Consider the following 144,179-nt stretch of genomic DNA (forward strand, 5'->3'; position numbering starts at 1 on the left):
AAATTAGGGTATAATTTGGGGTGTGGGGGCAGGCCAAGTGGGTGGGGCAAGTGTGGAGTAGAGGTTGTCCCTGCCTCTGGGCACCCACAGGCCACACCCTCCTCATTCCACTCAGGGCCTTACAGAGCATCTTTATTTTCTCTTTATTTTCCTATCCATATAACCAAGAAAAACAAAAACTGGGGTCAGAGTAGGGTCACTGACACTCAAAAGCCTGGAAAAGCAAGGGCAGCCCTGTCCCACTGAGCTCCCCACCCTCTGCCCCCGGAGTGTTTGTCCTTGGGCCCTCAGGGGCCATTGTGACCTCTTCCCCCTAGAAGCTGACACACTGAGTCCTCTTAGCGCTCTCATGTGATGGGGAAACCGGGAGAGAATGGGCCCTGAAAATCAGAACTAGAACATAGAATCCTCTATGTCGTCTTCAACAGAACCCGCAAAGCTATCAAGAAAACGCATCCCACCATATCCCACATCTGAAAATGGTCTTTCTTGGTTTCTGATAGTAGAATCCCAGGTAGTAACTGTGGTCTCATCATAACCCTTGTTGTCAGAAGCTTTGGGTGTGCACCCTCCCCTTGAGGTCTGATCTCTGCCATGTCCAGCCGTTTTGTAACCTGCGTCCAGACGGCAGCAATGCATTGAGCCATCCTTCATTAATTCCCATTGAAACCCCGAAGTTCTGGGCAATTGAATTTTTTTGTGCAGTGTCATTTGTTTTTCTCTTCCAGGCTTTCACCACTTTCCTCTGTCTGTACGGCATGATTTGGTATGCAGAACACTATGGTCACCGAGAAAAGGTATGGAAGGAGAGGCAGGTTAGCTCAGAGCACATGCCTGTAAGGATATGGCGAGGCGAACACTGAGGTCAGGGCCTCCAGTCCTGCCACTGCAGAGACTGCATGTCGTAACTCATTCCCTAGCAGTTGCTGGCCCTGCTTGTGACTGCTCTGTTCAGTAGATCAATATTTTTATCTAACTTTTGTTAGATAAAAAAATGTTATGTTTGTTTGGAGGGAAAAAAAAAGTGAAGGAAAGCCGTGGACTGGCTTTTGGAAGCTGGGTTTTCTCCCCAGCTCTTGAACTGTGTGGAGGCCTCTTCCTGTGTTCTGGCCTATGGCCCTTCTGGGCAAACGCTTGCCCTGACCTTCATTTAGTAGATATGAGGACACAACAGAAAATAGACATGAGTGACTTTAAGACACGATGGCAGTCTGGTAGACAGTAATATTTTTTTTCAGTAAAAATAACAATTTCATCCTTTACTTACACCTTCAGTCTAAAGAACTTAAGGCATGTTGTGGAAGACTGATTCTGCATCACCCGGGAGAGGAAAGAACCTGGTTTTTATAGCCAAGAAACATAAGCACAGGGAGGTTCTGTCACTTGCCAGTGATGATCCCAGCCTGGGAGAGGCAGGGACGCAGCGTGCTCGCCTTTTACTCTGCCACTTCTCCCAGGGAGTTCCTGAAATTCCTGCACTAAGCCTGTCTCTCTCCCTAGACCTACTCAGAGTGTGAGGATGGCACCTACAGTCCAGAGATCTCCTGGCATCACAGGAAAGGGACAAAAGGTATCTTCTTGTTCGTTGTTTAAAATTTTACTGGGTCCTTGAGATGTGGAACTATTACTTATTCTTTAAGTGGAGATGATATAAGCCTTCAAGGGTCTCAGGCCTACCCGTCGAATGTCTCCTGTCACTTATTAAGAAGCATGCAATGGCCGGGCATGGTGGCTCACGCCTGTAATCCTAACACTTTGGGAGGCTGAGGCGGGTGGATCATTTGAGGTCAGGAGTTCGAGATCAGCCTGACCAACATGGTGACACCCTGTCTCTACAAAAAATACAGAAATTAGCTGGGTGTGGTGGCGGGCGCCTGTAGTCCCAGCTACTCAGGAGGCTGAGCCAGGAGAATTGCCTGAACCCAGAAGGCGGAGGTTGCCGTGAGCTGAGATCATGCCACTGCACTCCAGCCTGGGCAGCAGAGTGAGACTCTGTCTCAAAAAAAAGAAAAGAAAAGAAAAAAGAAAAAGAAACGTGCAAAATGCTCACAGGATCTGAGTGAAAAACTTGGTTTGTAAGAAGAGGCTCCATGTAGCTCTGCCCTTCGTGAGGGCCCCACACTGTTTCAAGCACCCTGATGGGAACGTTCTCTTGGCTTTCATCATGAGTGAACAGGAAGAACTGTATATCCGGCCAGGCACAGTGGCTCATGCCTGTAACCCCAGCACTTTGGGAGGCCATGGCAGGATCATTTGAGGCCAGGTATTTGAGACCAGCGTGTGCAACAGAGCAAGACCCTGTCTCTACAAAAAGCTTAAAAAATTAGCCAGATGTGGTGGCACATGCCTGTAGTTACAGCTACTCAGGAGTCGGAGATAGGAGGGTCACTTGAGCCCAGGAATTCGAGGCTGCAGTGAGCTGTGCTTGCACCACTGCACTCCCACCTGGAAGACAGAACAAGACCCTGTCTCTTAAACAAAAACAAAAACAAACAAACAAAAAAAGAATTGTGTATCAGAAGGAAAAGGCTTTCAAAAGGGGGATCATTTTAATGGCATTTATTCAAGAGGCAGAGCAGAGCAGTGTAAGAGATTTCAGTCGTGTAGTTAGGGAGCCTCCACTGGCCTCTAAGGATCGCTTTGGGAAGATTTGGGGCCACCTGGTTATTTCAAAGAATTAGACTTGTAGAATAATGACATTGAGGTGACTTCATTGGACAGTAATTCCTTGTCAATCCTTATAAGCTGATTGGGAAGCTTGGCTGAGGCAAGAAAATTACAAATACTAAAGACTGAATTTTAGTTCACAAAATTGCTCAGAGAAACGGTGGGCCAGTGGAGAAGAAAGCGCTCTGTTGCAGTCATTCTCCAAAGTTCTTTTGGCATCAGGCTCATTAAAGATCTCCCAGGGGAGATACTAGCATACACTCTGCTGAGTTGCTGGCCGCCCTTTTGGGGAATTTCTCCTGAATCACGGAATTGATCAGTGAGCGACCCGTTGTGAAATCTGATAGAGATGGGCAGAGGAGCTCCCCAGGTATCTTATTTAGAACCATGCCCTTACAAACAACCTTGGCACTCACAGGATCTCCACTGAAAAGAATTAAGCAGTAGTAGAGATGTATTTACTAGATGGAATAATAAAAAAAGAAAACAAACAAAAACAGAAGTCTTCTGAGTGGGGAAAGAATCTCTTAGTCTAAGCCAAATGCTACTTACAGTGGAGACAGTAACTCTGGTAACTTTTTCTTTGCTGGCAGCCTCAGGTGGCGATTTCCTATGGGGCTGGATCAGAGCCCTGGGGCAGAGAACCAACCCTTCGACTTGGCCTCTAGGCCAAGCAGGGACTGACCACAGGCTCAGCCGGAGGGCAGAGGCTGCCCAGTGCCCTCCCTCATGGGCAGCAGGGGCCTGAATTGTAAAGATGTTCTCCAGATCAAGTGGTAGAGGGCGTGAAATAGCTCTGATTTTATAGTGTCAAGAATCTTTCCCGACGTCGGTTTTAGAAGGTGGTGTGGAGCAGGTGAAGGGATGGAAACCCTTGGTTACAAGGCAGGATGGGCACCGCATGGTGTGTGTTCTAATTGCCCCTCGTTCGGGCTTCCGTTTCACTTGTGCTCTCACTTCTGGTCCTCACCATCATGACCATGTCCATCACACACAGGGCAGATGTACACACGCTTCAGGAACCACCCAGACTTTGGGGGGCTGTTGCGTTGAACCCTGTGCCGGGCGTGTGCTCCTTCAGTACTAGTTCTTGGAGAGCCTCGCCTTCATTTACGAATGAGGCCACTAGGGGGAGTGCACGTATCAGGGAAGAACCTGTTCCCCGGGAAGCCTAGGACGGTCTGGAAAGGGACAGCCACCAGTCTCCAGAGCCCAGGGTGACGGTGTGCTCTGATTCCTTTGGCCAGGTTCTGAAGACAGCCCACCCAAGCACGCAAGCAACAACGAAAGCCATTCTTCCAGGAGAAGGAATCGGCATTCCAAGTCAAAAGTCACCAATGGCGTTGGAAAGAAATGAAAAACCCTGGTTAATCAAAGATGTTCCAGAGTGCCTAGAACTGAGAGGGAAACGGAACTCATTTGGATCTCCCTGTGAGGAGGTCGAGGCGCACAGGGCAAGCAGGAAGAGGCGAGGGCACTTGGGGGTCATTATTTGAGATCGTAAGTCTTGTTTCCCACAGACCTGGCCGCGTCAGGCAGCTCATCGCCTGGGGGCCTTTGCCAACGTGGGGTCTCTTCTAACTTCAGCACTTGGCATGCGGTCACCGGTAGCAGTGCGGTGTGTTGGAGGGAAACGGTAGCTATTCCTTACCAGTTGCCAACAGCAGCTCCTCGCCTGCTGTATCGTGGATGCAGCATAAACATCTTTCTTCAGACAAGGCATTAACCCCATGGTTAATGGACTGGTCGCCAGTTTTTATTTTATTTTTACGAATCTACCTTTCCATTGATTGATTTAAGTTCAGGCCACTTTTCTGTCTTTTATTTGGTTACTGTTGTTATTTGTTTTTAAGTTAGGATGCTTTTTAACAGCCTTTAGAAGCCGCTGCTGAAATTGACACTGGGGGAAGGGTTCCCCTTCCTTCTAGAGCAGAAAAGGGAGAGAGGTGTTGCATTCCTGTTTGGTAACCTCAGTCTCCTGTAAGACCTTCCACCACATGGCGAGTGTACGCCAATCAGGAGAGGGTAGCTGCCTGCATAGGAGCCTTGCTTCCGATTATTCCCTTCCCAATGTTATTCATCCGGACTTACCCACAGTGCACAAAAGCAAACCTGCTGGAGAGGCAGTGAACACCACAGCTTCTGCCCAGCCAGGTGCCTTTTACATCGGGTTTGTTCTCCTTCCATGGTGTGTTGCTGACATTGTCACTGAGTCCCATGTGAGGTGCTGGTGAGTATTACCTTTCATCTGTACCATGCTCTAGAACCTTGACCCTGATAGTTCACCACCTCTGATGGATCCCTGTTTTAAATAAAACAATTCACGTTAAAGCCTATCAAAGGTCTGTCTGTAAAATGCTCATTTTCTTGCATCCTACTGGTATCTTCCATGGATTGTAAGCAGTCAGTGTGTTTTTCAAGTGACTTTAGGACAGTATATATGTGTTTTATATAGTGAGAAGAAAAAAGAAAAGATGTGTATTTTAAAGGGCTTATGGATATATATGTCCTACTTCTTAGACTTGCCAAGTGACCAACAGGAAATGAACAACATAGTCATTGTTTTTTCCTGTGGTAATGGTTTCCAAGTTGGATTTTTTTTTCCCTCTAACAAGAGGCCAGTACCCAGTTGATTAGCTTACAGATACCAACTCACTGAAAGTAATCTCTTTTGTTCCCTCATTTCACAGAGCACAAAGGTTCGTTTCGATGTCTCTTCTTCTTTAAGGAAATCTTTAACCATAGAAGTGTCATGTTTTTCTTTTTCTGCAAAAGAATTCTGAGATGAAGGGGTTGAATGAATCATGCCAGCCAGGGTCACATCCTGTCCTCGGGGGGCCCAGGGCTCAATAGGAGATTCTGCGGGAGTGGAGAAGCGTCAGTGGCAGCTCCGCTCCCTTGGCAAGTGAGGGGTTTGGCTGTGATGAGCCTCAGCTCCAAGCTCTTAAATGTCCTCCAGCCAGCATCCGCCTGCTTCCCACAAAAGGATAGAAGAGAGGCAAAGTGTGTGTTTTATAAAACCTGCCTGCACTTTTATAACCAATCAAAGAGGCCATTTTTAAACATAGGTACAATTTAAACATGATCGTACTTTGCAAATAAATGTCTTTTGTTTCATCCTGTGTTGTGTATCTCTAAGCATGACATACTTGTGCCCATTGGACACCTGTCTCTTCTTTCTCGTGCCTGTGGTGCCTCACTGAGTGTTTCCGGGTTCACTTTCCAGGAGCGCTGGGCCTGACACTTTCATACTCGTCTGACTGTAGCCTTGGCCCAACTGATGGAGCATGTGTGCTTCCTCCGTGGCCAGCCTACAGGAGGCAGCTGTTTCGCAGGTGGTGAATTCGACTTTACTGTGGCGTTGTGAAGAGCAGGGTGCACAGGAGACAATTTTTTCTCCATGGCTTTGTAAGAAACAGCCAGGAAAGTCCTCAGATGCTTTCCATGCCCTTTCTTTGAGTTGAAACTTTCTATTTCCCTTCAGTAAGAGCTCTTTACTATAGTACTTACAAAACCAGTGCTTTCCATGGCTGGCCAGAACCACAGCTGCCATTCCTTTTAGAAGCCATACTGCTGGGTTTGGTCTACTTTTTTCACCATTTTTATGGAAATGGACCTCACATTGATGGAAATAGAATGTATATTTCAGAATCATCATTCAATATCTGAAATGATTTGATTGTAAATGATCTCATGTCCTCTGTTTGCAAACCTCCCTCTTAAGAGACAACATTGTTTTGGACCGAAAGCATGAAGGACGGTTTACGTGTTTTTCCTTAAGTAGCATTGCATTGAGTGTTAGGTTATTTTCCCTTTTTTTCATCTTTGGTCTTCCCAAAGCTTCTTCCCACATTTCTTGTGTCTGTTTTCACCATTCATAGAAACCTTGGCCAAACCACTCTCACCGCAATGCTAGGATGTTTCATGGACCTGTTAAGCATTTCGATGATTAAGACATCCTATCAATGCCAGTCTTATTTTCACTAGGACTCTGCTTTTACAGTAAACTCCTAAGGTGCGCACCCAGGAGAAAATAAAATTCTTTCCCAAATACACAGGTTCAGCCTTCTTGGTCTTCTCTCAGAAGCTACCGTGTAGCACCCTGGAGTGATGCCTCTTTATGCCAAGGCCCACCCTTTGGAATTGGGAAGGTTTTGGGTAGAATCCTGCACTTACAGAGGCCCTTGGGGTCATTGAGAAGTGGAGGAGGTTGAACACAGAAGGGGAGGCTGAACACAAGGTGGGGAAGAAAAAATGTAACCATGGGCAGCCAGACTGAAGCTAGCCCTTTAAATACGGGGTTGGGGGGTTAACATGCACACTCTCTGGAATGTGCTCAGTGACTGCCACAGAGTTCCTGGGCCCTAATGTTTACCAGGTGGGCGTTGTTTATGTGGTTCTTATTGTTATGACAACTAGAATTCCCACAGTAGACTAGATAGTGCTCCATACCATTTCCCATTTATAGGATTGAAATCAAGATGTAAGGAGAGCTGGCCGGGCGCGGGACTCACATCTGTAATCCCAACACTTTGGGAGGCTGAGGTGGGTGGATCGCCTGAGGTCAGGAGTTTGAGCCTGACCAATATGGTGAAACCCCATCTCTACTGAAAATACAGAAATTAGCTAGCGTGGTGGCGGGCGCCTGTAGTCCCAGCTACTCGGAAGACGGAGACAGAAGAATTGCTTGAACCCGGGAGGCGGAGGTTCCAGTGAGCCGAGATCGTGCCACTGCACTCTCCAACCTGAGCGATGGGCGAGACTATAAAAAAAAAAAAAAAAAAAAAAAAACTGTAAGGAGAACTAAGACGTCTGTCTGTCAGTGTTCCATTACATAGTACTCCTCTTTCCTTCACATGCGTGTGCACATTCCCAGGATTATATCAGAGATTTGGTTCTTTGCAAGGGTCAGTATCAGTAATGGCTGAGACTGGTGGGCTGCAGTCATGTTACTATGCCATAGAGGTTTTTATAGCATTTCCCTTATCACACTTTATTCTAACCTGATGATGGGCCTATCTCAGGTGAAGATTGCAATAGTTTCCTTAATTGAACTTTGGTATTTGATGCATTAAATAAATATGGTTTTTCAATTTTGCTATCTTCTGTGAATTTAAAGGAATTATTTCATTGATGTCTACCAAAGAGGGGAAAAAACAGTTGGATGTGAACTTTTTTTAGTTTGTAGGAATGCTGAATTGTAAAAATCTTCCTTTTCTTCCATGTTCACTAAAAAATGCCTTTAGTCCATTTCAGAAAGTTCATCTGTGACTTGGTCTACTCTGATATCCCCTTTCCTGCAGCTTGTTAGGTGGAATTTTGAAGCTGCTTTTCCTGCAAAGAGATATTCACTGTCACAGTCTAACAGTGTTCGAGGGTTTGCAACAGGGCCAAGTACCTCCAAGGCCTCACAGGGCTAAGCTGAATTTATCCCTTGTAATAATACTCTGATACTCATAATACTCTGGTTGAAGCCTGGTCTCTACCTCCATATTCAGTACACCCGGCTGGGGAGGCAGGTGACAGCAAGCTTCCTGCCTGCTTTCCTGGTAAAAGGGACTCCTAAGCCGCAGCATTGTTGTCCTCTTGGACAGAGAGGAGAAGGGTGTTGGCAGATCCCTTCCCCTCTCGTAACCCCAGTGAGGACAGTAACATCATTCAGAACATAGAATTTACCCAAGGGTTTTGCTTTCACAGCTGATGCGACCAACCACCCAGCCTCTTTAAGTGATCTGGGCTCACGCTTGTACTTCTTGTGCCCAGGAGTTAATTGCTGGTTTTTCTTTGGTACTGGAATGCTCAAGACATCACCCTGGCCAGGGTCTGCAAACTGTGGGCACCGACAGTGCCCTGCGGTGGCAGGAAGATTTGCTCAGAGCTGTGACCTCCTGCCCCTCGGTGCAGTCATCCCGGGGCGTCAGAGCCTGGTGTTCCAGCGTAGGGTGTGGCCCCTTTCTGGATGCTGAGTAAAGGAGACTCTTGTGGCTTTACAAACCACAGGAAATGAAGTTTGTCTGTCTTTAAAAGAAAATTGGTTTTCTAACATTTGAGACTAAAAAAACCAAAATACTTCATTTTCGTATCTGAAGTATACACACAATAGCTTTCATTAGAGAGTCAAATTACAGGCAAGGTTTATGTAACAATCCATACTGGAAATCTGGGCTGTAAGCCTGACTGTTCCCACTCGCCCGACAAAGGGCTGTTTGGGCTCATTCTCATCTCTCCAACTGCATATGTCATGGACTGATTAGGTATTTTATGAGTGCAGCGTGGGAAAGGCTTAAGAAAGATCTTCAGCTTTCAAAATGTTAGGGATCCTCCACCTCTCTTAGAGTGGATGAAATCCAGACCAGGAGCAGGGGAATAAGAGTTCACTAGGGCCACTACTAACATGACTTCCAGACAGAGGCATTCAGAGGATTGGAGCCTTCAAAACACCCCTGTGTGGGGCTCTCCGCACCCCTTCCCTCTCATCCCTGAATCCTCCCAGCAGCCCAGCCGTAGTAACACAAGCTTGCACACAGAGCACATGGCCAGGAGGGGCCGGAGGGGGAGCCACCAGAGCAACACAGCCGGAGGCTCTGTGCCAGGCTCTTCCCCTGGATTCTTGTGCACATGTCTTACTCCCATCAGCAGACCACAGCCCCATAGATCCTCACTGGCCCCAGAGCTGGCAAATGGATGGCAAGGAGCTAGTTTCCTGGTGACCGCCACACCTTTGCTCCTCCTCCTTGGAAGGAGACTCAGATGTCAGGTGCTTGCGTGATTAGAGATGGCCACACCTCCAAGCCACTCTTCAGATGACTCTGGGGGTGGTTGGCTGGTTGCGTGCTCTATGGACGGAATAACTGGTGTTGGCCTTCATTGTCTTTTGTGTCCTGTGAGTAGACAGACTCCGGCCTCGACATCCCTGTGTTTCTGTGGCCTGAAGTCAGTCGAGATGCCACCCTTGAACAGGGTCCCCATATTCCACGTGGGTTCTTTCCCAGTGTTTTGACGCATTCTGCAAACTGTTGGAAGGCAATTTCTCTCCCCTGTAGCAGCTCCCTCTGCCCTCAGGAATGTGATTTACAATCTGATGAGGCCATAAACCTCTACTTTTCACGTCTGAAAAACAGCAAAGTATGGGAAAGAATGTAAATTATAAATACTGAATTCCTATGGTCAGCACTAATGGAATGGCCTGGGTGGGTTATTTTTTTAATATGGTATGCATATGGCTTTAATTTCTAAGGGGTTGGGTCCTCCCCCACCACTGTATTTCTTGGGAGAACAGATAACAGCAAAATGTCCTGCTGTGATACAGTGTTTTTCCAAAATGAAAAAATAGCATTTTTCTGATGACTCACTGGTCAAATACTTTGAAATGCCACTCTTCATGGAGGGGGATGGGATGGTAGGTGACAGTGACATTTCCATACTTACTACCTTGGTGATCTGGTGTCTCTCCACCCCAAAATAACCCCCAATGTTCTCACTTAGCAACCTCCTCCCACCCCACCTTAACTTTCTAGGAGGGGGTTTTCGTATAAGATTTTTGAAATTCTCTTCCCATCTCTCTCATCAGTCAAGGCTCTGCTCCCTAACTGGGATCAGACTTCTGATTGCCGCCACGAGCAAGAAAGACAGCCACAAAGCAAAGAGGCTGTGCAGGTTTGAGTTTCCATTCCAGCGGTGGGTCAGCGCCTGGCTTAGATTTCACACCCTGGGCAGCAGCAGCCCCGCGCTTTGCTGAGGTGGGAAAGAGCCGCCAATCACCGCGTGAATTCCTGCTGCTGTTCTCAGACCACAGAAGCCAATGTGTGGTATTGCTGTGCTGGTGTTCAGCATTTTCCCCCTTAAACCCTCCCTCGTCCCAGTTCAAAATGATGGGTGAAAGCTGAAAAAACACCCAGAGCCCAAAGTTCCCAAACTCCTATTATAACAGCCCACGCCTGCCGCAGCATCTATGAAAGTGAATAGGGCCGTGTCTTTCTTGGTGTGGTCAGTTAAGTATGCTGACGGTGGAGGAGTGTGCGTGAGAATAGGATGCCTGAAATGGCAAACATATCCACCCACAGAAACACATAATCTCACAAACACCTATTCACTCAACACTCATCCTTTGTGTTTTCTGCCGCTTTCTGTGGACCACATTTGAGTCACAAAATCCCAGGCTCAGCTTGAGTGCAATCACAAATGTATCCACCTACAGAAACACATAATCTCACAAATACCTATTCACTCACACACTCACCCTTTGTGTCTTCCTGTCGCTTTCTCTGGACCGCATTTGAGTCACAAAATGCCAGGCTCAGCTTGAGTGCAAGGCTAGCCAGACCACACGTAGGGCATGAAGGAGAGGCCGTTGTGGTTCTCAGTAACATCCACGTATGTTTATGCTTTGGCCACCCAGATCACCTCAGCTGCAGGTCCATTCATCAATACTGTGTGTCTGCCAAAGAGTTTCTGTTTATGTACATCTAAGAAATTTCAACAGAAAGGAGATAAGCCCAACACCATTACCCATTAAAAAAAAAAAGTATGCATCTTGTTCTCACTTATAAGTACCCTTGGCCAGGCGCGGTGGCTCATGACTGTAATCCTTGCACTTTGGGAAGCTGAGGCGAGTGGACCACTTGAGGTCAGGAGTTCAAGACCAGCCTGGCCAACATGGTGAAACCCCGTCTCTACTAAAAATGCAAAACATTAGCCAGCCATGGTAGCAGGTGCCTGTAACCCCAGCTACTCAGGAGGCTGAGGCAGGAGAATCGCTTGAACCTGGGAGGCGGAAGTTGCAGTGAGCCAATATCGCACCACTGCACTCCAGCCTGGGTGACAGAGTGACTCCGTCTCAATAAATAAATAAATACCCATTAAGCAATGGGTGTACATGGACATACAAAGTGAAATAATAGACACTAAAGACGACAAAAGGTTGTGAGGGAGGGTTGAGAAATTGCCTTTTGGGCACAGTGTCACTTTGGGTGATGGGTGCACTGAAAGCCCCAGGCTTCACCACTCCTTCATACATGCATGTATGAAATCTGCACTCGTACCTCCTAAATACACACATTTTAAAAAAATTAATAATAAAAAGTTGGCTTAAAAGCAACAGTGGCAGCCAGGCATGGTGGCTTACGCCTATAATCCCAGCACTTTGGGAGGTCAAGGCAGGTGGATCACCTGAGGTGAGGAGTTTGAGACCAGCCTGACCAATATGGTAAAACCCCGTCTCCACTAAAAATACAAAAAAAAAAAAAATAGCTGGGTGTGGTGGCGTGCGCCCATAGTCCCAGCTACTCAAGTGGCTGAGACAGGAGAATTGCTTGAACCCAGGAGGCAGAGGTTGCAGTGAGCCGAAATCACGCCACTGCACTTTAACCTGGGTGACAGAGCGAGACTCCATCTCAAAAATAATAATAAATAAATAAATACATGAAAGCAGCAGCGGCTTCCCCTGGTCCAGATGGTGCCCTCTTGTGTAGACAGTGTTGTTAAATGCATGCCCATCAGCTGGAGGACACTCGATGACACACTGGAATGCGGAAAGAGCAGGGCAGATGAAAGAATCACCAAACACCCTCTGAATGAGCACTCACATCAGTCAACAGGAAGTCTCTGCTATATTGTGATCAGTTTTCACTTTCACGTGGTTGACTGTTATGTTAATAGATTATGAAATGGAAGTGATAAAAAAAGTGGATGCATCAGCCTTGTATTTGAAGTCAGTTTTGTAGGGAAAACTTACAAAGGGAAATGACAGAATCAGAGTTGTAGAGTAATGGATGCTCCAAAATGTGATTGTTGGCCTGTAAATTATCTTGTATTGTCACGGGTTTTTCAGGCGACATTGCTGCGAGCAGCAGAATTGCCTTTTAGGTTTGGAACAATGGTGTAAACACAACTTCTGGCGCTCTGCTTCAGAGCCGGCCAGCTTCATGAAATCTCACCCAAAATGGGCATGAGAGAGTTGGCCCAAGGACAGAAACAAGGGTCTGCATCTTGTGTGAGATCCACTGCCTCAACCTTTTTCATTTGTACTGTTTTAGCCCTTGATTTTTAAATATTGCAAATGGTTTTATCTTGTTTTAAAAAATTCTTTAATGTCCAGCTGCTCCAATTGGGAGAGGGAAAAGGAATATTGAGGTTTTCCAAATAAATTGTTTAATATTTAATAAGATATTTAATATCTTATTTTCACTAGGACTCTAGGATAGTGACATCACCTTTGTGCTGTTGAGTTGCTAATGTGACTGGCATGTGATGTTTTTACCCTCCTTGGCAAAATAATTTCTATCAAAGCTAACGCTTCCTTAGGCTGTGTGCCATGCCCCTTCCTTCGTGCCTTTCATGGATTTTCTGATTTATTCCTCACGAGATCTTCACTGCTGTTGCCCCATTTTACAGATGGAGAAACGAGAGGTTTGAAGAAGTTAAGTAACTCAGGTAATCTTCTAGAATGCAGATCTTGATCCTCTACCTGAGATGTGAGAGTGTAAGAACTCTAGCTCACACACCAGATTTTTCTGGTTCAAATCCTGCCCCTACCACTAACAAGCTGTTTAACTTTGGGCAAGTTATTTCATCGCTGTGCCTCCGTTGCCTCCTCTGGGAACTGGGAATGATAATACATACCTCACAGGGTTGTTAAGAAGAAATCCCAAAGGCATCTTTTACAAGCACATACAACAGTATCCAGCCCGTCATGAGTGTTCAGTAAATATGTGCTGTTATCACTGCTACGCTGACTGCCTCTTTAGAGGCAGGGAAACATTAAGAGGCCATTGTGATAAACTAGGCAGGAGCTGGTGAGGACCTGAACTAGGGCAGCCTTTGGATGGAGAGGAAGAAACAAACCAGAGAGACCTTACAGAGAGAAGCAGTGGGGCTTGGTGCCAAATGAGAGGGATTCAGGATAAAGCCCATACTCCTTGGCATCTCAAGGGAGCACCAGGATCCCACCCAGCTATGTGTCCAGCATCAGCTCCTGCTGATCCCTACATCTCCATGCTTCTCCCTTATGCTTAGCACTGTGGAACCACTGGGCCTCCGCACAGCCCTCCAAGTGCACCACGCTCCCAGGCTCCTGCCTGGAATGCCTGCCCCTGGCATTCTGCCTGGCAAGCTCCACTCATGCTTCAAGTCTCAGTGCAAACACTCTACACTCTATTTCTGTGAAACTCCCCTTATCCCCGATGCACTTGGAAGTGCTCTCCTGTGCTGTTATTCACCTCTTTGATACCGGTGCTGTTGCGGATCTCAACTAGACTCCAGGCTCCTTGGGTGTTCATCCCTAGCACCTGGCACGCAGCAAATGTTCAGTAAATGCTCTCAGAGTGAGATTGCAGGACAGAGGGCACAGACTAACCCTCCCTGGAGGTGACACTTCCGGTGTGGGTTGTTCCGGTTCCCTCTGATTCTGTAGAAATGCTGTAAGGGTTCTCTGGCCCATGTGCCCCTCAGCCTCCATGTGGCGGTTAGGGCCCTGCCACCTCCACTTCTTTAGCGGGCACACTCAGCTGTGTCTGAGGGCCCGCACCTGGCATTGCTTACTTTTTTCTTGTAAGAGCTCCACCAATTGTAGAAATTGATAGCCCCTGTGTTGGCATGCTAATCAGAAAATACCTTATTTCCAGGTTTCTTAGAACCTTCCTTTGGAGGTAATGACTGAGGACCAATTTCTGATCATTAGTACTTGAGCTGGGACAGGTGCCAAGGCATCCACTCTCCTCCCCCAGTACCTGCTTTGATCTTGCCAGATCCCAAAGAAGGCTATGATTTTCTCCATTGGATGCCAATTTGTGGGTATAACTCAAACTTCAGCTTTTGTGGGATTCTCCATTTGGGGTTCACAATTCTAGAGGTTCTTTAATAAAAATAATATCAAAAGCTCTTACTCTTGAAATTTCACAAAAATGAATGCCATGTGGCCCCACTGCTAGGCTAATTCCCAGGATATTGGAAGACACCCATGCAAAGGAAGGGAGGGGACTTAAGAGCATAACTTCATTAACTTCACAGTGAATCCACCTCTAATATAACCAGGATAACTCGCTTCACCTGCTTGGAGTTCAAGTAAGCCACATCTCATATTTTTCCAATTAACTGCTCAAATCTCGAGATGCCATTACCAGCAGGAAGTGCAGCATGTCCCTGCTGAGGCCTTCTTCCACCCCACCCAAATTCTCTTTTCTTTTTTTTTTTTCCGAGATGGAGTCTCACTCTGTCGCCCAGGCTAGAGTGCAATGGTGCGATCTCAGTTCACTGCAACCTCTGCCTTTCGGGTTCAAGCGAGTCTCCTGCTTCAGCCTCCTGAGTAGCTGGTATTACAGGCGTGCACCACCACGCCTGGCTAATTCGTGTATTTTTAGTAGAGATGGGGTTTCACCATGTTGATCAGGCTGGTCTCGGACTCTGACCTCGTGATCCGCCCGCCTCGGCCTCCCAAAGTGCTGGGATTACAGGCGTGAGCCACCGCACCTGGCACAAATTCTCTTAACAGTAGGTATTTATTCCACCCACTGGGGTTGAAGAACTGGGCGGTCCCACCAACTTGGGGGCACTATGAGGTAGGCACTCTGCTCCACAAGCTCAGCCCAGGGCAGTGAACTGTTGCCCACTCTGGCGTGATACTGTTTTCCATTTCCACCCCACAGTGATAGTGTTTCCGCTTGGGCGGCTGGGTGTCACCATGCCTGGAAGTCACTCCCAAAGCACAAGACAGTGCCAGGGAGGTTGGAAGTTCAAGCCTCCAACACAGTCTACTCCAGACCCAGCCCTTGCCCCATTAGGAGCCCAGTTGTCCAGCCAGGCAGCCCCTTTACTCATGAGGAATCCCTTTGTGGGCTTGGTATCCACCCAGAATCAACCTAATCCATCCAGGAGATTCCCATAAGGGCTACCTCAAAAGGAAAGAGGTGGAACCGTTGGCCTCTGGAGATTTGTCACCTCCCCAGAACAACTTGCTAATGGAGAGTATTGCAAGTGGGTGCTTCGCTGGGCCACAAAAGCAAAACAAAAAGTTCTGCCGCAGCAGGTCCCCAAGTTCCAGTTTTATGGCTCTTTCCCCATAAGGAGCTGGCTGGATCCACTTCAATGCATCTCACAGTTCCATATGAGAGCTGCTTCCTTCCTGATGGAATCCACCACCCCTCTGGTTTTCAGATGGGACTGCAATGTTTGTGGGGGATTTTCCGGAGCTTTGCTGAGCCCCAGGGTCTAGGCTGCCAGGGGCTGCATCTGCTCTGCATCTAGGGAAGACGTTCTTCCTTCTGTGTCTTCTGAGGCTTAGTTACTGCTCTGATAAAAAAAAAGTCCTAAAGAAAAGGCACTTCCATTGGTGGTTCTCCCCAAACTGAACTAATTATCTTTCATCCTCCTAACTCTATCCTGTCGTGGTGAGTTTAGGTTGGGGAACTATTAAATGATCTCCCCTCCTGCATCCGCTTACTGCAAGCTTTCCAGACAGGCAATGATGGACCCCTGAGAACATTTTATCCCTGAACAAAACATATTTGTGTTTTTTTGAAAATGTGTGCTCTCAAGAAAGCCAGCCCCATGTGCAACAACCTCCATTTCCAAGCAAGTGACTGTGTTAATCTGACTTCTCCCTAGCATTAACTGAGCCAAACGTGAATCATTCACTTGGCCACAGGGAGAGGTGGACTCGTCGTTCTGTAAGATTACAATCCCATAATCCACCTACTGATCTCTTCTGCTGATGGAAGCCAGAGTCTGGGCTACATTAAAAGATGACTGGGGAAATAAAACAGAATAGCACATTTTCACCTTCTTTCCTATCCAAGGAGAGTTGCTCCCAGATGCTGTATCTGCAGTCCAACTTCTTACTGGCAGACAGTTCAAGAAGGAGGCTGTGGCCTGGATGGCAGAACACCCTGCTCGAGATAACTATCACATGCTAACACATACGCATGCAGACAGGGGAGACAAGGAGCAACGAAGAAGTTTGAAGGAGGGGCTCAGGGCCAAGCCTTGGTTGAACCCCTTACATTGCATAGGTCAAGACACTGAGGCCCAGAGTAGTGCAATGACTTGGCCAGGGCCACACAGCTGGTAATAGCAGAGCCAGGGTTCAGGCCACCTTCAGATTCCTACTCCCAGCTTCTTGCCCTTGTACACCACGTCCACCCATGAGCCACTAAAGATGAACCACACGTTGCTTGTGCAGCCTTGGGGCTTCATACACTTAGGGAATATGTCCTTTCCACCAAACTTCTTTTCCTCTTCCCTAACACCACATTTCTCATCTTCAGAATCCAGCTCCACTCTCTGAAGACTTCTATCACTGACCAACAGTTCAGAACTTTAAAGGGCATGTATATACAAAAATAGGATGCAGCCAGCCAAGGATGCTTATCAAGAGTGGCAAAAAAACCCCCGCAAAAGTAGCGTATCAGGAGTGGCCAACCCTGGGGTGATTTGAGGTGTTTAGAAAAAGCAAAGGACTATTATTTAAAAGGAAATGGGCACAGCTTACAAACTCCACGTATAGAACAAGAGTAGGAGACAAAAGAATGGGTGTTCACTCCTTGGGAATAGAGTTCAATCTGATTGTGTCTCTCTCGCTGCTGCAGTTCTTCTGTGATTTCTATTTTCCCTTTATCAGGGCTCATAAGCCATGCTCTAGCCCTCCCTCATGCCCCTAGTCACTTTCTCCCCTCATCTCTGTCCCCAGCCATTCTGGACTGTTTCCATTGCTTGAATATTCATCAGGTCTTTTTCATCACTGAAAAAGATGAAAAAGGTCCTTTTCATCACCTACTCTGCCACTAGGAAGCTCATCTTCACCCTTTAATTCTCAATCAGAACAGTTCTGTAGCAAGACACACAGGCTAGCTCATTACTCCCATGGTATTTACCTCCTTTTGTGAGTAACATGAAAATCTGAGGGAGCATCAGTCAGGAATCTGCCTTGACCATGAACCTGAGTTGTTTAGATTTCGTTTATATGTTCTCCATCAAGAGAATCCCATTCAAACTAGAAAAGGCAGTACAGACACAGATAGAAGAGAACTGAAGCCCACAATAGCAGCTGACCGTGTCAGGTGCAGTAAATATGCTTCTGTTGCAGTAAATATGGTGCTGAAGTTCATAGTTGTGGTAGGTTAACCCCTGAGAAACAAGAAAGTATTGTATCAGGAGAGAGAAGAGAAAAAATAGATTTTGAAAACTGCAGGTCAACAAGCTTGATCTTAATCCACAGTAAAATTCTAGAGCAGATTATTAAAGGGTGGTCTGTGACCATCTTATAGAAGCAAGCATTGATCACTGGGCATTAGCAGAGGTTCACTAAGAACAAACCATGCAGAGCTAATGTTGTATTGCTTTTACACACAGTTATCAGATTGGGAGATCAAGGGAATACTACAAATGAGCAAATAGCAGAGTACATAACCCACCTAAGCAAAAATAAAATAAAATAAAGGACCCACCTCAACTTTGGGAAACGCAGTGTGCTATTATAGTTTCTGTTGAAGATTCGCAGGACACATTAGCACATTAAAGGTTCTGAGAAGTCCTGCACCAGAAAACCTATTTAATACCATCTCACTGATCAAGCATTCTACAGAAAACACTTGGAAAAAAGGATGTTTTGGATTAATTCCAGCAGGTGTTTTGCAAAGCTTTCTATTACATAAACTGTGAAGAGGTAGAGAAATGAAATTTGGAGTTAAAAATAGCTCACTGTAATCACAGCTGTGTAGACAACTGTACTGAAAGAGCATTAATTAATCGATGAATTGCCACCCTGTTGGAGGTCTCCAATGGATGTCTCAAGGCTCTGCTCTTGGTCCTGGCATGTTCAACATCCTTATCAGTGACTTGTATCACAACATTGAAGACCAGCTTTTAAAATGTTCAGATAGCCTAAAGACAGAGAAGCAGCTAATATGCTGTATAACAAATTGAAATACTCTCTCAAAACCAATAAATGAATCCAACAGGATCCCAATGAAGCTTATTAGAAGCAATGGTTTAAGTAAAGGATGGATGAAATGTGACTTGAAACTAGCTCATATGAGAAAAACCCAGGTTGCAGCTACATCAGGATCAGCCCAACCCAAACGTGTGACAGGTCTACTACGCTTCTTAAGTCAGTGAAGCCATCCTGGGCATGCAAATGGCATGCAGCGCAGGCAAGACAGGCAGGATGGTCTGGCCACACTGGGTATTGAACTCTGATCTTACAGTGCATTTCGAGAGAGACATTGACAAACCGGAGCCTATTCAGAGAAAAACCAACATCAGGAGAGGTCTAAAGAACTTGTCCCCTGAGAAGGAAAGTCTGGAGAAACCAGGTCTAGATGGTCTATAAGAGAAGATGAGAGGCATGGTGATGACAGCTGGTTTTGAAAGGCAGTGTAGTGTAGTAGAAAAGCGGTGAGTTTGTGTTCAAATCTCTGCTCCAGTACTTCCAACGGTGTGACCTTAGACAAGTTTCTTAATATCTCTAATGACTCTTAATGTCTCTAATGACTCTTCGAAGTCCTTAGATGAGAAACTGTCATCCCTATTGAGTGGGACTATTGGAATGTGTTTGGAGCAGAGTAAGTGGTCAACACATGCTTGTCTTCCCTTTATCCATGTGAAGAACGGCAGTCACGGCAATGAGAAGGGCGACTATTTGCTATAGATTCGTGGGGAAAATTGGGACCAATAGGAGAATTCCCCAAAGGGAGACAGATTTGATGATGAAAAGCAGGAACTTTATAATAACCAAAAACCTGGAAAACAAAAGAACTGGCTCACTGCCTTTAGGTTGACACTGGAACTTCCACACATACTTGTAGAAGAGATCTCTGTTTGGGGTGAGAGGTGGGATTAGATGACCCCCCCCAGATCCCTTTCTTTTCTTTTCTTTTTTTATAAAAGCCATGTTTAATAGTAAAAACTTCCAGTTATACTACTTAACTGAAAGAAACATCCTTTAGCTCCTTCCTTCCAATTACAGCACACTCTCATTTTGAGATAATTTATCCTTTTCACCCAATTACTACTAGGCCTAACAACGTGTTTCCCAATTTTACACCTTTCTTTACCACTTATGAAGTATGACGTCACTGTTATGCTTTACGAGTTCTTTAAAAGAAATGTGAAATTTAAAGTTTTACTTTGAAACTATTGGATCAGAAAGTATTAAATATTACTACCACATGAGTTAAAGAATGAAATAAAAAACAAAAGTGGTGTCTATATAATCGGCAAATTACTTGGTAAGACATTTTAACTATTTTATAGTTCTGCTTAGCACAAGAATAAACCAGTTCCAAAGTACTACAGTGTTTAGCATTTTTGCTGCAAGCTTTAGACCATAGTGTTACTCCTCTCAGCAAGCCGTCTCTAAGAAAATGGCAGTGTTTGTGAGTACAAAAATTGTTCTATCCAGTAGGTGGTATTCTACATAATTGAGATAAGAGAATTCTTTATAAAAGTGTTTTAAAAAATGCAAAATGACTTGATAATTACCATTGTCTCAAAGGTTATAAGAAAATGCAGCAAATAGAAGTATTCATTGATTAATATTATTTTGTTTTGAGAAAGTCAGAAATGATTCTAAGAAATAAGCAATAATAATAAAAGACATAATTAATACATTGTATCTCTTTTAAGCCAAAGCACACTTTTTACCTCAAACAATACAGTTCTAACTTTTACATTCTTAATTTCCTTTCTCCAAAATAGGACTCCATTTTAAATAGAGTTCATTTGAATTGAGTTCATAATCTAAAGTCACTTTTCCCACAGGATGTTTTCATTTCAGTACATAAACTGCTAAGCAGCAAATGACTAAGTCAGTTATAAAGAATTTGTACCACAGTGAATGATAATTTATAATAACTGTCAATAGAAACCTATAAGCTTCTACACCCAAGCCTAAAAGTTACTATAGTATTGAGGTCAGAGCAAACATGATTCTTCCATTTGGTCAGATTTCATTTACTAAATAATACTGTCAAGAAATCCAAAGAAGAAACTTTAGTGGGTTCTTCCAAAGCTGCATAAATTTCCAAATTATTTTCCTCTGGTTGCAGAGCCTGTTCAGTCCTTCAATCCTTTTTTAGTCGTTTAGCTTTTGCAGTGTTTTCTTGGCATTTTGTTTCTTCTTTTGCTCCTTCTCGCTGGCCTCAATCATCTTGGCCAATTTCCAAGACAGTACAGCACTTGCTAGGAACAGTGGAGTAAGGGCCAAAATAACCGCTGTAAGGAAGCCATATGGGTCCTTTGCAGCCCATTCCACAACATACTCAGCCCAAGGCTTTATATCAAACATCCTCTCTGCAGTCTTATGAAGACTGGGGCTTATGCTTGAGTAGCGATCTCTAACTTTGTCCTGCTATTATTAGTGACCCAGGACAATCACGACTTCAGATGACCCTTGGTAGTCTGTCTTCTTGAGTTCTACTGTATACATCTGAGAGATGATTTAAATTCTATACAATTGGCTAGCCTATCGGGGCCGCAGACCCACGGGGGCCACGTTCACTCCTGCCCCTCGGCCTTGGCGAGCGCAGGCCCCTTGTCGCGCAGAGCGGAGGGTCCTGGGGGACCCTGGGTTGGCCCAGCCATACTTTGCGCCGCCGCCATTTCTACTGGACACTGGGAGAAAACCGCGAAAACGGCAGCCAGCAGCTTCCCCTACCTCGCCCCAGGGGCTCGGATCGATCCCTTTCAAGGCTAAAATCCTATGATTCAAAGATACAGCTAGACTGTTTATTGTTCTCTTCTGTATGTAGTCAACTTATATATTCACCCTTCCCATTCATATATAGTACAGTGATACTTATACGCACTTACTTAAAGTTATTCCTTTGCCATTCCCCATGTATGGGTTTTTCTCTCTCCTCTATTGGTGTTCCCATTACAGCCTACTTCAGGAGCTTGTCCACAGTGGGCACTTTGTAAATGTTGACAGACTAATAAGAGAGGTCTGTGTACAGTAACGACTATGAGTCATTACTCATAATTACTCATACAGGCATATATTTGAATTCATACAGGACTCCTTTGGACTCACACAGGCATGTATTCAAATCTTGGCTCTACTTCTTGGGCAAGTTTCTCTCTGGGCCTCCATGTCCTCATCTGTGAAATGGAGTAGTAATATTAGCTTTATCAGATGAAATGAAATAGAATTGTTTTAAGTCCTTGGAAAAATAGTAAGTATACAATGGATGGCAGATAGAATTATTTTTGTAGTTGCTATCAGAGTGAAAGTAAATCTATTTAATACTTATATAGGGGTTTTCTGACTACACAGTAAGAGGCTTAGGAACAAATTGGTTCTTCCCGCACCTACTTGTTTCAAAATATTTTCTCCTAAACAATGTTCTTGGTTATACCCCAAAGCCTACTTAAGTCTATTCTCCCCTTCCTAGCAGCATATATGATTGGCACAAAGAGGAATCAACTGGAAATGAGCGAAAATGGAGTGACTGAAGTGGGCATGACTTTAGCCTAGCCAGAAAATCTATGCCAAGGCCCCAGCTGGTCTGAAGCATCCTCATGGGGAGTACCTGGCGTGCAATATGTCCCTGCTGGCTACCAAGTGGGCCTCCAGCTGCGGCCACTGGAGAACTGGCCCTGCCCTCACCCTCTTGTTGTGCTCTGCAGAACAGGGGAAGTGTTCAAATGAGCATCCCCTTGGGGGCCCTGTGAACCCCTCCAGATAGGTCCTGACCTTGGTTAGGCCTAGCCCAGCATGCACCATGGCCTGAACTGCAAAATAGTCTACAAGAAAGGAGGGGAGAATAAAGCACAGATGCTTTGTAAAGTTTGTAATTGTGGCAAAAAACACGTAACGTAAATTTTACTGTCTTAATCATTTTTATGTATACAGTTCAGTAGTGTTAAATATATTCATATTGTTGTGCAGCAGAGCTTCAGAACTTGTGAAACTAGGCTGGGAACGGTGGTTCACACCTGTAATCCCAGCACTTTGGGAGGCCGAGGTGGGTGGATCACCTGAGGTCAGTAGTTCAAGACCAGCTCAGCCAACATGGTGAAACCCCATCTCTACTAAAAATATTTTTTAAAACTCTCCAGGGGTGGTGGTGGGCGCCTGTAATCTCAGCTAGTCGGGAGGCTGAGGCAGGAGAATTGCTTGAACCCAAGAGACGGAGGTTGCAGTGAGCCGACACGATGCCACTGCACTCCAGCCTTGGCGACAGAGTGAGACTCCAGCTCAAAAAACAAACAAACAAACAAAAACAAAACAAAACAAAACAAAAACTTGTGAAACTAAACTCTTCCCCATTAAACAACTCCCCACTTGCCACCCCGCCTCGTTCCCAGCAACTGTCATTCTATTTTCTGTTTCTATGAATTTAACCACTTTAGATACCTCGTATAAGTAGAATCATACTTTATCTTTTTTACGTGACTAACTTATTTTTCTCATCATAACATCCTCAAGGCTCATTATTGTTAACCTCAGTGGCATTATTCACAGCAGCCAAAAGGTGGAGGCAACCCAAGTGTCCATCAATTCATGAATAGGTAAATATACACAAATGGTAGTGTATCCATACAATTGAATACTGTTTGTCCATAAAAAGGAATAAGGTACTGACATGCCACAATGTGGATGAACCTTAAAAACACTATGACATATGAAAGAAGTCAGTTCCAAAGGCCACATGTTATATGTTGGCATTCATATGAAACTCCAGAGGAGGAAAACCTGTAGAGACAGTAAGTGGATTAGTGGTGGGCAGCACGAATGGGAGATGGAGGCAGGAAGATTGCTTGAGCTCAGAAGTTCACCACCAGCCTGGGCAACATAGCAAGAGCCCGTCTCTTAAAAAAAAAATTAACAACAACAAAAAAATTAGCCCAGCATAGTGGCATGCACCTGAGGTCTCAGCCACTGGGGAGACTGAGGCAGGAGGATGGCTGGAGCCTAGGAGATTGAGGTTGCAGTGAGTCATGATTGCCCTCCTACACTCCTGCCTGGGTGACAGAGCAAGACCCTATCTCAAAAAAAAAAAAAAAGTGTAGATTAGTGGTTGACTAGGACTACAGGGATGGGGCAATGGAGGTAGAGTGATAGCTAAAAAGTACAAGAGTTCCTTTCTGAACTGATAAAAATGTTCTAAAATTGACTGTGGTGATGGTTACACATACCTGTGAATATACTAAAAACCATTGAATTGTATACCTTATTTTTTAAACCACTGTATTGAAGTATGACTGATATACAAAAAGTTGTACATATTTAATGGGGATAAGCATACACTCATGAAACCATCACCACAATCAAAGCCACAAACTCATCCATCACCTCCAAAAGTTGCCTTCTACCTCCTTTATATATTTATTTTTTTTAACTAAATTTGTTTCTTTTGTGGCAAGAGTACTTAATATGAGATCTACTTTCTCAGCAAAGTTTTAAGTATACAATACAGTATTGTAACTGTCGGCTCTATGTTGTACAGTAGATCTCCAGATTTATGCATCTTGCATATCAGAAACTTTGTACCCTTTGAACAATACCTCCCCATTCTTCCCCACCCAGCCGCTGATAACCACTATACTACTCTCTGATTCTATGAGTTTGACTATTATAGAGTTGTCATAAAAGCGGGATTGTGCACCCTTTGTCCTTCTGTATCTGGACATTTCATTTAGCACAACTTCCTCCAGGTTCTTCTATGTCATTGCAAATGAGAGAATTTCCCTCTTTTTTAAAGTCTGAATAATATTCTACTGTATGTATGTACCACATTTTTTAATCCATTCATCCATTAATGGACACTTAGGTTGATTCCATATCTTGGCTATTGTGAGTAATGTTGCAGTGATTATGAGAGTACAGATGTCTCTTCAGAATCCTGACTTCAACTCCTTTGGATGTATACTCAGAAGTGAGATTGCTGGATCATAAAGTAACTCTATTTTTAACTTTTTGAGGAACTTCCATACTGTTTTCCGTAGTGTTTGCACCAATTTACATTTCCACCAACAGTGTACAAAGGTTCCCTTTTCTTCACACCCTCACCTTTACACTCACACACTGATATATTTGGGGACTTTTTTGATAATAGCCATTCTAACAGATGTGAGGTGCTAGCTCATGACTTTGATTTGCCTTTCCCTGATGATTAGTGATGTTGAGCACCTTTTCATATACCTGTTGTTCATTTGTATGTCGTCTCTCATGAAATATCTATTCAAGTCCTTTACCCATTTTTAAATAGGGTTTTTTTTTTTTTGCTATTGAGTTATGTGAGTTCTTTATATATTTTGTATATTAACTTCTTATCAGATAAACGATTTGCAAGTACTTCCTTGCATTCTGTAGTTTGCTTTTTCACTTATTGTTGTTTCCTCTGTTATACAGAAGCTTTTTAGTGTGATATAATCCCACTTTTCTCTTTTTGTTTTTGTTACCTGTTTTTTGTGTCATATCGAAGAAATCATTGCCAAGTCCAATGGCTGGAAGTTATTTCCCTGTTTTCCTCTAAGAGTTTTATTGCTTCAGGTTTTACCTTTAAGTCTTTAATCCATTGTGAGTTGATTTTTGCATATGGTGTGGAATTGTGCACTTTATATGGGTAAATTGCATAGTATATGAATTATGTCTTGATAAAGCAGCTTTTGAAAGAAGACCCATACATGGCAGCAGCACCGAGGGGACCTGGTGCGGATTTGGAGGAGGAGGATTCAGCCTCTCATTTCTGTTTTCTCTGCGCTTCTGCTTCATCCTTCTTCCTGTCTGAGCTGGGCTTTCTCTACTGGCTCTCTCTCTGTCCAAGGAGAAAAGTGGCTTGCTCTACATTCTATGGCTTACTCTATATTCCAGCCAGCTGCAGTGCCCATTAAGTAGAATCTCTCACCTGATTTCCAATTTCCTGGACAGAGACATTTTGCCCAGCGTGGTCGGTGCCAGGAAGCAGGGCTGCCTGGTCCTTGCAGTCAGCACCCTCCTTAGTAAAACTGTGCAAGATGAGCAGTTCTGATCCTCAGAGGTAACAAAAGTCCATTTTCAAATTTTTTTAGATAGAACCACCATGCAGTGAGCACCTTCCATGTGCCATGTACTGTGTCAACTGCTTTCACCTCTCTAACCCCATTTAATCTCTGATTGACACTGTGTGAAAGCATGTGCTGACTCAAAGAAAACATTCTCAATTGGATTCAACTTGTGGCACATGCGTAATGTCACATCAAGACCACAGCTGGTAAAATCATCTACTCAAGGGTAGCAAGAGGCCTCCTGCAATGGGATTACCAGCCACAGAATCTGGTTACCAGAGGGTGGTGTATTTATCTCACCAAAACACAGGGCTAGAGCTTACTCATGGTTAGTGAGCCATAGTAGCCAATAGAGAGGTGTTTCTAAAATGTGCTTTAAAACCCAATCTACTGGGAAGAGAGTCTGTTGCAAAAACCTATTTGGTTTTTGAACATTAGTCATCTGTGTGTGCCCTATTTAGAAGTCCTCCTTGGCCTTTGGTTATCCAACATCACTCTTGAGAAAGAATGAGTGCTAGTTCCTGTTCCTGAGGTTGAAGATGGAGAGAAAGACACAAGGAAAATCCATATTTTTTAACTTAATCAGTGTCTGTGGAGTAGGCAGAATCCAAATCCAAACCACATTTTCCAAAAAGATTTTCCCTTAATTCTTAAATCCGTGTGTATTATATGAGAAATCTAATCCGTATGTTTCTTACTCATTTACACTTAACTCATCAAAGCGTTTCCTCTGAAGAACTATTTGATGTCCAAGGAGACCGTAGAGACTTTTTCCTTTTTACAAGCCTTTGTTCTTAGAAATAAAGAAGCTGCTGAAGTTGTATATGCAAAGAATAAATGAACTTGAACCCCAGAAAGGTTAAACTTTGTTTCAAGTAGGTTCTATCTTCGGAAGAAACAACTTTGGGAATGAGCTCTTTTTCTTTTCAAGTCTTTTTTTTTTCTTTTCTTTTTTTCTTTTTGTGGGGTGGGGGGAGTGGCCTCCATTTGGATGCTTGAATTTTTTGTGCCAAAATAATTCCCCCTTCAACGGATGGTAGGCACTATTAGGATATCAAGTCCACCTCCTCAAGGCACTCTGAGACGGTCTTCAACTTTTAGTCGGCAGAGACCACACCTAATATTGATCTCTATCTGGTAATTTGTGGCAAAATCTGCACAGAGGGAGATGCATCCTTCTGAGAGTCCAGCATGTGTGATGGAAAGAACAGAGCCCACTGATGAGAGAAGTGCCATGAAACCATCAGCTGGGCCACCTCACCTGTCCTCTAAGCAAGACCACGCCCAGGCTAACTCAGAGAAAGCGAGCCCATAGTTAACTTCTTTCATCCCCCACACTCTGAAATTTCTTCCTGAATTTGCGAACATTTGTCTCTATCCTTCACTCATGTCACATTTCATTGCCTGTCTCCTAGCATAGCTGTGACCTGGGGTTATAGGGGATGGGAAGAGGTGCAAGATGCTGTTCTTGCCCCTGAGAGGTTCATCATTTGTTTCACTGAGATACAAAAAACCCAACTGAGAAGATCACCAGATGTGCTCTTGGTAAGTGTTCGGGACTTCCAAGAAGGGAAGGATGGCCAGGGAGTGACAGAATGGGAAAAGCTTCCCAGAGCAGGTGGACCCTGGAGTTGTGAATGACAGCCTGAGCATTGATGCACCATATCCAGAAGGCACTAGGCACCCAGGGCTGGCATGCGTCGGACACTCCTTCAAATTGATGTGTTAAAAATCTTTGCTTGAATTTCACCTGCTAGAGAGACTGAGGCTGAGTGCAGAGGGCATGCAGGACTGAAGGGCCAGGGTGGACAGTCTCTATCGCCTCTACAGTTCCCAAACACATCCACCCCACCCAGCAAAACCAGAGCTGTACAGTCAGTTACCTGCCGGCTCAGTGCCCGTCAGTTACTACTTCTCATGGCCCTCGGGAACTTTACAGCCCACCAGAAGTGCTGTCTTTGTTTTCCAGTAAACACATATTTCTTTGTCTCAGTCCATGTCTAGTGAAATGAGGTTTCAACTCCCCTTATGATCTGTTATGGGGTACCTATCTAACTGAGATGATGTGAAATTTGTGCAAATGTTTGGCTCAGTGTGTAGAGAGAAGGAACAATGCTGAAGAAGAGAAAACATGGTCTAGGAATGCAGCAGTGGCTGTTTCTCCTACATGCCAGCCTAGTCCTTGGCGTCTTACAAGCACATTCTTAATTATCTATAACAGCACCACAAAGCACATATGGTGAAGCCTGTTTCACAGAGGAAGAAGGAGGTACATAGAGGCTAACTCATTTACCCAGAGGCAACTAATTAGGAGTGAAGTTTGGATAGGAACTCATGTTTCAGGGTGGGCACAGTGGCTCATGCCTGTAACTGCAGAGCTTTGGGAGGCTGAGGCAGGAGGATCACTTGAGGCCCCAGGAGTTTGAGACCAGCCTGGGCAATATAGCAAGACCTCATTGCTACAGAGAAAATAATTAGCCAGGCATGGTGGCTCACGCCTAATAGTCCCAGCTACCTGGGGAGGCTGTGGTGGGAAGATGGCATGAGACCAGGAGTTCAAGGCTGCAGTGAGCTGTGATCATACCACTCCACTCCAGCCTCGGTGACAGGGCAAGAACCTGTCTCTAAAAAAAGGAAAAGAAAAAAAGAAACCCATATTTCAGTCAATGACAGACCGCATATACAATGGTGGTCCCCTAAGAATAATCTTGGAGCTGCCCTACACAGATGTACCATTAAAACATTTTTATCCCATATTTTTACTGCGTCTTTTCCATGTGTAGATGTGCTTAGATACACAAACACCATTGTGTTCTAGTTGCCTGGAGTATTCAGCATGATAACATGTTGTACAGGTTTTTAGCCTAGGAGCCATAGGCCATTCCACATGGCCTGGGTGTGCAGTAGGCTATACCGCCTAAGTTTGTGTACATTCACTCTGTGATGTTTTGCACAATGGCAAAATCGCCTAAAGACACATTTCTCAGAACATATCCCATCATTCAGCAGCACGTGACTGTGTAGGGCTAGGTCAACACAGGATAGCTCTTGCTGATCCTAGCCTGCGTTTGTCCACTAGGCTATGCTGCGGCTCACTCAGATGAAAGGGAAGAGCCCTTGGTGGAGACTTCTGGAGGACTATAAAGGAAAATTGGGCCTGATTGCAAAGAACTGAATGCTGACCTCATGCTTCCCAGTTTTCATGGGCTGTGATGAACAGGATGGAGTGGCAGTGGCAGACTAGAGTAAGGAAGAGCGATGAGGAGCCACTGAGAAACCTGCAGATCCAAGGGAGAGATAGGGAAACTGGAAGCAGAGACAGAGAAGCTGGAAGCAGGGGAAATGGAACCATGAGCAAAGAGAGAAGAGGCTTTGGTGATTCTGCCTCATGTAAGGGTCAGAGGTGGGGTTGGAGGGAGAGGAGAGTAAGTTTCTTGTCCTGAGAAAACACTGGTGACAGTGAAACTTGGATGTCAAAGAAAGGCATGGGTTTAAGGGGAAAAAGGCTGAGTCTGTCGTGTTTGAAGTTCTGGAGAAACTGCAGCATCCAGGCTTCTGGTCTGTGCTGGAGAATGGTTAGTGCTGGACCAGAGGACTCGCCTCACACTGAGTTACTGAAAGCCATGGTGGGAACTGCGGATGGATGGGACCACCAGGCAGAAAAGCCAAGCAGCTCCTGAACAGTGAACCTTTGGGATCACTACACTGTGTTTCTCACAATTCAGCATCGCTGCTTCTCAGTGGGGCTCTGCTGCCTCCATGGGAGAGCACTGGAAAGTAGAGGGGATGCTTTTGATTGTCCCAGTGGTGGAAGGGTGGTATAGGCCTTCGATAGATACGCAGGGACACGGGGAAACAAGATGTTCTGCAATGCAGAGGGCAACTCTGCAAAGTGAAAAATTTCTCTGGGGTCCTCTGGATTTGTAGTTATCTCATTGGGCATTCATTTAGGTGAAAAATCTATTTTGAAGTCTCTGAGCCCAGAACCTAATTACAGTTTCCATATATACCTATATATTTTGCTTCATTTAAATTTATATGTATTTTTGTAAGAGTGTAACCATATAAATAGAGAGAAAATTGTACTTTGTTTTGTTGGAATTTGAACTGTTTCATTTCAGGAAATCACGTTTCCGCTGGCAACATCACTTCTAAAATTTGAGTGACTACTCTGCATTGACACCTATCTCATTAGTGGTGATTTTACATATTCATTGAAGCGTCTGATTATTTTGTATTAAGTGCTCTTGTCTAACAATAAATTAAAATATATATTTTTCTCTATAGATTTCTTTCCTTTTATTTATTCTTTATACTTACAGTTAGGTCATTATATTTTTTAAAAAAATTATGTGTGCATATCAGTTATTTCATCTATACAGTTTATGTCAGGAGAGTGAAGAGAGTGTTACAAATTCATTGTGATAAGGAGGGGTTGGAACTGATGGGGTTGAGAACCGCTAGTTCTAAACTAGCACTATCCAGGAGAAATAGAATAGGAACCACAAATACATTTTACATTTGCTAATAGCCACCTTAAAAAAATAAAAGGACGAAGTATTATTCAACCTTAAAAAGGAAGTAAATCCTGTCACATGATTTGACATGGCTGAAGCTTGCGGACATTATGCTAAGTGAAAGAAATCAGTCACAAAATGTCAAATACTGTATGATTCCACTTATATGAGGTATCTAAAATATATAAATTCATAGAAACAAGAACTGGTTGGTTGCCAGAGCTGAAGAGAGAGGCATATGGGGAGTTTTTTAATGGGTATAGAGTTTGAGAGTTGCAAGATGAAGAAGTTCTGGAGATCTGTTTCACCACAATGTGAGTACACTTAACACTACCGAACTGTACACTTAAAAGTGGTTGAGAGTGTAAATTTTATGTTATGTGTTTTTTACTATAATAAGAAAATTAATAAGAGTAGGCAATACTAATTTTGATAACATGTATTTATTTAACTCAAAATATTAAAAATACTATCATTTCAATATGCAATCAATATAAAAATTACCAATGGGATATTTTATATTCTCTTTCTTGCACAAAGTCTGAATTCTGTGTGCATTTTACACCTACAGCACATATCAACCAAGCCGGCTGCATTTCCAGTGCTCAGATGCCACACATGGCTAGTAGTTACAGCAAATGCTAACGACACTTGTTGAGCAGACCTTCAGCACCAGGCATTGCTGTGGGTCCTTTACATAGAATCACTCTTCCCATCCTTGGCCCCATGAGGTAGGCACCAGGAAATTGAAGCACAGAGACCTTGAATAGCACACTTAATGTCAAGAGAAACTGTGGCCAAGTGGAGAGCTGAGGCCAGGCATTCTGGCTCCAGAGCCCATGCCTTAATCACTGTGCGTAGGCACCCTCGTGGGGCTTTTCTCTGGGACTCCTGTTCTGGCCAAGTGGGAGTCCTCTTTTCCCAGTGGGATACTAGCAGTGTGCTTCCATGGGCTTGCTCTTCCATGGGCTCGCACATGAAAGCGTACTCCTGGCATCCATCTGGGAAACTGAACCCTGGCTGCACAGGTTTTAGGGCGTCAAAATCTGGCTGGCCCCCAGGGAGCCAGTGAGACTTGTCTCTCCCTGCTTCCTGCTGAGCACAGCAGACGCTGGCCAGCCCATCTGCAAAGAAGAAAGAAGCCTGGGTTTGCTTCACAACCGCCTTCAGTGTTCTCTATTCTCTACATTCCCATTAGGAGAGGTAGTGGGCCTGGTGAATCAAGACAAAACATATACATGTGGCAGAAAGACAATCCCGACACACACATCTAATAAGGACTTGCTACCAGGACCTTGCTGGTAAATTGCTTGCATTCCAATAACTTTTTCTCCTGAGTTTCCCTTAATAAAGACAGATTTCTTCATTTCCTGAGGCTCCCTCAAGATTATACTGACAACTTCCCCATTAATTATCAAATTATGCCCCGTCACAAAATGATTACATTTGCTTCCTACCTAAACACTTCCCCTCATTTGTGAAAAGTCTCATTTAAACTAATATGCTTTTAACTTGCTCAATTTCAACACCTCCATAGAGGCTACTAATGAGCTGATTCCTTGCCCAGCTGGTCCCTCGGCCCTTCCTTGTGTTCTCCGTTCCAAGACCAATTTAGATCTTGCAGTACGGGAAAGGGGAGGACTCACCCTTTGAGTTGAATGCTTGGTGGGAGCCTTCTTGAGTGATGTGTATACTTAAACACAGGACCTTGAGTTTGAGCCCCCCACAAAAGTGATACTCCATTTGCTGCTTCCAGAAATGTGAAAACTGCTTTAGAGTGGGGCCACAGGAGCAAAACAACCTCCCAGTTTCAATGGGGTAGCTTAATGAGTCAGGTAATCAGACCCAGATTCCCTTTACAGGGGCCTCTTAATTATTATTTAATAAAGAGATGATTCCAGGCTATGACCCGCAAGGCTGGCGGCATTATAACCATGAAGCTGAAGAAATACTTCCTCCCAGATGTTGTTCTCCTCTGGCAGGGAGACAAAGGTACTCTGAAAAGACCCCTCAGCCTTTCCTTATGGAGAATGTCATGTGCCAAGCAACTCCTCTTCCTGGCACTGTCTTCTCCAAGGTGTCAGATGGGTCACTTCACTGGAGTGCTGGGAATCAGGTCAGTCTGTTCCTTTGATTAACCCTGATCTCATTCTGCTGGCAGCAGGCAGTAGCCTGAGGCCCTGCTGCCTTCTGAAGGCTGCCCACTCATGCCAAGGCTGCTGGGAGCAGGAAGAGCTGACAAGCGCACACCAAGAGCCAGGCTGTGTTCTAAGTGCTCTCAATGCCCTGCCTCCTTAAATTTTCACACAATGTCATTATACTTCCCTCCCCATTTTACAGATCAGGAAACTGAGGCTCACTGGGGCTATGCACACTGTCCAAGGTCACACAACTAATAGTTGGGAGAGCTGGGATTTGAATGCACACACCTCTAACTCCAGAGCCTAAGGGCTTAACTTCTATGTCATATTGCTAGGGATTAGCTGACCAGGGAGAAAATTATTTGGCTATGTTTTCATGGCCAGAACTTGGGTGGGTTATCCAAGTGCTCCATTGTCATCAATATTAGTGATGTATCATGATCTGGCCCCTGTCCAGGGGCATGTAGAGTCAATCTTGGTGACCCCATCCAAGGCATATTCCTTAGACTAGAGGTCCATTATACCAACCAGACCAACAGGAGGCCCTCCCTGGGATTTTTCATATTGGAACTTAAAAAGATGGGTGCAACTTAGCATGTGTGAGGCCCAAGTTGCTACAGGTTGTGATCCAGGTGCATGGAGAAGACAACATTGACAACACACGGAGGAAGAATTCCAGTGATATTTGAGTCTTTGATTCCAGTCCCTGAGGCACAACCGTTGTGTTTCCTATAATTCAGTTAAGTGAACCAACCAACTTCCCTTTTCACTCAAGCTAGTCCTAATTAGGTTTCTAACTCCATTGCAATCAAAACAGTTCTAATAATCTGTGCTCTAGAATTTGATGTACTGGGAACAATGGTGGAGTCTCTACAGGGTTTTAAATCTGTACTTTTACCATAAGCCAGAAATTCTGTGTTAGCAGTGAAATAATATCATATTAAAGATTTGTGCTGTATTAAATTAAATTAAATATTCTCTGGTCACAAGGGACTAAAAACTAAAACAGCTTAAGCAAAAAACAAGAAACCAAGGGGGTGGAGGCACTACTAGAATACCAGAGCAACCCTGAATCCAGGGAAGAGTGGGAGACCCAGACAGGCAGCTGAGACATGGGATAGAGGTATGAAGACCAGCAAGGAGGCTCTTGTAGTGTGGGCTGTGGCAGTGGCCCACAGGAGAGATGATAGGGCCAGAACCAAGGCAGTTGATTGTGGGCCGGTTATAATGGAGTCAAGAGATATTTTGTTGATAGAAGTTTTTAGACTTGGTGATTGATTAAAATTGGGGAGATGACATTGGAGGTGCCCAGGGTGATTCCCATGTGGAGGGTGATGCCGTTAGCTGAACGGTAAACGTGGGAGGCAGAGCAGATTTCGGGAGGTGCTGGAGGAGCAATAGGTAATAAGCTTGGCCGTGGGTAGCTGGCTGGTGTCCAGCTGGGAGTGGCTCCTTGAAGCTAGCATGCTGTGTTCTGGCATCATGACGAAGGTGTGCTGTGGCAGTCACCTGCTGGTCACAGCCTCAGTCCTGACCCGCTCATCCTAACCAGGGCCTCACACCCCTTTCCATCTTTCTCTCAGCTCTCCCAGTCACCAAGCAGTCTTCTTATTTTTGTCCTTGCATTACCCAGCAGATTTGTCAGGACCGGTATTATCTCCCTGGTAGAACTTGGGCACCTTTCCATGGGATTCTGCTCCTTCCTGCTGCCCAGTTGAATTGACCCACCTTGGATAACTTCCTCCCTGGAGTGGCGGGAAAGGATGGCTAGCACTGTTAAAAACAAACCAAGGAGACCTGCTGTGGAAAACAGACTGCAGCCAAGTTGGCTCTCATAATTCTTAGGTTCTTTTTGAAAGGTATCTATGGCCTGCCTTAGTTAAAACAAGATGAGGATTAGAGATCCCCTCTACTATGGCTACCCATCCAAGGGGTATGTGTAGGTTGCACTGAAAGTAAGACCCAGACCAAATTCCGCTATATATATAAACATTTACTGATAAGCAGGCACTATAATACACATAAGTATTTTTCTAAGCTTGATGAGATGTTTGTTCTCTATATGACACACATCTTGCATGATGAGGAAATATTCTAGTGGCAGAATTCATGTGGGCTACTAGTCAGATTCAGGCCAGACAGCATAGAATCATCTGTTATGTGTGTGTGGCATAAGACCAGATGGCGTCATAGGCTTGGTGGGACATTATGAAAGGTGTAAGCTGTTGAGCTTGAAAAATTCTTACACTCTGTGCACACAAGCATGGAGGGCCCTTACCGTGTTCTTAGTCATCCATATATCTTGTGAACAACTCATTTCATTAATGAAAAACTAGTTCTAAACCCATTATACAAATGAATAAACGCTCTGGTGCTGAAGGAAGACAAAGATTGCTGAAGCTCTTGCAGAAGCTACCTCTATAGTGTGGACTTCCGATTAGAGCCTTTCAAAGCTAATGAAACACTCTGGAGTATGTATCCCTGATCAGAGGACTTCACATGTTAGTGGATCGCTCCTAAGGTGTTGATGAAAAAGAACACACATCTCTCAGTTGATGCTGAAGTATTTAAAAATAAATTACATGCTGTATCATTCAAACCATGCACTTTCCTTGGAACTTTTGCATAAGCTGTTCTCTGCATACACTATCTTCATCCTCTTCTCATCCTCTTTGCCTGAAAAGCTCCTATTCAGTCTTCAGGACTAAGTATAAGCTGTCATCTCCTCCAGGAACCCTTCCCTGATCCTCACTCCAACAAGGCTAAGTTGAGTGTCTCTCCCATGTGTTCTTATAACATCTTGTGCTACTTGCTACTTATTAGTTTTGAGAGTGAGCAGTCTCTTCCTTTGACTTGACTGTAATTCCTAGTCCCTGTATCCCTAGTATCAAGCCAAAGAGGTACTCAATTTGTTTGTAAAATTGAATTAAATTCAAAAGAGACTGATGTTGTTTTCCTTTATCTCTGCTTCCCACCAATGTATCAGAAGTGGGATCGCCAAACTGTGTACTTGGCCAAAGATTATAACTGATGAGAAGGAATTGATGAGAATAATTTGGAAAGGGCCAAATATAGAAATATTTTTACTTGTTTTCACTTTATTTATTTATTTTATTTTTTGAGACAGGGTCTTCCTCTGTCACCCAGGCTGGAGTGCAGTGGCACAGTCTCAGCTCAATGCAGCCCTTGCCTCCTGGACTCAGGCGATCCTCCCGCCTCAACCTCCCAAGTATCTGGGACTACAGGCACACACCACCGTGCCTGACTAATTTTTGTAATTTTTTTTTTTTTGTAGAGACGGGGTCTTGCCACGTCACCCAGGCTGCTCTCATACTCCCAGGCTCGAATGATCCACCTGCCTTGACCTCCCAAAGCTCTGGGCTTACAGGCATGTGTCAACATGCCAGGTCTGTTTTCACTTTAGATGCTCCAAGTGTTCACTGGGTAAGCTCTGGAGCTGGAGTTGTGGTGAGGATCTTCTGCACCAGCTGAACTCTGATATTTATCCCGAAGAGAAGAAAGCAGCCAGAAGGCTTATTCATCCGATGTTTCTCTAAGAGTCAGGCATCGACCTTCTCTATGAGCTGAGTGAAGGTCGGTAAGGTGCTGTCAGCCAGACAGAAAACCTATCGGGAGGCTGCCGACCTCATTTTGCCCACCACAGTCCAAATATCCAGACTCGAACTTGACATTTGCCAAGGTACAGTTAAACAAACGGTGGTAAAATGATGCTCACCTATTTGGCTCCACATCAAAGTAGCTAAATAGAGTTTTCAATGTTAGAATAGACTCAGCAGAAATATTGAGAGACAGGTCAGTTATTCAGAGGTACTGTTCCTTTGCAACTCCGAACTTGTAATTTTAAATATGACCAGGCCTATATCTCATTGAGCATTTTATTTCACTTAAATGCGAAGAAGGAAGAGAAGACGATGTGGCATTTATGAATTCAAAATACTGTGAGCAAAAATATTGCTGTTTTCAGAGGTTTCAGGAGAGGAACTGGAAGAGCATCATTCCTGTCTCTCTTCTGCTCTTTTAGCCACAGGCTCAACGTCCTCTCCTATTCTCACCGCAACCCTCTTAGTCCTACATGCTACTGTATCACAGAGACACATGGCTCAGCATTCTGGGGTATGAGCACAAGGCAGGAATGTTCTACATCACAGTGTCAAGAAAACCACAATTCCAGGAAATGGACTGGGCAGTGGCCACCAAGAATCCCTGAGCCCACCTTCAGTTAGAGCTGGACAGGTATGGATGGCCGGGAGCTTGCTATTCTTCCTTCTCAGTGAACAAGGGAGCTTCTGAAAAACTCTCAGATAAAGGTTATTTAAATGAAGCTCACTCTTAAATAAAATCTGATGGGTTTGTACACTTGGCTCTGGTGCTTAGTAAAAATGGTCAAAAATAATAATAAAAGGCCAGGTGTGGTGGCTGATGCCTGTAATCCCAGCACTTTCGGAGGCAAAGGCAGAAGGATCCCTTGAGGCCAAGAAGTTCCAGACCAGCCTGGGCAACATAGTGAGAACTTGTTTCCACAAAAAAATAAAAGAATTAACTGGACATGGTGTCCTGTAGTTCCAGCTACTTAGGAGGCTGAGGTGGGAGGATCACTTGGGACCAGGAGTTGAGGCTTCAGGGAGCTGTGATCATGTCACTGCATAGCTCATTACTCCAGCCTGGATAACAGAGCGAGACCCTGTCTCAAAAAAAACAAAAAACAAAAAAAAAATAGAAAAAGATCTTCAAGCCCTCATCTGAAATATCTGGAGGGCCAGATGTGTTCTAGAACTCAGAATTTTTCAGAGTTTAGAAAGGTAACATAGTCGCTGACAGCTCAGTGGAGTCCGGGCCAGCCTCTCCGCAAATCATCCCATGAGCATTTCTGCAGCAATGTATGACGATTCATCCAAAGAAAGGCAACAAGACGGTGATGAGCTTGCATTAATTCAGGCCAAGTCAGGTTTTGCCACCAAACGAATTATGAAAAAACTTTTGGTTTCCAGAGCTGTCTGAATTTCAGAACTTCTGGATGGGGGATCATGGAGCTGCAATCACATTTTCCTGAGGGGCTATTGCCCAGCTTATCTTTTTTAAGAAGAAAGACTTTGACTTCCACTACACTACTTAGGAAGCCACAAACCAGCACATGGGTTTGGGCTCAGAAGCCTGACACCCTGCAGGTAAAACACGAGGAATCCCTCTCACGAGCATTTCCTTTTCAGAGAGTTTCTGACTCTGTGTGTATGTTTTCAGTTTTTCTTTCTGCGTTCTGCTTAAGGCATTGTTGTCACCCCTGTGGATCCCCACGATTGTGAAACAAGACAGAATAATGGTTAAGGGCTAACACTTCGTGCTCAGAAGGAACTTGGTTGAAATCTTACCCCTGGCACTCTTTAGTTGTTTGTTAGATTCTGGGAAGTTGCTTACCCTCTCTGAACCTCAGCTTACTCAGCTATAAATCCTCTTGCAGGGCTGTCATAAGCATTAAATGAGACTACAAAATCGCTAGCATTTATGGAATGCTTGCTCTGTACCAAGCACTGTATTAAGAGTTATACATGAAGGGTTATTTTATCAAACAAATACCATCCCTATTTTATAGATGAGGAAGCTGAGGCTCAGAAAGTTTACCCAACTGAAGCCATGTTGCTATTAAATGGAGAAGCTGGTATTCAACACGAGGTAGTCTAACTCCTGGTACCCTTAACTACTCTGCTGTAATGACTCATCAGATGGTAGATAAGATGTTTTGCACACTCTTTGGAACACACTGAGCTTTCAGTGTAAGGTAATTATGATGTCATGGTGATGACAATGGCAGTGATGGTGATGATAAAGAAGGATCAAGTTTTACAGGAAACAGAATCTGGAGGAAGATCATTGAGTGACCTGGTTGCCAGTGATTATCCACGTAGTACTCCTGACTTGATGCCCTAGGGATTACCCCCAACAGCTCTATCAAATTCTTTTTAAGTAAGGTCCCAAGTATAACTTGTGCCCAGATTTTTAAATGTTACTGGTCAGGGCCCAGCGCAGTAGCTCACGCCTGTAATCCCAGAACTTTGGGAGGCCGAGGTGGGTGGATCACCTGAGGTCAGGAGTTTGAGACCAGCCTGGCCAACATGGTGAAACCCAATCTCTACTAAAAATACAAAAAATTATCAGGGCGTGGCAGTGGATGCCTGTAATCCCAGCTACTCGGGAGGCTGAGACAGGAGAATCGCTTGAACCCGGGAGGCAGAGGTTGAAGCAACCGAAATGGTGCCATTGCACTCCAGCCTGGGCAACAAGAACAAAACTCTGTCCCCCAAAAAATAAATAAATAAAATGTTACTGGTCAGTCTTCCATGCCCTCTAGCTCAGTGGTTGGTACAACAATACCACTCCCAGTTCCTCAGGAAACAGACTCACAGGCCAAGATTTAAGTGCAGAAAGTTTATGGGCAATTGCTCTAAGGATCCACAACAGTAGGGAACAAAGAAAATAATGTAACTGCACCAGACCACTCTGGTTCAATTTTTATGTAAGAAAGTTGTGAGCTGTTTTTCAGTTGCCAGGATCCTCCAGATTGAAGATCACCTAACCTGAGCATGCCCGGATGAACCAACGACTCAACCATGGGTGGAACCTAAGGTCTCAAACTGGGGAGCAGGGACTGAATGAAGAAGCAGACCCTGAATGGCAGGATATGGAATCCAATCAGATGGAGCTCTGGTGTCACCTCATGGCAGGATCTAGTCAGATCATGCCTCCCCAGCAGCACTTCATTGAAAGACTCAATCAGATCATGGCTCATCACCATATGTCTATAAAGCCTGACCCAGTCCCCAGCTCAGGAAGACAGATTGGAGTGTTTCCTCCTGTTTCCTTGACAATTGGCTAGAAATAAAGCCTTTCTTTTCTCAAAATCCAGTGCATGGTATTGACTTTTATGTGCATTGGGAAGTGAGCCCATTGATTGTTTGGTAACAACAGGAATGGGCAGAGAGAAGAATTGCACTGTGGTGCAGTCCCATCAAAGACTTCTGCCTATCCCACAGAGAATGCTGGGGCTAAGATGGTCTGTGGGAGGCAGAATTCTAAGGCAGTCCCGAGAATTCTCACCGTCTGGTGTACACACCTCACATAATTCCTGAACCTGTGAATATGATGGAGTATCAGTGCCCATGGTTAGGTTACTAATCTATTGACTTGTTAATCAAAAGGGAGATTATCCCAGTGGGACTTACCTAATCAAGTAACTTCATAAATGGGCCTGGGCCCTCCTAGAAAGTGAGACTCAAAGCATGAGAAGGGATATTGAAGAGCCACGTGGCAAGAAGCTGCTGTTGGTCTCTGGAATGGTCTGTGGTCAACAGTGAGAAAACGGGGAATTCAGTCCTACAGCCACAAGGAACTGAATTCCATCAACAGCCTGATTAAGCACGAAAGAGGACCCCAAACCTCAGATGAGACGGCAGCCCTGGCAGGCACCTTGGTCTCAGACTGCTGGGACCTAAGTAGAGGACCCAGTTATGCTGGGCCTGGGCCTCTGACTATGAGATAATACATGAGTGTGGTTTGTGATTTATTTTTTAAATTCAACTTTTAATTTTGAGATCACTGTAGATGCACATGCAGTAGTAAGAAACAATACAGATAAATCCAGTGTACTCTTTACCCATTTTCAACCAATGGTAACATCTTAAAAAACTATAGTATGATGTCAGACCAGGATATTGACAAGATACAGAACAATATCGTCACCACAAATAGCCCTGCTATTATCCTTTTATAGCCACACCACCTTATCGACTGCATCTCCTCCTTCCAACACCCATCTCAACCCCTGGCAACCTCTCCTCCATTCTCAATGTCTATAATTTTGTCATTTCAAGAATGTTCTATAAATGCTGTAATCAAGTATGTAACATTTTAGAATTGGCTTTTTTCACTCTGCATAATTTCCTGAAGCTTCATCCAATTTGTTGTGCACATCAGAAGTTCATTTCTTTTTATTGCTGATATTTTTTACCAATGGATGTACCACAGTGCATTTAGCTATCACCTGTTGAAGGACATCTGGGTTGTTTACAGTTTTGGGGCGACTACCAGAAAAACAGCTGTGAACACTTGTGTGATAAATACCTAGGAGTATTTATCCAGAGAAATGGAAACATGTTTACACAAAAATATAGGAGAGGTGAAGAAGAGATACAGTCATAGGAGAGATACAGTTTATACACATCCACACCAGCATTTGGTGTTGTCACTATTTCTTATTTTAGCCTTTCTGTTGCATAGTGACATTTCATTGTGATTTTAATTCACATTTCCTAATGACTAATGATGTTGAACATATTTTCAAATGCATATTTGCCATCCATATATCCTCTTCAGTAAGGTGTTTCTTCATGTCTTTTTCACATTTTCTGATTGTATTGCTTTTGTTTTATTTTTTAGTGTTGGGTTTTGAGAGATCTTTATGTATCTAGCTACTAATCCTTTGTCAGATATGTGGCTTGTAAATGTTTTCTTGCTCTCTGAAGCTTGTCTTTTCACTCTCATAATAGGGCATTTTACACAGCAAAAGTTTTAAATTTTGATGAAATCCAATCATTATTATTTTCTTTTATGGGTCAGACTTTTGATGGCAAATCTAAGAACTTTTTGCCTAGCCCCAGATCCCCATGATTTTCTCCTGGGTTTTGTTTTCTAAAAGTTTTATAGTTTTACATTTAAGCTTGTGATCTATTTTTGAGTTAATTCTTTAAACATATGAGATTTAAGTTGAGCTTCATTGAAAAGGCTATCTTTCCTCCACTGAATTGCTTTTGTACCTTTCGGTTGGGCATATTTTCTGGGTCTGTTTCTAGGCTCTCTATTTGTTTCATCAATCTATGTGTCTGTCACTCTGTAAATACCACAGCTCTATAATAAATCTTGAAATCAGGTAGATTGATTCCTCCCACTTTATTATTCTTTTACAAAGTTATTTTAGCTATTCTGGTTCCTTTGCATTTTCATATAAAGTTTAGAATAATCGTGTCTATATCTACAAAAATCTTGCTGGGATTCTGATAGGAATTGCATTAAACTTCCATGTAAATTTGCAAAGAATTGACTTCTTTATTGTATTGAATCTTCTAATCCACAAACACACAATGTCTTTCCATTTATTTAGATCTTCTTTGGTTTATTTCATCAATGTTTTGTAGTTTTCCACTACAAAACGTACAGTTGAAGTCCTGTACATGTTTTGTTAGATTTATACTTGTTTTTTTTTTTTTTTAGCAACTGTAAATGGCATTTATTTTTTATTTTGGTGTCTATCTGTTATGGATACCAGATACTACCTTCCTAGCTGGTAGTGTTCCAGCATAGCTAGACTTCTCAAGACAGACTGATGGGGTGAGGGAGAACTAGAAGATCCCTCTCATGGTGGTCTAAGATCCATTTTCTAAGATTCCAAATTCCTGTGTCAAGTACTATAACTTCCATCTGTTATGGATGCCAAAATGAAATTGGCTTTTGTATGTTTGTATTACATTTTGCAACCTTGAGGAACTCACTTATTAGTTCTAGGAGGTTGTTGTTTTATAGATTTCATGGAATTTTCTACCTAGACAATCATTTCGTCTGCAAATAGGGACAGTTTTATTTCTTCCTTTCTCATCTACATGCTTTTTTTTTTTTTTTTTTTATTCTTTTCGTGCCTTTTGAAATTGGCCAGAACTACTTGTACTATGTTGAATAAGAGTGGTGAGAGCAGACATCATTGTCTTGTTCTGATCTTATGGAGAAAGCATTCAGTCCTTCACCATTAAAAATAATATTACCTCGAGCCTTTTGGTAGACACTCTTTATCAAGTTGAGGAAGTTACCCTCTAATTCATTTTTTTCTAAGAGTTTTTATCATGAATACATGTTAATAATTAATGAATAATTTTTTTAAATGCTTTTTCTATATCAGTTGATAAGACTATGTGATTTTTCTCCTTTAGCCATTAGTATGGAAGATTACATCGAGTAATTTTCATATATTGAATCAGACTTGCATTCCTGGAACAAACCTTCCTTTGGAGAGTGGAGAGGACCATCAGGGAATGCTTTGCTGGGTTTTTAGCCACCTGATACAGGATGGTGAGAAGTTCAACTAGGAAATGTAGGAATACATTTTCAGGGTGAGGTTAACAAGTACAGAAGTACTGACACATGAAACTGGCTTTCTTTTTCAATGCAACTATTTCAGGATGGCAGGAATGTTGAGCCCAAGAAGGAGAATGGCAGGATATGAGGCTAAGATACAGGTAAGGCAGAGCTCCAAGAGCTTGTATGCCATGCTCTGGACCTTGGCCTTTCACCTCAAGGTGGTGGCAACTACTGTGAGGCTGGATGCAGAGAATGATCCAGTAAAGATTACCTTTTAGAAACTCAGTGCAAAGGGTGGACTGGAGAACAAATCCTGGAGAGGGGGACCCAACAGGGATACCACAGGAAGAGTTCAGGAAAGAAAAGATCGAGTCTTGAATTACTGAACTCATTGTCTTCCTTCTTCAAATGCTTCTCTTCTGAGCTACTGACTTTCCTCATTCACCCTTCTACCACTCCTACTGAAGGTCATCTTAGACTCTGCTTTTTCATTTCTTCTACATCCAGTCAGTAGAGACTATGTCTTCATTCTCCCTGTCCCTTGGCTATACTTGCTGCCATCAACCCAGCCTAAAGTATTCATGCTCTCCTCACTAGCCTCTACTTCTTACTTCTGTGTTTTTTCGACCTCCAACCCATTCTCCATCTTTGCTCTTGCTTTCATCTTTGAAATTCCTTGTGTTGTTTGTTTGTTTGTTTGTTTTGGAGAGAGTCTTGCTGTGTTGCCCAGGCTGGAGTGCAGTGACATGATCTCGGCTCACTGCAACTTCCGTCTCCTAGGTACAAGCAATTCCCAAGCCTCAGCCACCCAAGTAGTTGGGATTACAGGCGCATGCTACCAAGCTTGGCTAATTTTTTCGTTATTGTATTTTTAGCAGAGATAGAGTTTCGCCATGTTGCTCAGGCTGGTCTCGAACTCCTGAGCCCAGGCAATCTGCCCGCCTGGGTCTCCCAAAGTGCTAGGATTACAGGTGTCAGCCACTGCGCCCAGCCAAAATTCCCTGTTTTAACCAAATCACTTCCATTTCTCTACAAAAGTTTCAGGAACGGTCTGCTTGATCTGATACCAGTGAAACAGACTCCTGGATGCTTGGGGGCAGGGACTGAGGTCTTAAAATAATTGCTTTGAGAGGTCTTGGGAGAGATCTTGTGTGAATTGTCATGGGGTTCCCAGTGGAGAGGCAGCCATCTGCAGAGCTTTGTGCCTGAAGAACTACCTCCCCTTTAAACCCTGTTCGTTTCTCCTGTGTCCATTCCCTCAAGTAGACTAGCCCAGGATGGGCACACAGGAGCACTCATATGTACTTGCTGAATTGAACTAATTTGAATATTATTGTTTCAGCCAGCCTATCGCTTTATAATTTGTTTGTAATCTTATCTGAATTTCTGGGACTTTTCTTCTTGCTGAAAAGTCTGCTCCTTCTTACTTCAATGTTAGAAGACCCTCCCCTCTCCATACTTTGCTATGCTCAGCCTTGGACTTATAGAAGGCAGGAGTTCTGGGTGTTCCTTGGCCACTCAGATCCCCTGGCTACTGAGTGTGCACCAAGATGATCCCGCCAGGCTCTCAGGGCACTTCTTAGTCTGGATTGTGACAGCCTTGGGGTCATGAATTGAACTGTCTTTGTTAATTTTTTGATACGGGATGGGGAGAGGCAGGCATAACACTCCCGTCTGCCCATCCAGGGATGGAATAATATTTATTTAGTAAATGATTGTTAATATTTGGTTAGATGTAAAATCCTGAGGAAGTAATTTCAAGAACACAAACCAACACCCAACCCTCAGACTCCCTAAATCTAGTCTGTCACCACCCCCAGCCCTCACTACATATCGGAATGCCAAAGACTGAATTCTTTACCTTCCTTCATTCTCTTCCTCTCAGATCTGCTCCCTAAGCCCTCTTTAAGCCCCTTTATGTCACTACACAGCCCAGGCATCCACTCTTAGTACTATTTCTACCTGACTCCTCCCTCTTCTTTCTTCCAGTCCTAGGTTGTTTGTTCACACCTGTCATATCTCCATTTATAACAGCTATTAGGGAATTCCTCTTCAACCCCAGCCCTGTCTGCCTTTGAGGACTATCTGCTCATCTCTCCGCCATGACCTCTGGCCTTGGGTCCTCCTGCTTCATGTGTCAGGAACAATGGTGGTGGTATCAACAGTAAGAATTGCTTTGAAGAGAGTCTTCAAGGTGGCTTTGGAGTGTTGTGAGGATGTGCTGGATGCTTGGTCAAAGGACAAGAGAACTTCAAAATGGAGACTTCTAGGAATCACCTGTGGAAGGGAATAGAAAAACACAATAGCAGATCACAAATTGCTCTTTGCGAAGGTTTTAGCTTCCATGACCCCCTATAAAAAAATCAAACCCTGATCCTCCAAAGTTGGCAGTGAAAGAAAAGAGCCTTTATGTGAATAAGGTGCCTGGATCTCATGGCCCCAACTCTTGGGGGAGTAGCTACCTCTTTAATCTTCCTGCCCAAGCCCTGCCCATAATTCTTCTCTCTGTGTCCAGTCCATCCAGTGAAATCACGTTGGAGAATAGATACCTTTTAACTAGAACACTGGGATCCCCTGCTGTGTCACCCCAGATTTCTGTCCATGTTTTGCCACTCAAAGCCCTTACCACCAAGATCAAAAATAGCTGTAATTGGTTTATCATCCTCAGATTGTATCTGTGTCATTCATCTTCTTATTCTAGATCACAGCTCAGTGACTGCCACAGGATAGATGCCCAATAATTGTTTGTTGAATGAATGAATAGATCGACTTTGCTTAAGGCTCCAGGATATCAGCAGAGAAAGCAGACCCAAAGTGCTACTTGTAAGTAATCTGGCTTCCAAAATGTAAAGTACTCATCTTGAGCTTGCGTTCCTCTCCAGGGCCTCCCTGCCTACCACCCGGCATATCTCCACATCAATCCCTTCCCAGCTGGTAGTATTCCAGCATAGCTAGACTTCTCAAGACAGACTGATGGGGTGAGAGAAAATTAGGAGATCTTTCTCATGGTGGTCTAAGGTCCATTCTCCAAGATTCCGAATTCCTATATCAAATACTATAACTTCCTTGGGCGATAAATTCTGGGAATGTCTACCTCGTTGTGGGCTTACTCTAGGTCAGAAAGAAAAACAGCTTTCATCTCCCTTGCCAACTTTCATCAGTTTCTCCCTGAAATATTCTATTAAGAATTAGCCAGAAAGAGTAGGTGATCAATTAACAGAGTCTGCCATGGATGTGGGAGGGAGAAAAGATAGCATTTATGGAGTGTATTTCCTGTGGTCTCAGCAGAACAATCTGTCTTTATACAACAAAAGCGATCAATATCCACACTTAGAGGGATTATTTTGTACTTATCCTTTAAGGTTTCAGACGTCTTTTGACAGTCTCCACACCTTCTACTTGGCTATGGAGACTTGAAGAGGGGGAAATTTTAATAATTTGTATCAGTTCTGAGGTGATTTCTTTTTTTTTTTTTTCCAAATACAACTGAAGCTGAAGGAAACAACTACAACAGGATGGTATTACTTAAGCCCAATTCAACCATTATTATTTTTTAAATTTTATAATTTTATTAAGTGTCTTCAATGGAATGCCATGCTCTTTGTTAAGCATCATCCCCAAGCTTGGCAATGGTGCATGGATAAACCAGGAAGCGCTCGGAAGCTCCCTCTCTGCCCTGCGCCACCAGGGTCTAAGACACATCTTCCAATAGGCCCCCAATGAGGTCAGGCTCAGCATCTCCACCAGGACTCTTTCTATTAGAGCTCCTGGTGGGAAACCAAGAAGGGCAGCTGACCACTAGGTTACTTCCTTTTCAAGAAATCCCTCAGACCACCACTAGGGTAGTGGCTGATGGCAGCTGGGGAAGGCCTGAGTGGGTTTCAGTTGGTTCTGTGTTTGAACCAACATAGGAGTGCTCAGCACCAGGAGACAGAGGGCAATCTGACCCACTTTTCCTCACCAGTGCTGACCCTGGCTGCAGATTGGGAGGGGAAACACCAAATGCCACAAGGAGTTGAAACAAAAGGTGGGGGGATAGTAGGCAGAGTGGAGGGAGAGAGTCATTGACAGGAATGAGATGGGAGAGGTGGCAGAGACAGCATTTGGGTGTTGAAATTACCCTGTGAATTTTTTCTGGTACTTTCCCGTAACTCTGAGCCTGAACGTGTGCATGTGACATGTCTAAAACTGTGACTTGTTTAAAGCAATTGTTTGAAAACCGTCAGAACCAGAAGCTGATAGAAATAGGCTTCTAACTTAAATATCTAAAGGGAGGATTTCTTCCTAACTTCAAGAATGTGACCAGCTCATCAAAAGCAAGCAAGCAAGCATCAATGCATCACCTTGCTCAGCGTGTCTCAGTTCAGCTTCCTACACTATCTTCAGCTGTTTCTCAGATTTAAGAGTACTTAGTCTTTCTTAGGAGACAGCATAGCTTATTTGCAGGTAAAGGACAACACCCTGTTTGATAGTAAAAGATTGAATATCTAGAAAGTGTTTATTTTCCTACTGTTTAAATTTTTTTTTCCCAGAAGATAAACAGATACAAATCTCCATGGATGATTTGAGAAGTGCACAGGTGATAAATGGGGAAGAGAAAACCCATTCTGCCTCCTCAGTCATCCACTGATGTCTGAGAAAGAATAATATTGCTTTTTTCCCCTCTCTCTTGACCTTCCTGTGCGATAAATAATGATGACAATAGCAGCATATAATATTTACGGTGGCCATGTAATTTACTCTCCAGACTGGGACTCTTTGAGAGTGAAAGGGAGTGCTAATAATCATTACTCCAGGACAGTAGACTTAAATGGAGACATATGGGCATCCTAATAATGGTGGATATTTACCATGGATTCTGGAGTCAGGCCCAGATTTCAATCCCAGCTTCCCACATACTTACCCACCATATAATTACAGACATGCTACTTCACCTCCAAGACCCCCATTTCATTCATTATGAAGATGTGTGGTCTGTCCTTCAAGTTTATAATATCTTGCAAGATCATTATGAGGATTAAATGAGATAGTTATGTAAAATCACCCAGCATAGCACAAGGCTGGCATTCCAAATATGTTCATATTCTTTGCTTTATAGCAAGATGCCAGGATTAGTGAATCAGTTTGTTTATCCATTTCTTCAAGTACCCAAGAGTGAATTGTCAGGCATTTATTGAGTAAGACCAGTGGTTCTCAGTGGAAGCAGTATGACTCCATGGGAATGCTTTGGAAAATTGTGGAGGTATATGTGGTTGTCACAGTGATTTGTGTATGTGGGGAGGGTACTACTGGCATTTAGCAAGAGTGCTGGGGTCGCTAGACATCCTGCAATATCCGGAAAAGTTTTGCACAATGAAGGATTCTCCCTCATCCCTCAGGGCCTACTAATGCCCCATTTGATATTCCTGGAGGCAAAAAAAAAAAAAAAAAAAAAAATCTTTATAAGTATCTGAGCCTAGAGCCCAATTTGATTTTACATATAAATACAAAGCATTTGTTGCAGAGTTCTAATATGCACCAGATTTTCCCATAACATGTCAGCTGTATAAATTAAAGGAAGATTGTGCTTTGTTCAGAATTTTACTAAGTGTTTTTCACTATTTCAGGAACTCTCATTACTAGTAAAAAAAAAAAAAAAAAAAAAAAAAGGAAACACTGCTGTTGGATAGTAATAGTAAAATAGGGAAGGATATGTTAGTCACTAATACAACACGCCACTCTTAAACTGCACTTAAGGCCTTCACATTCACATCATTCTCCTTATGAGTGAAAGCATTTGACTCATGTCTTCTGGTGTGACTATCCTAAGGGTTTACATAATGAAAATCATATTGTTTTATTGTAAATTCTTTTATTTCTCTTTTATAACAAGGCATTATATTTGTGGCAGAAACTGCTAGATGCTCACCAAAGTCCACATTCCACTCTCTCTCCTGGTTTCCCAACTAGACTCTATTTCCCATTCACCCTTGCACACAGGTGTGGTCATGTGCTTGAGTCCCAGCCAATGGCCCCTGAGCAGAAGTGGTACATGCCACTTCCAGGCCTGGCCCACGGAAATCTCCCAGGTGCATGCCTCCATATCTGTTTCAACTCCCTGCCCATTACTTATCTGCCCAGTCCTATCATGAGAGCTGGAAATAAACTTTTATTGTGTTTAAGTTATTAAATATATTAGGGTACGTTTGTTTTAGCAATGAGGGGAACCCAACTAATACAATATGAGCTTTTTAAAAAACGTATTTGTGAATTTAATTTTAAGATCATAAAAAGGACATCATAAAATACTAGTTATAAAAGGGGTGTTAAGTCTGATGGTGTTGAGAACTGCTGGCCTAGACTATGGAAGGTGCTGTAAGGACTAGACAGAAGAAAAATGTGTGGTCTGTCCTTCAAGATTTTAGTATCACATGCACAACTACACAGGCACACACACACACGCAGAGTTCATTAGTTCAAGGCTGGGTATGATAAGAAACAAGTGAGTTGTGTAGACTGGATGGACTCCAAACTTTTCGTTTTGCAACCCCATTAGTTAAAAACATGTTGTGCAAGCACTTTCAATACATATTTCATAGAATTCAAGACACTATCAGTTGTACATTACATCATCACATATAGCATGAAGAAAGAAAAATATCCCTGCCAATCAAATTGTGACATAGGCTTTTGCATGTAGATTGTAAAATGTATTCCAATGTGAGAGATGTTAAAATGTGAAACAATGTGTGTCTCAGAACTGATAAAAAATGATCAATGATCATATGCTTCTAAATGAATATATTATGTCCTCTTAAAAGCATACACAAAAATGGGAGTTTTAAAAGGTTGAAATTTTATAAGCAAAAGTTCAATACCTTCCTGTTGCACCCCAAATGATCACTACAGACACCCCACCGTGGAGGCCACTGGCATAGACAGAGGTCCCGTGTGGGTCCAGAAGAGTGAGGAGCTCTTAGCTGAGTCTGTGTGGCTCTGGGGAAGTGGAGAAGCATTCCAGAAGAATCCAGTATTCCAAAATTATCCAGCTTCTGGAATACCAGAAGAATCCACCTCCAGCTTTCACACTGTATTTCTTTAGTGCCTTCCTCTCAGCAACCTGTCCTCTCACAAGAAAAAGATGTTGGTTACCTCTGTTGGGGGTAATTGCATTTTAATTGGAGTCTTCAGTCCTTTAACTGAAAGAGATTAATCTTCAAAGGAGAAATTGTGACCGTCAGTCGGGGAGCTATCTTGAGCCAGGCACTTGTGACTTCTGTTACAGACACTGCACGTCTGACTTGTAAGATCAGCCTTAAGTGGCACCCACCCAAATCTTGTGTTGCTCTTTGTCTATGCTGACATTAAATACAGTGCCCAGCTGTCATCTGCTTACACTGTTCAAATTAGCTCCATTTACATGCCGTTATTTCCCTAAATTGTTTATCTTTCTCCCAGAGAGTAGCTTCCTCGCCTGGCTACCCTACTTATGCCATTCCCCCTAAACACTGAGGCTGAGAATCACAGTCACTTCTGGTCCCTTGGCTTCACTGTCACCTAATATCACTCAGATGCTTTTCCTGTTTCTGTGTTTGGGCACTTCTGAAATGCTCGTCCACTTCCCCAGAGCCCCACAGACAGCTAAGAGCTCCTCACTCTTCTGGACCCACACGGGACCTCTGTCTATGCCAGTGGCCTCCAGAGTCGGGTGTCTGTAGTGATCCTTCGGGGTACAACAGGAAGGTATTGAACTTTTGCTTATAAAATTTCAACCTTTTAAAACTCCCATTTTTGTGTGTGCTTTTAAAAGGACATAATATATCCGTTTATAAGTATATGATCATTTTTTAACAGTTCTGAGACACACATTGTTTCGCATTTTAACATCTCTCATATTGAAATGCATTTTACAATCAATACCTACAGAAAGCTTATGTCACAATTTGGCAGGGATATTTTTCTTTCTTCATGCTATATAACGTAATGATGTAATGCACAATTGATAGTGTCTTGAATTCTATGAAATATGTATTGAAAGTGCTTGCACAACATGTTTTTAACTAACGGGGTTGCAAAACGAAAAGTTTGGAGTCCATCCAGTCTACACAACTCACTCGTTTCTTACCACACACAGCCTTGAATTAATGAGCTCTGCGTGCATGTGCCTGTGTAGTTGTGCGTGTGATTTTATAAACTAGAAGGACAGACCATGCATTATTCTTCTGTCTAGTCCTTACAGCACCTTCTGTAGTGCTGTAAGGACTGTAAGCACCTTCCATAGCACCTTCCATCTGGGAACCCCAAGAGGAGAAAAGACTGGGCAATCAGGAATGGTAGGCAGGCACTGGGATTGCTAAAGTGGCCTTTAGGTTCATAACCTGCATAAAGAGTCTGGAATTGAATTATCCACTGAATTCTCTCCCTCCTTTCTCTTTCCATCTCTCTCTATTTCCTTCTCTTTCTCTCTCACACACACACACTCTCATGCTCTCTCTCTAAAAATATCTATACACATACATACACATATGTGAGTGTAGGTGTGTGTTTTCTCACAAGGTGATTTTTAGCAAGAGAAAAGTTCTAAAAAACTCAGAAATAACCATTTTTAGTATTTCCTAAGATTAAAAGTAAGGAAAGAAATTTAAAGGCAAAAGACCAAGAGATTTGAATAGATAATTTTAAAAATCTGTAAAAAAGGGAAAACATCACCAAAATTAAGATTAAAAGGCAAACTGAAAAAAGTTTGCAGTGAATGCAAAAAAGAGCTGCTATCTTTTCTTTATAAAGAGCTGAAGTAACTCAATAAGAAAAATGCAAAGAACCCTAAACACAGACATGCAAGGATATTTACAGACAATTCATAAAAGAGGCACCGTAACTAGTCAATGATCACAAAGCCCATGGGGAAAGGGGCCATGTGTATGTGTCCACCATTAGAGACCTAATACCTGGGTCGGTGCCTGGTTCACCTGTTAAGTAAATACAGTCATGTATTTACAATGAAAATGTTTTCTTTGGGCAATTTTGTCATTGTGTGAACATTATAGGGTATGCATATACAAACCTAGATGGTATTGCCTACTCCACACCTAGGCTATATGGTATGATTTTATCACTCTTAGGCCACAGACCTGTACAGCATGTTACTCTACTGAATACTGTAGGCAATTATGACACAATGGTAAGTATTTGTGTATCCAAACATATTCAAACAGAAAACAGTAAAAATACAATATAAAATGTTAAAAAATGGCACACCTTGTCCTGTTTAGGTGACTTACCATAAATGGAGCTTGCAGGACTGGAAGTTACTCAGGGTGAGTCAATGAGTGAGTGGTGAGTGAATGTGAAAGCTTAGGATACAACTGTACACCTTATAAACACTGTACACTTAGACAGCACTACATTTATAGAAAATATTTTTCTTTCTTCAATACTAAATTAACCTTAGCTTACTGTAACATTTTTACTTTATAAACTTCTTAATTTTTTAAATGTTTTGATTATTTTGTAGATATTTGGCTTAAACACACATTGTACAGCTGTGCAAAAATATTTCTTTTTAATATCCTTATTCTATAAGCTTTTTTCTCCTTTCACAGTTTTTTATTTTTCACTTTTTAAACATTTTTGTTAAAAACTAAGACACAAACACACATATTAGCCTAGGCCTACACAATGTCAGGATCATCAGTATCACTGTCTTCTGCTTCTCCAGTTTGTCCCACTGGAAGGACTGAAGGGGTAATAACACGCATGGAGCTGTCATCTATGAAAACAATACCTTCTTTTGAAGCACCTCCTGAAGGGCCTGCCTGGGGCTGTTCTTGAGGAGGTGTCACTCTTTTCAGAAAAGAAAAGAATGCTTGCTTTATTTCTTTGTTTCATCATAGATTTGCTTGTAAGTAGATAATGCATCATGAACACTCCTCTCTACCAATGAAAACCTTTCAGTGTTAGGGTCCATGGTTTCAAACTTTCTGAGTTGGTGAGGTCTACAAAGGCTTCTGCCAAACCCTTGACAGTGAATTTTCTCAGGGTTTTGTCTTTTTCTTCTGCAGTTTCCTTTTCTCTTGACTCTTCTTTAAGCTCTTGAGTTCCTGTTCCAGCTCTCACAACTCTGTCAGTTCCTCAGGACTCACATCTAGAGGCTCCTCAATGTCATCCTCATTCATACTGAGGTTAAAGTTGTTTGTTCCCTTATAATCATATGGGACCACCACCACATATCCAATTCATCATTGCCGCATAACTGTATTTGTTGAATGATTGATTAAATGGATGAATGAATGAATTAATTAAAAAGTCTACCTTGAGGTAATCAAAGGGATAAAAACTAAATATTTTTGCCCATCACTGTAGCAAAGCTTTTTTTTAAAGGAGTAATATGCAATTAGTATAGTAAATGCATGTGGTGAAAAGGACTTTCTCATGCAAATTGATGGGCATGTGAATTGTTGTGAAATGTAATTGGTCAATAACATGAAAGTGCTCACCTACTTCTGGTGCATGGATGGACCACACTTTCCCACCCAATCCCACTGCCTTGAAGGCAGACAGGGCCATGTAACAAGTTCTGCCTATGGGGTATGAGTGAGTATTTAGGAACCTTCCCATAAAGATGTAATAAGAGAGCAGGCTTGGTTGAGAGGGTAGAACCTAAGCACTGAAAAGTCTGGACTGCTAAGTCCCCATACGAGGACAGCAGCTTCAGAGAGTAACCTGAACCCAAAAACGAATTCCCATGACTAAGAAGTAAATTTTTATTTTTGTTAGGTCATTGAGATAATAGAGCTGCTTGTTACCACAGCTCGCCTGGCTCATTCTGATTAACATACTTATTTAATTCTTGTAATGTCTATCAACATAGCTATGCAGCTATGCACAACAGATCCAGAAATTCCATTTATGAGGAATAAGAGAATACTCCTAAATATGGAAAAATATATTTATACATGAAGATGCTCCTTGTAAGGTTATTTTAAAACCAGCATTCCCATAATAGAATAGTTAGCTGCTAAAGAAAAACATACCACATGTGCTTAGTAGATATTTATAAAGAAGATGTAATAACGTGGGAAAATGTTTATGACTGCCATCCTCATAGACTTTCTATTCATATAGAATAAGATTGAAGAAAAATCACCAAAAATGTTAAAAATTGGTTTTGTTGGGTAGTGCGAATATAAGCAATTTCTTCTCCTTCTTTCTACAGCTTAAAGTTTTCCAAATATTTAAAAATAAATGTATATCAATTTTTATAAAGAAAAACAATGCTGTTCTTTCAATTACTCAAGTTTTAAAATTAATAACAAATAGGTTATTTTATTATCTCATTGGTAAGATTTTTCTTAATCCCGGAAACAGATCTTTCCCTAGTTGCTCCGAAATCCAGGTGGTGGACAATCTTTACATTTCATATTTTTTGCTACTTTTGTTTATATACATGCAGAAAAGGCAAATTTTAAGAAAAGATGTTTGTGAGTTCATCTCATTTAAAAGCACAATAGGCGACCTATTGATTTTTAAAATAGAGAGGCTCTGACCTTGACCAAGGCCTTCCCGCTCTTTGGAGCCCATTGTCCTTCTCTGATCCATGAGAGACTGAGTCTGGTGATCCTTAAGGCCCTCTCCCAGATCTTCTACTCTGTAATTCCGTGTTGAAATGGAGTAAGATGTTCACAATTTGGTATGTCAGAAGTGTAATTCAACCAGGCATTGGAAAACATTTATCTCATTAATCTTTGTGAACAGGTATCTATGGAAACAACTTACATTTGTATTCAAGGGAGATAATCATTTATGAATTTATCCTTATACAGTCATCACAAAGGTAAGTTGTGCCCAGGATAGCTTCTTGCAGTATGTTCAACAGGACAGTTTTACACATTTTTAGTAGAATCAAGTAGAAATCACTCTGACAAACTGAGATACCACCAGAGATTCAGAAACTGGAGAGTCTAGCTTGAAAATATATCATAGGGATCATGAGAGTCACAGTGCTCAGTAGACACAATTTTAGAAAAGTTGAGAAAAAGACACTGAAATGATGGAAGACCCAAGTAATCATGGAAAACAGAAGAAAATGGATTAGATACAGAGAGCATCATTTTTCATTCAACCTGGGTCAGTTTTATCCAATAATTCTGGAATGACCACCTTGTTACCTAACTAGCTGCTCCTCCTCTCTGGGCTGAGCTTCTATACATAGACAATTAGGGCCCTTAACCAGATAGCATCTAAAATCCCTGCAAGTTCTGATAATATGATTGGGCTAGTATTTGTTTTTGCTATCATTTGATGTCCTTCAGCACTGATTTATAAGAACAAAATAGAAAACTCAGGTTACGTGCAAGGAGACACTTCCATGTCTTGATAATGTCTGATAAGCAGAACTGGTGTCTTCTAGCTCACAGTTCTTTCTTCTCTCTAGCTTTATTGTTCAGATCTCTCTGGCTGCCTGCAACAGAAGCTCAGCATGACCTGGCTCAAATCAAAAGGAGAAGCCTTGGTTCCTATAACCAAGTTGCTGGAAGGGCATAGGTTTAGGTGGCCAAAAGACAATGGATGCAGGGTCTCAAACACTGTCAGGACTCTCCATGCTCTTTGGGTTTCAGGGTTCAAATCAGGTTCATCATGTTAGTGGAGTCATGGATATGGGCAGCTCTGGGCTCTCATTCCTGGGGAAGTTAGCATTCTGCCTTAAGCTCATCTTTGATAATTCACAGGTAAGGACACTGGTGGCACAGCTTAGGTCACAATCCCAATACCTGAGCCAATCATCATGCTCAGAGGTGAGAGATATGATGATTTGCCAACCTGGTCACATGTCCAGTCTTTTTAATCAAGAGGATTTGGGTCATACTGGAAGCAATAGAGACGTCCATACTGAGAGGGAAACAGAACAGCAGCTGTATTTGTTTTCTATTGCTGTGTCTCAAGTTGCCACAAACTTAGAGGCTTAAAACAATGCTCACCTATTAGTTCACAGTGCCATAGGTCAGAAGGCTGTGGACAGTGTGGCTGGGTTCTCTACTCAGGATCTCACAAGGCTAAAAAGCGTTGGCAAAGATTTTTTTTTTTTTTTTCCATCGGGAGTTCAGGGTCATCTTCCAAGTTCATGTGGTCATGGCAGCATTCACTTCCTTGAGGTTGTAGGACTGAGGCCCTCATTTCTTTGTTGGCTATCAGCTAGGGGCTGCTCTCAGCTCCTAAAGGCCCCTAATATTCCTCTTCAAATCCAGCTATGGCGAATCCTCCCCACCCCCTAGTGTCAAATGTATCTCACACTTCAAATCTCTTTCATCAGCAGGAGCCCAGTCCTTTTTAAGGGCTTGGCTGATTAGATCAGCACCTGCTGCTCCCCAGATAATCTTCCCACCTTAAGGTCAGTTGATTTGGCACCTTAACTACATCTGCAAAATCTCTTCATGGTACCCAGCTTAGAGTTTGATTAAATAACTGGGAGAATGTGTACACCAGGGAAGAAGAGAGTGGGAATGTTGGAGATCATCTTAGAATTCTGCCTAACTTGCCATATGAACTTAGGAAGTTTGAATCTGAGTTTGATCTTTTGAGATACGTCTCGAAAACATCCAAAGACTAAATCTACCTAAATCTTGAGCAACTAATTCACTTATTAAACTGGTTGCTTGACTCATGTAATCAATATAATGTAATAAAATACATTTTTAAAAGTCATATGATTGTCTTAACTTTAGGAAGATAGAATATGAATTTAAAATAGACCTTACTTAGGTAAAAGCACGTTTTAAGCACTTTCTCCATGTTCCTTTTCAGATGAGGAGTTGTTTGATTCCATAAACTCAGTTAGGCCCTTCTGTTACACGTCCTCATGGAACTCTGTTCTGTGACTCTTGAGACACTCCTAATTACTTACTCAGCACTATTACCACTATCCTGTATCCTGACAATGCAGAATCTGCATTTCCTGTTCCATGCAGCATGCCTAGTACATGGCATAGAGGCTGGCACATAAAATAAATATTCACAGAATAAAAGAGGACAAATGCCAGGCCACACTTTTGTCATTTATGTACTCCCTGTGCTTAGGGCAGTACCAGAACATAGTAGATGTTCAATTTGAAGTGGGAGGAAGTCATGGAAGGAGGGAAGAAGAGAGGAAGGCAGAATATAGTGCTAGGCCCCTTTAAAAGAAAGCAGCTAACTCTGCTTCCTGCTGTGTTGACTCGATTGACCTGTACAAACAGTTCTTAGCATTTTACTTCCAAGAACAATCGTATAAGGTGATTTAATTATTTCCCAATGGTTGCTGGGACTCTTGAAGCCCATGCAGGACAATGGGTAAAAGGGTCCCCATACCAAAATTGGCATTGGGTATACCCAGAGGGTGTTTATCTGGCCGGGCTCCATGACACTGGTCACCCGAGGCTGTTCTCTTTGTTTGTTTTATCTTGAACACAGTCACATGCCCACTTCAGGTCTCTCTACAGGCAAAATGTGTCTAGAGTCAACTACTTAGCAGAGCAAATACACTCATCCCCAGGCCTGTATTAGACTTTAACTGCAGGCAGGCCGAACTCACAGAACCTGTACTGCCTATACAAAAGGAGACTCTTACCACGTCTGGGGGGAAGTCAATATCACTTATAATATGTTAACTATCTCACTAACCCTGGAGGTGATCTGGATATGGAGAAGGGCTCAAGTGATCAAATATCTCTGAAAAAAGACATAATCTGGGTCCAAAATGTCAGTAATAATGTACCAACAGACCATCTTCTTGGAAGGAAATTTGGGAAATACCTTCCAGGGAGGTTGTCCATGACATAGTGTTGGTCTTCCCTGCCAGCCCCTCCCCAGCTTCCTCCTTCCCCTACCCTGGCCTCACACACAGCTGCAACTCTCACTTCTCTTTTAACCTACAAGTGAAAGTCTGATGATGATCGCACACACGTCCTCCTTCCTAAGTGCTGCATTATGTCCTGCCTATTTTTTTTTTTTTTTTTTTTTTGCTCTGATGCATCACTAGTTGCAGGATGAAGCTATTCACAGACCCTGGATCAAGTCCATGGGGGGAGACCATTGGGAAGAACATGATTTTTAAAGCTAGTTTTACTTCAACACTGCTCAATCCCAGACCACTCTTCCCCAGTCACTTGCTTATTGCTATGGGCTGAATGTTTATGTCCTCTGAAAAATCGTATGTTGAGGCCCTAACTCCCAGTGTAATAGTATCTAGAGGTAAAGCCTTTGGGAGTATTAGGTTTAGACGAGGTCGTGAGGGTGAGAATTCTCATGAGAGAAATAGTGCCCTTATAAGAAGAGGAAAATAGGCCGGGCACGGTGGTTCACGTCTGTAATCCCAGCACTTTGGGAAGCCGAGGTGGGCAGATCACCTGAGGTCAGGAGTTTGAGACCAGCCTGGCCAACATGGTGAAACCCTGTCTCTACTAAAAATACAAAAATTAGCTGGGCTTGGAGGTGGGTGCCTGTAGTCCCAGCTACTGGGGAGGCTGAGGAAGGAGAATTGCTTGAATCGGGAGGCAGAGGTTGCAGTGAGCCAAGATCATGCCACTGCACTCCAGCCTGGGCAAGAGTGAGACTCCGTCTCAAAAAAATAAGTACATAAAAAATAAAAAGAGGAAAATAGATCCTCTCTCTCTCTCTCTCTCTCTCTCTCTCTCTCTCTCATATCAGTGCACTCACCCTGTAAGTGGCCACTTACAGGTACAAGCCAGGAAGAGGGTCCTCACCAGGAAATGTAATCCACTGGCACTTTGACCCTGGACTTTCGGCCTCCAGAACTGTGAGAAATAAATTGTTATTTAAGCCACCTGGTCTGTGGTATTTTGTTACAGCAGCCTGAGCTGACTAAGACACTTACTGCAATTAATTATTTGTATGATGACAGATTCCCGCATTTCTATTACAGCTCTCTAAGAATTCATCTTATTTGGTTTGACCCCTCACGGTGCCTAACCACTGGTACTTATGTGTATAAATGGTTGCTAAATGTTTCTCAAACTTTCACTTTTGTCCTAAGGAGCTTGGTCTTGATCACTCATGCAGTGGGAGCTGCTGGGAGTTTCCGAATGTAAAGTGGTATCAGCTGTGTTTTCTCAAGCAACTGACTTACCTTTGGAGCCTCAGGTTTCTGGTAAGAGAAATTAGGTTGCACAAGGGTAGAAAGACGAGAAAGTTTTTTGAACAGCGTAACTCATTGCGTAAATGTAAAATATCCTTAAGAGCTCACATTTGCCCCTTGCATTCCTCAAAAGGGCAGAGCATCTGCTAAAAGACCAATCTGTGAAGCACTAACTTGACTTCTGCTTATTTAAGCTGGACTAACCTTGTGACTAATTCTCTCTCTGTGCTGTGGCTGCCTAAGCAGGGAAAATATCCAAATGTGGAGAGGTTGAACTCCCTTATTATGGGGAAAATATCCCAGCATGCCTTTCCACTTTACTTCTAGGGCAAAAGTGAGGAAGATTCCTTTCTAAATAGCAAAAATTCACTTCGCTATACAAGAACTACTGAGGGGATAAAACCTTGACTTCAAACTTGTCAAATACGTTTCGCAGCTCCAAAGGCTAAACACACGCAGAGACACGTACGCAGACACACACACACACGCACACATAGTCATGCCAATTGCCGCCATTTTATCCTTAGAATGACTTAGTTATAAAGACCACAATACACTAAACACTTCCTATAAATTGTCCTAGCCAGGGACTATGTGATAAAGATTTCCATATATGGGCGTGTGACTAAGGGCTGAGAGAAAATATGGCAGAGACTGCTGGCTACAAATCTTGGATAATTCCCTGAGAAGGAAAAGGAAAAAAAAATGAAGGATAACAAACCTGCCGTACGCAGGAAATGCCTGGCTAACATAACGGCCGAGCATATTCGTGTGGGAAAATGCACAGGCTCACGAGCACCGGCTTTCAGGGGAAAGATGTCTTTAAAATGCTCTCTCCCCATTTTTACACTTTCAGATTCCTAAGAGCTTCTGCGGGGACTTCTGAAAACGACGTTGGCACTTTAGGCCAGGACTTTTTGAACAGTTTTTTTCAAGGGCTTAGTTCCATGTTCTTTGCAAACTGCTAAATCCTTCAACCTCTAAATTTTGTTTCAAAGTCATAAATTTCTCTCCAGGCTTCTTGGTTTTCAGAAACCAGCACAGCATGTTTCATTTGTGAACAACTGGAAGAAAGCAATTTTACTGCCAAACTTTAAAAAAAATGGCAAGTTTCATTGGCTTTTAATTTTACATAAAGGTACACCCTGCCTGCCAGATGTGGGTAAGTGCAATAGAATTAAAGTTGTTTAATCCTCAGCATTGCACAGGTTTTCTAGTCTAAAAATATCTCACCAGGCTAAAACACTGGTCTGTATGAACATAATATAAATTAGAAGAGCTGAACGTAACAGTCCTTGGTTAGCTTAGAAATTCAGCGGCAGAAGCGCATTTGGGGTGTTATCTACTTGCAAGTCTACTGGTCCTCACTCCAAGTTCCTTTCTGCTATCTTCAGCCCCTACACACAGTCAGGGACATTGATGTTGTGGGGTCAGGTGGGCCACCTAGATTACAGGACAGTCCTGCCTTTACATAGGTGTGTGTTTTGGGGCAAGTCACTCGTCTTCACTGAGCCTCAGGTCCTCACCTGAAAGGTAAGGATAACAGGAAGCCTCTCTGAAAGATGGGTCAAGTTGAAATAATATGACAAGTGTAAACATTGATCACCATGTCTGGCACTTCTTAAGCTCTCATTAAATAACACCTGTTCTTATTGGGTTCATCCATCTCTGCTTGAGCGCTACTGTAGAGGACAAATTGATCAGTGGGCACCACTGAGCTTTTGGTATTTCTGATACAAACCAGTTCTGTAAGGGTCATTACATTGAAAATGTTAAAGCCAAAATTGATTTCTTCTGAATAACTTAATATGTACATTCTGAATAACTTTGAAATCACCCACAGTCTCAGTAATTGGCTGCATATTATTTTTAATATATCAGTTGGTAGCCTGCAACAATCCTCCTTGACAAGTCCTAGGTTGAGTGTCAGAATCTCCCCCAGGGTAGGATGTCCCTGGAAACAGCTCATGGCTGTGTGTGTGTGTGCATGTGACAGAGAGAGAGACAGAGAGAGAGAGAGAGAGTTTTCAGACTAATGCTGCTCTACTATGGCACTTCCTCTTTATGGTGACTGAATGATATGGTTTGACTGTGTCCCCATCCAAATCTCAGCTTGAAATGTAATAATCCCCACGTGTCAATGATGGGGCCGGGTGGAGATAATTGAATCATGGGTTGATTTCCCTCATACTGTTCTCCTGGTAGTGAATAAGTCTCACGAGATCTGATGGTTTTGTAAATGGGAGTTCCCCTGAACAAGCCGTCTTGTCTGCCACCATGTAAGATGTGACTTTGCTTCTCCTTTGCCTTCCACCATGATTGTGAGGCCTCCCCAGCATGTTGAACTGTGAGTCCATTACCTCTTTTTAGAATAATACCCAGTCTCAGGTATGTCTTTATTAGCAGTGTGAGAACAGACTAATACACTGAGTTCAAATCCTCTGTTCCTTAGGTACTTAGCCTTTCTGTGCCTCAATTTCTCCATCTGTAAAATGACTCTGAGCAACAGAATGCCTACTTCCTGATGGCATTAGGAAGGGAGATCTGTTTATGCTATGCCCAAAAGCAGTATGGCACAGTCAAGAAAACAAGAGTTTTGGACTGGGCAGGGGCCTGGCTTCAAATCTCAGCCCATCCTTTTTCCAGCTGTGACCGCGGCCATGGACTTTATGTCTCTTGGCCTATTTTCTCATTTGTAACAGAGTGGCAGACCCTGATGTTGCTTACACCATATCTGTTGCTCATTCTTCTTTACCAATAAAACTCTGATTTTGTTTGGAGCTTAACTATGCCCAGATAAAATATTCATCTTACCAGTTGCCCATTTGATATAGTTCTGGCCAATGACACATAAGTAGAAATCACTAGGTACAGTGGATGGGAAGCTTGTTTCTTGAAAGAGCAGGCCGGGCTGGCATGAACTTCTCCCTTTGCCTTTTTTCCTTCTTCCCCCTCCCCCGGAACCTGGACATGATTCCTGGAGGGGAGGCAGCCATTCCATCATCATGAGGTGGAAAACATGAAGAGGAAGGCCTACACACTAAGGATAGCAGAGCAGAAAGATGGAAAAGGCCTGATCCCTGATGGCTCCCAGAGCTCCTGGGAAAGCTTGGGCAGCCTGCCTCCAGATTTCATATTTTTAGAGATAAGTCTTTGTTGTCAATCTCTGTGTTACTTGCAGTGAAACTCGTTTAGAACAATCACACATGGGAACTAAAATGATACTTCCTAGGGTTCTCGTGAGAGTCAGAGAAGGTTAGGTATGTGAAGCATGTACCACAATTCCCAGCACACAGTCGACTTCCAATAAATGTGTATTCCCTTCCTCCCTTCCCCATATTCACATTATGGATTCTCCCTGCTACCGGTAAATATCAGGGGTGTTGAGGGCCAGTTCAGATATCTTCCTTTTAATGCATGTTAATCTCTAAGTGTGGATTGCCCAACTAGAAGTGACCTCACCGTCTGATATGACTTCCCAAAGCAAATACATATATAGACTGTCTTCTTAGAGCAGAGTTGCAGGAGAAAAGGAGCTAATGGCTACATGGGGCTCTGCACTAGTACAAAGCATTCAAGTTTTATAAATTCTGAGCCCCACATTTCAGGACAGACCTCCGTACTTAAAGATCTGAAAACCACTGTCATATTAGCTACTTTTGTGTGTTTAGCTTAGAAAAGAGAAGATTTAGGGAAACATGGAAACTTTCTTCAACTCTAACTTGTATCCTGGGGAGATCTGATCAACTATTAGCCATGTGGACTTAGCAGCTTCTGAAAAACCTTCCAGTTATATTTGAGATGAACTATGGGTCACAGGCTTTGAAAGGATGACAAATATATATTCTCAGTAAATATTTAGTGAATTGATTAACAAAGTAAAGGCCTACATATTTAGCCCCAATGTTTCTAGGTTAAAATGCAGCTGGAGTCCTCAATATCGAACTTATTGGTAAATACATGGTCTTGTGTGAAATGGGGTCACCTGCCTTTGAGGTCATCTGAAATCCAGCTTTACTTTTCTCTACCTGATGAGCTCCTGTTTTGGAAATGTACTGAGAAGACCACCTTGAAGAGGCAAGGCCTACAGCCTAACCCAGCCCAAAGCCAAAAGCAGTGGCTATAAAACTGGAATTGCTAAGGCCAGAGGGACTGGGTTTATGCACAAGTCATTTTTATGGACATCTTGTTTATTTCAAGTGAGTTAGCATCACACACATTTGGCATCTCCTCCAAGATGTCTACTTAGTTGGTTAGAAGCACATGAAATGGAGCCTGAGCTCTCAGCAATGGCATGTTGACTGTACTCAAAGTTTTAAATCTTGAACATGTGGAAAAGAAAAAGTCATAACGCTACCAGTGGAGAGGAGAAAGTGCACACGAAATCTGTGAATGTGAAGACAGCAAGTTGGGAAATGAAGCAAAAGGGAATTTTTCATTACTTGTATCAGGTTTTATGTTATAGTGAAAGCTATCTGGCTACTACAGTTGGTTTTATGTAGACCTCATCTGTAACTACCTAAGCACTCCACTGGGCTAAAATTTAATCAAATATCTTGGTTTCTAGTTAGTAGATCTGTGGCAAGCATCAGTGATTTAAAAAAAAAACAAAACACCTGAAGTATTCCCACCTTAGACTTAATAAATGTTTCCTTCTCAAATTCAGGTTGAAACAGAAGAAATTTTCTGATGGAGGCAAGGGAATTAGTTCTCTCACTTTTTATTTTTTCAACTTACTTAGACAACACATTCATTTTATTGAGGACTCCTGGCATTGAATTTGAAGTTTCAAAGCTTTGGAACTCATTTTTGAGGTGATATTGGAAAAAAAAAAGCATCACATCTTTTTAATGAATTTTTTTCCACTATCAATAAAAGTCAGCTGAACCGTTTCCCATCATTCTTCCCTCCTAAGCCTTGCTCCAACTTTACCTTTCTGTTCAAATCTGTCAAATTTCCAGTGAAATCCTCCTCCCCAGAATGAGAAACTTTGACTAATGAAATTAATGTACCTAACTCTGGCAATGAGGGAGAGGACCAGGTTCATCTGGATATTTTCCTTAGGATTTATTTGTATCATCTATAAAGTCCTGTATTTATATGTGTTAATTCTTTTTTTAATTCTATAAGAATGAATGGTGCACAGGCCCTTTTGGGAAGGCAGGAGGAGGTTGTGTAAGAATTAATTAGTTCCTCAAATCCACACCTGAAGCCCTCTGCCAGCCTATCAGGGCCTGTAAACTAAACTCTTGCATACTTCAAGAACTGCAGTGGAGAATCCAGATGAGGGAGGAATCCAGATGAGGGAGGGACAAACATACTGGCTGATGTTTGTCAGCCAGTATCTGGAATCCCGTGTGCTCAGCTCTGAGTGCCACGTCTTAACCCAGACACCGACAGCCCAGAGAACGTTGAGAAATGCTGGGAGGGCTGAAATCTATGCCGGCTGAAGTTTGCTCCAGGTGCTGCTGGTGTGCGGGGTGAGGCGAGGCCCGCACAGGAGGCAGCACAGTAGCCTCTGATGCTGAAGCCCTGTCCTGGGAGAGAAGGGGCCGTGTTCTTAGATTTAGCACCTAAGAGCAGCTTGGATCAGGGTGGAAGAAACACTCAGCGAAGCTGATCTCGGATGAAGATGAAGAAACGCTTTCTGACTCGCAGAATTGCCCCAAATGGAGTGAACTGCTCCACGAGAAGGTAATCCTTGTAATCAATAGCTGGCGTCTTACGTCTCTTTAAGGTTTATAAAACACTTTCATATGTATCATCTCAGTGGAGAGGCATTTCCCTATCTTACTGATGAGAAAACAGGATTCTGTGAGATCCATGGCCTTTCCAAAGTCACATAATCATCCTAGAGTCTTAGTGTTGGAAGGGACAAAAGATGTCATCCAGACAAAGAAGTGAGTGAAGATCTGAGATTGGAATCAGCTCCCCCAGTCTCCTGGTCCAGTGCACCTACCCGACATTTCATGTCCTTTCAGCCTGCTCCTTTAGCTAGGAGTTTTCGAATTCCGTCTGGGAGCACCTAAGGATCATCCTTCACCCCTCTGTTCCCACCTTCACCCACAGAAGTATAGCATAGTAAAGAATTATTCTGGCCGGGTGAGCTGGCTCACACCTGTAATCCCAGCACTTTGGGAGGCCGAGGTGGGCAGATCACCTGAGGTCAGGTGTTTGAGACCAGCCTGACCAACATGGAGAAACCCCACCTCTACTAAAAATACAAAATAAGCTGGGCGTGATGGCGCATGCCTGTAATCCCAGCTACTCGGGAGGTGGAGGCAGGAGAAACCCTTGAACCCAGGAGGCAGAGGTTGCGGTGAGCTGAGATCATGCCATTGCACTCCAGCCTGAGCAACAAGAGTGAAACTCCATCTCAAAAAAAAAAAAAAAAAAAAAAAAAAATTAAGAATGATTCTAGCTGGGCTTAAGTCTTAAGGTCTGCGCTTAGTTGGCAGTGTAAACTTAACCTCTCCAAGCCTCAGTTTCTTCATTCACCCACTGGGGATGACAGTGGCACTATGTCATGGATCTTATGCTGTGGGGATTAAATGAGATGATGCATGGATGATGTCCCTTGGCACAGAATAAACACCCACTGGGTTTTCAGCTCAATTTTACCTGTGCCATTACCTAGTCCAGGTCTCTGTTATCTCTCATTGGGAATTATAATATGCTCTTAATTAGTCTTTCCACATCCATTCATGCCCTGTCCAATGTATTCTCCATATTAGAGATGAATGACCTTCCTAAAATGCAAATCTGATCATGTCACTCACTCCTGGGTTTAAAACTCTTTAGTTACTTCCATTGATTTTAGGATGAAGACCAAATCTTTAGCAAGGCCCACATCATGCAAGGTCTGGCCTTAGCACACCAGCCTCCAGCTTCAGTTAATACACCCTCTTCTCAATCAGCTTTGGCCACAATGGACTTCCTCCTGTTCCTCAAGTCTTGCAGGATTGCCTCCCACAGAAGGTCAGCTTGTCCCACCCCCACCCTGCTACTCTCAGAACCTCATTTATATCCTTCTGGCATTATCCCCATGCATGGTCATCTATTTGTGTGATTATTTCACTACAGTTTGTCACTAAATTATAATTGCCTTAAGGGTTTGCTCACTGTTAATCAAGACAATTCTGGAAAGAATCAGGTAGTGAAAGGATAGAGGAAATAAGGTACCCTTAATTGCCTACAGCAATTAAAACAGTGTGGTTTGGTGCAGGGAGAGAACAACAGACCAAGACAAAAGAATACAGAGTTCAGAAATGGATCCTTGCATAATGAAAATAATGTATAACAAAATTAAAATTAAAGATCAAAGAGAAAAGAATGGTTTAATCAATAAAACTATGCCAGGACAACTGGTCATCTGTGTGGAAAAAATTAAAATAGATCCTCTCTTCACTCAATTTCCTAAAATTATCTCCAGGTAAATTAAGATATAAAAATGAAAAGTGGATCTTTAAAACTTTTGGGAGGCCGGGCATGGTGGCTCATGCCTGTAGTACCAGCACTTTGGGAGGCCGAGGCAGGCAGATCATGAGGTCAAGAGTTAAAGACCAGCCTGGCCAACATGGTGAAACCCCGTCTCTACTAAAAATACAAAACTTAGCTGTGCATGTTGGCCCACGCCTGTAATCTCAGCTACTCACGAGGCTGAGGCAGGAGAATCACCTGAACCTGGGACGGGGAGGTTGCAGAGAGCCAAGATTGCGCCACTGCACTCCAGCCTGGGTGACAGAGTGAGACTCCATCTCAAAAAAAAAAAAAAAAAAAAAAGACTTTTGGGAGGAAATATTAGAGAGTATCTTTCTGGAGGATTTCTAACCCTTAAGAGAAAAGATTGATAAATTTGACTGCATTAAAATCTCAAATGCTATTGAGTACAGAGTTTCAATTGAGAAAGATCCTAAAGCTCTGGATATGGATGCTGGTGATATACAATGATGTGAATGTACTTAATGCTACAGAGCTGTATACACTAAATGATTAAATGGTATATTTCATGCTATGTATATTTTACCACAACTTTAAAAACCCAATACTATTAAAAAGTGAAAAAACAGGCCAGGCGCGGTGGCTCATGCCTGTAATCCCAGCACTTTGGGAGGCTGAGGCAGGTGGATCACAAGGTCAGGAGATCGAGACCATCCTGGCTAACATGGTGAAACCCCGTCTCTACTAAAAATACAAAAAAATTAGCTGGGCATGGTGGTGGGCACCTGTAGTCCCAGCTACTCGGGAGGCTGAGGCAGGAGAATGGCGTGAACCCAGGAAGTGGAGCTTGCAGTGAGCCGAGATCATGCCACTGCACTCCAGTCTGGGTGACAGAGTGAGACTCCGTCTCAAAAAAAAAAAAAAAAAAAAAAAAAAGTGTAAAAAAACCAATTGATAACCTAGAAGAAAAAGTTTTTACACTGAGTATCCATAATATGTAAGAATCTATACAAATAAGTGTCAAAAAAAAAAAAAACACACAAAAGGAAATTAAAGAATGGTATGGTCAAGGTTTATGGGCAGGTAATTCACAGAAGATAAACTCCAAATGGTCAATCAGTATATAAAAAGATGCTCATACTTACTAGTCATCAGGGAATTGTGAATCAATACTTCAATAAGATAGTTTATATCCACCATATTGGCAAAAATTTAAATGTCTGACAATACTAAATGTTTGCCAGAATATGAAAAATGCAAACTCTCATCCTTGTTGGTGAGAGTGCCCACTGATAACTGGTATCAAACACTTTTGGCAGTATTTTATTGCAATGAACTGAATGTTTATGTCACCCTAAAATTCATACACTGAAGCCCTAACCCCCAAGGTGATGGCGTTAGAAAGCGGGCTTTGGGGGAGGCGATTAGGTTGTAGTAAGGGCAGAGCTCTCATGAATGGGATTAGTGCCCTTATAAAACAGATCCCTGAGAGCTTGTTTGCCCTTTCACCGTGTGAAGACACAGCAAGAAGGCACCCTCTACGAACCAGAAAGAACTGACCCCATAATTTGATCACCTCCCACTGGGTTCCTCCCACGACATGTGGGAATTGTGAGAGTCAGAATTCAAGATGAGATTTGGGTGGGGACACAGTGAAACCATATCCTCCTCCTTCTCCTTCTTTTCCTCTTCTTCTTCTTACCTCCTCCTCCTCCTCCTTCTTCCTTTTCCTCTTCTTCTTCTTCCTCTTCCTCCTTCTTTTCTCTCTCTCTCTCTCTCTCTCTCACACACACACACACACACACACACACACACACACTTCTCTCTTACGCAAACACACCTTTTCCTCTGTCTTTCACACACACCCACCCCCTCTTCTGGCCTGGTGGTGAGGAGCATGGGCTCTGGCACTACCTAGATTTGGATCCTGGCTATGCCACTTACCAGCTTGATGACTTTGGGCAAGTTATTAAGCCACTGAGGGTCCTAGTTGCCTCCTTCCCCAGAAAGAATGACAATAGAAATCTGGTACCTGCCTCATCCTCATTGCCAGGAAGATGAAATGAGTGAACGTGGGTTAAGCACTGAGTCCTGGCATAGAACAAGTCCCATGTGATGTGAGTGTCTGGTCAGTCAAGCAGTGAAGTATCCCATTCCTCATCTTCTCCCCACTTGTCTTCCTCAGCTAGTCCCAGTAAGACTCCCAACAGCCTTCTGGCTGCTCTGCCCACCTCTCCCCTAAGCAGGGAGAAAAGTGGGTGGATTGGGCTATCTGTCACCCCACCTCCTCCTCCAAGTTTTGGAACAATTGCAACCATGCCAGAAGGGGAGGTTCAAGGCCTCCCTTGCCCCAGTCACCAGGTTGTTCAGTATCTTACTTAGGATCACTGAATGTGAGGGAACAAATGGCAGCTTGTGACCATGGTCAGTTCATCTGTGCCCTAGCTGTGTTTGGGGAGAGCCAGGTAGAATCTATCCTGCTCTCTTTTACTGACATTAGGTGAGCATTGTGGAAATGGCATGTGTCTGACCTCTTTCTATCACTGCCTTGCAGCCCTGATTGGGCAGGGGGTGGGGGTTGCCCTATTTCCCCAGAAATATTGCTAATGTTTATTAAATAATATGTGCCTGGCCCTATGTGAAACACTTTACATCTATATTATCTGTTTTAATCCTCCCAAGAACCCCTTGAAGTGGGTATTCATACTATGCCCATTTTACAAATGAGGTTAAATACAGATTAGGGAGCTTACGTGACATATCAAGATCTTACCTCTCTTACCCTTTTCACATTTAGCCTTGGACTTGCTTGAATCTGTTCTGCTGGCCTCTCTGTCAGGGATAGGGGGTGTTGACAGAGGGTGTGGGGCTTCTTCCTTTCCTTTCTATTCATCATTGTGGCTTCCTGACAGCACATAAAATGTCTAGTGTGGGGCTGAGAATGTAGTCAACTTTTTTTTTTTTTTTTTTGAGACAGTCTCACTCTGTCACCCAGGCTGGAGTACAGCGGCACATTCTTGGCTCACTGCAATCTCTGCCTCCTAGGTTCAAGTAATCTTCCTCCCTCAGCCTCCCAAGTAACTGGCATTACTTGGTGCCCACCACCACGCCCAGCTAGTTTTTGTATTTTAGTAGAGATGGGGTTTCACCATGGGCTGGTCTCAAACTCTTGACCTCAAGCAATCCACCCGCCTCGGCCTCCCAAAGTGCAGGTGTGAGCCACCACGCCAGGCCATGTAATAAACAACAAATGCTAGCTACTGTTGCTGTATAATATTTGTTGACCCCACTGGATTAGGCCCTGGGAGTGGGCAAAGGATGTAACACCATCCTGACATCCAAGTACTTACATTCTAGTGTGGGGGAGAATGAGAGGGACAAAAGATAGGAACAGATACCTCATCAAAGATCTACAGATGGCAAATAAGCATATGAAAAAATGCTCAACATCATGTGTCAGAGGAAATTACAAATTAAAATAACAGTGAGCTATCCCTGCACGTCTGTAACAGTAGCAAAAATCCAAAACACTGACAACACCAAATGCTGGTGAGGACGTAGAGCAACGAAACTCTCACCCATTGCTTGTGGGAATGCAAAACAATACAGCCACTGTGAAGGAGAATTTGAAAGTTTCTTACAAAACTTAACATACTCTTACCAAACAATCCATCGATTGTGCTCATTGGCATTTACCCAAAGGAGTTGAACTTATGTCCACACAAAAACCTGCTCATAAATGTTTATAGCAACTTTATTTCTAATTGCCAGAGCTTGGAAGCAACCAAGATGTCCTCAGTAGGTAAACAGATAAACTGTGGTACATCCAGACAATGGCATATTATACAGTGCTAAAGAGAAATGAGGTATCAAACCAAGAAAAGACATGGAGGAAATGTAAATGCATATTACTAAGTGAGAGATATAAATGTAATTGGCTTCTTTCACTTAGTAATATACATTTACATTTCACTTACTAATTACTAATTACATTTCACTTATTACTAATTACTATTACATATTACTTATTACTAAGTGAAAAGTAAATGCATATTACTAAGTGAAAGAAGCCAATCTGGAAAGGCTACATACTGTATGATTCCACCATGAAATTTTGGAAAAGTATGGAGACAATGAAAAGATCAGTGTTTGGCAGGGGTTAGAGGGAAGGAGGGATGAATAGGCAGAGCACAGAGGATTTTTAGGGCAGTGAGACTATTCTATATGGTGCTATAATGGTGGATACATGTCAATATTAATTTGTTTAAACCCATAGAATGTACAACACCCAGAGTGAACCCGGAAATAAACTAGGGACTTTGGGTGATAATGATATGTCCATGTCGGTTCATGAATGGTAACAAATGGTGGAGGATGTTGACGATGGGGGAGGCTATACCTGTGTGGGGGCAGGGGATATACAGGAATGCTCTGTATCTTCTGCTCAGTTCTTCTAAAAGATTGTAAGTCCCAGTGAACCTAAAACTGGTAAATAAATAGACCTAAAATATAACATAGACAAAAAATAAAGTCTATTTTTAAAAGATGATGCAGGGTGGACATTGACATTAGGAGACCCTAGTTCTAGCCTTGTCACTCTAAGACCTTGGAATACTTACTTAATCATTTCTGAAAAACAAAGAAAAGGGACTTGATAAAATCATATCCCCCTTTAGCTCTAGATCTTGTATAATAAAAATTATATTCAGGAACTTGAGTCATCCCACAAACATTTTTCTTTGCCAAACGGAATCCTCTTTATATGTAATTTTCCCCTGTGTCTATGTCAAGAAAAGTTAATCAGATTATAATCACATCATCAGACCTTTCTTCAAGTGTTACTAGCACATGGAGTACAGACTCCAGACAAAACTGTGATGGAAGCAAACATCCCTTTGTTGTCCCATGGCTTCCCTTTCTGCCTCTCTTCCCCATTTCTGTCTCCTGGGAGCCTAGAATCCTCATCCTCTTCCCTTCTCCTTTTTAAAGACCCACTGCCAGGAAATGTCTCTTTAGTTCTCTCAGATACACTTCTCCCTGTCCATGGGGAATTCTGACCCAGCTTTGTTAAGGCACCCATGGTATAAGGCATCTGATTCCTTGCCCAGCTCCTTCACCGGATTCTAAGGCCCTCAGCAATAAGAACCGTATCTCACTATGAGCACAGGCTCAGCTTATAGTTTCAAATAAGTCAGTTCACATTAAAGGGCCCACTGCTGGTGAAGCCAGGTTTGTTAACTTTCTATGGAGTACATTTGAACCTCATTATTCGTAGATTGTGTATTTTCTTTTTTCTTTTCTTTTCTTTTTTTGAGACGGAGTTTTGCTCTTGTTGCTCAGGCTGGAGTGCAATGACACGATCTCAGCTCCCCGCAACCTCCACCTCCCAGGTTCAAGCGATTCTCCTGCCTCAGCCTCCCAAATAGCTGGGATTACCAGTGCCCGCCACCATGCTCAGCTAATTTTTTGTGTTTTTTAGTATAGACAGGATTTCACCATGTTGGCCAGGCTGGTCTTGAACTCCTGACCTCAGGTGATCTGCCCACCTCGGCCTCGCAAAGTGCTGGGATTACAGGTGTGAGCCATTTGTATTTTCAAATGTACCTACAGGTGCTCACTAAAATTTATTTGTAACTCCAAAATCAACACTCACAGAGAGCTTCATGGACACTCATAGAGAGGTGAAAAATGCTAGTAGCCTGAGGCACACATTCCCAGCTGAGGTCAAATGAGGCAACACTGCCTTCTTGTGTCAGTTGCCATATTCTACACGTGTCGTTTTGGTGGTCTAGGTCTAGGCTTGATGTGTCTTACAAAGAAAACACGCATGTTAGCTAAGCTCCATTTAGTCATGAGTTCTAGTGCTGGTGGACGTGAGTTCAGTGTTAATGAATCAACAATGTATACTAAACAAGGTATCTTTCAACAGAAACACACAAAAAATAAGGTTATATATTGACTGGTTGATCAAAATGTTATCACCAGAGGCTCCAAAGAGTCTAACCCTGCATTGCCCCTCGGATCAATGACTCAGTATTTATTCATTCCGTGTTCATGGTGACTTGATAGAACAAAACTACCATAAATAATAAGAATCAACTGTATTTGCATTTTTACAAGGAGAAGAGGCCTGAATATCTTTTTGTTTGTTTGTTTGTTTGTTTGTTTTTTGGAGACAGCGTCTCGCTCTGTCGCCCAGGCTGGAGTGCAGTGGCCAGATCTCAGCTCACTGCAAGCTCTGCCTCCCGGGTTCACGCCATTCTCCGGCCTCAGCCTCCCGAGTAGCTGGAATTACAGGCGCCCACCACCTCGCCCAGCTAGTTTTTGTATTTTTTTTTTTAGTAGAGACGGGGTTTCACCGTGTTCGCCAGGATGGTCTCGATCTCCTGACCTCGTGATCCGCCCGTCTCGGCCTCCCAAAGTACTGGGATTACAGGCTTGAGCCACCGCGCCTGGCCGAGGCCTGAATATCTTTACAGGGATTCTCCGACTATGCTGAACAAATGGACTCATTCAGACAACAAACAAGATGGAGAGACGGCCAGTCCAGTTGTCCCCGAAATCATGTTCCTCTCCTGAGTCCATACAGTTTAAAACACTCCACATGATTGTCCCAGAAAAGTAAAAACGGCACCCAGTTGTCTTCTCGTTTTCCAGTCCATGATTTTACTGTGGGAAATCTAAAGTAAAAGCTAATTGTCTTCAGCACTTAAACTCTATTAGAAACATCACTAATAAGTAATTGGTTTTTTAAAACCACTTATGAGAAAAACAATAACTTCTCACCTAACCCTCAGGTCTGCAATACTCTAAATTCAGATTCTTTTATTAAAGATTAAAATACAGATTAAATATTAAAATGTAAATTATACTGAAGCTCCATAGAACCCATTAGAAGACCAATATTGAGCAAAATAACACTTTACCACTCAGGAATGCAAATAAAAAGGCATCAAAATCTGCTACTTATAACTTGAATCTGGGGTCCATTAATTTTACATGCCTTTTTCCTAAAGAACAGAAAAGATGGGGGAAATAACCTTAAAAACAAAGAGCAAAAATAAAAATTAAAAATGCAGCTAAGTGATATATTAGCTTCCTGTGGCTACTATAACAAATTTCCACAACTTGGTTGCTTAAAACATAGAAACTGCCGGTGCAGTGTCTCACACCTGTAATCCCAGTACTTTGGAAGGCCGAAGCAGAAGGATTGTCTGAGGCTAAGAGTTTGAAACCAGCCTGAGCAACATAGCGAGACCCTGTTTCTACCAAAAAAAAAAAAATAATAATAATAATAGCTAAGCATAGTGGTGCTCACCTGTAGTCCCAGCTACTCAGGAGACTGATGGGGGAGGATCACTTGAGACCAGAAGTTTGAGACTGCAGTGAGCTATAATAGTGCCACTGCACCCCAGCCTGGACAACAGAGTGAGACCCAGTCTCTCAAAAAACAACCCCCCAAAAAACAGCAGAAATGTATTATCTCATAGTTATGGAGGCTAAAGTCCAAAATCAGTCCAACTAGGCCAAAATCAAGGTGTCAGCAGAGCCACACTCTCTGCTCTAAGGGAGAAACTATTCCTTGTCTCTTCCAACTGCTGATGGCTGATGGCACTCCTTTGCTTGCGGCCACATCACACCATGGTCACATCACTTCTCCTCTTCTCTGTGTGTGTCAACTCTTCCTCTTCCTCCCTCCTATAAGGATACATCTGATTGCATTTAGAGCCCATCTGTATAATCCAGGATAATGCCCCATCTCAAGATCCTTAATTCAACCATATTTGCAATATCCTCTTTTGCCATATACAGTAACATTTACAGGTTTCAGTGGCTAGGACATGCATGTCTTTTGGAGGGCCATTATTCAGCCTTCCACGGTGGTAAAGCTAATATTAATTATATCTATACACCAATGACCTAGCATAATGAAAAATAAGAGAAATGCCTATAACAACACCCCCTCTGTGTTCCTGAACCCCTATACTTCATGGCTGACTATGATTCTTTTATAATAGCAATGACGATTGGAGTGAACATTTATCGAGCCCCTGCTGTGTGCCTGCTCCTGTGGTGTGAGCTGCCATGCATTAGCCCACAGAATTCTCACAATTATTCTTACGAGGTGAGACCATCATATTTCCATATTCTATGGATGTGGAAACTGAAGAGACTAAATCCACACCAGGAGAATGGCAGAACCAGGATTCAAAAGTGGGGACATCCAGCCCCAGTGACCCTGCCTCTGGTTCACCGGTGGTGCGTCCTGGCTCTATGGAAAAGAGCATCTCACAGGCAGGAGTGGGTGTTATTGCTGCAGGCATGCAGTAGAAGCTGCCAACTGCCAAACTGTGTGTGGATTGCAGCTTCCTGAGTTTCATATTATCCTAAGATAAAATGCTATGCTGGGAGAGTAGGGAGCTCCTTTTAAGTTACTAAGGGTGTCACAGCTATTCAGGAGCTCATTTTAAGTCTATCTGAGAATTTGGGCAAAATTTTGTCTCCCTGAAGGTGAATGGAGCAGATCTGCCACACCAATTCCCTTCGATCGTTGATTCTAGGAGTTTCTGTGAATAGTGATAGATGAATATAGGCACTAACTGAGCCCATGGGGGTTAATGATGTTCACAGCGTATAAGGTTGCAGAAGCTGCAGATTCTTTTACAGTGTGTTTTAGCAGCGCAGAAGCAGGATGGATCCATTAAATGTCTGATGTTGAGATGCCCAGTGATATAAGCCAGACTCACTGCTGACATGGATTAAATGGGCTATAAAATGATTTTTCTGAGCCAAATGGTCCACTCGCTGTCCTGGAATACACTGTCTCATGCCTGTGCTCACACTGTTCTTCTTGTCTCAATTCCCAGCTCCCTACTAGTCAGCCATTGTCACATATTGAGCACCTAATATATGCAAGGCATTGGGCTGGGTGCTGCCCATAGAAAAGCAATTGAACAAGATTTCCCCACGCAAAAGTGGAACCTAGAGTCAGGTTATGGGAAGGGAGAAGCGGGCAGTTTATTCCAACACTCTTAAACTGGTAAGAGCTACCCACTCATTTGTTCATTCAACAAATATTTTTTGGTTATCTACTGCAGTGGATTCCTGGTTTCCACACCAGGAACCAGTTTCATGTAAGACATAGGGGAGTTGGGGGATGGTTTGGGGATGAAACGGTTCCACCTCAGATAATCAGGCATTAGTTAGATTCTCATAAGGAACACGCAACCTAGATCCCTCACATGCGCAGTTCACAATAAAGCTGGCTCCTATGAGAATCTAAAGCCAAGGCTGATCTGACAGGAGGCGGAGCTCAAGCCGGCATGCTCACTCTCTGGGTGCTCACCTCCTGCTGTGCGGCTGGTTCCTAACAGGCCACTGCTGGCTACCAGTACATGCCTAGGGGATGGGACCCCTGATCTACCGTGTGCCAGGCACTCAAGAAGTACAAACAAATGAAAATTAAAAAGCGTGTAACCCAGTCTGAAAGAGAGGGTGGCTAATGCTTCTAGGAGGAGTTACAGACTTCACTTCATCTGAAAGACAGATAGGAATTATCTAGACCCAGTTAAGAGGAGGATTTTCCATGTGGTGGAGTAGCTCTGTAAGGCTGGGCCTGGGGGATCCTGGTAAGATCTGTGATATGTAAGTGTGGGGAGTTAGGGCTGGAACTTGGAGGAGTTTGAAGGCCATGTATTGAATTCCAGATTTTATCCCAAGGGGAAGAGGAGCTCTTAAAAACTTTTTATTTTTTTAATAAAGAAAAAGTGTATTTTCATCACAAGAAGAATCTAGACTCTATATAGCATATACCAACAAAAGTTTATTTAGGAGGCCACGGCGGGTGGATCACCTGAGATCAGGAGTTCGAGACCAGCGTGTCCAACGTAGTGAAACCCCATCTCTACTAAAAAAATACAAAAATTAGCTGGGCGTGGTGGTGTACGCCTGTAATCCCAGCTACTTGGGAGGCTGAGGCAGGAGAATTGCTTGAACCCAGGAGGTGGAGATTGCAGTGAGCAAAGATCACGCCATGGCATTCCAACCTGGGCAACACAGCAAGACTCTGTCTCAAAAAAAAAAGTTAGGAAAACAAAATAATTTTTAAAAATTGATGTGGGTTGTATCCATGTGAATTTTCTGGTTGTGATATTACCATTATGTAAGATATTACCACAGGGGGAAATTAGGTGAAGAGTATTGTTATTATTTCTTACAACTATATGTGAACTACAATTATGTCAAAACAAAAGTATCATTTTAAAAAATGTATACACAAAAAAAATTAAGTCAGAGAGATCTGCATGGGGTAAAAACATTGATATCGTAATGCAACACACCATTGGCTGTGCCTGGGGCTCGGGGCTGGTCTGCAATTTCCATTTCATTGCAAAGGAGCTGGGCCTGCTCAGGGCACCCAGAGGAAGGAAAAGTGGAATGGCTCAGATGACACTGGAATTTAAAGAAGAGTACAGTAGTGTGGTTAGACATAAGGGTGGCTGCCAGACTGTGGCTCAGAGGTGGGTCTAGACTTTCCCAACTCTCAGCTTACTAACAATAAATTTATGTTATTTCCTTGGCTATTATGGGGTGTTGTGCCAGTCAGTGGCTTCCCAGTCTGCAGAACTGCCAGTGTTGTTTCTAGCAATGCTCTTTGAATACTTATGAACACACGATAAAAACTGCATAGTTAATAAACACGAATATGCAGTAAGACATGTCCTAATATTCAATTCATAAGACAAAGTATGACACACAATTTAGAGCTTAAGAGTTTCTTGAAAGGTTTTTAACAATGGGAAAGACATGTTCAAATTTATCAAGTAGAAAATCCCTCTGGCAGTAGTATGGGCAATTTATTGCAGGGGATGAAGAACAGAGAGAGAAACAAGGACTTCTACTCTAGCTATTGTGGTAATGAAGAGACGATGGATTCCAAAATCAGCAAAAATTACTATCTTAATTAACCACAAATTCCCAGTAGAGTTTGGCCCCTGCACTTGGCTGCAAAACAGAAACCTCAAAATAGCAGTGATTTAAACAGGATAACCATTTGTTTATCTCTTACAAAAAGAAGTCCAGAAGTAGCAGTTCCTCTGAAACTGCTCCGAAATGGCAGCTCCAGAGTCGTCAGGGGCTCAGGCTCTGCCTGTCTTTCTGATCTATGGAAATACATAGCTCCCATCCTTAAGTTACCTCATGGTTCAAGATTGCTGCCAGAACTCTGCTCTCATGACCACGTTCCAGGCAGCAGCAAAGGAGAAAGCTGAGTGTGTCACTCTAAAAAAGCCTTCCCAGAACTCCTACACAGCACTGTTATTTATATCTCATTGGCCAAAATAACGTGGCCACGCCAACTCACAAGGAAGGCAGAGAAATAAAATATTCTAGCTGGGTGCCTTGCTACCCTCACTCCCAAATCTGGAATGGATAGGCTGTGGATAGTGAGCAGTCTCTGTCACAGCCATCAGTCAAGTAAGGCACAGAGAAGGTGAGACTATCCTGGTCCTCCAGGGCATGAGTCAAGGAGCACAGTGGACACTGTGACGGGTTGCCATGGTCCTGTCAAGGAGGGGCTTGTGGTGTAGGCTGCAGGGGATGCTGTGGCAGAGACTATTTCCTGCCAGCCCTCCAGGGACTGCCTCAGCTGTAAAGAGCCTCCTTGCCCAGGGAGCCTCAGCAGCCTGCTTCAGTGACTACTGATCTACGAATATAAAGACCTGTTCATCATGGTCCAAACAAGGCAGCTCTAAAGGACTATTCTGGCTCTGGAGTCTCCCATGGAGTTGGTCAAGACTATTGTTGAGCCACACTGTGGCTTGACGTCTCTATCTGCCCACTTCTACTTCCTTGCCCTTCCTTCCACAGTGGTGGTCCCCAGGACTCTCCATAATAAACCTACATGCCAACATGCTCCAGATTCAGCCTCCTGAGCAACCCAGCCTATGCTGAGGAGGAGGATGTCTGCCTGGGACCAGGTATCAGAATTTCTAGGAAGAGATGAAACATTCATATTTATTGAACATGGAATGAGCTGAAAAGACAGAGAAATGCCACTATCTGCACATTATCGTTTTTCTGTCTTCTGCTTGCTTCTCATGGCTGTCAGTGTGCATGCCTGTAACATCCTCTTATGCCCTCCAATGTGTTACTATCCACCTCTAGGAAGTTTGGACACCAGATACTTCAACTTATTTAAACTAGGTATGAAGAAAAGGAAATGGGGCTGGGCGTGGTGGCTCACAACTGTCATCCCAGCACTTTGGGAGGCCCAGGCACGTGGATCACCTGAGGTCAGGAGTTCAAGACCACCCTGGCCAACATGATGAAACCCCATTTCTGCTAAAAATACAAAAACAATTAGCTGGCAATGGTGGTGGACACCTGTAATCCCAGCTACTTGGGAGGCTGAGGCAAGAGAATCGCTTGAACCCAGGGCGTACAGGTTGCATTGAGCGGAGATCGTGCCATTGCACTCCAGTCTGGGTGACAGAGCGAGACTCCATCTCCGAAAAGAAAAGAAAAAAGAAAAAAAAAAAAAAGAAAGAAAAGGAAAGGAAATGGATGTTGGATGACAGCTTGGTACTCCTAGATATAAAATGCCTGAATGTCCACGCGGCAAAACTTCCACCATCTCCAACTCTACTTAGAGCCCTTTTTGGCTTCTTTTCTTGGTTCCTGGCTAGGATCCTGATAGGTGAGGTGACTCTAAATACAGTAAATTAAGAGGGGAGAAAAGTTACTTTAATTTGGTGGTATTTGTTATTCTAGCTCAGAAGTCAGGTTTTTGTTTTTTGTTTACTGTTTATTGTTTATTTTATTTTATTTTATTTTTTGAGACGGAGTCTAGCTTTGTCACCCAGGCTGGAGTGCAGTGGCCAGATCTCAGCTCACTGCAAGCTCTGCCTCTCGGGTTCACACCATTCTCCCGCCTCAGCCTCCCGAGTAGCTGGAACTACAGGCGCCCACCACCTCGCTCGGCTAGTTTTTTTGTATTTTTTAGTAGAGACAGGGTTTCACCGTGTTCGCCAGGATGGTCTCGATCTCCTGACCTCGTGATCCACCCGTCTCGGCCTCCCAAAGTGCTGGGATTACAGGCTTGAGCCACCGCGCCCGGCCTTTTATTTTATTTTTTTTTTTAGCTTCCCAGTGCTTAGGGAATGTAGCCTCAGGACTGCTTCTCTGCATAGACACCCTTCCTCTGGCATTCTAGACGCACATTTTTGAAAATCCTGTGCACACAAATGTTCACTCAGGATAGAAAGAGGTCACCTGGGCTCCCAGTCATGTGTGAAGGGTACACATGACCCATGCAGGTAGTTCTCAGAGGAGTGGTGGGGTTCCAGGACTGCACCTTCCAGCTCGAGAGCCAGCAGGCTTTCCCTCGGTGGCCCTGCCTCCCAACCCGTGTGCAGCAGTGATTCGCAAACAACAGACTGCACCAGAACCTTAGTACTTAGAAATGGTTTTTCATGTTTATGACTCAGAGCAAACTATACCCAGTCAGGGGGCAAAAAGAGAAATCTGTGGCAAGAAAAGGGAATCTTGCTATCAATTTCTTGGGGGAGTTTGGATTCTAGGTTAGTGAGAAGCAGATGTTTGAGACACAAGTCTGCATGCTATGTGACTTTTGAGACTTTCCTGTTCACAGATCTTTCTGGCTTTTCCCATTTGTCTCTGCCAACAGTTGGAACCGCCACCTTTATTTATCTGGATTTTTAAAATTGAAATTGCAATAGCACTTTTCCTCACAAACACTTGTCAGGGCAGAGTGACTGAGCAGTCTATAGCAGCTTTCTCCAGGTCTGTTTTAAGGAGAAGCACAAGGACAAAATTCATGTCCATTTGCAAAATATTAACCCAAACAAGTCTGTAAATATATTTACACAGAGACTCCTATTTATCTTTAAATCTTCAGGGCCTGCTGCCTGGAGGATGGCATGTACTAAATATTTGTTAAATGAATGAAGTGAGGAAGTGGATGACTGAATTACTGAGAGAATAAGGGAATGTGGGCTCAAGACATTTACTAGTAGGAAGATAAAGTAAGCACACAAAAGTTAAGATATAAGAAAGACTGAACGCTGGGAGGAAGGACGGGGGAATGATCACACCAGGTTAGATACTCAACCCCTGCTGCATGTCAGACTCATCTGTTAGAGCCACATGAAGGGCTTTAAAAATCTCAAAGTTGGCAGGGCGCGGTGACTCACGCCTATAATCCCAGCACTTTGGGAGGCTGAGGTGGGCGGATCACGAGGTCAGATCGAGACCATCCTGGCTAACACAGTGAAACCTGACTCTACTAAAAATACAAAAAATTAGCCGGGCGTGGTGGCAGGCTCCTGTAATCCCAGCTACTCGGGAGGCTGAGGCAGGAGAATGGTGTGAACCCGGGAGGCAGAGCTTGCAGTGAGCCGAGATTGCGCCACTGTACTCCAGCCTGGGCGGCAGAGCGAGACTCCGTCTCAAAAAAAAATAAAAATAAAAAAAATAAAAATCCCAAAGTCGAGACTGCACTCCACATCAGTTAGACCAGAGCAGACCCGGGTGTTAGTATTTTTTTCAAGTTCCTCAGGAGATTTTAGGGTGTGGCCAGGGTTGAGAAACGAACCATGAGACAAGAGGATCAAGAAGGACGTAGGAAGTGGCTTTTGTGGGAACATCCTTTAAGGATGGGAAGAGTTTTAACTTGAAGAAATCAGCAGGAATACAGGAACATGGTAATTTAACATGTCCTAACTTTTTCCCCTCGCAACTGCAATTCCAGCCTGACTGTCTTACATAATCCAGACATACGGTAGGAGCGGATCAGAGGGCACCTGTACAGTTTAGTGGCTTCTCCCCTCTGGGCTATATGAGAGCCTGGGCACTAGTGTCTGAAGGACTCAGGTAAGGATGTGAACAGAGTTTCCTCGGAAAGCTGGCCCCAGGGGATTCCCCATCCCTGAGGAACATCCTCATCTGCTGGAAAGGCATATCTGATTTCCAGGGCTGAAAAGGGAAGTTGAGGCCATTTCATCCTTGAGGTGGGGAGCTCATGAACAATAGGAAACATAATAAAACATAAAGCTTTCCTTCTTGTGGTACCTTCCCAAGTGTCCAACAACCCCTATGTGCTCCACTGCTGGCCTTTAGGATTGAGACCACAAGGCCGTCTCCTGCCTTGGATATGAGACCACATCAGATTCTTAGCAGCTATGCCTGAGCTCCAAGGAGTAAACACGGAAAAACACACATCACAGAAGGACAACAGCTAGAGAGAGAGAAAAATGACAAACAAAGCAATCAGGACAGAAGAAGTACTCATCAAAAATTGGAGCTACTGGGGGAGACAAGTCTATGACCTCTACAAAAATAAAAATAACGAGAAACTGAGGAGATTTAAGAAAAGTCCTTAAAAGATGACCTGGAATTTAAACAAATAAACATGACTTTTCAAATGAAAACTAATTGAATTAGGTGAAGAGTAGAACAGTCAGTGTTGAGATTCAACTGAGGGCCTGAGGATCAAGTCAAGATGTCCACTGCACAGGAAAACAGTAATTCCAGATGAAGAAACAGGTGGGAAGAGGCAACAATTAAACGATAGTGCAAGAACATTTCCTGTGGATAAAGAAATATCAGAGGCTGAGCGCGGTGGCTCACGCCTGTAATCCGAGCACTTTGGGAGGCCGAGACAGGAGGATCACCTGAGGTCGGGAGTTCAAGACCAGCCTGGCCAGCACGGTCAAACCCCATCTCTACTAAAAATACAAAAATTAGCCGGGCGTCGTGGCAGGTGTCTGTAATCCCAGCTACTTGGGAAGTTGAGGCAGGAGAATCCCCGGGAGGCGGAGGTTGCAGTGAGCCGAGATTGTGTCATTGCACTCCAGCCCGGGCAACAGAGCAAGAATCTGTCTCAAAATAAATAAATACAAATAAAAATCTGTCTCAAAATAAATAAATACAAATAAAAATAAAAAGAAGGATCAGAAAGTATGTTGGAAGGTTTCACTGGTTTAGGGTAGATTAAAGAAGAAAGACACACAATCATATCTTGGTAAAGTTTCTGAATTCCACAGGTAGCAGTATAAATTTTTAAAATTCACAGATAAAAAGAACGAGGAAGAAGAATCAGATTGACACATAACATTGCTGTGTTGGAAGTTAGTGGAGTGACATTTATGGACTCTTGAGAAAAAAGGACTATGCCAGCCAGGATATCCTTCATATATCAGCAAGAAAGGAAGATATTTGGGGTATGCAAGAATTCAGAGAATATATTATTCTCATACCTATTTGGGGACAATACAAGAGAAAAAAGACTCTGGTGAAACAACAGATGAATCAGAACAGATAACTCAAGATTACGGAAGAAGAATAAGATAGGAAATAGCAGCGAGCCATGCTTGCTTTTTATATAAATACGTAGAATATCTAAACCTATAGTGATAGACTATCTAAGAATGTGTAATACAAGTTCTAAATAAGGATTCCTGAAATAGGCAATAAATACTCCAAGTAAATTCTAATAAAGGTAATCTAGACTGAAAAGTTCTTCTGTATGTCAACAAAACCTAGAAGTGGGAGAAGGACAGAACAATAAAGTCAAAGCATTTATTTTATCATAACTTCTCTGGAGAGGGAGAGGAAATTGAGGCAGAAAAGCTATTCTAAAGGAGGATTAATAAACATGAAAACGGAGTGAACTAAACAAAAAACAAAAACACAGGAGACACTGTCGACAAATCCAGAGGCTAATTCTTTTGTATCACTTGGTCACCCAGGCTGGAGGGCAGGACAGTAGTGCTATTTTGGCACACCGTAACCTCTGCCTCGCGGGTTGAAGCAATTCTCTTATCTCAGCCTCCGAGTAGTTGGAATTACAGGTGCACACCATTACACTCGGCTAATTTTTGTATTTTCAGTAGAGATGGGGTTTTACCATGTTGGCCAGGCTGTTCTCAGACTCCTGACCTCAAGTGATCCAACCACCTCTGGCCTCCCAAAGTGCTAGGATTACAGGCGTGAGCCACCACACCTAGTCCAAAGGCCAATTCTTAAAAAGTTCAACTAAACAGATAAACCTCTCTGAAATCTAATTAAAGAAAAAACAACAACAACAACAAAAAGACAAGATTAGGAATGAATAAAGAGCCATGGTCTCAGACACAGAAGAGATTTGAACAATTGTAAGAACGTATTACATGCTAACTCCATGATAACAAAGTTGAAGATCTAAAGGAAATTACCAAAGTTAATCCAAGAAGTGAAAACCTGAATAAATAATTATATTGGGCCAGATCAGGAAGATTATTAAAGATCTACCATTGAAAAGGGTGTCAGGAAAGAGGAGTCCACAACTCAGTTTTCTAATCTTCAAAGAATAGATAATAGTAATGTTTATCAATATATTCTAGACCAAGGAATAAAAATGGAAGCTTCTGAATTTATTTTACAAACCAAGCTTAATTTTAACACTAAAACCCTATAAAGACAGCATAAAAAGGAAAATTATAGACAAACACTTATAACTGGAGATGCAAAAATCCTAAATAAAATATTGACAAATAGAATCTAGCAATGTAGCAAAAAGACTAATACACTACAGTAAGGAGAATTTATTCTAGTATTACAAAGCTCAACATCAAGAAATATATCAATGGAAGTGTTTTTATCAAAAAATTAAAGATGAAAAACCGTATCATCTTATCAGTAGTTTCTGCAAAGGCACTTGATAACATTCAGTAGCTATTCCTATTAAAGCTTTAAGTAAAATAAAAATTAGGATTGTTGGATATAATAAAATCTCTTAATTAAAAAACAATAGACAATATTCTAGTAAACAAAACACCAAAAACATTTCAATTAAAATCAAGAATCAGACAAGAATACCCACTATTACCATTTTAATTCAACATTTTCTTAGAGACTTAGAGAGTTAAACAAATGTAATAAGGTAAGCAAAAGGAATAATTAGTGTAAACATTTGAAAGAAGTGACAAAGTATTGCAATATTTGTTTTTGCTCATGATTCTATCTTTTCTTTCCAGATTTATGCCTGCTTTTACCTTTACTGTTTAACATTGTCTTAGAGGTTTTTAGAAAATACAATAAGAATATAAAATTGAATAACTGACATAAATATTTGACAATATTTTCTTTCATTAATCACATGACTGCATTCTTAGAAAACCTAGGAAACTAATTTAAAAAAAAAAAAACACACTCAGATTAGGCCAGGCATGGTGGCTTATGCCTGTAATCCCAGCACTTTGGGAGGCAGAGGCGGGAGGATCACCTGAGGTCAGGATTTTGAGACCAGCCTGGCCAATGTGGCAAAACCCCATCTCTAATAAAAATACAAAAATTAGGCCCCTCCCCGCCCCGCCTCCCGGCGCGGGTGGCCGAGGCGTAGCGCTGCGACCCCCGTCCCTGCGAACATGGCGCTGCGAGTGGTGCGGAGCGTGCGGGACCTGCTCTGCACCCTGCGCGCGGTCCAGTCACCCGCCGCGCCCTGCCCGCTGAGGCCCTGGCAGTTGGGGGCGGGCGCCGTTCGGACACTGCGCACGCGACCCGCTCTGCTCTCGGTGCGTAAATTCACAGAGAAACATGAATGGATAACAACAGAAAATGGTATTGGAACAGTGGGAATCAGCAATTTTGCACAGGAAGCATTGGGAGATGTCGTTTACTGTAGTCTACCTGAAGTTGGGACAAAATTGAACAAACAAGATGAGTTTGGTGCTTTGGAAAGTGTGAAAGCTGCTAGTGAACTCTATTCTCCTTTATCAGGAGAAGTAACTGAAATTAATGAAGCTCTTGCAGAAAATCCAGGACTTGTAAACAAATCTTGTTATGAAGATGGTTGGCTGATCAAGATGACACTGAGTAACCCTTCAGAACTAGATGAACTTATGAGTGAAGAAGCATATGAGAAATACATCAAATCTATTGAGGAGTGAAAATGGAACCCCTAAATAAACTAGTATGAAATACCGCAACCCAGCAGATTGTCTTAAATTAGTGGTGGATAGAAGACTTAGAATAGCAACTTATAGCATTACCAATGGGGAAGAAAAAAACTACTGTTAACGCTGCTAATGAAGGAAAATGTCCTTTAACTTTGTAATGATTATAGATTTTAGACTAGGCTCTAGTGTTCAGAATTCATTATATTATCCATGGTAAAAACTAGTTTTAAAAATTACATAATTCAAAGATAACGTTGTTATTCTTAAGCCTTATATAATATTGTAACTTGCCTGGATTTGGGATGAAATACTTAATGACCTTTCCATTGGAAATAACTGGGAGTGAAGAGGTTTTTGTTGCTTGTACAGTGTTAGATGACACACCACTATCTTGATTTTGCAATACACTGCATTTGCTGGTGCTATTTTTATACGGTGAAGCAACAGCTTTGCAGCAAAATAATAAAATACTTCTTCGTTAAAAAAAAAAAAAAAAAAACAAAAATTAGCTGGGCGTGATGGCCCACGCCTGTAATCCCAGCTACTTGGGAGGCTGAGGCAGGAGAATCGCTTGAACCTGGGAGGTGGAGGTTGCAGCGAGCTGAGATCACGCCACTGCACTCCAGCCTGGGTGACAGAGTGAGACTCCATCACAAAAAAAAAAAAAAAAAAAAAAAAACCCACCACTCAGATTAATAAAGACTTCAGCAAGGTGGCAAAGTTTATCAAAATGCATATAAAATAAAACATCTGCTATAGCATATTCATCAAGAAATATAAATGAGAANCCAAAAAAAAAAAAAAAAAAAAAAAAAAAAAAAACCCACCACTCAGATTAATAAAGACTTCAGCAAGGTGGCAAAGTTTATCAAAATGCATATAAAATAAAACATCTGCTATAGCATATTCATCAAGAAATATAAATGAGAAAAATATTTTAGTGATAAAAATCTATAAAAATTTTGTTTGTTTGTTTGTTTGTTTGTTTTTAGACAGAGTTTCACTCTTGTCGCCCAGACTGGAGTGCAGTGGTGCAATCTCAGCTTACTGTAACCTCCACCTCCCAGGTTCAAGCGATTCTCCTGCCTCAGCCTCCTGAGTAGCAGGGACTATAGACACCTGCCACCATACCTGTCTAATTTTTGTATTTTTGATAGAGATGGGGTTTCACCATGTTGCCCAGGCTGGTCTCGAACTCCTAACCTCAAGTGATGTGCCCACCTTGGCCTCCCAAAGTGCTGGGATTACAGGCGTGAGCCACCGCACCCAGCTAAAATCTATAAAACATTGAGGGATAAATATAAAAGAGAGGTACAGGATTATGTGAACAACAATCCTATGGGGGGAAAAAAACAGGGATATATTTTAATACTATGCAATTTGTTGAGAGGAGTTAATCTCATAAAAAATTAATTCCCCCCAAAATTAAAAATTTAATGCAATCCCAATTATAAGCCCAGCAGATTTTTACATTCTAAGAAAGTTTTTGTATTAAAGTACAACATACACAGAAAAAGCAAATCCCTCTGCCCAATAAACAGTTGAAAAAGATGCTCATGCTCACCAGTAGACAGCAAATTACAAATTAAGTTTACAATGGATATGGCTTCATGAATATAAGACTAGAAAAAAATTAAAAGGAGGGACAGCAACTGTTGCTACTAGGGATGAGGGTAAAAAGTACTCTATATTTTGCTGATGAAAATATGTTTCAGCCTTTTTGAAAGCAATATATACTAAATTTTAAAATACACATGACTTTCAACCCTGGAATTCATTCAATAGAAGTAAAAGCATTGGTATATAAAGATATATGTATAACAATATTGCTTCATTGTTTGGAGGGACAGAAACTTAAAACAGAGGAAATACCCATCAATAGAGAAAGGGTTGGATAAATTATGAAGGAGCCTCATTATGGATTATAATGCTGCCAACACAAATAATGAATCTGAAACATACCAGGGGACTGAGAGGAACTTCTATGAGATATTTTTGAATGAGAGATAGAAGATGCAGATAATACATGATCCAATTTTTCCAAAGCAAGCAATGAATCCAACAAAAAACTCAAATATGTAGAGACAGAGAGACAGAGAGAGAGAGAGAGTACATGTACTGAAGCATGTGTGTATAATCACATATTAGATATTATATAAGCAATAAGAAAATTTAAAAACTGTTAGCATCTGGTTATCTGGGAGTAAAGAATGGGGGGGAAGCTGGTGTAGACACTGGGAAGGATAACGGTGGGAGGCTTCAGGGAATGTTTGGAAAAGAATGAGTAGTTCAATCCCAGCACTTTGGGAGGCCGAGACGGGCGGATCACGAGGTCAGGAGATCGAGACCATCCTGGCAAACACGGTGAAACCCCGTCTCTACTAAAAAATACAAAAAACTAGCCGGGCGAGGCGGCGGGCGCCTGTAGTCCCAGCTACTCGGGAGGCTGAGGCAGGAGAATGGCGTAAACCCGGGGGGCGGAGCTTGCAGTGAGCTGAGATCTGGCCACTGCACTCCAGCCCGGGCGACAGAGCCAGACTCCGTCTCAAAAAAAAAAAAAAAAAAAAAGAATGAGTAGTTCAGCTTGCTTCAGGGGTTGAGATAACCCAAAGCTCACACTCCAAGGCTGCTGGTGGGGTCCTCTCTTGGAGGATACTGAGGTCAGACTCTCAGTCTTAGAGCACATAGGTACAGGATATATCACAAAGTGCATCCCACCCACCAACATGTAACCTGGTAATATCATTACAAGGTCATTAAGAATACCAAGGTACCAAGGTCACTGTAGGAAACCTGGGAGCACAGAGCCTAATGTCGTGGTGGGTGAGGCACTCCTACAGGTCTCCTGCCCTGGGGGCCATGGCTGTACAGAACCCAAATAACCCCTAGGGTCCACTTGACCCAGTTTTGATAGGTTAAAGTCTGCAAGTCAACAGTTATTAAAAATATACTCCAATATTCACTTCCGTCCCTTGACAAACATTAAAGGATCAAATGCATAGTCCATATCAACACACCTTAAAATACCCTTACCTGGAGCAATGGAAGCATTTTGGAATGAGACAGAGGTGGATGGTTGCACAACATTGTGAATATGCCAAATGCCACTGAATTGTTCCCGTGGAACTGGTTAACTTTATGTTATGTTAATGTTCTCCTCAATAAATTATTCAGAGGAGAAACAAACCCCTTTCTCTCCCAACCTAAGACTGCTTTGGTATCTCCTTCTCAACTCTACCAAGAATGCTCCCCAAAGCCCAGCCCACAAGCCTAGTGGGTTTAGTTTCCCTCTCTCCCTACCTATGTTTCTTGTCCTGTCTCTCTGTACCTACTCTTATGCCACATCTTGAAATCCCAGGAGACAGGCTAGCAAACACAGAATTCTCCATATGGGGGAGGAAAGAGAGACGCTGAGAGGGAAAAGACAGCTTTTTGTTTAACAGGAGGTGAGAAGGGGCAAGGCAAAGGCTGGCATTATTCAATCATAAGTTTTGCTTTCCCATATGTGAGCCTAAGGGAATTCTTGGGCTGTCCACCTTCTGCAGCCTGACTTCCCTCATGTCCTGAGTAGCTGTCCCTGCCTGTCACGACAGCTGTTCTTGGCCCACCCAAAGCCAAGGCCCTGCGGTGGGGAGCCCCCTACTAAAGAGTTACTTTTGAATGGGGACAAGGTACCCCTCACTGATGTGGTTACACTCCTCAGCCCCCATCCTGGGGGCTTCTCTTGCCCTCCCCTCCTGGACTCTGGGGGAGGCAGGGAGGGACAGGAGAGCTCCACGCTTGGCAGCACACTGTCTCGCAGAACAGGTGGTTTTGTTTATTTTTCTCCATTTGATTTACAAAATTGTACCCTTTACTAAAACAGCCTTGGGGCTTAAGCACAACAAGTACAGGCACAACGAGATGACATTTAATTACAGAAATGTAAGCAGGAGACATCATGATGGAGCAGCAGAACTTACCGCCAAATAAACGTTCATGCAGCTCCCCCCATTTGGGTGCTCAGCAGCTGAGAGGACGAGGAGACAGAAGGGTCTTCTGCTTGCACCTTGATCACCTACAGATGGCAGCAAGGCCAGGGATAGGACCAGTCTGTAGGGTCCAAAATGTACAGCCCCAGTCCCTGCCTCTCTTCACTCTGTACTTTAATGGGGGTAGAGGGTGGGGGGCGGTGGGGGGGGGCGCTTCTCTGGACTTTTTGCTTCCTTTCCCTACTTGTTTTAGGGAAGCAATCTACTAGTATTACTAGTATCAAAGCAAAGTTCTAGGCTCGGCTCGGTGGCTCACACCTGTAATCTCAGCACTTTGGGAGGCCGAAGCAGGCGAATCACCCGAGGTCAGGAGTTTGAGACCAGGCTGCCCAACATGGAGAAACCCTGTCTCTACTAAAAATACAAAATTAGCCAGGCATGGTGGTGAATGCCTGTCATCCCAGCTGCTCGGGAGGCTGAGGCAGGAAAATCGCTTGAACCTGGGAGGTGGAGGTTGCAGTGAGCCAAGATCGAGCCATTGCACTCCAGCCTGGGCAACAACAGTGAAACTCCATCTCAAAAAAAAAAAAAGAAAGAAAGAAAGAAAGAAACAACTTGCTACCTTTTTGTTTTTTTAAAGACAAACTGATTTTGGCTCAAATCCTGGCTTGTCACTTACAAGCTGTGTTGAACTTCCACAAATCACGTCAATTCTCTCAGCTTCCATTCTCTCATCCCTTCTGCAAGGTTGTTGGTTGTAATGACATAACTGGTTTACTGGGAGGCTCAACTCACTAGGGGCATCAATATGAAATGGTTTTATTTTTTCTGCAACTGCCCCCAGTGTACTTATGTCAAATCCCCCTATTTTTCACCTGGTAACATCTCCTTTCTTGACAGCTCAGCCCCATTCCATAACACTGCAGTCACCTTTTATTACTAAACAGTTACTTTTGATCCTTAAGACTCTGTCCTGTTTGTTCATTTTCAAATTTCAATCTTCTACGCAATCCAAATATTTTTCCTACCTTCCTAGGATTGTCACTATAAATATTTTATCAATACAGAATGCCCAGTGAAATTAGAATTTTAGATAGACAAATAAGTGTTCAACGGAAATGTCATATGATACTTTTATTTGTATTTGCGAATTCTTGCAAGCCTACACCTTCCCCCAGCGGCACAGGCTACTACTTCGGCTTTAGAGAAGTGGTTCGTGGCCTCGGCTGCTCATTAAAAATGTCAGTGCCTAGGTTCCACTCCAGACCAGTTAAACCAGAATATCTGGGCTCATGAAGAATTCCTGAAAGCTTCCCCATGTGATGTTCATGTGCAACCCAGGCTGACAGGACCGCTGGGAGGGCGGTCTGGCCTCCTCAGCTTCCCCCAACACCTCCCCCTTCCCAGCATGCACTGCGCTGGCGTTGGGGGCAGGAGGAGAAAGAGAGGCAGGTCTCATCTTACTTGGATGCCTGTTATAAGCTTGTAATCCTCTCTGTTGGCCACCACAGCTCCTCCATTTGATGACGACGGGCCATTTGTTCCAGGGTATGGCAGGCGTCCAAATATGGGCTCTTCTTGAAACCCGTTTGTTGGTTCCGCAGAGGGCCCCTGAAGGTCTTCCTGCTGCTTTGCCTGTGGTGTGGGAGATCAGGCTTCAGCTTGCTCTCCCCAGATCAGCCCTCTGACAGAAGCAGCCCTGAGCCCCTAACAGCCTCTTGCTGCCAAGGGTCCCCTCCCTGACTAGGCAGCCTTGTTGGGGTGTGTGGAATACTGGGGTTGTCTGTCACGGGTTGCAGACAGGAATGAAGGGAACTGGGGAAGGCATTTCTCCTTCCAAGCTTTGGTATATCACGGAAACCTGAAAGTCCTGGAAGACTCAGAACCTCCGCTAGTCCAGGGGCCTGGCAACGTTCCTGTGCTAGATAGCCACAGCCCCACATTAGCATAGGCAGAGGCTCAGTTTAGTCTCCTCCCTTAAGTAAATTCATTGCACCCCCTCCCACCCCCACGCTCCTTGACCTTAGGGAGATGCAGGCCTAACACACAGAGACAGTCGTCTCCATACTCCCAGTTCACCTGGAGGAGACAGGAGTTGGGGGGTTTGTGTTTGTGGGGCTGAAATTGGAATTTCTCAGCAAGCCCTGTGGGGACTTAGCTGGTCCCAAACACTGCAGTTCTCTGACCTCTTAGAAGGGGGTATCTAGCACCTCTTGTTCTCAGGTGAGAGCCCTAGTTCCCACTTTGACAGTCCTGCACCCACCAGCATGGTTCGCTCCTAATAACTGATGTTTGTTGAAATTTTCTATGTGCCAGACACTGTGCTCAGCTGCTTCATTCATTATCTCCTTTAATCTTCAAAGCAAGGCAGGGAGATAGGAATCACTTTTCTTTTTTTCAGATAAGTAAATTTTGGCTAAGAGAGTTTAAATGATTTACTAAAGGTCATACAGCTAATGAGAATCAGAGCTCAAATTTGACTCCAAAAGCCTTGCTTTCACCGTTATAATTGATAATATTTCCTCCCACTGTGATGTAATTTATGAATAAAACTTATCTTAGTGTCTGGTACACAGCAGGTGCCCCACAAATATTCATTCTCTTCCTAGATAACACTCAAACTAGAAATCAGTCATCAAGTACAATTTTATAGTATTCAATCCAAGTTACTTGGAAGCAGTTTAAAGCTTTGTTTCATCATCCCCATGTAGTTATCTATTAACTAATTAGCTCTTTTTAAAAACCTTCCCAGAGCAAGCAAAGATCAGTGTCTTTTTTTTTTTTTTTTAATTTTACTTTAAGTTCTGGGATACATGTGCAGAATGTGCTGGTTTGTTACGCACGCATACATGTGCCATGGTAGTTTGCTGCACCTATCAACCCGTCATCTAGGTTTTAAGCCCCACATGCATTAGGTATTTGTCCTAATGCTCTCCCTCTCCTTGCCCCCAACCCGCTGATAGGCCCCAGTGTGTGATTTTCCCCTCCCTGTGTCCATGTGTTCTCATTATTCAGCTCCCACTTATGAGGAAGAACATGCAGTGTTTGGTTTTCTGTTTCTGTGTTAGTTTGCTAAGAATGATGGCTTCCAGCTCATCCATGTCCCTGCAAAGTACATGAACTCATTCTTTTCTATGACTGCATAGTATTCCATGGTGTATATGTGCCACAAGGATCACTCTTTTAAAACACCTAATATGTGCCAGGCGCTGTGCTAGTATTAAAGATAGAGGTTAAATACTTGTGTTAGTTCCCCATGGCTGCCATAACAAATGACCACAAACTGGGTGGCTTTACACTCTCATAGATCTGGAGCCCAGAAGTCTGAAATCAAGGTGATATTCGCAGGGTCGAGCTCCCACTGAAGGCTCCTGGGAAATATCCTTCCTTGCCTCTTCCACCTTCTGATGGCTTCAGGGTATCTTTCTAATCTCTGGCCTTCTCCCTGTATCTGTGTCTTCTTCTTTTCCTGTCTTGTCTAAGGATTCTCGTCATAAGATTTAGGGCCCACACAAATAATTCAAGGACTTTAACTTACATCTACAAAGACCCTTTTTCCAAATAAGGTCACCTTCACAGGTTACAGGTGTTAGGACATGAACTTATCTTTTGGAGGGCCACCATTAACCCAATACAAAATGGTAGCATGCTGTGTTGAAGGAGCTTGGGTTTGGCCTTTGGAGTCAAAACATGTGTTCAAATCCCATCTATGCCCCCAACTCACTTGGGCAAATCACTCAACTTTTATGACACATAAGTTCGGATCTTCTGAGAAACAAATACCATATAGAATTAGACATGCAAGAGACTTATTGGAGGAAAATTCCTGTGAAGGATAAAAGGGAAAGAGCAGGAATGGACAAGAACAGTCTTAGACTGCAAGGCAGGTCTGACATCTGTGAAAGGAAGGAAAATTGTATAGGAAAAGCCCCAGATTTTTCTGAGACCTTTCAGACAGGCCAATGAGAAGTCCCTGAGTGAACATTGCCCATTAGATGAGACCTGCATCCTCCAGGAATGGGTCCTCTCTGATGCCCCAGCTGTGCTCAGTCACTGGCCAGCAGCAGCCCAGGGAAAGCAATGCCTTAGTTCAAATTTGGGAATAATTCTAGAGTAACAGTGGGGCTGTCAACTAACTTATACTCTCCACAGAAGATTCTCTGGAAGGAGATTTGAGCAGAGTATCTTCATGGACACCACATTAGTATTTTCTTTCATGTTTTTAAAATTTCTAAAATAGTAATAATAATACCTACTTGGCCACAATGCTGTAAAGTAAAGTGCCTAAGGTGGTCCTGGAACACAGTAGTCCATCATAGCTCACCTTCAGGATGGTCCCCAGTGATCCCTGGTTCTTGGTATTCACTCTTGTATAACCGCCTCCTATTGAGTGTGGGTTGGATTTAATAACTCACATCTAACAAGTAGAACAAGAGAGAAGTGACAGTGTGTGGCTTGTACAATGCATAAAGAACCCATCAAAAAGTCAGAATTCTCTTCACTTAGAGAAGTAGGAAAAGATTATGATGTGTAACCATGAATCTCTGACACAACATGTAATCTAATACTTAGCTGTGAGGGCAAGTCTAATGGATGATTTCCAGGAAATATTTTCTTATTCTTAAAAAAGGAATTATTCTTTTCAAGAAATATCAAGGAACTGACACCAATCCTTCTCAAACTTTTCCAAAAAATTGAACAGGAGGAAATACACCCTAACTCATTTTAGGTATTCCAATTTCCCCATATCCTTGCCAATGCTTGTTTTTTGATTTTGTTTGTTTTGTTTTTGATAATTTCCATCTGAGTGGATGTGAAGTTGTATCTCATTATGGCTTTTATTTGCATTTCCTTTATGATTTGTGTGTCTTTTCATGTGCTTATTGGCCATTTGTATAGCTTTGAAGAAACGTCTATTTAAGTCTTTTGCCCATTTGTATATCCAGTTGTTTGTTTTGTTTTTGTTAAGTTGTAGGAGTTCCTTAAATAGTTTGGATATTACTCTCTTATCAGATACATAATTTGCAACATTTTCTCCCATTCTTGGGTTGCCTTTTCGTTCTGTTTATACTGTCCTATGATACATAAAAGGTTTTAATTTTGATGAGGTACAGTTTATCAATTTTAGCCTTTGTTGTCTGTGCTTTTGGTGTCAAAGCCAAGAAATCATTGCCAAATCCAATGTCAAGAAGCTTTTCCCAGTGTTTTCTTCTAAGAATTTTATAGCTCTTATATGTAAGTCCCTGATTCATTTTAAATTAATTTTGGTATATGGGTGAAAGGTAAGGGTCCAACTTCATTATTTACATGTGGATACCCAGTTTTGAATTAGTGATTCTAAATGAATTTATGGAGAAACTCACTGCATTATTTTTATTTTTCCCTGAAGATTAGCACAAACTTTATCAGAGTCTGTGGAATGATCTTTGGTAACCCCAGTCTAGGGAGAAACAATGGTGGCCTGAAATAGAGCCACAGAACAGGGTAGGGTGGGAGAAGAGGGGCTTAATTGGAGAACTTCTCTGATGCAGAATCAATAGTATGTCATGGCTGGCAGAAAATGGCATGTGAAGTCAGGGCACAAGGTCTGTTCAAGTGATAGGTCAGATCATATTTTCTTTAATAGTGCAACAGAGAGAAAATATTCTAAAAGCTGGAAGCCACAGTAGAATTCCTCCTCAAGGAGCAATTTTGGTAAAAAAAAATACCTTGGTTTATTCATTGGAGTGGGGAACAAAACATAAACCTTGCTGTACGGAAGAAGATAGGACAAAGGAAGGCTGAACTAGTTTGCAAAGGAAATGAGAATGTTCTGGTTTTGCATAGCAGCTGGAGAAGAAGAGGGTGAGGGGCCCAGGAAGTGAGGGAAAATAAACAAGATGCAGGGAAGTTGGAGCCAGAGTTGTTGAGCATGATGGTGGAAGCTGGTGACTAAGGGGAAAAGAAAGCCAGATTGGAGGCGGAGCATAGAGACTTTGGAAAACAGGCTAATATTTTCTGTTGGGTATTTGTTGTTCTATATGTTATGTAGCCATCTCCATTGTCTTCAACTTCCAGTAAACATCTGCCACATACTCTGCCTTGTGGTACTGGTTCTTTGGGAAGGTTAAGTCAAAGAAACCATGACTCAGTACCTTATAGGTACCAAGTAGAGAGGACAATAAGGTGAGATGCAAAAGGGAGCTGTTTCCTTCCACAACTATTAAACAAAACCTTGCGTTTCCAAGATTGAACCAATTTGAACCAGTCCCTGTGGTGCAAGGAACACTAGGTGCTGATGGGCTTTTTTTTTTTTTGTTACTTCCTGTCTTCACCCATTTTGTGCTGCTATGACAGAAAGCCACAGATTAGGTAATTTTTTTTTTTTTGACACAGAGTCTCGCTCTGTCGTCCAGGCTGGAGTGCAGTGGCACGATCTTGGCTCACTGCAAGCTCTGCCTCCCAGGTTGACGCCATTCTCCTACCTCAGCCTCCCAAGTAGCTGGGACTACAGGTGCCTGCCACCACACCTGGCTAATTTTTTGTATTTTTAGTAGAGACAGGGTTTCACCGTGTTAGCCAGGATGGTCTTGATCTCCTGACCTTGTGATCTGCCAGCCTCGGCCTCCCAAAGTGCTGGGATTATAGGCGTGAGCCACTGCATCTGGCCCAGATTGGGTAATTTATACAGGAAGAAATTTATTTGGCTCACAGATCTGGAGGCTGGGAAGTCCAAGGGCATAGTGCTGGCATCTACTCAGCATCTGGTGAGGGCCTTCTTGCTGTGTCATTCCATGGTGGAAGACAGAAGAGCAAGAGAACAAGAGGGAGTCAAACTTGTTACAACAAGCCCACTGTCAAGATGACTAACCCACTCTCTTGATAACTTTAATTCATTCATGCAGGCAGAAGCTTCATGACCAAATCACCTCTTCCTAGGTCCCATCCCCAGCGCTGTTTCACTGGGGATTAAGTTTCCAACACAAAAGATTTGGAAGACACATTCAAACCATAGCACTCCCCATCTCTGAAACAATCACTGAGACAAAGAGATGAGGTTATGCTGACACCAACACAGGCAGGGTCCACCCACTCAAATCATGGCTTCTACACATGGAGGAAGGGGAGGTGAGTGTGCATGGATGCTGGAGAGACAACTGCAATGTTCACTTCATGGGTTTGAGGCATTATTTTTAAATTCATACTTAGTATGTATATATATATTTATAGAGTAGATGAGATATTTTGATACAAGTGTACAGTGTATAATAATCACATCAGGGTAAATGGAGCATCCACACCTCGAGCATTTGTTGTTTCTTTGTACTACAAACATTCCAGTTGTACTCTTTTAATTATTTTAAAATGCACAATAAATTACTGTTGAGTGTAGTCACCCTGTTGTGCTATCAAATACTAGATCTTATTTAATCTATCTAACTATATTTTTGTACCCTTTAACCACCACTGCACCCCCCTCCCCCAACACTACCATTCCCAGCCTCTGGCAACCATCATTCTACTCTCCATCTCCATGAGTTCCTTTATTTTAATTTGTAGCTCCCACAAATGAGCCAGTATATGTGAAGTTTCTCTTTCTGTGCCTGGCTTATTTCACTGAACATAAGGACCTCCAGTTCCATCCCTGTTGTTGCAAATGACAGGATCTCATTCTTTTTTATGACTGAATAGTACTCCATTGTGTATATGTATCACATTTTCTTTATCCATTCATCTGTTGATGGATACTTAGATTGCCTCCAAATCTTGGCTATTGTGAATAGTGCCACAATAAATGTGGAAGTGCATATATTTCTTCAAAATACTGATTTCCTTTCTTTGGGGTATATACCTGGCAGTAGGATTGCTGGATCATGTAATAATTATATTTTTAGTGTTTTTTGAGGAACCACCATACTGTTCTTCATAGTGGTTGTACTAATTTACATTCTCACCAACAGTGTATCAGGGTTTCCTTTTCTCCACATCCTCAGCATCATTCATTATTGCCTCTTGGATAAAAACTATTTTTACTGTGGTGAGATGATATCTCATTGTAGCTTTGATCTGCATTTATCTGATGATCACTGATGTTGAGCACCTTTTCATACACCTGTTTGCCATTTTTATGTCTTCTTTAGAGAAACACCTATTCGGCTCTTTTGCCCATTTTTAATCGATTATTAGATTTTGTCCTATAGACTTCTTTGGGCTTCTTATGTATTCTGGTTATTAATCCCTTGTCAGATGAGTAGTTTGCAAATATTTTCTCCCATTCTATGGGTGGTCTATTCACTTTGTTGATGTTTCCTTTGCTGTGCAGAACCTTTTTAACTTGATGTGATCCCATTTGTCCATTTTGCTGTGGTGGCCTGTACTTGTGGGGTATTACTCAAGGAACCTTTGCTCAGTCCAATGTCCTGGAGAGTTTACCCAATGCTTTCTTGTAGTAGTTTCATAGTTTGAGGTCTGAGATTTAAATCTTTAGTCCATTTTGATTTGATTTTTACATATGGCATAAGATAGGGATCTAGTTTCATTCTTTTGCATATGGATATCCAGTTTTCCCAGCACCATTTATTGAAGAGACTGCTTTCCCCAATTTATATTCTTGGCATGTTTGTCAAAAATGAGTTCACTGTAGATATGTAGGTTTATTTCTGGGTTCTGTATTCTGTTACATTGGTCTGTGTGTCTGTCTTTACACCTGTACTATGTCATTTTGGTTACCATAACCATAGCTCTGTGGTATAATTTGAAGTCAGGTAATGTGATTCCTCCCATTTTATTTTTTTTTGCTCAGTGTATTAGTCTGTTCTCACACTGCTAATAAAGACATACCCGAGACTGGGTAATTTGAAAGGAAAGAGATTTAATTAACTCACAGGTCCACATGACTGGGAAGGCCTCACAATCATGGTGGAAGGCAAAGGAGGAGCAAAGTCACTTCTTACATGGCAGCAGGCAAGAGAGCCTGTGCAGGGGAACTCCCCTTTATACAACCATCAGATCTCGTGAGACTTATTCACCATCACGAGAACAGCATGGGAAGACCTGTCCCCATGATTCAATTACCTCCCACCAGGTCCCTCCCACAACATGTGGGAATTATGGGAGCTACCATTCAAGATGAGATTTGGGTGAAGACACAGCTTAACCATATCATTCAGGATAAATTTGGCTATTCTGGGTCCTCTGTGGTTCCGTATAAATTTTAGGATTGTTTTGCTACTTGTGTAAAGAATGTCATTGGTATTTTGATAGGGATTACATTGAATCTGTAGATTGCTTTTGGTAGTATGAATATTTTAACAATATTTATTCTTCCAATCCATGAACATGGAATATCTTTTCATTTGTGTGTGTGTGTGTGTCCTCTTCAACTCCTTGCATCAGTGTTTTATAGCTTTTATTGTAAAGACTTTTCACTTCTTTGGTTACATTTGTTCCTAGGTAGCTTATTTCATTGGTAGCTATTATTAATGGGATTAGTTTCTTCATTTCTTTTTCAGATTATTCACTGTTGGAATATAGAAGTGCTACTAACCTTTGTATGTTTATTTTGTACCCTGCAACTTTTCTGAATTTGTTTATCAGTTCAAATAGTTTTTTGATGGAGTTTTTGAGTTTTTCCAAATATGAGATTATATCATCTGCAAACAAGGATAATTTGACTTCTTCCTTTCCAATTTGGATGTCTTTCTTTTGTCTGATTGTTCTAGCTAGAACTTCCAGTACTATGTGGAATAACAGTGGTGACAGTGGGCATCCTTATCCTCTTCCAGATCTTAGGAGGAAAGGCTTTCAGTTTTTCCCTATTCAATATAATACTAACTGTTGGTCTGTCATACATGGCTCTTATTATGTTGAGGTATGTTCCTTCTATATGCAGTTTTTCAAGGGTTATTACCATGAAGGGATATTAAACTTTGCCATCTGCTTTTTCAGCATTACTTGAAATAATCATATGATTTTTTCCTTCATTCTGTTGATATGATGTATCACATGGATTGATTTGCATATGTTGAATTATCCTTGCATCCCTGAGATAAATCACACTTTATCTTGATGAATGATCTTTTTAGTGTGTTGTTAAGTTTGGTTTGCTAGTATTTATTTTGTGGATAATTTTTGCATTAATGTTCATCAGAGATAGTTTTGGTGTTTTTAGAAAACTAAAAAAAAAAAAATCATTTTTTTTGGATGCATCTTTGTCTGGTTTTGGTATCAGGGTAATACTGGCCTCATAGAATGAGTTTGGAAGTATTCCCTCCTCCTCTTTTTTTTTTTTTTAATAGCTTGGGTAGGATCGGTATTAGATCTTCTTTAAATGTTTCATGAAATTCAACAGTGAAGCCATGGGGTCTCAGGGTATTCTTTACTGGGAGACTTTTTATTATGACTTCAATCTCATTACTTGTTACTGATCTGTTCAGGTTTTAGATTTCTTCATGGTTCAATCTTGATAAGTTGTATGTATCTAGGAATTTGTCAATTTCTTCTAGGTTTTCTAATTTATTGGCATATAGTTGCTCAGAGTGGTCTCCAGTGATCCTTTGAATTTCTGTTATATCAGTTTCAGTGTCTCCTTTTTCCTCTCTGATTTTATTTATTCAGGTCTTCTTTCTTGGTTTACTAGCCTGGCTAAAGGTTTGTCAGTTTTGTTTCTCTCTCTCTCTGTCTCTCTCTCTCTTTTTAAGTTTTGTTTCATTGATCATTTGTATTGTTTTATTCATTTCTATGTCATTCATTTCTTTTTCTTTTTTTTTTTTTTTAACGAAGAAGTATTTTATTATTTTGCTGCAAAGCTGTTGCTTCACCGTATAAAAATAGCACCAGCAAATGCAGTGTATTGCAAAATCAAGATAGTGGTGTGTCATCTAACACTGTACAAGCAACAAAAACCTCTTCACTCCCAGTTATTTCCAATGGAAAGGTCATTAAGTATTTCATCCCAAATCCAGGCAAGTTACAATATTATATAAGGCTTAAGAATAACAACGTTATCTTTGAATTATGTAATTTTTAAAACTAGTTTTTACCATGGATAATATAATGAATTCTGAACACTAGAGCCTAGTCTAAAATCTATAATCATTACAAAGTTAAAGGACATTTTCCTTCATTAGCAGCGTTAACAGTAGTTTTTTTCTTCCCCATTGGTAATGCTATAAGTTGCTATTCTAAGTCTTCTATCCACCACTAATTTAAGACAATCTGCTGGGTTGCGGTATTTCATACTAGTTTATTTAGGGGTTCCATTTTCACTCCTCAATAGATTTGATGTATTTCTCATATGCTTCTTCACTCATAAGTTCATCTAGTTCTGAAGGGTTACTCAGTGTCATCTTGATCAGCCAACCATCTTCATAACAAGATTTGTTTACAAGTCCTGGATTTTCTGCAAGAGCTTCATTAATTTCAGTTACTTCTCCTGATAAAGGAGAATAGAGTTCACTAGCAGCTTTCACACTTTCCAAAGCACCAAACTCATCTTGTTTGTTCAATTTTGTCCCAACTTCAGGTAGACTACAGTAAACGACATCTCCCAATGCTTCCTGTGCAAAATTGCTGATTCCCACTGTTCCAATACCATTTTCTGTTGTTATCCATTCATGTTTCTCTGTGAATTTACGCACCGAGAGCAGAGCGGGTCGCGTGCGCAGTGTCCGAACGGCGCCCGCCCCCAACTGCCAGGGCCTCAGCGGGCAGGGCGCGGCGGGTGACTGGACCGCGCGCAGGGTGCAGAGCAGGTCCCGCACGCTCCGCACCACTCGCAGCGCCATGTTCGCAGGGACGGGGGTCGCAGCGCTATGCCTCGGCCACCCGCGCCGGGAGGCGGGGCGGGGAGGGGCTATGTCATTCATTTCTGCTCTGATTTTTATTACTTATTTTCTTCTGCAAATTTTAGGTTTGGTTTGCTCTTGCTTTTATAGTTTTTAAAGATGCATTGTTAGGTTGTTTATTTTAAGTTTTTCTACTTTTTTGATGTAGATGTTTATTGCTACAAACTTTCCTCTTACTACTGCTTTTGTTGTATCCTATAGGTTTTTGTATGTATTGTTTCCATCTTTTGTTTCAAGAAATTTTAAAATTTTCTTCTTAGTTTCTTCATTGACTCACTGGCCATTCAAGAGCATATTGTTTAATTTCCATGTGCTTGTATATTTCCCAATGTTTCTCTTGTTATTGATTTCTAATTTTATTACATTGTGGTCAGAGAAGATGCAATATAATTTCAATTTTTTTGAATTTTTATAAAGACTTGTTTTGTGGCCTAACATATGGTCTATCCTTGAGAATGATCCATGCAGTGAGGAGAGGAATGTGTATTCTGCAGCCATTGGTTGAAATGTTCTGTAAATATCTATTAGGTCCTTTTAGTTAGTAGTGCAGATTAAGTCTGATGTTTTGTTGTTTGTCTTCTGTCTGTATGATCTGTCCAATGCTGAAAGTAGGATGTAGAAGTTTCCAGCTATTATTGTATTGGGGCCTCTCTCTCTCTCTTTAGCTCTAATGATATTTGCTTTATATATCTTGGTGCTCCAATGTTGAGTGCTTATATATTTACAATTGTTATATCCTCTTGCTGATTTACAATTGTTATATCCTTTTGCTGAATTGACCCCTTTACAATTACATAATGACCTTCTTTGTCTCTTCTTATAGTTTCTATCTTAAAATCTATTTTGTCTGATGTAAGTATAGCTACTTCTGCTCTTTTTTGGTTCCCACTGGCATAGAATATCTTTTTCCATTTCTTTCTATTTGTGTCTTTATACATAAAGTGTGTTCCTTGTAGGCAACAGATCATGGGGTTTTGTTTCTTTGTTTGTTTGTTTTTGGAGACAGAGTCTCACTGTCTTGCCCAGGCTGGCATACAGTGGCACAATCTTGGCTCATTGCAACCTCTGCCTCTCAGGCTCAAATGATCCTCCCACCTCGGCCTCCTGAGTAGCTGGGACTATAGACGCACGCTACCATGACTGACTGATTTTTGAATTTTTCGTAGAGACAGGATTTTGCCATGTTGCCGAGGCTGGTCTTGAACTCCTGGGCTCAAGCAATCCACCTGCCTCAGCCTCTCAAAGTGCTGGGATTACAGGTGTGAGCCACTGCACCCAGCTCAGATCGTGTTTTTTAATTCATTCAGCTACTCTATACCTTTTGATTGGAGAGGTTAGTCCGTTTATATTCAATGTTATTATTTTGTTTCCTGGTTGTTTTGTGGTCTTCTCTTCCTTCCTTCTTTCCATCTGTCCATCCATCTGTCTTCCTTTTTGTGAAGATGATTTTTTTTCTGGCAGTATGTTTGAATTTTTTGCTTTTTATTTTTTGTGTATCTAATGTAGGCTTTTTAAATTTGAGGGTACCATGAAGCTTGCAAATAATATCTTATAACACATTATTTTAAACTAATGACAACTTAACATTGATTGCAAAAACAAACAAGCAAAGAGAAAACTAATACAAAATCTACATTTTAATTTCATCACCCCTACTTTTTAACTTTTTGTTGTTTCCATTTATATCTTACACTGTCTGTGTCTTGAAAAGTTGTTATAGCCATCATATTTGATAGGTTCATCTTTTAGTCTTTCTACTCAGGGCATGAGTAGTTTACACACCACAATTACATTGTTATAATATTTTGTGTTTATCTCTATACTTAGTATTATCAGTGAGTTTTGTACCTTCACCTGAAAACGCCTTCAGGTGTTTTCTTATTGCTCATGAACAAGAACATGAATCACAAATGAATTTTTGTGAACATGAATTTGCATGTCACCCTTGTGCAAGGGCCATGCTAATCTCTCTATCATTCCAATTTTAGTATATGTGCTGCTGAAGAGAGCACTGAGTCAGTTTTTACAATATTAAAGTGAGATTTGGAAGACCTGGGGATGCCCAGGTTGCTAATGCTTGTGTTGTACAAGATAAGAAATACTAAAGCCCAGTAAAAGAAAAAAAAGCATATTGGCTTGATGTTCTTTGATTATAGTGTGTGAGCATTTTTCAACCATCCTGATTTTAAAATACAAACTTCAGTATATTCATGGAAGCAAGGTACAGTTGTTGAGAGCCAGTGTTTCAGGGTTCAGATCCCAGGTTTACCCCATACTTTGTCTTCTGTGATTCAGTCTTCTCATCCATACAATGAAGGTAATAATAATGCTTGCATCATAACATTATGATATGGTTTGGCTCTGTGTCCCCACCTGAATCTCATCTTCAATTGTAATCCCCATGTTTCAAGGAAGGGACCTATAATCCCCATGTGTTGAGGGAGGGAAGCAACTGGATCATGGGGGCGGTTCCTGCATCCTATTCTCACAATAGCGAGTGAGTTATCTTGAGATCTGATGGTTTTATAAATGTCTGTCATTTCGCCTGCATGCCCTTCTCTCTCCTGCTGCCATGTGAAGAAGGTCCTTGCTTTGCCTTCACCTTCCACCCTGGTTGTAAGTTTCCTGAGGTGTCCCCAGCCATGTGGAACTGTGAGTCAATTAAACCTCTTTTCTTTATAAATTACCCAGTCTCAGGGAAGTTCTTTATAGCAGTGTGAGAATGGACTAATATAGAGAATTGGTACTGAGGAGAGTGAAGTACTGCTATAAGGATATCTGAAAACGTGGAACCAACTTTGTAACAGGCAGAGCTTGGAACAGTTTGGAGGGCTCAGAAGACAGGAAGATGTGGGAAAGTTTGGAACTTCCTAGAGACTTGTTGAATGGTTTTGATCAAAATGCTGATAGTAATATGGACAATGAAGTCCAGGCTGAGGTGGTCTCAGATGGAGATGAGGAACTTACTGGAAACTAAAGCAACAGTCACTCTTACTATGCTTTAGCAAAGAGACTGGTGACATTTTGCTCCTGCCCTAGAGATCTGTAGAACTTTGAACTTGAGAGAGATGATCTGAAATTGGAACTTCCATTTAAAAGGGAAGCAAAGCATAAAAGTTTGGAAAATTTGCAGTCTGACGATGTGGTAGAAAAGAAAAACCCATTTTCTGGGGTGAACTTCAAGCCAACTGCAGAAATTTGCATGCGTAATGAGTCAAACGTTAATCACCAAGACAATGGGGAAAACATCTCCAGGGCCTGTCAGAGGTCTTCACAGGAGCCCCTACCATCACAGGTTGGGAAGACTAGCAGGAAAAAATGGTTTCATGGGCCAGGCCCAGGGCCTTGCTGCTTCGTGCCATCTCAGGACTTCGTTCCCTGCATCCCTGTCATGGCTAAAAGAAGCCAATGTACAGCTCAGGCCATTGCTTCTGAGGGTGCAAGCCCCAAGGTTTGGCAGCTTCCATGTGGTGTTGGGCCTGCAGTTGCATAGAAGTCAAGAATTGAGGTTTGGGAAACTCTGCCTAGATTTCAGAGGATGTATGGAAACGCCTGGATGTCCAGGCAGAGGTCTGCAGGAGCAAACCTCCCATGCAGCAGAGGTCTGCATGGAGAACCTCTGCTAGAGCAGTGCAAAGGGGAAATACGGGGTTGGAGCCCCCACACAGGGTCTCCACTGGGGCACTGCCTAGGGGAGCTGTGAGAAGAGGGCCACCATCCTTAAGACCCCAGAATGTCAGATCCACCAACAGCTTGCACTGTGTGTCTGGAAAAGCTGCAGACACTCAACACCAGCTGTGAAACTAGCCAGGGAGTGGGACTGTACCCTATAAAGCCACAGGGACAAAGTTGCCCAAGGCCATAGGAGTCCACCCTTTGCATCAGCATGCCCTGGATTTGAGACATGGAGTCAGACTCGATTACGTTGGAGCTTTAAGATTTAACGACTGCCCCACTGGATTTTGAACTTGCATGGGACCTGTAGTCCCTTTGTTTTGGCCAATATCTCCCATTTGGAATGAACGTATTTACCCAATGCTTGTTACCTCATTGTACCTTGGAAAAAATAAACTTGTTTTTGATTTTACGGGCTCATGGATGGAAGGGACTTGCCTTGTCTCAGATGAGACTTTGGACTGTGGCTTTTGACTTAATGCTGAAATGCGTTAAGACTTTGGGGGACTGTTGGGAAGGCACGAATGGTTTTGAAATGTGAGGACATAATATTTGGGAGGGGTCAGGGGTGGAATTATATGTTTTGGCTCTGTGTCCTCACACAAATCTCATATTGAATTGTAATTCCCATGTATTGAGGGAGGGACCTGTAATCCCTATATCTTGAGGGAAGAAAGTGATTGGATCATGGGGGTGGTTTCCCCTATCCTGTTCTCATGATAGTGAATGAGTTCTAATGAGATCTGATGGTTTTATAAGTGTTTGGCATTTCCCCTGCTTGCATTTCTCTCTCCTGTGGCCATGTGAAGAAGGTCCTGGCTTTCCCTTCCCCACCATGGTTGTAAGTTTCCTGAGGTGTCCCCAGCCATTTGGAACTGTGAGCCAATTAAACCTCTTTCCTTTATAAATTATCTAGTCTTAGGAAGTTCTTTATAGCAGTGTGAGAACAAACTAATACACATTAGTAGGAAGATTAAGTGACTTCATAAAACCCTCAGAACAATGTCTGACACATGGTGTTTATTAAATTAAAGATTAAAAACTAGAATCTTTTGAGGTCCCTAATTGTCTCCTAGATTTTATCCCTCTTCCCAGAACACATCGACCTCCTTCCTCTACTGACCCAGGAGAAAAGGTCTACTGAAAAGCTGAATGCAACCAGTTGACTCTCCCTAGCCTCCACAAAGTAGATTCATATCCGAGGACCAAGAATAAATAACTGGCCTGATATTGATTTGGTTTTGGGGTCATTCTTTCTTTCCAGAGACTATTTAGAGCACTAAGAAGTCAGTGATTTACAAAATGATGTTTTGATTGTGGAGTGAAAAAGAATGGATACCTTCATAAAATGGCAAAGTTAGTGGAACAGTATTTTGGGGGCAGAATATTTCAGGTTATCCCAGGCATTTAAAATCACAGGTAATGATTCTGTCTTAAATCCTTGATTGAAACCTTTTTTCCCACGCAGAAATTCAGACAATAATTCAGACAATGTACTGTGATATTTATTACAGTATATTTTATAATAGTGAAAAATTGAAAATAATTTATACGCTCAACAATAGGGACTAGTAAATGAATTGTGGTGCAGCCACATACTAAAATTATGCAGCCACTAAAAGATGTATTTCAAAAAGCTTTCAATGACAGTTCAATGTTTTCAGTATAACGTTAAGTGAAAAGAGCAAGACACAAAATAGCATAAAGTGCAGAATCTCAATTTTGTGACAAATATACACACTCACCCAGATGCTCAAAGGGAAAAAAAAGATGAGAAGAATATATGTCAGAAGCATACTGGTGGTTGCCTCTGGGAGGTGAGATACTTGGTGGTTTTAATTTTCTTCTTTATATTTTATATGCACATCCCTAAATGACAGATCTCGACAAAGGTCCACACATTCCTGCTACTGAGATCCCTGAGCTGCCCTATATCCTTCACATCCTGTCTGTCAAACTCTCCTTCCATTTTGTGTGATTCCCTTGTCTCCACTCAGTAATTTTCCCTTTTTCTTAAGAGGGAAGATATGATTTCTGTTGCTTGAAAATAACAGAATATTAATTAGTACTATCCCCTAATTGCTTCAGATGCATATATTTTGTATCCTGAACCAAATTGTAAGTTCTGTGACACTATGGACTAGGTCTTTTAGTTTTCTCTGAATCTCTGAGTTCTTGGTACATAGGAACTCAAATACTGGGGTTTCCCTTGAGTAGGCTGGGAGCCTAAAAAGGCACATAATAAACGTCTTCTAAATGAATACAGGTGACTGAGAGGCATAAGGTGTGGGGAAGGTGATACACAACAAACAGTATCTCCTCCCTAATCAGCTGCTAAGGCACGTCACTGGGGCTTTTTGAGAGCAGAGCTAGCTTTTGGGAAGAAAAAGTCCATGAGTGCTGATCCTGTTATAAAAACACTTTCCACTGCTAGTCATTAACCTGCAAGCCCAAGTCACTGAGAGAGTGCATCAGCACTGCATGCCCTGCAGCAGAATCCCTCTCCAGTCAAACTTCTATCTTTAACTGAGGCTTGGATGGCATAAACAAGGATCCATCCTGGGGATGTTTTAAGGGACTTTTCTGAAGTCACAAAATGCATACCTGCTTACATACTGAAACCTTCCAACTAGGCTTCTTTTTTTAATGAAACGGTTTCATAGATAATGTCTATTTTGTGCAGTAAGTTTCTTTACAAGCATCATGCAATATCTATACCATCCCGCTAAAAGGAAGTTGAAGCAAGGGTAAGTATCACTGCCTCTACACTGCACTTGGCAGTCTGTCCTTCGTGTCCATGTGTCTGTCTCCTTGGGTCTCTGCCTGTCTTTCTCCAACTCTCTTTTTGGGTTTTGGTGCTGCTCCCTTGGCCAAGAATGATTCTGCCTATATTTCTTCCTGCCATCACCTGTTTTCTGCTTAGATGCCACCCCCTCCAGAGTCCCTTTTATGACCCCCCATCCCCATACAAACTTCTCTGCTTCCCTCTACCTAGACTGGGTAAGATGTCCTCCTGTGTGTCTCCTTTTCACTCTGCTCTCACTCTTCACAGCACGTTTTACACCGAATGGTAATGGTCTGCTCGTCTGTCTTCCCACTAAAAGATCTGCCTCATGCAAACTGCGTGAGGCCAGTGACTGGCCCTCATTCACCCCTGCAGTCACTGTGTCAGCATATGGTATAGAGTTCAGTCATTCACTCAAAAATATTTGCTGAATGTGTCCTATGTGCCAGGCTCTGTACTAGGTGCTGGAAACAAACCATGAACAAAAACACAGTATCTAGATTACTTACCTTCTAGCTTGGAAGACAGATGTGAATCCAATAAACATACAAATAAATATTATTAAACATCCATGATTGTGACAAGTTCTGCTCTAGATATTGGGGACACAACAGTGAATCCCTACCTTTGAGGAGTTTACATTTCTAATTACACTGTGATTACCATACAATAGAGAGATACACGGTGCCAGAGGACTTACAACAGGGCACTTGACCTGGTCTGCAGTGTGATCAGAGAAGACTTTCCTGAGGAAGTGACCTTGAAACTTCTTAAGCCTGTGCCCCGCCACACTCCATTTATTGTGCCATACACACAATAAATTGAGTGTGTGTATATGTGTTTTTGTGTTTGTGTGTATGAGTATCTACATCCACATCTCTGTTTACATCTAAAGCTCGATATAGACAAAGACATAGGCATAGACACAGGTATAGACATATCCTGGGTTCTGAAGGATAAGCAGAAGTTACCTAGGCAAAGAGGAAGGAAAGGAGCATTCCTGGCAGCTTGAGGGGTGTAGGCACAGGTTCTGATGCCGATGGCATTACAGTGCATTCATGGAGCTGTATGGAATGTAGAGGCAATAGGAATGTGGAGAGAGATGGGACTGGAGAGGTGGGAAGTCAATGGCTGTTGGATGACCAATGAGTCAGCAGCATACACTCACTGTGGGAGGTGTGACCTGCATGCATTTGCCATACTAGTTGAGGACAGTTTCTTCTTCAAGCTGGCTCTCGGTATTTGCTTCCCCTACCAACCTGCTGAGTATTTGCTGATTTATTCCAGTTGAAGGGACCACTGATGGATGTGGTGTCCCAGACCTGGCCTCATTCCCATGGTCTTTATTTTTTATTTTTTGAGATAAGGTCTTGCTCTGTCACCCATGCTGGAATGCAGTGGCACAATCATGGCTCATGGCAGTCTCAACCTCCTGGGCTCAAGTGATCCTCCCACCTCAGTCTCCCAGGTAACTGGGAACATAGGTGTGTGCCACCATACCTGACTAATTAAAAAATTTTTGTTTTGTAGAGATGGGGTCTCACTATGTGTCCCAGGCTGCTCTCAATCTCCTGGGCTCAAGTGATCTTCCCACCTTGACCTCCCAAAGTGCTGGGATTACAGGCGTGAGCCACCATGCTCAACCCCCTATGGTCTTTTTAGTAGTTTCTATGTACAGGCCTCTGTCTTCACACCCATGGTGTTTTGCTGCTCCTGCATATCCCTTTGCCACACTCTCTAATGCAGATAGACATCAGGGAGCTGGAATATGTTATAACAATATTGTAAAACACAAGCAGATAGCTTAATCTACAGTCTTCACAGAGTGAAAAAAAAATCGGACCACATCATTTTCTAATTTTGTATTTAGAACTCTCTCCTCCTTACACAAAGCTGAAAAATTCCTTAGGATGATCATGTAAAGTTTCCTTCAAGGATTTCATGTTGTGCTTCTAAAACCTATCTTATGCTTATTCGAACAAACCAGTGAGCTACTCCTTAGCTTGTTTCTCTCTTTTAAAAGGTCTTTCTCATAGAGCAAAGTATGTCTAAGATGCTAGAATAGGCTCTAATTACTTGTTTGCTTTTCATCTGAGACTCACAGGCTCCTGGTGGGTGGAATGATTCACATTGGACCAAGTGTATGACCCCCTCTCCTTGCTGACTATGAGGCTAAGGAAGAGATAGCAGAAGGGAGGAAAGACGACAACAGCATCTCAAAAACAAAAGAGCAACAGATGATGGTGACAACAGGGATTACAAAGTTACATGTTAAAATGCACAGCAAACAGAAGGAGACAGGGCAGTGAAAAACATACCTGGGCCAGCTTTTGAGCACCAGAGGCTCATGTCTACCACAGATGACCCACCCGAGGGGAACATCAATGGAATAAAGGTTGGACGAAGGTGAGATGGCCTAGAGCTAGCCTAGATTTGAAAGCAGAATCAGGAAAATAATAGATATTGGAAATCAAGAAATCAGGGCATTGGATGATGACAGGAAAGCATGACTTCCTGGAGCTGGAGAGATTTCTAAGCAGTTGGCCACCTATAGATTTCCTACGAGGTGTATCCTGGATCTTGAAGAAGATATCTGATAATTAGATACTAGGCTAAAATGGAACTAGTGAACATATTAATGTCTTTATTTTTTAACATATTTTTCTGGTCATAAAAGTAGAACATACAGATGAAAAGTGTAAAGGCAAAAATATCAAATCCTATCACCAAGGGAGCTTATTAAGAGTCTTTTTGGGGATTCCCTGTTCAATAAATGGTGCTGGGATAGCTGGCTAGCCATATGCTGAAGGATGAAACTCTGGACCCCAACTTCTCACCATATACAAAAATTAACTCAAGATGGATTAAAGATTTAAGTGTAAGACCTCAAACTATAAGAATGCTAGAAGAACACTTAGGAAACACCATTCTGGATGTCAACCTTGGGAAAGAAGGCATAACTAAGTCCTGAAAAGCAATTGCAACAACAACAACAACAACAACAAATGGACAAATGGGACCTAATCAAACTAAAGAGCTCCTGCACAGCAAAAGAAAATCATCAACAGAGTAAACACAACCTACAAAATGGGAGAAAATATTCACAAACTATGCAATTAACAAAGGTCTAATATCCCGAATTTATTAGGAACTTAATTCAACAAGCAAAAAACAAATAACTATTAAAAAGTGAGCAAGAGACATGAGCAGACACTTAAAAGAAGACAGACAAGCAGCCAACACACATATGCAAAAATGTTCAACCTCATTACTCATTAGGGAAATGCAAATCAAAACCACAATGAGATAGCATCTCACACCAGTCAGAATGACTACTATTAAAAAGTCAAAAAATAACAGATACTGGTGAGGCTGCAGAGAAAAGAGAACACTTATACACTGTTAGTGGGAATGTAAACTAGCTCAGTCACTGTGAAAAGCAGTTTGGAGATTTCCCAAGGAACTTAAAACAGAACTGCCATTCAACGCAGCAGTCCAATTACTGGGTATATAGACCCAAGAAGATAATTGTTCTACCAAAAAGACACATACACTGATATGTTTATCACAGCACTATTCACAGTAGCAAAGACATGGCATCAACCTAGGTGCCCATCAACGGTGGACTGCATAAAGAAAATGCGGTACATATATACCTTGGAATACTATGCAACCATAAAAACCATGAAATCATGTTATATGCAGTAACATGATGCAGCTGGAGGCCATTATCCTAAGCAAATTAACACAAGAATAGAAAACCAAATATCACATGTTCTCACTTATAAGTGGGAGTTAAACATTGGGTAAACATGGACATAAAGATGGCAACAATAGACACTAAGGACTACTAGAGTGGGAACGGAGGGAAGCAAGGATTGAAAAACTATTGGGTACCATGCTAACTACCGGGGTGATAGAATCAATTGTACCCCAAACCTCAGCACCATGCAACATGTCCCATGTAACAAACCGGCATAGGTACTCCCTGAATCTAAAATAAAAGTTACAGTAATTTTTTAAAAAGACTCAGGAATTTCCTGATGTCTTTGTTTTATCTGTGCATATACAAGCACCCTCAAACTTCCCCCCCAAATAGGAAATAATATGAAATATTCCACGTTGTAACCTGCTTTTCTATCTTATACATAATGTTGTTCTATATCAATATATATAATTTCATATCACTTTAATGACTAAATAGTATTCAATCATGGATTTAAGTAATTTAATCTAGGGGCTCAAAAGAATTTTTTATTGTTAATCATTATAAATAATGTTAAAATGATGTGTTTGCTGACAAAATTCAGTACATAGCTATGATTATCTTAGGATAAATTCCTACAAGTAGAATTGATAGGATAAAGGACATGCATGTTTTTAAAGACTGTGAATACTATTCCAACTTTCCCTTAAAAAGTTCATGCCAGTTTACACTCCTGGGTCCTTCTATCAGCATATAAGCATTCCCATTTCTTCACTTTCTCAATAACGTGTACTTTTCAAGATGTTAATTCAGGGGAACACTGTCCATGCTAATTAAGCAGATTTGAAGGGAAGCACACATCAAATTCTTGTTATTGCAGTTTTCTTCCATTCTCAGCCTTTCTCACACTCCCCTACACTCTCCCCTAATTTCCTCCTTGGCATTATTTGGGTACCCACCTATCTCTTGCATTAAAGTTGCTTAGAAAGAAACCCTACCCTTGAGTTCCTAAAAAATCCTTGCCAATGTTGTCCGTAGTCAGCACACTCATTTAATTATGCCTTCGTTTGTTCCAATACTTATCAGGGGCCTACCGAACATGGAGCACATCTGTGAAATAAAATACAGGGCCAGGCGCGGTGGCTCACACCTGTAATCCCAGTACTTTGGGAGGCTGAGGCGGGCGGATCATGAGGTCAGGAGATCGAGACCAGCTAACCAAGATGGTGAAACCCTGTCTCTACTAAAAATACAAAAATTAGCCAGGCGTGGTGTTGTACTCCCATAATCCCAGCTACTCAGGAGGCTGAGGCGGGAGAATCGCTTGAACTTGGGAGGTGGAGGTTGCAGTAAGCTGAGATGGCGCCACCGCACTCCAGCCTGGGTGACAGAGCAAGACTTCGTCTCAAAACCAAACCAAAACAAAACAAAACAAAAAACACACAGTTGTCACACTCAAGGATTTTACAATGGAGTTGAAGAGAAGAAACATACACATTTCAACAACAGTGATAAAGCACTCATGATATAGCAGGCCCCCAGAATCCAGAAATAAAAAAATACCTAGCCTGTGACCTCTAGCAGCTTATGATTTCATGGAGAAGAGAGACCATAGACAAACAATTTCACCATCACGTGGTTAGTGCTATGTGTATTACAGTCCTGTGCAAGTGGAGGGCACCATGGTGTGGCGGAGAAAGAATGAGCTTCAGAATCAGGCAGACCTAGGTATGAATTTATGATTTTCAACTTCCTAGTTCTGTGACCCTAGGCAAGCCACTTGACGCTTGTTTTCATATATCAAACTTCATGTGCATATCAAATGAAATAAGGTGTGTGCAGGGCCCTGTTACACTACATGGAGACACTCGGTAAATGGTTGCTGTTAGCAGGGTGTGGTCAGGGATGGATTCTTAGACGAGGAGGGGCTGGAACGGGATCAGAAGATGTTGCATCATTGGGCACAAAAGGTGGAGAAAGGAATTCCAAGCAAGGGGAACAGCACTTGCAAAGTGGGGACGTGAAAACACGTGACCTGTTTGGAAACTTATGGAAGTTTCGTGGTGTATCATAAAAGGAGAGATAGGGAAGGGCAGAAAACAAGGAACAAGAAGTAGGCAAAAGATCTGCAGAGGGCTTTGTAAGTCACAGTGAGGAGCATGGATGTTATTCTCTGTAGCTGTGCTGTCCAATACAGTAGCCACTGGCTGCCTGTGGCGATTTATATTTAAATTAACTAAAATTAAATTGAATTTAAAATTCAGTTCCTCAGTCACACTAGCTACATTTCAAGTACTCAGTAGTTGCATACAGTTAGTGGCCACTATATTGGACAGGCACCATCACAGAGACTTCCCTTGGACAGGGCTGCCCTAGAGCCTTGCTACTCAAAGTGATCTGCAGATGAGCAGCATTGGCTTCACCTGGGAGCTAGTTAGAAATGCAAGGTCTCAGGCTCCACCTGAGACCTACTAAATTAGAGTCTGCCTTTTAACAAGATCCATCCCCACCTTCACTGCAGGTGATTCACGTGAATGTGGAAGTTTGAGAAGCACTGCTTTCTAGAATCAGGAGCCATTGAAAGGCTTAAGCAGGAGCAGCATGGTCAAACCCACATTTTATAAGTTTGTAAGTGGGAGGATGAATAAGAAGAGGGCAAGACCAGAGGAAAAGAGATGAGTCAAGAGATGGTGGCAACAGGGCTGCTACTGCCACATTTGAGCAAGTTAGAAAAAGGTACCTCTTCTGGGTAGAAGCACCAAATGCATGATGAGCGGAGTCAGGCTGGATTTAAGCACACTATGTGAGCTTACAAGGCAGCATGGTGGCGATTGTCCAGGTGAGTGATGAGGAAGGCCTGAACTACATGGCTTGAGGATACTGATTAACAGAAAAAAGCCACCACTACATAGCGTAGTGTTTTGTAAAACGCCATGTGCTGTAGGAGGAGAGGGCAGTGGCAGGCATGAGAGAGTACGTCTGTGCCCTGCAAGAACCAGAAAGGAGGGCTGGCTTCTTCACATCACGTGCTAATAGGCAGCCCTGCTCTGTGGTGTCCCTGTCTCATTTTCCATCAGGAAAGTGATTAAACTAATTGCCTTTAACCAGTGCTGTATTTCATGTGTATAATACCCATAATTTGGGGTTTGAATACAATTGCAGTAGATTATACTAATCACAGGAAAACTTCATTAAACTAATATGGGTTTATTCAAAAGAGTGTAGTTTTAAGCAATCAGTGCTCCCTAGTTGAAATGGTGCTTTCTTGTTTTATAATAAAATATATTGGATAATTCAAAACTCTGTTAATTGGAACTCCATTTTTTTCTAAAATGGAGTTTTTCGAAAATGTTAACCCATTTGAAAATGTGGTCATCTTTTAAACCATGAGCCATAATGCAAAAAAAGAAAAAGAAAACTTAGAAGCAACCTTAAGTAGAAGATCTTGAAACTTAGTTCTCTCTATTTTGAATACTTCAGAACTGGTAGAAGATCTTGAAACTTAGTTCTCTCTATTTTGAATACTTCTGGATTTCTGGGACAGGGGCCCTTTGGTAAAGGGATGCAACCAATTTACAATGAACCAGCAGGAAGGGAGTTGAAGGAATATATGCAAACCTCACACTCCTCCCTCTCCCTCTTCTTCTCCTGGCATCCCCCTACCCCCTGCCACCCACCATTGGCCAAACCTAACAGGAGGCCAGGTTGGTAAGGGAAACTGTTGCTGCAGTCCATTCAGGAGAGACTTCCAAAACACAAAGCAAGGTGGAAAAGAGTAAAGAGTGAATCCACAAGAGTGAAGGGTGTGAAGGGTAAATGACCAGCACCTGCCCTACAAGCACACTCACAGTTATCCACAAACATGTTTTCATAACACCTTACAGTTAGCAAGTACTCGACTTTCAAACATTTTTCAAATAAGTGCTTAACCAATAGCAGGTACTCCATATATATTTATTGGACAAATCAATGAAATATATTATTTGTCACTGAATTGATTTTTTTCTATTCCCAATAGTAGGGTTTCTTTATAAATTATTTTATTGTGGAATAATACACATAAAATTTACCATTTTATCCATTGTAAAGTATACAATTTGGTGCCATTAAGTACAGTTGTGATGTTGTGCCACCATCATTCCTGTCTTGTTCCAGAAGTTTTCATCATTCCAAATGGAAACCCCACATGACAAATTATTTTTGAAGTGACAGACATGTTTTTCATGCAAAGATTTGTGAAAGGCAAAGGATTTATCAGATCTTTTAGACAGTATGACAATTTTCCTATTAGTCAAGATTTTTAAAAAAGACTTCAATATTATTTTTATCAATGGAAACACAGTGAAATACATAGAGCAGTTACATAGAATTACCATACAGACAGCAGTTAATTCAAACATAGAACCTGGGTATTTGAGGAAATAACTTCCCATTGACTACCTTGATTGATCAAATTGACCAGAAAGTTGATTAATTTTTCATTTCAGTTGGACTATAGAGAGATGCTAATGCCCTAATAGCACATCCTTCCCCCTTCCCAAATGATGGAATATCCACTTTCAATTCCCAAGCTTTGCCAATGAAGCCAAATAAATCTCTGAAGAGTTTTGATAACATAGTTTGACAATCTCCGTAAGCCAGTTCATGGCAGGTGGGAGGTCTAGTCCTGGTTCTGCCATCACTAGCTGCATGCATGCAGGGGCAATCTGGCCTCCCTTATCTGTAAAACAGGGGTTTTGGGGGCTGAACTTTGATTCCCTAAAGCCCCTGGCAGCTCTAACATCCCCTGTGACTCTGGCTCTGCCCACAAACCTCTGAAGCTTTCACTGGAAAATGCAAATAAGTCTATGCACATCAAATAACTAAACACACAGTATTTACCCTTCTGATGAAACAGCCAGAGTGGAATTTGACCTTTTCAATGAATCGTGGATGTGAGAGCCAACATTCTGTGCACATAAAGCCAGTTGGGGACAAGTTTAGCATTTGGGCATGTAAGTAAGGCAGATTTGTTGACTAACATGTTTTCAGTGAGTATTTTAATGACATGGGGAAGCTAGTTCTGATCTATTGTCAGCAGCACAGTTTTCTCCACAGAACTGGTTGACTGGCACTAATTCATCCCCACTCTCCCACCTGGTCTCCTTGGTAACCAAGGGCCTAGATCTATGAGATATTTGCAGGACATCTGGCCAGGATTAAGGCACAGACTAGTGCTATCAGAGATCAAGCCTATAACCTTGGCCTTTGAAGATCCCAAGCGAATTAAAGAACTGCAACCACAGGCTGGGACGTGAAACCACCCAACCCTGCTGGTGAGTCAGGTTAGCACAGCAGCTGAGAATGCAGGCTCTGCAAACAGGCTGCTTGGAACTAAATACCAGCCTGTCCCTTACTTATAGTGGAACCTTGGGCAAGTTAATTTGACTCTCTGGGCCTCAATGTCCTCCTCTTTCATAAAATGAGTTTAATGAAAGTACTTTCCTCGTATGGCTGTTGACAGAATTAAACCCATTAAAATACTATGAGGATCTAGCCCTTTACATAGCAAGGGTCCATTACAAATTAGGCAGTGGTAATAGCAATGTGATGACCAGTAGCTAGGTTTAACACCAATAAGAAAAACAGGGATTTTCAAGACAACCACATGCAGCATTGTTTTAGGGAGATACACAGCAAACATGGTGGGACTTTAAAAATGTAGCTTTGAAAGCCCCTGCTAGATTCCCATGACCAAGTATGCAAGGTTAGACTATCAGGGCAGGGATCTGAACACAGTAAAAGGTTGTGGAGATTAAGATCATAGATTTTGATGTCAGATAGATGTGAGTTGGGATCCTAGCTCTGTAGATCACTAGCGATGCGAACTTGACTAAGCCCATGTATTGGAGCCTTGCTTTCCTCAAATGTAAAATGGGGATAGAAGCAGAACCTGTCTGGATAGAAGCATACTGCCTGGAACATAGCAAGCCATCAATAAATATTAATGGCTATTATTACTAGGTCCAGTGATGCACATATGACCCCAGTTTTCTCCTGTATTCCTAAGTTTATTCACTTACTCATTCATTTCATCTGTCAAACATTTGTCAGTACTAGCTTTGTGTTTTTTATCAAATGGGACACCAAGGAATTAAAAAATGATGAAGAGATGAGGTTCATGCTCCTAACTGTCTCATAGACTAGCCCAGAAGTGAGTAATAGATACTTCAAGTAACAGGAGGGCCACTGCACAGCCCCCTATGCACAGTTTGGGGTCACAGAAGGGAGAAGCCACAGGAAGCAGGAGGCAGGTGAGGACCAAAGGCGGTGTGTGGAAGAGGCTCTCGATGGCTGAGGAAAGGCTGTATGGCCTACACTCACAATTCCAGCTCTGCCACCATGAGCTCCTGTGACTTGGTTAAGCTACTTTATTTCTCAGTGCCTCAGTTCCTCTCAGGTACAAATGATGAAATGATAATACTTGCAGAATTAGTGAGTTAAAACATGGGAAGCACTGAACTGTGCCTGACTTGTAGTAAAAGTGATTGTTATGGCGTGGATAAGAAAATGGGAGAATTCTCCAGGCAGGTTAGTGATCAGGAGCTTGCTTTTTTCCTTTTAAAGTAAGATATGCCCACATAATCCTGCCACTGTGGTCCTCAAAGTCCAGAAAGATGAACCCTCTTAGTTGATCGCAAGACAAGCTTAATCTTAGCTATAGCTTATCAGAAACACATGTGGCCCCTAATATATTTCTAGTATATACTATATATATTATCTACTATATATGTTACATGCATATAATACATAAATATGTCTTCACTCTCCCTTTGGGCCACTTTTCAGCAAGCACTGATTCAATATTATGTGGCACACAGAAGCCACTTCCCCTTGGCCTCCTGGCATCCCACCTCCTCAACACTGATCTCCCCAGGTCTCAGCCTCATGCTGTCATTGCCCTGGGGTGGAGCTGGTGAGTGCCATCTCTCAGGGCTCTCCATTGCTTCCTGACCGGGGTCCTGTTTGCCTGTGTTTTCAAATTATTTAGGTAGAGTACCCACCACATAAGCCAGCCTCTTTCATGCTAAAACCAATCATCTCCCATAGAAAACTATGTACCTATTTTATGTTAAAAGACCCCTCTGCACTAAGGCACAACAAAGAAAAACAATAGGGGTGGACACAGCATTGAACCGACAGGAAATATGTTAAGAAATTTTCTACTTAACTCCCCACACAGAGGTCTGGCATAGAGACCATTTCATGGCTTTCTTTATAAGGTCATCCAATGCCAAGCTTAAGCCCCAGAGGTCTAATTTAGGAGGGTTAAGAACTTAATAGAGAATTCTAAGAGCAGCTGGTTAGATGCATCATTCCCTAAACCCCATCAAGATCCTGATTCCAGCAGCATCAAAAGTCTTATCTCCTGACCACCAGTGACTCAGTGAGCAGCCTGGCTGTGTGTCACCATGATGCTTGTCAGTGGATGCATCTGGCTTCACCGGCCATATGGTGGTTTGGAAAAGCTCTTTTGTAGTTTGATGGTCTGGAAATGACTGGGGCTGTCTTCACATTCTGTGCTGCTGGCTCATTTCTATTGGAGAAGAGCGGCTGCTTCTGGGGCTGACTTTGACTTTGACACTGCTGATGCAAGCCTTATGAACTGATGTTTTTCATCATTCAAGCCACAATATCTTAATTTGTTAAGGCAGATAGGTAAGAACTAGTAGCTTAGAAGCAAGCTGTCAACAAGCAGCATTTCTGGAACAATTAAGATGTGTCAGACATGGTGTTAGTTGCTGGAGATACAGGAAGACAAACAAGACAAATAGCTCAGACTAGTTAGGGAGAGAGATGAAAATGGAGATCACAGTCAAGTGGGACAAGTCCATAGGAGAGGGTGTGTGGGAGGCCATGGGAACTAAGTGAGCCAGAAATAGCTTCCTAAAAGTAGCTCAACTTGAGTTATAAAAAAAGAATATAATTAATTGAGCACCTACCATGCCTAGGTCCTCTCCTGTATATTTTACTTGTGCTATTTCAATTCGTTCTCTCACCAAAGACACACAGCTAATAAGCAACAGAGCTAGGGTTTGAATCTAGGGCAGTTTGAACCAAAACCCATTCCACTCCATCCCACTGCTGAGAAACTAGGCAGGCCTGGGACAATGGGTGGGAAGATAGGATCTCAGGCCAGGGAAACAGCCCCAGTAATGGGAAACAACTGTGGACTCTAAGCCAAACAGAAATGGCAAGTGTAGAAATCCTTTCCCAGGCCTGCGGCAGCACGTAGCACACTCTGTTACTGAGCCCTGAAATGGCCTTAGACTCCTTCTCAATTCACTCCTGCAGGATTACTGTGAATCAGTTTTGAAACCTGTTTGCTAAATGGAATAACTAGATACATCTGGAAGGGCCGTGGCGTTTCTAAAGGAAACTCTCTGAGCCAAAGGCTCAGGAAGGACACTTTTTTTCCAAGTTCTCAGTTGCCACAGAGGGAAGAACGTTATCCCTGGAAATTCTACCACTCAGATGCTGAGGCTAACGCTTAGCTGAGGAACAGGACTTGAGTTCAAGGTTAAGGTGCCTTTCTTTGATGTTGTCATCCCAGTATTAGCTACCAGGAGACACTTGTTGACTAGCCCAAATCCAGACTCTAGAATGGCACTGAAAGCTTGGTAAAAAGTGCTCAAACTTGGGCTTTGCATTGAATATGTAAGAACAGATTCATATCAGCTATTTGCTTTGGTCTCCTATTTAATTAAAGCACTCTTACTGTAGTTATGGAGAAGCATTAAAGGCTACTCACCTTTGGTTGAAATGTTTATACGCAGCTGCACCAACTTGGAACATCACTTTGACCCAGCCAGAACTTTGATTAAAAACCTGCAACATTTTCTGCCTCTACAGTTTTTGAGCACTTGGCTGATGTTTGATGCCCAGTTGGGATTAATCTCCATTTCCCATCAAGAGGAGCAACTATTTCTCAGGTAGTTGTGTGGGTGTGTGTGTGCTGGCTGCAATATCTTTGTAATATCCTTGCAGGGGCTCCTGTGGGCTTAAACATATGACATTCAAAAAATAATATGTAAATGAGTTTCCATCCATTTTATCAAGGGGGTTGTTTTCTCCATTTGTAAACTGGTTTTATGATTTTATTCTTCCTGCAGGAAACAAAAGAAGTAAGAGGTGCATTCAGACCATACCCATAACATTGAAATCAGCTCTCTGTGATGAAACTGGAAGCAAATTCCAGATGAGAGCCCCAATTGTTCCAGAAAAGCATTGCAAAGCCCAGTGTTCCTAAGTTGTCACACACAAAGCAGAACCTTTGATGAGAGCCATGCAACATCTGTTGCCTGGGTAACCATCAATCCATCAAGTCAGCCTTGAGTCACAAACAGTGAGAGGAGAAGGGCTGCCAGGAAAAAGAGGTATACAGACACTTCTCGTTCCTTCCCACCTCTAGATGTGGCCTGAGGCTGCCATGCAAGGTTAATAGAAGCCTACTGTTGTGTCCCTACAGACCTAAAAGACCCCTCTTACCTTAACCCTAATTCAAGGATTCTTGGATCTCCATTAGTCTTATTACAAAACCTCCTCAGGTTCTTTTCAGTGCTTAGCACCTTACCAGCCCTAAGCCATGCTCCTCAAAATGTCAGTCCACTGATTGGCACTCTATTATTCATAGGATGCTTCCTGGACTGCACTTCAGTAACACTAGTCTAGGGTGTCCTCAGGACAACCGCGGCGGCTCACCAGAGCTCACGCGCTTCCTGTCACTTTCCCTTGGGACTGTGCTGATGAGAGATCTACTATATGGTTCTGCTTTCCATCACATCCAAGATGCTGCACACAGATTGAGAGACAAAAATTGATAAATATGCCTTCACTGAGCAACTAGCTCTTTTTCTGTACCAACACTCCTAGGTATATTCCCAAAAGAACTGAAAATAGGTGTCAAACAACAACTTGTACATGAAGGTTCATAGCAGCACTATTTACTTCCCATAGCCAAGGGTTGGAAACAAGCTAAATGTCCATGGATGGATGAATGGATAAATAAAATGTGGTATACTATACAATGAAATAGTATTTGGCCATAAAAAGGAATGTAGGGCTGATACCTGCTACTACATGGGTGAAACTTGGAAACATACTAAGTAAGTGAAACAAGCTGGACACAAAAAGTCATATATGGTGTGATTCCATTTACATACATATTCTGAATAGGTAAATTAGTACAAACGGAAAGCAAATTAATGGTTTCCAGGGATTGGAGAAGAGGAAGTATGAAGAGACTTCTTAATGGATATGAGGTTTCCTTTTGGAGTGATCAAATGTTTTAGAACAACATAGAGGTAATGGTTGTATAACATTGTGGATGCACTTAATGCCACTGGATTGCACATTTTAAAAATCTTAATTCTATTTTATGTAAATTTTACATTCATAAAAAGCAGTACAATGAAATTTATTATTTTAAAATAAGAAAAAGCAGAAAGAAAAACATTACCCTATAATTCTGCCACCCCAAACTAAATACTGTTGCCAATTTATTCCATGTATGTTCCATAGTAATAATTCATACTGCACATATGATTTATACTTTGTTTTAAAACTTAATGTTATTTCCAGGATGGGAACAGTGGCTCACGCCTGTAATCCCAGCACTTGGGAGACTGAGGCAGGCAGATCACCAGAGGTCAGGAGTTTAAGACCAGCCTGTCCAACGTGGTGAAACCCTGTCTCTACTAAAAATACAAAAACCCTATCTCTACTAAAAACACAAAAAAGAAAAATTAGCCAGACTTAGTGGTGGGTGCCTGTAATCCCAGCTACTTGGGAGGCTGAGGCAGGAGAATCTCTTGAACCCAGGAGGCAGAGGTTGCAGTGAGCTGAGATAGCGCCACTGCACCCCAGCCTGGAAGACAGAGGGAGACTCCGAGACTCTGTCTCAAAACAAACAAACAAAATGTAATGTTATTTTCAGAGCATTGTCTTTGTTACATAAGTTTCATAATCTAACTAGTGAAGAAAGTTTCTTAATATACATATTTTAAATTGCTTCTTAAAATCATTGTGCTAATTTATATTGACACCTGAAATATATGAAAATATCTATCTCACACACATCCTTGCTAGCATTGACTAGTCTCCCAAAAACAAAGGAAAAAAAGTACTACATAGTATTTTAATTCATTTCATTTGATTGTTAGGTTGTTATTGATTTTATTTGGTTATCTCAAAACAAAAAAGTTTTGTTTTTTGTTTTGAAACTAATCAAATGTTTAGTAAAGACTCCTGTATGCTTTATTTTGTTAGATTAGATAGTAGTTAGTCATGATTGTTTTGGGGGTAATCCCATAGTAAATGCTTTTAAAAACTAGACTGGATTAGAAAGAGTTTGTCCCTGAAGGAGGAATTAGAAAATTGGAAGACTGATATGATCAAATTACCTACTGCAAAACTGAGCAGAGATAGAAATTATGAAAGATAAGACATAGAAATAAAAGTTTAAAGTTCCAGAAAAATCAAATAGGTCATATCATTGAAGCATTTGACCTTGTACAATTGTTGGAAGTGGTTAGACACTCCATGAAGCTATTGCCGTCCTATCTGATGCTGCAATAACCACTATTTAACCCCTCTGGCTGCAAGTAGTCACAGAAATAAAACAGACTGGCATTGATATATCTCCTAAAGTGTGGGCTGTTGGATTTTATACATGGTCACCTCCTTATACCCCAAGGTGTGTGTGTGGTGGGGGAGGGACAGTGGGTAGTGACACCAGGAGCTGGGACTGTGGAAGCCACTTGTTTTTTCTTCTCCAGGAAATAGTAGAGATTAAATCTCAAGCCTGAAACTTAAAAGTAATCACAAGAGAAATTTTTTTTAAAGTTTACTCTTTAACATTATTCTGTTGAGATGCTACTGACATGGCAATGTGGCAGAAAGCCACAGAGGTCATGCACACTTCACTGCAACTTGGTTTGTCAGTGAGTCACTGGAGATGAGGCAAAGGAGCTCCACATCAGTGGCCGGCCTGCGACCCTTGCCCATAGCCTTTCTGCTCCTCACCGTGCCTCCTGGCTAAACCATCCCTTTAGAGGATTGTAAAGAATGGCTGAATAAAAGGAGAACTCTAGGATTTCCATAGACATTGCCCAAGATTCATCTTGTCTTTGTTCTCTAGTAAACCCGGGTAAGAATATTGCAAAGTAGTCTAGCAGGTGGTGATCTGTCAAGATGCAAGATTCCCCTCTTTCCTATATTAGAGTAGAAATAATGGGAGAAATGGGTTCAACTTCAGTGTGCAGAAGAAACTGGGATTGAACTGTGATAAAACTTGTTGAAATAAAGAACACACATCATATGGACTCCACTTACGATTAGAGGAAGCTGCGTTCTCACTGGTCATTCCTCCATCCTTCAATGCCAAAGTGCAATGCAGGATGCTGACTTCCACACTGTCACGTAGAGCCATCGTGTCCTGGAGGCCAATTCCACCTTTCGACCCCAGCAACTCTGTTCATATCTAACGTATATATTGGAATTCTATTAACATGTTGTTTGGAAACAGATCCCGAATTCTAAAATTAGTTTGTAAGCCCACTGGTACTTTTAAAAAAATCCTATGATGTATAATCTATAATTAATAGGTTTGGGTCTCAATTTTAATTTCTTCAAGCTGTGTTATCTCAGGCTAGCCACTTCTTATTTTGCCTCTCGAATTCCTTACCTGAAACATTGGTATACTATCTGATTATTCACTGACATTTCTGAGGATCAGTCATGTGGGCAGTAAATAAGCTGTAGGCCCAGGGGCTCAGAAGGGCTATTGCAGTACTCCACGTAGGAGACGATAATGGCTTAGTATTGATAATGACAGGATAAAGTATTTGGACTCGGAAATATTTTGAAGGTCAGGCTGATAGGACTTGCTGACTGATTGGTGAGGAGTATGAGAAAAAGAGAAGAATCAAGAAGGATGCCAAGATTTTTATCTTGAGCTACTGAAGAAAGATAAAGCCATGTTGAGAAAAGCTGAGAGCAGGGGAAAGAGAAATAAAGAGAAGTAAGAATAAGAGATGGGGCCAGGGTGCTAATGAGCTCTCAGCGGTTTTTACTAAGACCTAAGAACTTCCTTGCTCTCTGTATTAGTCTGTTTTCACACTGCTATAAAGAACTGACCAAGACTGGGTAATTATAGAAAAAAAAAAAAAAAAGGTTTAATTAACTCACAGTTCTGCATGGCTGGGGAGGCCTCAGGAAATGTACAGTTATGACAGAAAGGGAAGCAGGCATGTCTTATATGGCAGCAGGTGAGAGGAGTGTGAAGGAAAAACTGTCAAGCACTTATAACACCATCAGATCTCGTGCGAATTCACTCACTATCATGTGAACAGCATGGGGGAACCACCCCTATGATCCAATCACCTCCGTCCCTTGATGCATGGGGATTACAATTCAAGATGAGATTTGGGTGGGGACACAGAGCCAAACCATATCACCCTCTGATCATGGAAGACACCCTGCTGTTCTCATTATTCATTTCCCCCTTTTATTCAAGCTAATTGAATTGGTTTCTGTTACATGCAACCAGAAAGCCCTGGCTAATAGAAGTGCTGTACCATCTCTGTGCCCAATACTGTGCTGGGCCCTGGGGAAATGGAGAGGAATCAGCCACAGCTGCCTTCCAGGAATGGCTCACAGTTTGTACTAGTCAGGGTTCTCCAGAAAAACAGAAACAATAAGTTCCATGTGTGTGTGTGTGTGTGTGTGTGTGTGTGTGTACGTATACATATGTATATGTAGATAGAGAGAGAGTCAGAGACAGAGAGAGAGAGACTGAGTTATTTTAAGGAATTGGCTCATGCAATTATGGAGGCTGGTAAATCCAAAATCTGCAGGGTTGGCCTGAAGGCTGGAGCCCCAAGGAAGAATTGATGTTGCAGCTTGAGTCCAAAGATGGTCTGGAGGCGGAATTCTCTCTTCCTTGGAGGGTGGAGGGAAGGAGTGTCAGTCTTTTTCTCTTAGCCTTAAACTGATTAGGTGAGGCCCACCCATATTATGGGAGGTGATTTGTGCTTAATTCGTATTGATTTACTAATCCTGAAAAATGTCGTAATTGGTGCCATGTGGTGTCTGAATTGTTCTCTGAGCAAATCTAGCTGTTGTTTTGCTTTTGCTTTCTCTTCTGCAAGATCTGAATGCGTACCTTAAGCTTCCTTCTCTCTTTCTGTGTGGGTTTGCAGCTGGTCAGGGTTCTTGGTTGTAACAAAGAAAGTCGAAGTCTACCAAGTAGACTTTTACTAAAAGTCTACTGATTTAAATGTTAATCTCACTATAAAGTCCATCCACAGTAACATCTAGACTAGTTTTGACGATCTGGGTACCATGGCCTAGCCAAACTGACATATAAAATTAACCATCACAAAGTCTAATAGGGTAGGAAGACAGGTCAACAGATAGATTCTTAGGATAAGTATTGGTTCTCCGTATTGATTCACATTAGAAATATCTGGAAAGCTTTTTAAAAATACTGATTACTAGGCTCAACTCCAGACCAATGACATCAGAATCTCTAGGGGTAAAGCCAAGAAAAGGTATTTTTTACAAAAAAACCCAAATGATTTTTTTTTTTTTTTTTTTTTTTTGAGACGGAGTCTCGCTCTGCCGCCCAGGCTGGAGTGCAGTGGCTGGCTCTCGGCTCACTGCAAGCTCCGCCTCCCGGGTTTGCGCCATTCTCCTGCCTCAGCCTCCCGAGTAGCTGGGACTACAGGCACCCACCACCTCTCCTGGCTAGTTTTTTTGTATTTTTTAGTAGAGACAGAGTTTCACCGTGTTAGCCAGGATGGTCTCGATCTCCTGACCTCATGATCCGCCCGTCTCGGCCTCCCAAAGTGCTGGGATTATAGGCTTGAGCCACCGTGCCCGGCCCAACCCGAATGATTTTAATGCCCAGCCACAGTTGAGCATCTTAAGTGTTCGAAACTGATAGAAAATGTTCTGGGAAGACAGCTGGAACAATGAACGCTGCCTGGGCTATGGTGAATGGCATCAAGCAGTGGGTAGTAGGTTTGAAAGATTAGCAAATATTCATCAGGTGGGGAAGGCATAGGAGGAAAGGCATTCTAGGCATAGGGAACAGCATGGGCCAAGCCACAGAACAATGAAAAAGTACTTAGGGAATAAAGTTCAATGGATAAAGCATATCTTTCGTGTCACCTTACACATACACACACTCATACATATACAAACACTCATATCTATTCAAATATAAGCAGGTCATCTCCTACTGTTGGGTGAGACCATTGCTACTAATCTAAACTTACATAAAACTCTACAGCAAAAAAGGATGGAAACTATTTGGAGCTAAGTTCTTATTGAGGAGAAAATGTGGAAAGAAGGAAATTTCAAAAGTGAGAATTGCAAAAAATACATTTGTTTATATCTTAGTTTACATATTGGGATTTTAATATGGTGCAAATTGTAGCAAGCAGTAACAATCCCACATCAGTGAATCCCAACAGAATAGTTACACTCAGCCTAGACTGGTTGGGGGTTTTTCTCAGAGATTTGTTTCCTGGTTTTGGGTCTTGCTGCTCTCCCTCTGCACCACTCTTTTCCCCTTCTTGCTTCAGTGCCTTTGATCATATCATACACATTTGCCAAGATGTTCCCACTCTTTGCCCCCACTCCTCCCTGGTTAACTCCTACTCATTCCTCATGCCTCTCCTCAGATACTGCCTCTTGCAGGAAGCCTTCCCTGAAGGAGATCACATGATGAGCCTTGATGATCCCTTACCCTGTTTGTCAGTTCAGAACACTTAGTATTTTTCTGCATTGTCTTTGGGTGTACAGTAAAGTTTCACATTCTTTCCTAATTCTGGAGCACAGGTCTGAATGAGATTTTTAAAGTTTATGCCATTTCAGAGCCTGTGAAGCAGCTGGAATCCCCTGTGGTCATTATTTCTCAGGAAGCAGATTTGAAAGATTGTAGCAAATGGGTGTTTGTGTTTCTTGGGTACTACAAGAAACACTGAGGAAGGCTTTAACTCTAAGCTGTGGCAGGTGGTGTTATTCCAGCGAAAGAAATTAGGCATTAATAAGGATGGTAACACTAGAATCAGATGTGTATCTTCTCTCTGTGTTGGGAAGTTGCTGGAAGGATGCCAGGGTGTTGCATGGACACATCTGAAGCTCTCTAAGAAACGCAGAATTTGATCCCAAGAGGCCCTTTACAGGCGAGAGAAGTTTGTTCGCCATAAAGCTCTTAACCAGAAGTGAAAACTCCACATAAATGTTGATTTTTCCCTCTCCCTGGAGTTCCCTATGGCAGAGAACAGAGAGAACGTGCATGCAAAAGTTTTAACAAAACAAGAAACTGAAGCTGGCAGTGGGGCAGGTGTAGGTGGTATGAATTTTTAATGATGAGACATCAAAAGTATCATTTGGGACAAGAATTGTTGAGTTGAGTACTTCCCTATTTAAATAAACTGAAAGCATAGGTACAAACAGGCTGTGCCTGATAGGAGGTTCTGTGAAAATAAAAGCCAGAAAATACCATATTTAATGTCATCCTAACTCTACTTCAAAGCAGGAAAAAATACTGTTTATAAAAAAACACTGTTAGGAATGTTATCAACATTTTGACAGTGATTTCTATGAGGGTTGAGATTACAGGGAATACTTCTGCTTGATTACATATTTTGGTGTTTTATATATTTTTCTATACTAAGCACACATTGCTTGTATAATAGAAAAGCAGTAAACTTTATTAAATAATAGTAAATAGAAAGCAATAAGTTAAAACATGAGGATATGTGTGTAGGAAGAGGGCTTTGGCTGGACCTGGAGCCCTGGGTCCAGTCAAGCTGTGTACTTGCAGAGTGAGGGCATGGCCAAGGTCATGCTTTGCCAACTTGACAAATAAAAAGAATAGTAACTCAGTGTTGTTTAAGCTTTGTTAATTTGAATAACCATTATTGTGGAGCACAGTCTTTGGAAAAAACACTGAGAAAGCATTTCAGGTATCTGCCATGGAAAATACCATCAAGTGGGACACCCACAACGATCTCTGTACCCGCAAAAGTCACACTTGCTATCCTTGGTGAATTTTCCTTAAAAACTGTGGATGAACTTCCAGTGAGTACGTAAATAAGGTTTGTGGACTTCTGAATTCAACCAGAGAATTGAGAATTGTTACCTTTGTGTAGGAACTCCGAACTCAGAGAGGTTCTGTGGTTGGTAGGTAGATGAGGTGGATGTGCTTTCGAGAAAAATAATGGGTCTATCCAAAGGATGAAAAGACAGTTAATTGGCTACATTTGACTCATGCAATTGGTACCCTGGGAGGTCCCATGTGAGTCTTCATCACTGGATGAGTGTTCCATCACTCAACCAAGGCAAACCATCTGCAATCCAGCAGGTACCTACCTGGTAGACAGGATTGCCCAGTTTTCAGAAGCAAGTCAGCAATTGATGGAGAATAGGCATGATCAGAAAATAAGTGAAAAAGAGATGAATTGGCCAGCCATGGTGGCTCATGCCTGTAATCCCAGCAGTTTGGGAGGGTGAGGTGGGCGGATCACCTGAGGTTAGGAATTTGAGACCAGCCTGACCAACATGGAGAAACCCCATCTCTACTAAAAATACAAAATTAGCCAGGTATGGTGGCGCATGCCTGTAATCCCAGCTACTCGGCAGGAGAATCGCTTGAACCCAGGAGGCAGAGGTTGTGGTGAGCTGAGATCGCACCATTGTACTCCAGCCTGGGCAATAAGAGCGAAAGTCCGTCGCAAAAAAAAAAAAAAAAAAAAAAAAGAAAAAGAGATGAATCAAGCCTTAGAGTTATTTCTATAAGTCCACCCTGCCATGCAGACCCATCGAGAGTCTTCCCAGGAAGCAAAAAGAATCTTTTGGTCCTGTAAAGTCACACTTTAAAGTTACACTGATGTGTCACTAAGGGCATCCCTCTGGAAGTTCTCACCCCATTTTGAGCCATGACTTGCTGACTTTCATGCCAGGAGGAAGAGTTAGTGTTAATAACTTGTTCTACACATATGAACCATTGGGAAAACACTTCAAAGTTTCAGAATGCTGTTATCATAATCTGTATCATCATCATCATTGTCATCATTATTAACTCGGGTAAGTTAACAGCATTTTTAGCTATCCTTTGCTGAACCAATTATCTGAAGAAAATATTCCTAGATTTACTATAGGATTGAATAAGGTTTTAGTATGCCAACAGCAAGAGAGAGTTGGCATGAGCTTAATGGGAGGTTTAGCAGGGTGGGGGAAGTAAAAACTAGGAATATGTAAAACAAGTAGACAACAATCGATGACAACTATTATTTATATAATAAACACTCAATAATATCAATATTTATATCAATGACTAAATTTTTTAACTTTATTTTAAAAAATTATACAGTAAAATCGACCTCTTTGGTACATAGTGGTATGAAGTTTAATACAGTATGGATTCATGTAACCACTACTATAACCACACTAGATCAATCTGGCTCAACCTTCTTTTTTTGGAGACAAGAGTCCCATTCTGTCGCCCAGGCTGGAGTACGGTGGCGCAATGTTGGCTCACTGCAACCTTCGCCTCCCGGGTTCAAGCGATTCTCTTGCCTCAGCCTCCCGAGCAGCTGGGATTACAGTAGGTGCCTGCCACCATGTCTGGCTAATTTTTTTTTTTTTTTTCGTATTTTAGTAGAGATGGGGTTTCGCCATGTTGGCCAGGCTGGTCTCGAACTCCTGACCTCAGGTGATCCGCTCGCCTCGGCCTCCCAAAGTGCTGGGATTACAGGCTTGAGTCATCGTGCCCAGCCACTGGCTCAACTTTTATGCAACAATGTTGTGAGTTGTTTTTCATTTGCCATAGACCCCTAGGATGAAGGTCATGTAACCTGAGCTTGCCCAGATGAACCAAGTATGCAATCACAGGGGGGAACCTAAGTGCCCGGACTGAGGAGCAGAGACTGAATTAAGAAGCAGACACTGTATGGCAGAATCCAGGATCCAATCAGATCAAGCTCTGGTATTGCCCCAAGGTCAAGAGCAGGATCCAGTCAGATCATGCCTCCCAGCATCACTTCATTGCAAGATCCAACCAGAGCACACCTCATTACCCTATGATTATAAAACCTGACCCAAACCCAGCTTGAGGAGACACACTGGGGCATTTCCTCCTGCCTCCCTGCCAAATAAAGAATTTTTGCTCAAAAATGAGTGCCATGGTATTGAGCTCTATGTACCTCAGGCAGCAAGCCCGTTGATTTCTCAGTAACACTACCACAGTCAGGATGCAGAATAATTCTATCACTCCAGAAAAATTCCCTTAGGCTGCGCATTTGTAGTCACACCCTCCCCTCACCCATATCCTTGGGCCACTGATCAGTTCTCTATCGCTATAGCTTTGTCTTTTAGAGAATGTCAAATAAATGGATCATACAATGCATAACCTTTTGAGAATTACTTCCTTCACTCTGCATAGTGCTTTTGAGATGCATCCAAGTTGTTGCATGTATTAATTGTTTTTTCCTTTTCATTGCTGAGTAGTATTCCATTGTATGTATGCACCACAGTTTATGCATTCACTTGTTGAAAGATATTCGGGTTGTTTTTAGACAACTGAGAGGAGAGCTGCTATAAATATTTGTGTACAGACTTTTTTTTATGAATACATTTTCATTTCCATAGGGTAAATACCTAGGAGTGGAATTGCTGGGTCATATGATAAACCTAAGTTTAACTTTATATGGAAGTATCAGCATAGCTTGACTATTTTGCATTCTCATCAGCTATGTCTGAGAGTTTTAGTTGCTCTGTATTCTTCCCAGCACTTGGTATTGTCAGTATTTTTTATTTTGACCATTCTACTAGGTGTGTAGCAATACCTTATTGTGATTTTGATTTGCATTTCCCTAATGGTTAAAGATGTTGGACATCTTTTCATTTGCTTATTTGCCATCCATATGTCCTCTTTAGTGAAGTATCTGTTTGTCTTTTGCTGGCTTTTAATTGATTTGTTTGTTTTCTTACTGTTGATTTTGAGGATTCTTATATATTCTAGATATAAGTCATTTGCAGGATATTTAATTTACCAATATTTTATCCCAGTCTACAGCTTGTCTTTTCATTCTCTTAACAGTACATTTCACAGGCAAAAGTTTTGATGAAGTCTAATGTATGATTGTCTTCTTTTATGAGTCATTCCTTTATGTCTAAGAACTAACCCCATGTTACAGTTTTGCCTGTGTTCTTTTTAAAAAAGTTTTATAGTTTCAGATTTTTCATATAGATCTTTGAAAGATCTTTGTGTAAGATAAGCTTTGTGTAAGATATAAAGTTAAGGCTTTTTTTTTTTTTTTTTTTTGCTATGAATGTCCAATTGTTCTAACACCATTTGTTGGAAAAGATCATCCTTTCTCCATTGAATTGCTTTTGCACCTGTGTAAAAAATCAATTGGATATATTGATGTGGCTCTATTTCTGGACTCTCTATTCTGTTCCATTGATTTGTGCATCTATATTCCTTCATCAATACCCTCACTTCTTGGTTACTACAGCTTAATGGTAAGTTTTAAAATCAAATTGTGTGATTCTTCCAACTGTAGTCTTCTTTCTCAAAATTCAACTCATTTTCAATGAGCTTTTGCTATGAGTCCAACGTCATGACAAGCACTTTACATGCATGATCTCATTTAATCTTCACAACAAACCTTTGAGGATATGTGTCAGTTCAGGCTCACCAGAAAGCAGGTGGATTTAGAAGTGAGATTGATTTATTGGGAGGAATGACTGTGGAGGATAAAGAAAAGAGGGAGCTGGACTAGCAGGGAAAGATTTCAGATGTGAGGCTGGTCTGACCCCAGCAAAAGGAGAAGGGAAGGAGAGAGGCTTGAGTAAGAGGAGACTTAGTCTGTAGTTTAGCTCTGAGAAAGTCCCAGATAAGGTTATGGGGGAATTCCAGAGCAAAAGTTTCCCAGTAGAGGTGTCCCATTTTGGGCAGAAATCACCAGGCTCTTGTACTCCATTGTGCTTAGTCATTGGCTGGGAGCAGTCTGGGAAAAGTGTGCCCTTAGTGTGAACGCTGCACAGGAATTAAAATAGTGACTCTATTATTTCCCCAAATGCAAATTTCACCTCATGATTAGATTTAACTATACTATAACAAACACGTATATAATTTGAATCCTTCCGTGCTCAAAAATGAATATGTCAAGATTTACAGAGTGACAAGTTTTACAGCAGTTTTCTGCTCTGGCAAGACCCAAATATTCATATGCAGTCAGCCCCCCGTATATATGAGTTTTACATCTGCAGATTAAACAAACTGGGGGTTGAACAAATTTGGGAAGAAAAGCAACAATAAAAATGATAAAAAATAGAAAACAATGTAGTGTAACAATTATTTACATAGCATTTACATTGTATTATATTTTATACGTAATCTAGAGGTGATTTAAAGTATACGGAAGGGTATGCATAGGTTATATGCAAATACTGCTTTATCATTTTATATAAGAGATTTGTGCATGCATAGATTTTGGTATCCGTGGGGGATTCTGGAACCACTGTCACTCAATATAGTGTTTTCGTGATGGAATTTAGATTCATTTCCCTGGACAGAGACAGAGAACTGGGCTTGGAATCTTTTTCTTGCCCTAGCTCCTTGTTAATGGATGTTTCTTGCTTTAATACTATTGCTCTTTCCCCTTCTTCCTTTCTTATCCCACTCTATAAATTTCTTCAGAGATCAAAGTCATCATCCACTCATGTCCTCTTGTCTGGTTAACAGAGGCCAGCTGTCTTCTGCTTTATTAAAATACCACATTCAGGATCTCTATAAGCAATGATCCCATTTAGCATCTGTAATAAAGTGCTATATCATTGCATAGATGAGGCCTCTGCAAAGCCTATCACTGACTGACAATTGTTTCCCTGCACCCTGATACCGTAGGCGCATCCCCTTTGAACATTCTCAGGCATCCCTTTGTACAAGATGTTTTTAGTGCGTCCTAAACATGTATACTGGCAAGCAGCTGGCAAATTGAGAACATTTCTTCATTGATTTTTTTTCACTCATTTTTCTGTTCTTTAAGGAAAGAAACAGTGATAAATTTAAAAGGTATCCATTTTAGTAATAACAATAACATTGACTTAAATGTATACAGTTTTCTTTACTCCAGAGTGTGCTTCCTTCTCTGAATCCTGATATAGTATGGGAGGGAGGCAGGGCCAGTGTTATCACCCCCCTTTTTACACATGAGAGCAGTATTGCCCAGAAAGCTAGTGGGACATCCAAGGCTTGAATCATGTGCCCTCTTCTCTACACACAAAAGCCTGTATACAGCATCGTAATATGTAAACATAGAAGATATACAAACCTTTAAAAAAGGAAATCATTGACAGAGGTTTTGAGTGTTTGTGAACATGGAACATACTAGGCATACACATGTTTATGTAGGAGCCCAACCACCCACGTTAATAAGAGAGTGTCCCAGAGACTGTTCCCTCCCTGAATGAATGAATGAATGAACAAATGAATGAATGAATGAATGGAGGGCCTGCCCCAGACCTGAGCAAAGCAGCCACATCCAGCATAGGGGCTGAGAGGGCAACCACAAGGTTCCGTCATTTTCAGAATATGTCTTTCTGTGTCATAATCTCACTTGCCCTGAAAGCCCTGCCAGGAAACCTCTACTAACAGTCAGATAGTAGAGTAGAGTGTTTTCCCTGAGTCTGGACAAAATAGACTTTTATGTTCTGGAAGGAAATGGAGATGGTGGGTCAGTCTTTGCAATGAGCACATTTATGCCCATTGAATTCATCAGGAAAATGTATTGATTTCCTTCTACCCTTCCTCCTGCATTACCACTCTCATCGTTTAATTTACCACGTTGTCTGTCAGTCTCCTTCATCATTTAGTGAGCAACATGATTATAGGAACACACTCATTCTTCTTTATATTCTAAAGTGCCTATTACAGCTCCTGGCATAGTTGGCACTCATTAAGCCATTGTCCAAATGAAGGAATGAAAACTATACGCTAAGCATTAGAGCTAGGTTTTCTAGCATTCAGGTAAGGAAGAGGAGGATGTTATCAGTTAACATTTATCAGCACGTATTACATGCCAGCAACTATGCTACAGTTTTTTACATACACAATCATATTGAACTCTCATACTAACACTTATGAGGTAGGAATTTTTACTAGTCATATACACATATTAGGAAATTCAGATTTATTGGAATTAAATAGTCTGCCTAAGATCAAACAGTGAATATGTGGCAGAATTCTGTCTGTTGGACTCCAGAAAGCACAGTCTTAACTTCTATGTTATTCTTCTGGCCATACTGTCCAGTGCAGAAAGCTGATACATGGTCCACACCTTGATCTTTCAAAGGGGACAAGAAAGATACCCTGGAAAATCTCGGCACCAAATCACCTTAGCTATGGGAGTAAATCTTAAATAGAAGGCAGAGTGCCATATTCAAGGAATTTATAGCTGTAATAAACAGATGAGACTAGCACACACATTAGAGAGAGAGGGAATATGAAACTGTCTAGATATTCACTGATTTATGTAGACAGTGATATCTTTACGAGTTGGTGAATATACTCTGTATGCCCCACACTATGCTAAGTGCCTCACATCTATTATCTTAATAATCCTTCCAAGGACCTTTAAAAAGTGTGTATTATTCTATATTTACAAATGGAGAAAATGGAATTAGGAAAAGTAAGTAATTTGCCTTAAATCGCAGAACTAAGAATACATGGTGAATTTGGACTTCCAAGCCAGACCATGTGATTGCAGAACCCAGACTGTACAACCCATTCTCTCTGCACTCTGAACCCAGAATGGCAGACAATGATGCCATAAGATGACAGTGTCTTCAAAATATGCTGTTAAATGGAGACATCTTTGTGAAAAATGAGAATCCTTAGCAAAGACTCATAGATCTGATATAGATTAACTTTTCTGGTTAGCTAGTAATTCAGTCAGAATCTTAATGGGGCTGGAACACAGGAAATATAAATATTTTATCTTATGCTCAGAGATGAGAGACCTGAACAAGGGCCTCATGAGGCATCCTGGGTAAATAGGGTTATGACCCATGAAAGGATGCAGGTATCATAGCCCAAGGACCCTGGAAGCCCGAAGAGAAGCAGGTCCACAAAGCAGAAAAGGGAATGATGAAGTCCACGATTTCACTTTGTTGTGTAAAGGAGTGGAAACATTATATCTTGGAGACTTATTGTTGGAGGTTATTCTGCTTATATTATTATTCTGCTATTTTATAAGCAAAATGTTATCTAGTAAAATAGCTAACATTGTGGAGCACTTGATATATGTGTGGGCTGTGTTCTACGGAAGCTTTACATGAATTATAGTTCATTAAATCCTCACAATTAGCTACTAGGTAGTTGACTTTCAACAGATAGGTTGAATAAATGAGTATCGTATGTATTAATCTGTAGCTTGCTTTTTATTTAACATAAAAATACATTTGGAGCTATTTTCAGGTAAGGATATAGTGACTGCTATATCCTTATAAATGGTCACATATTAGTCTGTAGTATCAATGTACCATGATCCATATAACCATTCTCTTATTGTTGGATGTTTCGGACACTTCTATTTTCTTAACATAAACAATAATCCAATGGATATCTTTGTTCATGCAACCTTGTATACATTTACCAATATTTCTGTAGGATGGACATCAAAAATGAAGTGGCACTGTTCTTTTATAAAGAATCAAAATCCAAGTTTCATTAATTGTTGAGTTGATGAAACAACTTTAACTTCTGACCTAAATCAGCATTTGAAACGTTCTTTTTCTCTTTTAATGTAAAGCTGAAAAACATCTTTTTAAGGATAGGAGGTATAAATTACAGGCCTTCTCTTTGAGATAATAGACCAAAAAGCTATGAATAATCATAATAGAGCTATAAAATTGTATTCTGTTCTTCAGCATGAGGCATATACAAAATTTCAGAGTAATGAATATAATTTTGGATGTTCTGATGTCAACTTCAGGCTTTATATCTTATAGTAATGCTCTTCATTAGTCATATTTTCAATTGATTTCTTGTGTAGATTTGTTTTTCTACATGGCACACCAAAATGTGTGGAAAATGTACTAGTGAATACTCAAGTGCTTTTTTTAAAAACAAAACAACAACAACAAAAATCCTTACATTGTATCTATTCATGCATTGATTCAACTGTCATCTAAATACCTGAGTGTGTTATTTCAGAATTAGAATGTGGTTGGTAAGGAGGGTCTGTTGGAGGTAGAGAAATAGAGTTGATCTAAAATATGACCTGTAGAACCTTTCTCTTGCAGTGAAGCCTCTTAGTCTCTGAAAGAATTACAGATAGGTAGACCGAATGTCCACCGATGGATGAATGGATAAACAAACTGTGGCATATGCATACAATGAAATAATGTTCAGTCTTAAAAATGAAGAATATTCTGACACCTGCTACAACATGGGTGAATCTTGAGGGCATAATGCTAAGTGAAATAATCCAGTCACAACCTGGCTGGGTGCAGTGGCTCATGCCTGTAATCCCAACATTTTGGGAGGCCAAGGCGGGTGGATCACTTGAGGTCAGGAATTCAAGACCAGTCTGGTGAAACCCCATCTCTACTAAAAATACAAAAATTAGCCAGGCATGCTGGTGCGTGCCTGTAATCCCAGCTGTTTGGGAGGCTGTGACAGGAGAATCTCTTGAACTTGGGAGGCAGAGTTTGCAGTGAGCTGAGATCATGCCACTGCACTCCAGTCCGTCTCAACAAAACGAAACAAAAAAAACCCAGACATATACTGTACAAATCCATTTATATGAGGTACCTACAGTAGTCAAACTCATAGAAACAGAGAGTAGAAGTGTGGTTGTCAGGGACTGGGAAGAGGGGGAAATGAAAAGTTGTTTCCTAATGGGTATAGAGTTTTCATTTAGCAAGATGAAAATGTTCTGGAGATTGGTGCACCACAATATGAATATGCTTAACACTACTGTATACTTAAAAATGGTTACGATGGTAAATTTTATGTTTTATGTATGTTATTACAATTTTTAAAAATTACAAGCAATCTGGCTGGCTGGGTACGGTGGCTTATGCCTGTAAGCATAAGCCTCCCATACTTATGCTTGGAGGCCGAGCATAAGCTCGGGAGGCTGAGGCGGGTGGATCACAAGGTCAGGAGTTTGAGACCAGCCTGACTAACATGGTGAAACCCTGTCTCTACTAAAAATAAAAAATTAGCTCGTCTTGGTGGTGTGTGCCTGTAATCCCAGCTACTCAGGAGGCTGAGGCAGGAGAATTGCTTGAATCCAGGAGGCGGAGGTTGCAGTGAGCTGAGATTGTGCCACGGCACTCCAGCCTGGGTGACAGAATGAGACTCTGTCTCAAAAAAAAAAAAAAAAAAAATTACAAACAATCTAACCCAAATAGTAAGGAATCTGCTGGAGTAACCAGGAATCTGACTTAGAGTAACTAACCTTTGTGTGCTCACATTTAAAATTACATTATCAAATTTAAATGTATTATTTGTGGTAGCCTAGATCCCAGTAGCAAAGTGTTCCCCAGATATAAAATGGCTAAAACCTCTAGAAGATAATTTATCTCATGAAACAGTCCATGCATGCGGTAAATAAATGCTTGTTAAGTGAATGAATGAATGAATAAATAAATAAATAAATAAGTTAATGGATGTGGCTTATAAGATATGTACAAACCATATTACCTGATATGAATCTCAGGTTACCAATTCAGATGTGAGAGAAATGTAGCTTTATTCTTCCATAATTAAACTTAAAATATATCTTGAACTTTCCTTCTGCTGGGTTAAGTGGCAAAAATGAAATCTGAGACAACTCCTTACCACTCTATACTAGGCAGAATAATGGCCCCCAGGGATGCTTGGGTCCTAATTCCTAGAAGCTATGAATATGTTACCTTACATGGCAAAGGGGATTTTGAAGATATGATTAATTTAAAGATAGAGAGATAAGGAAAATATCCTGGATTACCTGGGTGGGCCCAGTGTAATAGAAAGAGTCCTTGTAAGTGAAAGGGGGAGGCAGGAGAGTCAAAGAAGATATGGCAACAGAAACGGGGGTCAGGGTTAGAGAGAGAGGGATTTGCAGATGCTACACTGCTGGCCTTGAAGAAGGAGGAAGGGCCATAAGCTAAGAAATGCAGGTGGCTTCTAGAAGTTGGAAAATGAAAAAAAAAAACCAAAAAATATGAAAAATAAAAACAAAAAAACCCCACCAGAGCAAAACTGGATTCTCCCTCAGAGCTTCCAGAAGAAACACTGCTTTGCTGACACCTTGAGATTAGTCCAGTGGAACCCGTTTGAGACTTCTGACCTCTGGAACTGTAAGATAATACATCTGTGTTATTTTACTCCACCAAGTGTGGTAATTTGTTACAGCAGTCATAGGAGACTCATACATACCCCACTGCCACTGTCCTGGAAGTGGTGGCTGAATTCTGGATTGGAAAGGAAATGGGGCTACAGAGAGGCCACATAGTACAGGGACTCGGAGCAGAAACCACCTGGATTTAAAACCCAGCTCAATCACCTGCCTGCAGTTACCCTTAGTGAAGGGATGCAGCGTCTCTGAGTGTTAATTTCCTCATCTGTAAATTGGGAAGAACAGTACCTACCTCATCAGGTTACTGTGAGGATTAAATATGTTCATTTAACAAAAATTAGTACAGTGCCTAGCATGTAGCAAACAGTATATAAGTATTAGCTATTATGGTGATTACTCTTCTTTTATTTTATATATATATATATATATATTTTGGGATGGACTCTTGCTCTGTTGCCCAGCCTGGAGGACATAGGGAGGCCTTAAGGGAAGCTACTGTGCTGCAGTGGTGCAATCTCAGCTCACTGCAACTTCCGCCTCCGGGGTTCAAACAATTCTCCTGTCTCAGCTTCTCAAGTAGCTGGGATGAAAGGTGCCCGCCACTACACCCCGCTGATTTTTGTATTTTTATGTATTTATTTATATTTTTCCAAGATGGAGTTTCACTCAGTCGCCCAGACTGGAGTGTGGTGGTGTAATCTTGGCTCAGTGCAACCTCCGCCTCCTGGGTTCAAGCAATTCTCCTGCCGCAGCCTCCTGAGTAGCTGGGATTACTGGCACCCACTACCATGCTTGGCTAATTTTTTGTATTTTTAGTAGAGATGGGGTTCCACCATGTTGGCCATGCTAGTCTCAAACTCTTGGCCTCGAGTGATCTGCCTGCCTTGGCCTCCCAAAGTGCTGGGATTACAGGCATGAGCCACTGCACCCAGCCAATGTTTGTATTTTTAATAGAGATGAGGTTTCACTGTATTGGCCAGGTTGGTCTTGAACTCCTGACCTCAAGTGATCCACCCACCTCGGCCTCCCAAAGTGCTGGGATTACAGGCATGAGCCACCACTCCTAGCCCTATATTGATTACTCTTATCATCATCTGGTCCTAGGTCTTGAGTAGTCCACACCGCCAGACTCTGCTCCTCAGTCATAATCCATGCAGGTTTCTGCTAAGTGGGTCCTCTCTGGGGCAGAAGATGCTGGTGCTCCAGTCTGATCCCTTGAATCCCTTTTACTGTTGGTTGGTACGCTTGTCCCCCCAGCTTCTGTGGATGCTTGGCTGAAGGCCCCTGGAAACGTGTCCAGAGAATTGCCTTTGGGCAATGGAAGCCAACTTGCTCAGAGCTGAGATGCCTTCGTGCGTGGCCAGGAACCCCTGGAGGAGGGTATGAAAGTCCTGCTCCCAGTCTCAAGGCAGGACAGACTCTGCAGTATAATTTATGCCCCCGATCTCACAAGGACCTGTTGGGAGCCATGTCCTTTCCCTTCCGTATACTGCTGCCTCCCTCCCCTGTGGATGTCTCCTGAGAGAGCTCTCTCAATTGTCACATGCACACACATGCGCATAAAGTTTTGTCCTGGGTTTTTTTTTAAGGGAATGTGACCTAAAATGTGGTCTGAGGCCTCCAGACACTGGCAGCTGTGTAGGCAGGTGACAGGTAGCCCAGGAAACACTAAGGAGCTGTGAGGCTGCGGAGGAAGAAGAGGGTTGGGCTGGAGGAGCAGGGAAGGCCTCACAGAATGGGCTAGCCAACATTCAGCCTGCATGCACCTAATGTAAATAGCACACTTTTAGCCCAGGCTTTGTTCTATCGGTCACCTTCAGTTGTCATTGTGTCCTATGCACACAGAATGTGTAATGCTGTTTTCAACCCAGCCTTAATTGCCACAAAACCAACTCATTTTCTGCAAAAAAAAAAAAAAAAAAAAAAAAAAGGGCAGAATCACTTCTAACCCTTAAGGCCTCCCTGTGTCCTAGATCTTAAAAGTAAAACTTAAAAGCTCAAATTTTTGGTGCGACTAGAAACCCAATAAAAAGTTTCTGAGACAAGCAAAATTATATTTGTAGTTTTTCCTGAAGAGAGAGAGAAAAACAGAAAAAAGACTAAATAAACCATTAAATTTTGAGACATCTCAGCAATTCATACTATTATCTTTTTATTTTTCCTTTAGGTGATATATTGTTTAATATGGAAACATTTATTGCCATAGTGTCTCAGTACTTTATGAGTTTTTGTCATTGCATTTTCTGTCATTTACATATTTATGTTTCTTCCTGACTTCCCCTACTATCCAAGACATCTCCTACCTCAGTTTACACTCTTCTCTTTCATATCATCCATTTAAATGTTGCCTCTCCTCGTCTCCATATATTGCTTTTTATTTTCTTTAAGACAAAATAACTAATGGCCATTGGCAAGCTACCCTGGAAGCTGAAAGAGCATTGTTTCTTGGGTTCACTAAAAAGTTGGACAAATTCACTGAAAGACACTGACTATATACCCCAGTGGAGGTCCAGATAACAAATCTAAAGGACAGTGTTCTCCCCAGGACATGAAAGTGTTCCATGAAAGGAGCAACTGACGATGACCAATCATTTGCCATTGAAGAGGACAAGAAAATGACAATTAGTGACTCTCCACCATCCATTTGCTTCTCTAGCCCCTTCCATCTTATCCACCACCTTCCTATTTTTTTCTGAGCAGTTGCCAAGAACTAACTACAGACCAAACTGAACTGTGGGACCTGCCTTGAGCTGACTCAGTGAGGGAACCAGGCTTCTCCAGGCCTACAGGCCTACAGGGTGACCAGGGACAGCCTGGCCTGGGGAGGTTGCCCCAACCATGGCCCGATGAAAGGCTGCAGGTCCTCCCTGGGACAGAGGTGCTTAGGCATCAAAGGTGGAACTTGAGAGGGATGGAAGAGAAGCTACTCCTGACCTGCCCCTCTGTTAATTTCCAACTTAGAAACACACTGGCATTTGTGTTGACACTTAGTCATTGAGTCTCCAATGTAATTAGTTGATTTTTGTATTTTTAGGGTGTAAACTTGAAACTTGGAAGGAAAGGACAGAAAAGATACTTTTACTCCTTCTTCCCATTCTTCTCTTAAAAATATCCAGTAATATATGCTTTGGGACCTTTGTTTGTTTACAGTCTTTTCTAGGATTCTTTACATTATTCTTTTTAGTTCTAAACCAAGAATAGTGATAGACCAGAACCCACATGCCTTACAAATTACTATAAGGGAAAATAAGGAATTGTGCTAGTAAACATAGCACATAGTACTTAATCATTCTCAACTATTTTTATTTCTGACAAAGACTTGCAAAATGTGTTGGTAATCTCCATTTAACATATTAACTAAACGAATGAAAAATAGAATGATTTGTTAAAAACTCATCACATCCATGGCATAGGCAAAGCAGGAAATTAAGAGCTCTTTGATGGGAACCCAAAAGAGCTTGTATAACTTCTAATTTGGGGGAAAAGTTGTGAGTACACATGTTTGAACATAAAATGAAAACAGAAATATAACTTCTAGTTCATTTACTAATTATGAGAGAATGTAGCTTTCAGTTTTTGAGTTTAAAAGTGTATTTCAATATTTGAATAGCTTTATGATGGCCTCAATTGAGCCTTCATTTAGATTATTAGCAACATTACTACGTAAGAGATTTTCTAACAAAAATAAATAAATGCTTATATATCTTCTTGTCCCCACCCCTAAATGTGCATTACTGTTTTCTATTGTACATAAAAGCAATAAAGCCATTGTCAACAATTTCCACCTAAACTTGAGGCCGGAGAATAGAGTCTGGAGGCAGAGAACCTAAGGCCGACTCACACTTACGTCCCAGAACTGAACCAAAAGGAAAACCCCACCTCTCCACGCCCAAGTAACAAAAGGATCAGAGACCACTCCTTTTTTTTTTTATTGAGAGGGAGTCTCGCATTTTCGCCCAGGCTGGAGTGTAGTGGCGCGATCTCGGCTCACTGCAAGCTCTGCCCGCCGGGTTCACGCCATTCTCCTGCCTCAGCCTCCCAAGTAACTGGGACTACAGGCACCCGCCACCACGCCCAGCTAACTTTTTGTGTGTGTGTGTTTTTAATAGAGACGGGGTTTCACTGTTAGCCAGGATAAGGCCACTCCCTTTGCTACCCACCCATCTCCACTACTGCAGATGAAAAATGGAAAGTACCTCTAATTGGTCCCCTCCTGCAACCAATCAGACTGGTTGCCAGCCAAGTCTTCATTTACATAGGGTATAATCAAGTAACCAATGGGAAATCGATAGAGGGTATTTAAACCCCAGAAAATTCTGTAACCAGGGCTCTTCAGCCCCTTGCTCCAGCCTGCTCCCACTCTGTGGCAGGTACTTTCGTTTCAATAAATCTATGCTTTTGTTGCTTCATTCAAAATGCCAAGAATCTGGACGACACGTAGTCAAGACCCTACCAGTAACAAACTGGTAACTGCCTTTATGAGTTACCTCTTGGATAACAGTACTGAGACCACGAAAGAGGTACAGAAGAACTCTAAGTCAAGCCCTGCACTTTAAAAAATAGTATCCTTTAGCCTATAACAAAGGGTCTACAGTGAGAATGTTAAAGGCGAGCAAATTGAAAAGTACCAAGAAGAAAATCTTACAGGGAAGAAGAGCATCAGAACATACATAGTGGGAAGAGAGAAAAGGAATGTATGGCCTTTCTTAAAATTATCAGATTTGGGTAGGTTTCTTGGCTTATTTTTGTCTTAATACTTTATAAATAAGAAGATACTTACATTTATTATCCGACAAAAATTCTGACCAAGAGTGTGATCTTGTATTTGAATTGTACGAAGGGCTTTCTTGTTCTGTTTTCAGTGCATAATTGACTAAAACGGAACTGCTGCCTATTTAATTATTTTCCCCCTTGTTTTCCTGTTATCTAAAAACCTGAGAATCAGATTTAAGTTCAGTTTGTAATTTAGTTTTTGGTGGTTGTTGTTGTTATTGTTTAGAACAATTATTGCTTCTAGTTTCAGCCGTATATTTATTCTCTCTCCTAGGTTCATTAGAGCTAAAAATAAATTGGATTAGGCTTAGATAAAATTAAACTGCATGCAATGTCTTTCAGTTGAAAAAAAAGAACCTCAAAATTCTTTATGCCATTAATGATAACTACCATCAGCTCATCAATGTGATGACATAGTCCAGAAGAGAGGTAAATGTTCTATAGGCCAGTAAAAGTCTTTATGGAGTCAGGTTCAAAACCTTTATCTGCAACACTAACTTAAATTAATTTGGGGTTAGAATCTCTGGGGAAACTTTTTAACAAAAACAATGACATGTTGGAATGAGAAATCTTTTCTCAGAGAAATCTTAAAATGAGTCAAATATTTGTTTGCCCTGAGAGATTTAGTTGAAGTGTCTCTGGAGATGGAGTGATGAATTCTGCAACTCTGAAAGCCCTTCCCATTCCTATAATCCGATGATAAATCTCTGGGCAGTACATTACATTTGTGTTCTCATAAATGGGTGACATGGTCTTTTCATCTTTGACTCTAATGAGAAAAATATATATTGAGAGGTTTTCTTCTTAGGCACTCTGACACTCTTTCTACCTATAAATGGAGAATACAGATACGTGATTTATAAAGAGAAAAACAACAGTAAATTGGATCCCTACCTCATACCAAACACAAAAATTAATTCTAAATGGTTTAAGGATTTATGTGTCAAATGTAAAACTTTAAACCTTTCTGACCATGGAGCTTTGAAAGAGTACATCCAAATGCACTCATCATAAAATAAGAGCTTGATATCTTTGGCTAGATTAAAATAAAGAACTTCTGCTCATCAAAGAGAGCTTTCAAAAGTGAAAAG

At 42.0% G+C, this 144,179-nt stretch overlaps 4 protein-coding genes, 1 long non-coding RNA gene and 1 other non-coding gene across 7 annotated transcripts in view; 2 read left to right on the forward strand and 4 right to left on the reverse strand.

The window, feature by feature from the left end:
* PTDSS1 (phosphatidylserine synthase 1) overlaps window positions 1-5,008 on the forward strand; it is a 70,683-nt gene extending 65,675 nt beyond the window's left edge. For both annotated transcript variants that reach the window (XM_025394085.1, XM_025394084.1), the window contains 3 exons: window positions 729-797; window positions 1,501-1,570; window positions 3,915-5,008. In XM_025394085.1, coding sequence (XP_025249870.1) covers window positions 729-797; window positions 1,501-1,570; window positions 3,915-4,024 — 249 coding nt within the window. In that variant the 3' untranslated portion in view covers window positions 4,025-5,008. The remainder of the gene's footprint in view (window positions 1-728; window positions 798-1,500; window positions 1,571-3,914) is intronic.
* Window positions 5,009-20,126: 15,118 nt separating this feature from the next.
* LOC112630292 (small integral membrane protein 15-like) lies at window positions 20,127-21,334 on the reverse strand. Its single transcript, XM_025394498.1, has one exon. It carries the CDS (start codon window positions 20,942-20,944, stop codon window positions 20,732-20,734), a length of 213 nt encoding a protein of 70 aa, XP_025250283.1. The 5' UTR covers window positions 20,945-21,334; the 3' UTR covers window positions 20,127-20,731.
* Window positions 21,335-44,349: 23,015 nt separating this feature from the next.
* LOC112630721 lies at window positions 44,350-58,807 on the reverse strand. The gene is made up of 3 exons (XR_003120921.1): window positions 58,542-58,807; window positions 58,131-58,209; window positions 44,350-44,719 (listed from the first exon to the last, which is right to left on the reverse strand). It is a non-coding gene; the product is annotated as an uncharacterized LOC112630721 (long non-coding RNA).
* A 25,544-nt stretch (window positions 58,808-84,351) lies between these two features.
* LOC112630045 (glycine cleavage system H protein, mitochondrial) lies at window positions 84,352-85,425 on the forward strand. The gene has a single exon (XM_025394079.1). It carries the CDS (start codon window positions 84,416-84,418, stop codon window positions 84,935-84,937), a length of 522 nt encoding a protein of 173 aa, XP_025249864.1. The 5' UTR covers window positions 84,352-84,415; the 3' UTR covers window positions 84,938-85,425.
* Window positions 85,426-100,114: 14,689 nt separating this feature from the next.
* LOC112630093 (glycine cleavage system H protein, mitochondrial) lies at window positions 100,115-100,730 on the reverse strand. The gene has a single exon (XM_025394224.1). The coding sequence runs from the start codon at window positions 100,680-100,682 to the stop codon at window positions 100,161-100,163; it is 522 nt and encodes a 173-aa protein (XP_025250009.1). The 5' UTR covers window positions 100,683-100,730; the 3' UTR covers window positions 100,115-100,160.
* Window positions 100,731-102,650: 1,920 nt separating this feature from the next.
* On the reverse strand, window positions 102,651-102,754 carry LOC112630823. Its single transcript, XR_003120960.1, has one exon. It is a non-coding gene; the product is annotated as a U6 spliceosomal RNA (small nuclear RNA).
* Between the last annotated feature and the right edge of the window lie 41,425 nt (window positions 102,755-144,179).

The sequence above is a fragment of the Theropithecus gelada genome, chromosome 8, assembly GCF_003255815.1.
Source record: "Theropithecus gelada isolate Dixy chromosome 8, Tgel_1.0, whole genome shotgun sequence".
Taxonomy (NCBI): Eukaryota; Metazoa; Chordata; class Mammalia; order Primates; family Cercopithecidae; genus Theropithecus; species Theropithecus gelada.

Bases quoted from the DNA above. Each gene is read 5' to 3' on its own strand.
- LOC112630292 (XM_025394498.1), bottom strand. From the start codon at position 20,944: ATGTTTGATATAAAGCCTTGGGCTGAGTATGTTGTGGAATGGGCTGCA.
- LOC112630093 (XM_025394224.1), bottom strand. From the start codon at position 100,682: ATGGCGCTGCGAGTGGTGCGGAGCGTGCGGGACCTGCTCTGCACCCTG.
- LOC112630045 (XM_025394079.1), top strand. From the start codon at position 84,416: ATGGCGCTGCGAGTGGTGCGGAGCGTGCGGGACCTGCTCTGCACCCTG.